The 144179-nt window shown below is 38.7% G+C and overlaps 4 protein-coding genes across 5 annotated transcripts in view; 2 read left to right on the top strand and 2 right to left on the bottom strand.

Moving 5' to 3' along the window:
- The window catches only part of LOC139468284 (zinc finger SWIM domain-containing protein 8-like), a 55733-nt gene extending 9224 nt beyond the window's left edge, over positions 1-46509 (bottom strand). Inside the window, exons 1-19 of one of the 2 annotated variants that reach the window (XM_071250154.1) lie at positions 46032-46509; positions 17883-18036; positions 16559-16653; positions 14505-14683; positions 13769-13876; positions 12274-12355; positions 10931-11051; positions 10462-10657; positions 8674-9816; positions 7863-8034; positions 7195-7370; positions 6368-6566; positions 5628-5681; positions 5278-5402; positions 4543-4928; positions 3937-4040; positions 2843-3077; positions 1495-1581; positions 1-247 (exon numbers count right to left, since the gene is read on the bottom strand). The exon at positions 1-247 is cut by the window's left edge and continues 37 nt beyond it. In XM_071250154.1, coding sequence (XP_071106255.1) covers positions 1-247; positions 1495-1581; positions 2843-3077; positions 3937-4040; positions 4543-4928; positions 5278-5402; positions 5628-5681; positions 6368-6566; positions 7195-7370; positions 7863-8034; positions 8674-9816; positions 10462-10657; positions 10931-11051; positions 12274-12355; positions 13769-13876; positions 14505-14683; positions 16559-16653; positions 17883-18036; positions 46032-46209 — 4041 coding nt within the window. In that variant the 5' untranslated portion in view covers positions 46210-46509. The remainder of the gene's footprint in view (positions 248-1494; positions 1582-2842; positions 3078-3936; positions 4041-4542; positions 4929-5277; positions 5403-5627; positions 5682-6367; positions 6567-7194; positions 7371-7862; positions 8035-8673; positions 9817-10461; positions 10658-10930; positions 11052-12273; positions 12356-13768; positions 13877-14504; positions 14684-16558; positions 16654-17882; positions 18037-46031) is intronic. The other variant, XM_071250155.1, reaches the window with a different exon arrangement.
- A 24-nt stretch (positions 46510-46533) lies between these two features.
- On the top strand, positions 46534-53211 carry LOC139468283 (small ribosomal subunit protein uS11). The gene is made up of 5 exons (XM_071250153.1): positions 46534-46605; positions 48032-48178; positions 50843-51004; positions 52573-52649; positions 53096-53211. Exons 2-5 carry the CDS (start codon positions 48033-48035, stop codon positions 53161-53163), a joined length of 453 nt encoding a protein of 150 aa, XP_071106254.1. The 5' UTR covers positions 46534-46605; position 48032; the 3' UTR covers positions 53164-53211.
- A 14249-nt stretch (positions 53212-67460) lies between these two features.
- LOC139468282 (PH and SEC7 domain-containing protein 4-like) lies at positions 67461-106166 on the bottom strand. The gene is made up of 12 exons (XM_071250152.1): positions 106081-106166; positions 103306-104831; positions 95990-96183; positions 95653-95711; positions 94812-94945; positions 94402-94492; positions 93980-94061; positions 88916-89144; positions 88295-88439; positions 87275-87418; positions 86560-86753; positions 67461-67798 (listed from the first exon to the last, which is right to left on the bottom strand). The coding sequence occupies exons 2-12, from the start codon at positions 104745-104747 to the stop codon at positions 67708-67710; spliced, it is 2805 nt and encodes a 934-aa protein (XP_071106253.1). The 5' UTR covers positions 104748-104831; positions 106081-106166; the 3' UTR covers positions 67461-67707.
- A 68-nt stretch (positions 106167-106234) lies between these two features.
- On the top strand, positions 106235-143449 carry LOC139468281 (sphingosine-1-phosphate lyase 1-like). Its single transcript, XM_071250151.1, has 16 exons — positions 106235-106292; positions 124249-124393; positions 125703-125878; positions 126565-126604; positions 128419-128498; positions 128741-128869; positions 129349-129440; positions 129748-129784; positions 131087-131194; positions 131675-131737; positions 132504-132650; positions 136480-136600; positions 137393-137510; positions 137891-138037; positions 138789-138909; positions 139742-143449. The coding sequence occupies exons 1-16, from the start codon at positions 106266-106268 to the stop codon at positions 139880-139882; spliced, it is 1692 nt and encodes a 563-aa protein (XP_071106252.1). The 5' UTR covers positions 106235-106265; the 3' UTR covers positions 139883-143449.
- The last annotated feature ends 730 nt before the right edge of the window (positions 143450-144179 follow it).

Here is a 144179-nt window from a genome sequence, read left to right as displayed (position 1 = left end):
CAGCCAGTTGGGTGCCACGCAGTTGCTGAGTCCAAGGGCATACAAGCCAATCTGGAACGCACATAGATGCAGGTTCCTGTGTGGACCATGCTGGTTGTTGCTGTTGGAAGGCTGTGTGAAGAGTGACGTCGAGCTGTTACCCCCTGCCTTCATCAACACAGTCTTAGCAAGCTCAAACATGAAGTGGGCAGAAGCTTCACTAGGCTGATTGGGCACTGTTGGCATGATGCGGTTCTTTCCCTTGTACCTGGAACAAGATTAGGTACATTGATTGATTGTCTGTTGTTTAACACCACATGCAATGTTAAACGCAATATTCCAGCTATATGATGGCAGTCTGTAAATAGGTGAGGTGAAATGGGGTTAAATGTCGCAATTATTGCACTTATATATTGACGTGCATGCACGTGTGTGGCTGCTTGTACTAGTCCGGACTGAGCCCACTGAGATACCATGCCACAGTTTAACATGAATACCTCACTCAGACACAGTATACTGACTCCGAGCCGACCAGTCCTATTTTAGTCCCTTAATGCCAAGCGCCAGACAGGGTAACAACAAGTACCACCTTTTAACATCTTTTGGTATGACACAGCCGGGAATTGAACCTCGGACCTTCCCCTGTCCTGCTAAAATGTATAGTGCATTGAGGTGTTTCTATTTTAGGATGGATGTTAAGACTTCTTGATAATCTTCAACAGTATTGCAGCCATACTACAGCATCAAGCACAAATGGTCCCTACGGGAACCTATTCTGAGCAAGAATCTACACTGGGTTTGAGATAGTGACCCACTGGGTGTTAATGCCAGTCCAATAACTAAAACCAACCGCTGTAGACACTTGTTTCTTTTATTCTTCCTCAGCTTACACCACTCACACAAAAACAACCTGTCACGCCGGCCGGCACATGCTCACACCCTTTCTCACAACACAAGATTTTCCCAGCAGCCCCACTTTCGACATGCGCAGTGGGACTAGCTTAGCAGACGATATATCAACATTCAATTCATTTTCTTTTTCTATTTTTTCTCTTCATAACTTGCGAGCACAGAAGTCAGTGTCAAACATTGTTCATATAAAATGTTTTCAAATATATTTTAGTACTTTTTAACATATATTTAAAAGAATACAATGTACACAGGCATGTGAAAAGCAATCTCAGGGGTAGACTTCCCTCCTGCCATGGGGATTATTCTGCCCCATACTATCACTCACATGCATCTTTTAAACTATCACAAAGTCACGATCAATCAATCTGAAGACATCCAGTTTGCAACACACTCAAAAGCTGTATGGGCCTATTCTGAGCTAGAATCGCCATTGATTTTGGCATACTGAACATGGACCTTCTAGAGTACCACTCATCTACCACCCAATCTGGTTTTTTACATCAGAAGAATATGGTAACAATATTTCTGCTCTTATCAACAAAATGTGGGAGTACTAGAATTATATTGTGTGAGCATATTATCAATCTTTAAATGTCAATGTACCTGATTCCTTTGATGTTGGGAGTTGAGCTTCTTGAGTCCATCATAAGCTGTGAGGGCAGGATCCTGTTGATGTATGGACTGGGCGGACTGGAAATACAACACAGAAACTGATGACTCCTAGTGGGGCTGGGACAAGTCCAAACCCATGTACCCAACCCCCTCTTACCCGACCCTATGTGGCTATCGATTATAGGTCTCAAAAGTTATGTGCAAAATTTCCGATTGGGAATTGTTTTACCGGAGCCTGGCAAAAACTATTGATCATCTGATCATCCATACCATCAAACATATAAAAGTCAGAAGGAAAGCATGCATAGTCAGAATGAAATGCTAACATTAATGAATGTTAGTGTAACCATGGAGTTACAGTGAATTATTAACAATATATCATGGGACTAACGATTGGTCTGGGTAGTCCAACTCAGGACCCACCCGACCCAAGTACCCAAGTTACCCATCTCCAGATGGATACTGTACTGTACCTTCCTGGCATTCCAGAAGGTCATATAGGTGCCGAGCGAGGGAGCAGTTTAATGGCAGTTTGAAGAGTATTTCAGTTATATCGCATTGTGGGGGTGAAATCTCAAAGTGATGCAGGTCATAAGATATTTACCACTTTGATAAAACACACTAGCACTGACTTAGAAACAATTGGAGGGAACTGGGACTTGAACTAGTAGTTGATGTAGGTAATGAAAAAGAATATGACAACCATAGATGTAAACAAGAAAAGTGTCTTGAAGCAAAATAGGTAAGTCTTTTCCCAGATGCCCCAAAGTTGTAACACACAACCACTTGTGACCTGACCATTTACATTAAACACAGTTCAGGAATCATGTCAAACCTATATAATGCAGCACATTAGGTGACAGCTAGGTAACCAAACTGCATTCTATTTGTAGTCAACAACAGTCTGATCCTGTTGTGTTACACATGTTCAGTTAATAAGCTGGCATTTCATTTATGGAAACACTTGCTTCATGCTGGACTTCAAAAACATATGGCTAGAATACAAACAAAATTTTGTTTAACTACATTAATATTTGTCAAAATCCATTCTTATGAGTCATTAATATTGACACACTAGGCTTATTATTGAAAATGAATTGTCCACAAATGAAATGGTTGAGTGAGTGAGTTGGGTTTAACACCGCTTTTAACAGTATTCCAGTTATATCACGGCGTTCACAAATGAAATGGGTTACAATCCATTAATATTTGTTCAAATCACCATTCAGAAACCACTCTCATCAATTTTACTTGCAAAACACCAAGTTGAGGTCATAAATATGAATTTTTTTTTTTAAATTATACGAAACTCAGAAACTAGTTCTTGGTTATAACTTGCCATCGTTCCTGATTCCCATCATCTGCATGATGAGTAACACACCTTTCGTTGTCTCTCTGCAGGCCCCTGGCACCCTTATCCCCAGAGCTGCTGGAGCCCAGGGAGTCGCTGCTGTCCCCGCTGCTGCCGCAGTCGCTGCCGGGGCCCTGATGTTTGCCAAAGTTGCGTCGCACCAGGGTGGGGGAGTTGTCACTTGATGTTGTCTCCGGGGCGCTGCTGTCAATACTGGCCATACCTGCAACACACACAGAACAGTTCCCACATGTGCTGATGTGTCATTCTCATACAGTGAGGGAGGGTGTGTGGTTTAACATTATTTTGAACAGTACTTAAGTTATATCACGGCACACGGCTTGCTGGGTGAGGAAATCCCTCACAGTGATGCAAGACTTAGATGTTTACCACTGTAATGAATAAGCAAAAGTATGGTGCTGACAAACCTACAAAAATGATCACAGCAGAACGGGATTTAATGCACGATCATAGGTTCCTGGTATATCTAAGGGGCACAACTCTGCACAATGAACTGCAGTGTCTTAGACCACTGGGCAGCACTGAATATCAAACGGACACAAAAGGTAATGTTGGACAGAAACTATTCAACATCCAACTGATTACTTGATCATGAAGTCTGTGAAAGGTTTTTCCAATTGAATTAATTCATTTGAACAAATCTGAGGGACATAATCAAAAGTAGTTAAACAAGTAAAAAGTATCAAATGTTTAAAGGACGACATTTTAAGTTACGGTGTTTCTTTGTTTGTGTATCAGATTACAAAATCACTTAAAAAGGTAATTTCACTTGTGATTAGTAAGAAGGACCTCCTGGTTTTCAACCTAGTGTGGTCTCAGACAAACAGCCTGCCAGCACTCTATTTGTGGTAGGAGTAGACTAGATTGGATAGTGTGGTCAGACTTAGTGACTTGGCAGACTGCATGTCATCGTACACAACATCATGGAACTTTGCTTATATAATACTATAACTGGTTTGGCTGACCTAAACTGCATTTATTTACAGGTCGGTGCAATATTGCTGGGATATTGCTGACTGTGGCATAAAATTCCACTGGTGGTTTTCCTTCTGTTTACTGACCTTGGGAAGGTTTCTTCTTCATACCCAGACACCGGATCTTGGCTTCCAGAGCCTTGATGTCATCTCCCTCTTCCTCCAGGGCAGAGCTGTCAGTGTCCTTGCCACTGCAACACAAGAAGGGCCATTTACCACATGCATTCTAAAACTCTGGATCAAAATGTGTCTAATAGATTGGCAAACAAATACCACAGAAAACCCTGGTTACTGAGCTATTTGTCAAATGATTATTCTTCTTTGTTTGTTTGTTGTTTAACGGTGCACTCAGCAGTATTCATGGCCTGTAAATAATCGAGTCTGGACCAGACAATCCAGAGATTGGCATCATGAGCATCGATCCACGCAATCGGGATACAATGACATGTATCATCAACCAAGTCAGTGAGCCTGACCACCCGATCCCGTTAGTCGCCTCTTACGACAAGGATAGTCGCCTTCTATGGCAAGCATGGGTTGCTGAAGACCTATTCTATTCTTGTCATGAAGTTCTCATGTTATATCTGTGGGAGCACTGACCTGTTCATGTTATATCTGTGGGAGCACTGACCTGTTCATGTTATATCTGTGAGAGCACTGACCTGTTAATGTTATATCGGTAGGGGCACTGACCTGTTCATGTTATATCTGTGAGTGTAAGTCTTCGGCCTCGCCCCTCCAGTGATCATCCCACTGCCTGAGTGGGAGGGGTGTTGAGGGGGCAGAGCATCAGCTCCCCCTGACGGTCCAGGTCGTACGTCCTGCCACTGCCCACCTATGTCAGGGTTGCCACCTCCCATCATTGGTGCTCGGTCTGGGACAAACAAATTGTCCATGTCCGAGTTGTGGTTGGCGGCCATGTTGCCAACTGCTCCATGCATATCTCCCTGGGCAGCAGCGTGACTAGGCCCTGGTATAGGGCCCTGACTAGAAGAGGTCTTGCTACTAGACAGGTACGTCACCAGGCTCGGAGCTTTGAAGAGTTGATGGACTTCCTTGTCCAGCAATTTGTCCATTATCTGTTGAAAAAAAAGGCACTGTTGGTAATTTGGTATTATGTTACATTTATTTTCTAACACATTTCACAACATTACAACTAAATACTGACCACCAAGGAAACTTGATGACATAGTACAGGTAGACAGATGACAACAGAGGTAATGACTAAACTATTTACATTTAACTCAATATTGGACAAAGAGGCGGCTTACTTCCTCAATGATAAATCTCACATGTGAAAAACATAATTCATTTTCACAATTCACAATGTATACTTTTTTAGGTTCAGAAACCTTGGAATGTCAAACACATAACTTCAGTATTCAGAGGAAGATTGTGAGAAATGACATGTCTAAGTATGACCCTGACCTTGCTTAGCTTGACCTGGTCATCCTTGTACTGAACCAACATGGACATGGCTAGCTCTCCCCTCTGTCTCCGTGTGCTCTCACACAGCAGTGGGTGCTCAGCCTCGGACACGTTTGCTTTTAAACCTTCAATTATATACACGCATAGTAAACTCACAATACACTCTTTCATAAACACACAAATAAAATATGAGCAGATATGTCTTTGTAATTCATACACAAACAAATGACAGGGAGAAAGGGAGCTAACTCAAGTAACTAGTATCACACACATAAACCACTTATCTCCCTTTATGTGTAACATGAAAACTTTATTAGTATCACGTCTGTCACACTAAACTATGCACTCACCTAATGCTGTCACAGCAGCCTCAAATCCAAGTTTCTCATCTGCCACGCTTCTGTCTGAAAATGTTAAATATTATCAGTATATGAAGTATGCTATGAAGGAACATTTCTTGTATGTTTTAATATCAACATAATCTTAGAAACATGAAACAGAAACTTGAATAATAGGTATGGATTCTATTCCATAAAGCTGCATTATTAACTATGTCCTCACACTCAAACCTTACAGCGTTGGAGTTGAACTCTGGTGAGCTTCACCTGATCAACATTTTAGTGAACTCACACTAGGTGGTGAGGTGAAATTGGGTATAACGTCGCGTCTAAGATTATTCCAATTATATGGCGACGTGCACGCATGTGTGTGGCTGCTTGTACTAGTATGGACTGATGCCGATTTATAGAGCTAGCTCACTGAGATACCATGCTGCAATTTAACATGAATACCCCAGTCAGACACAGTATACTGACTCTGAGCCGACCAGTCCTTGTTTTAGTGCCTAAATAATGAGCACCAGGAAGGGTAACAACAAGTACCATCTCTAACGCCTTTTGGTATGACACGGACTAGGATCGAACCCTGGACCTTCCGCTCTCTGGGCAGACACTCTACCACTTGACCATAGAGGCAGTTTCAACTCACATGACAAACATGTACTAGAAACTCATTTTGTTGAATATCCCAACAGGAGAGTACATTGTAAATATTCTCTAAATCATCTGAAAGTTCAAATCAATTTGCTTACTTGCAACAACACCTGGAAGACAAAGTGAGTCAAAGATGAATGTAGCAAGGTGTAGCGGCAGAAGGGCGTCGCCCCTTGTCTGCAGCTTGCCGTCACGCAGCTGTTCTGCCCTGTCCCGCAGGACTCCCAGCTCGGCCGGCCACAGGGGGATCTTCTTCAACATCTGCAGCAGCTCAGACTCCTGGTGGGCTAGCTTCACCTAGGGGAGACAACCAACATGGGTAACTCATGTGGCTTCTAAAAGGTTTGTTGCAATGCATTGCTGAAGTCAATTCAAATTCTTACTGGCATAATTAAGATTACTATTAGGTGAATAATAACGTTATCTAAGGTGCTTATGACATTTCCAAATTCAGAGTTTACCTATGACACTTAAGAGTGAGTGAGTGAGTATGGTTTTACGCCGCTTTTAGCAATATTCCAGCAATATCACGGCGGGGGACACCAGAAATGGGCTTCACACATTGTACCAATGTCGGGAATCGAACCCGGGTCTTCGGCGTGACGAGCGAACGCTTTAACCACTAGGCTACCCGACCGCCCCATGACACCTAAGAGAGAATTACCCAAAATGAATACAGCACAAAAACCTTCCATACTTTGTAATGTGTAAGTAAAAAGGACAGTGACAGACTAGCAATGACCTGTTCAACTGCATAGAGTGAGTGAGCGAGTTGGGGTTATTTAACATTCGTAGTGGACACCAACAATGTGCTTCACACAAACCTCAGTCTACTATGTGACATGCCAGTGCTTACACCACTAGGCCATACCACCGCCCATTCAGCATGTTCAGTTTCTAGTACTCCAGTTATTGTATTACTTACCTCAAGGGCCTTGCTGGATGCAGGTGGTCTTGCAAGCTCCAGTCCAAACATCCCGACTTGGAAGGCTAGATGGTGGCACTCCACTCCTTCACACAGAACACTGACCAGGAAGGAAGCCTTGGACAGAGTGGCACTGGCTAACAGGCTGATGTTGTTCAGGGCCTTCTTCTTCTTGGCTGGAAAGCATGTTGGAGGACATTAACTGATTGCAGGGAACAGAGGAGAGCAGTGCCTTTACTGTGAATATTGCTGTGTATCTCTAGCACTGTTTGAAACTATGCATGAAAGTCAAGGGGTCGTATCTGTAATGTTAAGCTAAGGTAAAAATATTTGGGTTAACTGGCATACGCACAAATGAACACAGACACACATTAGTTTACAACACTGTAGACTATATGACCATGATAGATTAAGCAGGCAAACATAATGAATGCAGTGTACTTTAGGTTACTTTCATTTCTAAGTCACACAAAAACTCTTTGATAGCAGACGCCAAAATGATTCCTGATAATTTGATTCTCATTACAAAGTATGTGAATAACATTACCATCTGTAATTCAAGTATTTCTTTAGTTTATTAACATTATTCTTCAAATAAATGACGGAACACATCTTCTGAAAGATATATGACATCAACCCTGTGACTGGAGAAAGATGAGGCTACTCACACTTTGGTGTTGGCACATTGGCCGACTCCGCTATAAGGTCTGGTGGGTTGGTCAACAAGTCTTCAGCTAACTGCTTGGCCAACTTACAGGCCTCTTTAGTGTGGCCGTGCGCATGGAGAGCCTCTGCCCGAGCAAACAGTATTTGCGACAGAGGAGCAGAGGCTTGGAAGTTCTATTGGTGAAGAGAAGAGATTATTGTCACTTTTGTCATCTTCCTTGAACTGATCAGAATGTCCTGCATGGAGTAATTCTACCCTCAATAACAAGCAATAACATGCCTTTCAAAGACCTATAACATGTGTCTTTGAAAAAGTTGAACACATATCTTTATACAATAAAAGTGAGTGAATTTGTTTGTCAAATATTTGACAATATTGGTCATATGGGGAGGCCAAGGTTTGAAAAATCTGGAGCGGATTACTTGTCTCACTGACACCATTTTGTATTCGATTAAACCGTTTTCATGACATCAAAATATTTGAAATAGGGACAGTGCAAGGTGCAACCTGTCCAAATTCACTCCACAATTGCATTATTTTCTACAAGTTTTTTTACTTATAGTGAATGTTAAACTATTTGAACATGTCATGAACGTAACTGCCAAAGACTTTTCATAAAGTTAAACTTGGACAAAAAACACCAGTTTACAAATTTCAAACCAAATCAAATTCTAATCATGATGGGCCTACCATCATATGTCAGGTATACAATCAAAAATTGATCATATTGACGGGAATTATTATTGAACAAAGACAAGGTTAAGTGATAATGAATTGCAGGTAGAACAATCCACTAGATACATGTTACTTACATCCTGAGAGGAAGGGTTCTTCTCTGGGACCTTGCTGGCCTCCTGTGGGTTCTTCAGGCCAGCAAAGTAGTTGGGCTCCTCATTCTTGTCCTTCTTCTTCTTGTCTGCATCAGTCAGCTTTGATTTAGGGTCATAGAAATACATCTGATACTCATCACTAGACTGCTGTGATTCTGAGGTAGATTGTTCAACAGGCCGAACAGCAGGGGCACCAGCTTCAAGACTTTGACTAGATTGCGCTGTAGCTCCAGGGGACACCATGGCCCCTTCTTCCTGGGGGGTGGGGTTTGCGAGATCCTGACCGACGGGGTCTGGTCGGTCGTCCACTACCCCGTCATCAAACACATCACTATCCTGATGCACCATGACACGTACATTCTCCCTGTGTGAGACCTGGCCTGGGTATACATGGCCAGGGTCAGGCTCGTCCAAGGAGTTACTCCTAGAGTGAAATCCTTTGTTATCGTAACTAGAATCAGAGTCCCGGAATCCACGTTCCGGCTCACAAAATCCTTCTGAACCTGAGCTTGCTGCTCCATCATTGATGGCGGAATCTCTCCTCATATTCAACGGCCGTCCTTCGTGGCGGGCACGTGCCCGAGCATCCTGAGATCTTTGGGAATGAGCAAGAGTTCGAGAATTATCAGTGCTAATAATGTCTTCTGAGCATATAGTGACTGGTTGCACCCTGGATGGTTTCTTTCCCTCCCCATCTGAGCCCTTAGAGCTAAAGTGATACACATACCGAGATCCATCTTTGTCTGAGTAGGTTACCCCAGGAATGGGGTAGTCTTCCCATGTCATCTGACAAGCCTCAATAGCAGGTTTGAACCCAGGAAAGTTTTCGATGTCACTTTTCTTAATGTTTCCGCCTGAACTGCTGGAATTAGATCCGCGAGCTTTCCTGACTTTCTCTATTGTCTGGATGTGCCACTCCTTGAACTTGGTGCATAGATCATCAGCTTGAATCGGTGAGAGTTTAGGGTTGAGAGCAGCTAGTCGCCACAGAGTTACTATTTCTTCACACAGACTCGCAGCAGCGTGCTGGGTGGCATTCGCCGAGCTGTTTCCACTGCGGCTACAGTGCACAGCATTGCTGTTATTAGAGGCTGAGGCCTTCGTGGCAAACCACCAAATCAGTATCTGGTAAAACAGAAGAATTTGGTTACATTCGTGGCAAACCACCAAATCAGTATCTGGTAAAACAGAAGAATTTGGTTACATTCGTGGCAAACCACCAAATCAGTATCTGGTAAAACAAAAGAATTTGGTTACATTCGTGGCAAACCACCTAATCAGTATCTGGTAAAACAGATGAGTGGTTACATTTTTGTTTACCAACAGCAAAATTAAAATTTCATGTGTACATATTAGGAGAGCATCGAATCAATAAAGTGAATACATCCAGTTTGCTAGATGGTATTGTGTTACCGTGGTAAGAAAACAATATTAAAAAATATTTGATGAAAATATTATGACAACGTTTACACATAAAATGGTACTTATTACTATGGAATTTAAAGTTGTCTCTTGCTAAAGTGAGAAGTGAGTTTTGTTTTATGCCAGTCAGCAATATTCCCACTATATCCTGACAACCTGTAATTGAGTCTAGGCCTGGCAAACCAGTGAATGACAGCATAAGCAAAGATGTTGGGGCATGAATGAGTGAATGCTGCTAAAGTTAACAATAGTGCAACGACACAGTCATCAAAATCAGATGTTAACATAAGACAAGCATGGGGCGGTGACCAATCCCCATAGGTGTGGTGTCTTGTTCCTTAAGTGTACCTGTTCACACTGTAGAACCTCATCTGTGAGAATCTCCAACAGGGGTACTGAATTGCTGTCATGTCGCTTGAACATCTCCCTCACTATAGACAATAAGTTCCACATGCCCTCAGGCTCTCTCCCTCTCAGTGGCCGTAATAGACTCTGCCATTCTGCTGCTGCAGGAGGTGCACTGGCTGATAGGTAGTTCACATCACTGTTGAGAGAGGGGGGGACAGGTTGTGAAACATACATATATGGTGTCTACCAGGGTTCTAGGACTACTATAAAATGCATGACTTTGTTTTACTTATAAGTAGTATGCTTTTAGCAAGGTGTTACTCATTGATAATAATAAAACATGAAAAAAAACTTGAATGGTGTGGTGGTATTCTTAATTTGAAGTCATACATAATATTGAATGTGTCAACAAATGATCACTTTTTAATAGGTGATAAATCCTGAAACTGAAAGCTTTCCAATGACTCACCTAAATACTATTGGAGATGGGACACAGAACTTGACTAGAGTTTTCTTCACATTTTCATGTAGAGTTGTTTCATCTAAACACCATGAGGTCTGCTCACTTGCAGGGGGTCCAGCAGTAGGATCTGGCAATACAGTCATCAATAGATGATAATGTGTGCTGACATGCCACAAAAGCCCAGTAATACAGAAATGTACCCTGGATGAAATTAAACTATTTAAAGTACACAAAGTTACCTCAGTTGGCGACTGAAGTCAACAGTCCACAAAACATTTTTTTTTTTATTCACTTGTACCCATGTCCACATATATCAGTGAGTGAGTGAGTGAGTTGAGTTTAACACTGCTTTTAACAGTATTCCAGTTAAATCGCGGCGTGTCAGCTTAATGTGGGAGGAAAGCCAGAAGTGATGCAGGTCCCAGACGTTTACCACTTCAGTGAAACCCACGAACGCGGGTATGGTGCTGACAAACCTAGAAACATAATCAGGGCGAACCGGAATTCGAACCCACAATCATAGGTTTCTGGTGTGCCCAAGTGACGCAACTCTGCACAGCGAATCGCAGCGCCTAAGACGACTGGGCCACCCATGACCCCCGTGCCCCCCCACATGTATCAAATCCTTCCTGTTGATAAGAACTGCTCTCACATAACCATGCACGGGCCTGTCCATCTGTACCTTTGCTTATCAGTGGCTACGTAGGGGACCTTTCTGTATTCTGATTTAATAGGGCTGGGACGATACACCAATTTGATACATATCACAATACCCTGCTCACAATCCGATAAGTATCACGATACTTGCATGTGCTCTAATCTGTGGTGCGTAAGCCATCTTTTTCATAGACAGGAGTGCCAAATACCTGGCACACTGACGATTTACAGTTGGCAGTGTGAAGTAAGACGCAATGGGAAACAATATTTAGGTTTTACCTACTAATTAATGTTTGGTGTAATAGTTATTACAGCAAACATTTGAGGTATGTATCAATATTTTAGACTCAGTGTGCCACTATGATTGATTCTTGTATGGAGAAGTAAAAATTTGGATCCACCAATGCATCGGCGTATCGTCTCACCACTATGACTAAGGCCAGCATCCATTTCTCTATACAGAAAGGTAACTGGGGTACATTCTGAAATACCCGACACAAGAACAACCTCTTCAGCATCACTAGTGTCTCTATGGCTAGGTTACTGTAGTTCTGCAGAAGGGAAAATGGTCAACAGAAAAATATGTTCCATATGGTACAAGCCAGGCATACTGCTGCTTAACTCAGAACCACATCCATTCTATTAAGAACCTTTAACCACAAAATGATCACTTAATGAAAGGAAGCACTGACCTGGTGCCCCATACACTGTATTTATAGCTGTTTCCTGAGAAGATAACAGTTCATCTAGAAGCCGTTGAGCTGTTGGTAAAATCTGAAACAAAGTCATGTGGTCTGAATTCTTTACCCCATTGACATATATTTCAGTACTCTTAAGGAATTCTAAAGTAGTATAATAAAACTTAATCTTTCATATGATAATAACCCTGGATTGTTTCATCCTAGAGTATAGAGAGACAGCAAAACTAAGGCTAAAGAAAATTATGAGGCACCGACCACAAGTTTTTTCAGTGGTACAGACTGGGAAAACAAAGAGCACACATGAAGCATACCAAACACTGCTAACTATTGAGAGAATAATATTTCTTGATAATACCTGCCTATTTTTAAATGTTTTGTAATTGGAACAACAACAAAGGTTAAATGAAGTCTAATTGAAACATTTATTAGAAATGCGGCGTAAGAAACCAGCAGCTTCAGTCCACTAGTCCTTATAATGATAGCATTTTGCAAAACCTTTAAAAATGTCAAAATTCTACTAGTCATTAGGATACCTTTACTATTGGGCAGTTTGGCAAAGACTATAGGACTAGTGCCAATTTCTAACCCTGGGAATATAATGTTAATTTGGTGCAACGTAGACCAACCAGGTTGTAACCATGAGGAACTGGATCAAATATTCTGCATATGAGCCGTTTGCTGCTCAGGACTTGGTATTGTTTTGTTTCTCTCAACATACATTTTTCCACAGACATACATATTGATATTTCTACATTTCAGCTTAATTTCTTAATTTTGTTGACACCTCCAACATTGAATCACTTTGTCACATATATATGTGGCTGACCTGGGGTTACATGGAACTTAAGGTGAAGTCTCTTTGAATACATGGGCACAAGATGAAGTTGTCATCTAGACAGTCATTTCACACCAGCTTTAAGCCAGTTGGGCAACCTACTTGACAACCACTCCTGTCTCACGATTGGACTTGACCCAACACAAGGAATTGTCCATCAAGCGCATTTGATAAAAACAAACACAATCAATATTTGACTTTCCACCAAAATAAGAAATTTGAACAGGATGGCTGGACAGCACTGAATAAGCTGTACTGGTCCATAGCAAATTTAACTATCTGCATTGGTTCTATAAGGATCCTCTATGTCTATTATCATCTGAGACTGCCAGCAATCTTTACTCATCTAACTAACTATCTGAAAACACTTTCATTAATCTTTCTTTTTATCATTTTCCATATTCAATTCCCAAGCATACACCTTTTTATTTCAGGATGATATATTGTACAACATTAAAATTGATCAAATGCTATCAATACGAAATAAATCATGTTCATAAAAATACTATCTCAAAATAGAAATTCATGAACATGAAATAGACCAGACATGATAAAACTCCACCAAATCACAACAGGTTTGTAACTGGGACAGTGTTGAAATATGATCCTTCTGTGTCGATAACAGTCTAAGGGAGATAATTACTGACTTACTTGTTGTGGCAGTTCAGTAATTAGATACTGAGCAAATTTCTGTAGTTGATCTCTATGAAGACGCGAAAGTGACTCGGACACTGGTGCTCGCAAACATACTGACGTAGCCTAAAAGCGAAAACACAAAGACAGGGTTAATTATCATGGTTATGCACACCAAAAACAAACACAGTACAAATTGCAGTTAACTGTTTGTTTAAAAAGACAATTTTACCAAAATGACAAGGTGGTGTGGAGAAAAAATATTTTGTTTACTAGATAAGCAGTAATGACAGGTATTTACCTTGATGTGGACATAATGAAGATCTTCAAATATATAACTACTACAAATTGCTATGTTCATATATTACAAAAAAATCATTAATACATAATGTGGAGTATGATAGTACTGAGTTCATAAACTATAAGTCTGACATATTTCCATGAGTTTTCCATGCTATTGTGCCACTTTATCATAAAAATTCATTAGAGATCAAAACAGAGATCAGGTATTGAATCAGAATAACATGGGAATATGCCAATGGCTATATTTTGTTTATTTTTCTGTTGCTTGATTTTACCGAAAATAAATCCTGGTAAAAAATATCATTTTTGCATTACTTTTCCAATTTTCTTATTCCAAAACTTTTCCACATCTAGGAAACTGAAACAAATATTCCATGACTTTTCAGGATTTCATGAAGTGTATGAACTAGTTTCGCTAGACTCGTAGACAGTTTAATAGGGTATGTCTCACCTGATGTATACGATATAGACATAATGCCACAATGTGTGAGCACCAGGAGGGACTGCTGTTGCAAGTGCATGTGCATGAAGAGATGCGCCGCCGGTCAAAGACCACGGCAACATTGTAGCTTCCTTTCCCCTGGGTCTGCGTCAGGTTCAGATGGATGACTGTCGCGCTCAGATGGAAGCCTGTAAAAGGATATATTACCATGATCAACAGGCTCCCTTGTGTCAGTGAGTGAGTGAGTGTGTGAGTTGGGTTTAACACCATGTGAGTGAGTGAGTAAGTTTTTATACCACTTTTAGCAATATTCCAGCAATATCACAGTGGGGGACACCAGGACTGGGCTTCTCACCCAGGTCGTCAGTGATTAGGTAGGAAAGCCATAATGTTTACGACTTTGGCGAAAATCACGAACATGGGTATGATGACGGTTAACCAAGAAACATAATTGGAGCAATCAGGGGGATGAACTCACAATCAGTTTCTGGCACACCTAACTCTGCACAGAGGATTACAGAACCTTACACGACTGTGCCTCCTGTGCCTCCAGACAATGATCAAACAAACACTCATCATCAGGATGTGCAGTTTCTCATAATGCTTATTGAAAACATTTTCCACTCAGAACCATGAGTAAATAATTAATTCATAATAATCAGATATGTTTTGTTGGTTTGTTTGTTGTTTAACGCCATACTCGGCAATATTCCAGCTATTTGATGGCGGTCTGTAAATAATCAAGTCAGGAGCAGACAACCCAGTGATTGACATCATGAGCACTGATCCACAAAACTGGGATACGATGACATGCATCAACCAAGTCAGTGAGCCTGACCACCCAATCCCGTCAGTCACCTCTTACGACAAACAGTCGCTTTTTACTACAAAAGTGTTGCTAAAGACCTATTCTACCCCGGATCTTCATGGGTCAATCAGATATGTATCACGATGTACAACAAATGATCAAATGTGGATCAGAGGTCTGTGTATGAATTTTAAAGTCAAATGAATGATTAAGAGATAGTGAAGCATGACATATGATGACATGTCAAATTTTTCTTCATTCTACCATGACAAATTGAATGAGTATTTTCATCATGTTTGTCATCCCCAAAAGCTGTTACTCCTTTCAAACTTGACTGATAACTCATCAATAGGGTATCTAATACACACATTAATTTAACTACACTAATCTAGATGAAACTTATCGCCAACGACAGTTGCACCACTACTTTAGTAGACAATCCATATTTGTTTACTGTGCCATAAACTGTTTGTACAGGAATATCATTTGTAACTGAAAATAAGCATATGGCGGCCTTTAAATATCAAGTCTGGACCAGAAAATCAGGTGATTAATATTGTGAGCACAGATTCACTCATTCGGATACAATGACAAGCAATCATCCAAGTCACCGAGCCTGACCCATTTGGTTGCCTCTTTCGACAAGAATAGGTGGCTGGGGGCCTATTCTGAATCCCCATAAGGTTGGCTTATAATAAAAGCAATGCCACAAAACAGTCTTTAGTATATAACTTACATTAAACTCATATATGTACATAAATTACAATCACAGGCAGATGTAGAATGTAGGTGGCTGTGACATATGACACAAACATTTTTATTTTTTGCGACTGTATAGAGCATTTCTAAAACTTTTACTAAATCAAGGAACTGCATCAGTACCGACCATATTGTTTGCTGATTTCCTGATAAAAACTTTCCTTGAGTCATATCAACATTATTAATAATGTTTCCTCAACTTTCCTCTACATTTATGCAGAATGACAGGCTGTTTAACACACGTGAAACATATTTACACATGAGACTTCAAGAATTGAAACAAAAACACTTTCTGCAAGACAAGAATCCACCATATGATATTAAAAACATTTATCTATGGCCAGGTATAATTTATGAATTTCAGCATTCCTTTCTTAAGGAATTATGTTTTGACCTAAACCAACTCTCTTGCACTGATGCATTTTCCAAACTAAAATGATAAACACAAATGAGCTTCAGGACATAAAATTGAGTATGTTTTCTTCACTCTACAAACCTATCTGCAGAGCGTCCCTGACGGCCTTGCTCTTGTACAGATGCTCTCCCTTGGTGAACTCATCCGCACTGCCATTAGCCAAGCAGGAGTACAGTCTGTGTGAAAACACAAACTCCTTACATCAAATCAATTACATATCACATATCATTTGTTTTCTTACACCCATGAGGTAACATCTTTCATAAAGATAACAAACCCGAGGGATGATGACTTGTTTGAGCAAAATGTATGTCTGACAGCTAAAGTTTTTGACAGGCATTCTTTGCCAGGGAGGGAATACCTCAGACAATTCTATGTATAAGTAATATCAAGAAATAGCTCATGTATTACAGTGACAGAGGCACACAGAAACAGGCCTAAGTTCCTTTCAGCATCTAGTCATAATAACTTGTATCAATAACAAACATTAGGATTACATGATTAATCCAGTGTTTGAAAGTCAGGGTGGTCCTGTGTGGGGCCTGTGTGGGGCCTGTGAGGGTCCTGTGAGGGCTACTCCCCTGATATTTGAATCTATGGACCCCCTAAATCTGGACCTGTTCACAATAGGTTATTCAAGGGCCTGATGACTTTCAGGCTTTATTTGACCATTCATGTTGAGAATCCTGTAACACAGCTAAAACAACAGCAAACACCTCCTATAGTGACAAGGATTCACCACCATTCAGAAACAACCAATGTTCTGTAACTGAACAGGTGGGACTCAATACAAACCTACTTCAAAGCACTACTTTGAGATTCTAGCTTTTAAACATTGAGATGAGAATGAAAAGAATCAGTATGTTTAGATCAATTATCCTGTGCAGTTATGATCACAGTATCAATTTTTCAATGAAAGTCACTACCACATGGCAGAAACAATCAATACTAGCAATCTCCATGTTAAACAGTAGTGTTCCCTTTCGTGTAGTGTTCCCTTTCGTGTAGCGTTCCTTTTCGTGTAGCCTTCTCTCAACCATGTTAACCATCACGTATCTAGAACACTGATGACTTTACATGCTTTATGTGTGCTTATTTATAACTCATCAAATCTATTCGTTATTCACAAGTCCACGAAGGATGCTTTTGGAACTATGGCAATAAATCAGTAGCACATTTTATTCAATTTGATACATTGGTAGGAAGATTTATAATCCATACACTTTGATAACATTTTTTTAAGAATTTAATACTCCCGAATGAACAATAAACAATGATTAACAAATACAACCCTGGGTAATATCAAAATTAAAGACTCTCAATGATATTTATTGATCTGAAATTCAACATGCTCCTTGATTTATGAAACCTGTCATACTAACAAAGCCATTTCTGTGACAATTACCGAATATCCTCTTCATTTTCCGGGAAGCTCCAGAATGCGATGCGCAGCTGCAGCTGTTCAGGAATGGGCTGAGGGAAGTGTTCTACTACTTCAAATGGTATATGACAAGCCACGGCCTGCGCTGCTAGCTCCACCAGTGGAGTCACTTTGCTTTCTGGAAGAAAATAAATGAACAACTGAGACTTTGAAGTGTTTGTTGATATAGGTGGTCTACAATAATGGTTTCCAAATGTCACCACACATGCTTGCTGCTATCATGCCTATTGTGCAACACTAATGCACCAAAGCAGCTTCAGTGAGACAAGCTGGGGGAAATGAGTTCATTAGGTACATTTCACATTTTTGCAAATAAGCAAATACTGCCATTTAAGACTTACTTATATTCATGAAATAAGTTGTGTTTGGTTGTGGAGTATATAATCTTACAACTGTACCATCACCTTCAAACATTTCAATTGCTTTTGAGAAGGGTTTATGTGGTACTGTTACGGTAATCGCTTGATGAAACCCATGATCAAGGGCATGGTGCTGACCCAAAAAATGAAAATAAGGGTTAACCTTGAAGTTCCACCTCTGAGTGAAGGATCCTGATATAGCTAAAGGATGCAACGCTGCACATCTGCCTATGGTATACGTTACCCCCATGTTCTTATCCCCTGACAGTGAATTGTAAAACAGACGCAATGGACAACAGCTGGGATAGAACAAGTTTCAGTGATACATGTCCATTGTGAAAATGTTATTAACCCAACATGCCACATCACTTCCAGGAATGCACAAAACCTCTCATCACACATGGCGTAATTGTTCCTAATTTATCATGCACTATCAACATGTTCTAAAAACCTATTCGTAAGTCAATAAATCATGTTGTTCCAACCAACTGCTGGCTGTGGAAGAAGGACAAGTGGTTTTCACCTTGAAAGCTGCAGAATAAAACTGAGTCATATCTCATATCATAAGTGTTCAAACCGTAAAAAATTCAGTATTGATCATTGATTTGAAAACCCAATTGATTATCAATCAAAAATGAGAACCAAAAAAACCTAAAATTCAAAGCATTCTTTCTCAGTTTTCTTTAGGGAAACAAAAAGAACAAATATTTACATTGTTATGAGAAATAATATATTTTAGTTTGTGCATCAGAGCTCCAGATAAGCTGCGTATCTGCGTGAAATACGCATCAGAAATGCAGAAATACGCAGTAAAATATAATCCAAGCGTATCAAATACGCAACGAACATTACAGATACTCTACAAAAATAAAACTTGTGCGTATCATCAAAATATTGTGAAGTAACCCTGCGTGTTTGATTAGCAAATGAGCAACTTATATTGAAATTATAAGTTGGCATTCTGTCAACCTTGCCAAACTCATCATGATAATTTGCCATCACACTTTCTTGTGGAAGTATGGTGGTATTTTTGAGTCCTATAAAGCTCTCGAACCCACACGACACCAGTTTGCAGGGACTAGATGAATAGTGTTTTTAAATATTTAACTTAAATACCCACATGTGTAAAAACTAGTGGGTAACAGAAATTTGAATACGCACCTAGAATTACTGATACCCAATGATTTTAAAATGCATGGGTAAAATACCCACAACACCAAAAGCTTATCGGGAGCTCTGTGCATATTCTATAAGCTTCCCTGCTAATTTCACAATTAATATTATGCTTTATGTATGTTGCTATTTTTATTTGTCAAAATTCCATTTTCTATACCTGTACATTCCAAATTTACATAATATTTACTTATGTATGCCATTTCTGAATATTTTTCAATTCCATTTTCACTTCCTGTACATTCCAAAATTTTGGAATACTTTACACACATTTGCAACTTTATTATCATTGCTTTTTATCTACTTATTTCATGCATATATAACCTGTAGATTCTCATCACTGTCTAGTGTTTTAAATGTACTAAACATCATATTTCATATTTTTTGGTTTTACAACAATACCATAATTCTCTCTGTATTTCATGCATGTGCAGTCAAGCGGAAGTAACTTTCTTTTCATTAACCAATTCAATTCCTTTGTTCTTGCTTCTTCAAATTCTAATTACCCGTCTCTATCCCCTACTCAAACCGGGGCAGATCTGTTCCATAGGATATTATCTTATCAGGGCGTCAATGCTTTTTGGCCCCCAATTCACGGACTTACTCCGGCTGGGTTCGATTCTTCACCCATATATGTCCCTATGCTTACTTAGCTGCTGGGTTTGATTCTTCACCCATATATGTCTCTATGCTTACTTAGTCTTCTGGGTTCGATTCTTCACCCATATATGTCTCTATGCTTACTTAGCCAGCTGGGTTCGATTCTTCACCCATATATGTCTCTATGCTTACTAAGTCTTCTGGGTTCGATTCTTCATCCATATATGTCTCTATGCTTACTTAGCCAGCTGGGTTCGATTCTTCACCCATATATGTCCCTTTGCTTACTTAGCCTGCTGGGTTCGATTCTTCACCCATATATGTCCCTATGCTTACTTAGCCTGCTGGGTTCGATTCTTCACCCATATATGTCCCTATGCTTACTTAGCCTGCTGGGTTCGATTCTTCACCCATATATGTCCCTATGCTTACTTAGCCTGCTGGGTTCGATTCTTCACCCATATATGTCCCTATGCTTACTTAGCCTGCTGGGTTCGATTCTTCACCCATATATGTCCCTATGCTTACTTAGCCTGCTGGGTTCGATTCTTCACCCTCAGGTAAATGGGTTCGAGTCTTCACCCATCATTATATACTATGCAAAAACCGAGCTAGTCCCCAATATTATGCCAATATTGTAGCTATGTATATGTAGTTATGTTAATATATCATGTACATATTATCATGTATATATTAAAATGTTTTTAGTAATATTCCCTCATGTTGTGTCTGCACAAATCCTTGGTTAAAGCACAGCTCAACATATGAATTATGCTTAAGCCTTTGATGATGATCCAATGGGCTTTCTTTCTTTGGTCATGAGTAGTGTAGTATGATCATATCCTGACAGTGTACTCCAAGTAGAAAGTGAAAAAAAAGCACTTTGTGTGGACTGTTCACAATATATATTTCTCTTTGTGGGACTGGAGTATTTGGCCCTCTCTAACAGGTCTAAGACAGATGACTCATGACAATATTTTATCACGAAATACAGGAACAGTTGCAAGCACACTCAGGATCAGCATTAACTCACCACCTTTATTCCTGAAAAGGTACTTATATATCCCGGTAATGTACTGTCGCTCATTCTCTATCTATTACTTGGAAACTGAAGCCAACAATCATCAACAAATTGACTAATTTGAACAACACGACAAGGTACACAATGGTGGTAGATAGCCTATCTAGGTGGTGATAATACCCTACTGCCACAAGGGCCCTTCAGACCTTCGGCATCCTATGAACACCTATTACTGTGCTTTGAACTGTACTCATGTTGTCATGACAGAAGTGACTTTATGACTTCCATTTGTTAATTGGATCACAAATACTCTGTCTGGATTTCTCTCTACTACCTCTCAGACACTCGCAATACAACAACAGTTTTAGAAAACTAGATCGTAATAAGAAATGAGGAAGAACTTTCAAATGCTACTAAAACGAGATGTATTTAAAAAAAATAATTGTGTCTTCAAAAGTCTATAATTATGGAATATAAGATATCAAAAATATAATCCCAAGACATTGATAAACCAGTGTTATCATATGATTAATATCTTCACATCAAGCTAACATGTATGGGAACTTTTTCTGCTGATGATAACATATATTATATAAGTTAAATGAGAAAATATGGGACATTATTATCAAGCACCCTGTCTGCACCATCGCTAGTCCCATTACTGGTCCTAATCCCAATCTAGTTTCAGGCATGAGTGCCTTTGCCACCCAACATTTATTGGTAATGTTGTTTGTTTGTTGTTTAACGCCGCACTCAGCAATATTCCAGCTATATGACGACATTTAAGGTTGGAGGCTAGAACATCTTTAATTTACATCATTCTATTATGAGAAATAATGTGGACCTACCCCCCGGTAACTGCTACCACATCTTCCTTTGGGATGTGACTTAACCATCTCTATCTATCTATGCTATCAAGAATTCCACAGCTGAATTTCTCTCGCACATAGGTGCAATTTGATTGGATGACTATTTATGACACTGTGTCATTCGAATCAGACTCAAAATCAACTGATGGAAACAAATCGGTCAAGGATATTTATAACAGAATTGAGACAATACCCTGGATAACTGAGGACAAGACAAGAAAAGACAAAGTACATGTCTTCCATCTAGGAAATTTCAACCCTTACAGAAATCAATTTCTTTGCCAGTAGATATAGTAGAGTTTGCAGCCCATTGATGCTTATTGTTTGGGATTCAAATCATAAATCCTCTGACCCTTGCATGACCAAGGGACGATACTCTTCATGAACAATTGTGCGAAAATAGGTATGCTCTTTTAATAGAAAGAGTGTCTCTGGGTACAATATCACCAAGAGACTGTAGTGCTGCGGCTATTGTATCTACTTATAAAAGCCTTACAAAATGTATCATACAATTGTCACAGCAATGTGCAAGGGGGCCGAGGAACATTCAATACGGAAATGACTTGTGTTTCATAAAAAAGAATAGGATTAAAATAACAATAACAAGATAAATACCAGATCAATAATATCACAAAGAGTTGCATTTTTTGTTTACTAATCCGTTGCCGTCCTGTTTGTAACATTACACCTATGCCATGTTGTTGATTTTTCACATGTTGTTCAAGTTAATATCATATATATTCATTGCTGGGCATTCCAGGATTGAAACTGGTCATGTCATCATTGAATAAATGCCAGTAATAACATAACAATAATGATAGTCATGATACTGGGAGGAGCAAAATAGGGTACTCTTAGAATTCAGCGTTAGAAATTGGCTCTAGTCCTGTAGTCCTTGACAAACTGTCCAATAGTTAAGGTATCATAAGGACTAATAGAAATTTGCCATTTTTAAGAGTTTTGCTATATCTTATCATTATAAGGACTAGTGGACTAAAAATGTTAGTCTCTACCACTGAAGATGGGACAACAGAAAATCTACTTGTGCACAGTCAGAGATAGTTGTTCAACAGCCAGTAAAATTTAAGCCTAATGGCAACAAGTGATTAATCACACCTGGGTCAGACAAACCAGCTGTTGAAAGCATAGGTAATGGTGGTGGCTCAATGGGGTTTTGTCCTTCAAGATCGTTTATTTCATATAGCAACATGCATGTGTTTGTGTGTGTGTGGCTGCTTGTACTAGTTGGACTTATGCTGGTTTCATAGTGCTAGCCCACTGAGATACCATGACAAATGTAACATAGATATTCCCCTCAGACACAGTGTGCTGACTGAGCCAACCAGTCTTTGTTTTATGCCCTAAATGTTGAGCGCCAGACAAGGGACAAGGTAACAACAAGTGCCATCTTTTAAAATCTTTTGGTGGGGATCGAACCCCTGACCTTCCGCTCATAAGCAAAAATCAATGAATTGGAGGTAAATGACAGATAAGGTCCTTCACTGTGACCGCCTGATCCTCATTAGTCCGCTCTACAAACGTGAACCAAGAGTAGTAGGGACCTTTCCTGCCCTGGAATCCCAATCTGGGAATCTGCTCGGATTCCGGTTACACTTGTATGGAAAGGCACCTTGACAACATAACCTGGATCGACCTTTCTGCTTCCTACATCAGTCACAGATGACACCTGGTCACTTATTTACAACAAAACACAGCTAAATCATTTCAATACAACCTAAACATGTTGAATAGGAACTTGAAACACAATTTGAATTTCAAAATTATAATGTTCTTTGCAAAAATAAAAATACTGTGTTTGCCATAATAAGCTTACAAAATTGACAAAGAGGGCTTATAAAATTTAAAACCATGCACAATGTGTTAGATTTGTTGTCATTAAGCGGTAGAGAATAAACTTAGTTCAAATGTTGGAAGTCTTTTTTGATAAAGGTTACTAGGCAATTATATATCCCTTCTACACTGCTGTGGTTCTGTAAATAATCTATAATATAAACAAGAAAATATGCATAGTCATGTACATTTTCTGGCTTAGTATTGATAACAGATTACTACGAGATTGCAAAACTTGGTCAGGGTGTGCTTATTGTAGCAGGGCACTTAATACAATGAATACGGTATTCTTAACTACACAAGAGAATTTAGACACTATTCATCATGCAAAACTTTTAATCATTTTAGCTAAATAAGGATTGTAAGATTTTCCTTTGTATTGACAGATCTCTCTTGAAGATGTACAAAACACTAATCAAGGAAACAGATGCTATTGCCAACTCTCTAAGGGCAGCCTTGTGAGTGTTCACATAATTCAAAAGGGTAGATTATATCTGTATTGTGAAGCCAGTCAATTTTGAATATTCTATTCCTGGATTCTACAAGATAACAGACATACAAGAAATACATCTTAAACAGATAGGCATTGTAGACACAGCACTATCTGGCTTGAGGGAAAGTCCCGTATGAATCTTACAGTCACAGCGGGAACATAAAGGGCAGCGTTTGTATATTCCTGTCTAGGGCATGCCTTTAGTATCATATTTCTTTCCATATTTATATTATTCATCACTTTAGTTGTCATTACAACATTGGACAACATGCATATTTTCATAACTTACATTCAGTGTTTTATCCAGATATCTTCCCACACAGTGAAATATTATTTGTAACACAATTTCAAAATATACTACTCAAAAGCAGTTGTGGAATAACCTGCATCTCAGATATGTGGCAACTACCTAAGTGAACGAAACAGTAAGGATGGATTCATTATTGACAAGTTCATCAAGGACATATCAGTTATTTATGAATCTGTCACCTGTCACTAATCCCATAATCTCCAATGTATCTTGGGCATTTACAAGTTCTCATTTTAATCACTAATAGAGTGGCTCATACATTAATTTGGCTACAATAAAACAAGCCCTTCACTCATCGTGATTAAACACTTCAACTGGCCATAAGGTACATGACCTCAACTGTGTTAGAAATTGGCATTATTCATGTAATCCATGCCAAAATCCCCAATAGTTAAGGTATCATAAGGGCGAGGGGTAACTTGCCGTTTCCAAGGGTTTTGCTATATGTTATCCTTATAAGGACTAAGGGACTGCTGTTAGTTTCTAACGCGTCCTCAACATGAGATACAACCTAAATAAATATGAAATGGTTGACTGCGGTGAGAATTATCAAACTTGGAGCTTGGAGGCATGAGCAAAATAAGCCAAAACTTCACTGTAAAAGAACCAAGTTTGTCAGGCCATAATAAGTTAGTCATTAGTCTCTCTCTCTCTCTCTCTTTCTCTCTCTCTCTCCCCTCCTACCACAACTAAACATATTTCCGTCATCCCACAGTGTGTCAGTTTATTGTGGGAGGAAAGCCAAAAGGTGGTGCATATCTTAGATGTCTACCACTTTGTTGAAACCCCAAAGCATTGATATGGTACTGACAAACCAAAAATAACAAACACCCAATCATAGGACTCTGACAAGCGATTTCAAGTGCCGAATGGGCCACCCGAGGCCCCCCCCAAAGGATGATAAAATAACATCATAGGAAATCTACTCAAGTCTAGTGATATCACGTAGCATCATACTTGTAGTAATTGTAGATAATTATGCTCAAATACAGGCATCAGCTAATACCAAAAAAATGGATATAACACAAAACGTTGACAGGTAAAAAGTATCATAAATGATCTATACAATTATGGTAATGATGATAAAATTTGATGATGATGGTTTTGATCAATAATTCCTACTCCCATTATCCCATGTTGTGGGAAAGCATTGAGCGTGTGAGCCTGTGATCCAGGTCAGTTCTGTCCCTCCAGTCACAGGCTGAGTTAAGTATTGATGCTGACAGGTAACATCATAGCATGTGATGGCAACTACTGGCTCATGTGATGAGGAGGAGCTGACATGCTTTCTTCCAGTATAGAATGCTGCTTGATACAGTCACTTCGGGCCAATATATATCTACAGAATGGATCACATACATGATATTTGCCTTTAATGTGGAACTATCTGGGAAAATGTGGGTTCAGGAATGGATTTGATCCAAGTGAGATTGATGAATTCTTACATGTTTTGACCTTATTTCAGTCAGCACATTGTGAAGAAGCGATGTTGCAATGATCTCACACAATCCTTATAATAGTACTTCAATCACATCACTGCATGTCAGTAAAATGTGCGAGGAAAACCTTTTGTGGTGCATTTGGTTGACACAAAGTTTACACTTTGTTGAAACCCACACTCATAGCAATTGCTACCAAATCATAATCAGGCTGATTCGGGAATTCAAACTCACAATAAGGAGATCCTGACAACTCTGCATGTAGAACTGTGGTGCCTTAGACATTTTCACCAATGCGATTGGCCTTTCAGATTTGAGACTATTTACCTACAGTTATTCAGATTTGTATGTGCTTGACAGTTAAGGTTAAGGGTTTAATTATCATACGAAAACAGTTTTTCTTGTACGATCGAATCATTTGAACCAGTTAGAGCTGGAATGACTGATCATGAGACTGTCCTAATATTTCATGCATTTACAAAACTAGTTCAATCTCAGACTATTAATAATAGTATGAATGAATGGTTAAGATCTTCAAACACATTTGATCCTGTATATGTCACTTAATAAACACTGGTGCCAATGCATGCTGCAGATTCTACACTATTCACACTGAAACCTTGGGAGGCACATTAAACTTATGGCACTATACTGCATACAATACAATGTTTGAAATAAAGCATGCAAGTCAAGGGTGCTTGTCATAATATTTATTTAAAAAATTGAAAATCAAGGCTCTGTAGCAACAATGAAGAAACAATGCTGCATATTAAATTTCAAAATGATACATGCTGAAATGCCTGGTCAATTACCAAAATTGACATTTTCAACATGGCTGCTATGAGCTGGGATCTGCTGGGATCCTCTGTACCGAGATGTCGAAACTGGAAGTGTAAATGATGGAATGGACAATCTGATGACTGAAAAAGCATGAGCTTACTTGACTTTCAATCAGGTGACAAGCATTATACTAAGCAGCAGAGGATCCCAGGACCCCTTATCATTGTAATTTCTAACACTCCAACACAGTACAGATGCCACCTGCATCATTCAGGACTTCATTTCCATGAGAAAGCAATTGATCTACTATCTTTCACAAGTGTTCAGTCAATTCAAAAATGTATGTTACTTCAGACTAGCAGAGACAGTGAGGTGACATCAACTGATAACCTCATTCAACACTCAGTGTGAATCAATCAGAGACCACCAGAGAATAGAAGTTGTAAGTATTGTAGGGACACAATTGTAAACATTATTGAATGAAATTTTTAATTAAATAGATTACAAACATAAGTCCAGATATACAATGAACACTTAAACAGTGTAACTTGCGAAATTCAATACGGATTTGTTGATATTCTATTTCCGATGACGGATAATGACAGTCATATATACTGACAGCCTGAAATGATACTAAAGAAAAGTATGTGGACAAGGAGATATTTTTCCAGAATTTAATTGCCCATAATTAAGGGTGCATATACCACACGTGTGCGTATTATACATGTATAAATAAGTTTTGTGTAAATTGATCAATAGGAAGGGGTGCTTATTGGGATTGTTCACTTGCCAATATGTTAGCAAATATCACCATGGGCACTTATTAGGTCAAATACGGTATAGCAATACCCCCTAAAATGTTTGAAATTCTTATAGCCCTTAGGATACCTTTACAACAACAAAACTGGTCCTGGCTTGTGGGCTTGTGCTAGTTTCCATTCCGGTCAACTTGAATACACTGAATACTGAAAACGATGTTTTTTGTAATGTTTACATTTTTCACACAGAGCTACATGCAAAACTACTTAAGAGCTTTTTATATTCATACATAAGCATGACTTAACAAGTCCCTGCTAAGTTGAATATACTCTTCAATAGAGACCTGCATAAATTCATCATCTTATACACCGAAAAACGTTCAAATGCCTTATCTCAAGAAATAATGAAGAAATTATGGTAAACAAATTAAGTTTGAAACAAAAAGTCACTGAGATAAATGCTCCACAAAACTAAGCTGAAAGATATATTTACGGTGAAAATGAGATTCAAAGATGTTATCCTGGCAATTCTATGTGTTTAGAAACTCCCACTGTTCATTAATTTGGTTCATATCAAAGCATCACAGTACAGGCTTGGCATTTGATACAACTGCTTCACTGCTTGTTTCAACAAGCCAGGGTATTCACTACAGCTGCCAAGCCATGCCTAACATGGTCCTAGAAACCAGCTTCACTAATGCATCCTTCCATAGGTTTGAGCTTTCAAATGAGACTTAAGTCTCTATTAATAATAAATAGACTCTTCATCAGATACTAACACAAGCTAGGCCTTCCTTTTGTCTGGGTTTACAAAGATAGATCGTCACCAATGTGTTTGATTCATAATATGCGCACCTACACATACTTCCATGTAGCGCTTAAAAAATGTGTAATTTACTAATAACATAATTTACAAAGATTCACTAGTATCTCTCAATGTTTCTGTGCTGGAGCACCTCATAATGAAAACATCAATGATGTACTTGCTTACATACAAACACTCGGTCAATGAACTTGGGCAACTCATAATAACATCCGAAGCTTCCTTGTACAAAAACTACAGCAATGATAATGTACTCAATTTCATGCATCCACTGGCATCAGTGTACTGGAGCACCTCATGACATCATTAAGCTGCCGTTTACAAAAACTACAGCGATGTACTCGTTTATAAATATACGCTAGCATCCATGTGCTGGAGCAGTTTGTAACAACATCACACACCATGTCAATTTTCAGATTTTCTCATATCAGAAATGATCATGATGACCTTACAAGGTGATAGAAGTGTGATGTCCCTAAGCCTGCCATCAATCTCAATGCATCCCCCAGCATAGGAGGGGTATTGTATCTTCTGTTATAGCAGTTACCCATCTGACGCGTGACTGTTTGCAGAAATACCTTTTTATGAGACAAACAAATCATTCTGTATAACTATACCCATAAAATAGTGTTCACAATTTCCATATTTCCAAACAAAAGTTATAAATTCCAGCAAAACATTCAAATATATGATAGAACAAAGCATTTCACCTAAGTAAACCAACTTCTGGCACAGCTATAAATATAGAAAATCTTGAATTAAACAGCTAAGCATGTTAAACAAAAACAGTATCAGGTATTTTATTAAACTGCAAAGTAATTGATCATAATGTAAACCTTTAATGAAAACAAAGCTATTTCACAGCTAGCATGAAGGACTAATCATGCATGGATATAAGCAAAAGGAACTAAATCAACTCCCTCCATATTGTGGCAATAGCTGTGTGGGCAGTAGGTTCTGCACTTCTATACCCACTAAGTTCAACCCATTAGACAACTGGTCCTGTTCCACAAAGCTACCATAGTGCTAAGACAATCATAACTCCCATTCTTTAACACTGACTTACGACCGATCTCAGCACTTAGACCTTTGTAACTCCTATTCTTTAACACTAACTTACGACCGATCTCAGCACTTAGACCTTTGTAACTCCTATTCTTTAACACTGACTTATGACCGATCTCAGCACTTACACCTTTGTAACCCCTATTCCTTTAACACTGACTCACGACCGATCTCAGCACTTAGACCTTTGTAACTCCTATTCTTTAACACTGACTTACGACCGATCTCAGCACTTAGACCTTTGTAACTCCTATTCTTTAACACTGACTTACGACCGATCTCAGCACTTACACCTTTGTAACCCCTATTCCTTTAACACTGACTCACGACCGATCTAAGCACTTAGACCTTCGGTACTCCTATTCTTTAACATTCACTTACGACAGTCATAGTGCCAAGATTGATTTTTGGAATGGGAGCCCTGGTCACTTAGTAAGGGCTTCTGCTGCTTTCTGCAAAACTCAGCAAAACCACAGAGTAACAAGAAGCCTGCATCTGACTCACAGGCCCTTGTGGGAAGTGACCCTAAGTCAAGAATGCAGTTTCAATTGCACTAGCCCCCAGGCTACCCATCAACACTAACAGAGGCATGATTCTGTGTTAGAAATTAAAATGGGTCCATCAGGTTTGCAATTATACTATTTGAATCTATGGAGCAGCTACATCTGTAAGTTGTAACATTAGAGGTACAATCCCAAGATGTCCACAAATAATGTAGAATGCTGAGAATAATACATTCTAAAGCACTGGTAGTGTTGCACTTGCAGTTGAGAGCTCCTTGAACTTAATCATTCCTGTCAAGGACTAAATTTAGTCTCAAGCCAAGCACACATACATATCAAATATCTTACAGCTTCAAATATTCAAACCTTCAAAATATCACCTAAATTTGTTCACTGAACAGATTAAACTAACCATGTTAGGTGCACATCCAGGTCGACGTGACCCTTAGTTTTATCCAGCCTGATTTACAAGTTAGCATGGTGGCGCATGTTTGCTTCGACTGCTGCTGGCCGTCACGATACTACTCCTGCACACCTTTTTACCAGCCAAATATAAGACAACAAATTATTGCAGCAACAAAACTCTGACAATGTACATTAAAAAGTTGCTCTCCCAGAAAGTCAGGCTGCGATTATGACAACTGCTTCTCCATTACTGTGAGTAAGAAGTGTTCATTTCAGTAATGGTTATAACCACTGCGGACCAAACAGACATTTTACCTACCGTCGCCATTATCTTTCAAGTTCATCATGTTTGTGCCCTTCATGTCAAAATGACACATGAACACATGATGAAGTGATATTATTTGAACCTAAAATGCTAAATCACAGACACAATTTGCTGAAAGTGATGCGAATATCTCCATGATTTAAAGTTAAAGATGTTATATTCATCGTACTGAACATCTAAACGTAAACATGAATGCATAAATACTTATCCTTTTTATTGCCTTCATAGTCTTGTGTCAGATAATAAATTTGTTTCAGTGTATGAACAGTCTTTGCTGATATTTTGGAACAATAAAACAATACAAAGGATTAAGCCTCTGACATTGTCTTAGATACAGGTATAACTCCTCAAAATGTTTCAAGGTCCATGAATATAGCCAGGGGATAGCGAATACATAGCATAGTGCAATGTAAGCATGTGCTAAATGATTGCATATTGCAGTGATGTTTTTGTAAGAGTCCAACAAAAAAATAGAAAAATTAACATGGTCAAGAGAAATTCAATGTTTCAAATGATCATTCAAATTGATAAAGCAACTAATATCTAGTAGCCAGGTGTAGTTTGGACCATGGCAAATTATTTTCAATGATGGTATGATAATAGATGGATAAAATCATAGAAATCTTAAAATGTCCTCAATCCACTTGATAGCTACTGGACCTAGCAACTGTTACGTGCTGTTTCTTATGAATTCCTAAAGAGCATCATCTGAAAAAGTGAAGGCGCTGCGATTCGCTGCGCAGAGTTGCGTCCCTTGGGCACTCCAGAAACCTATGATTGTGGGTTCGAATTCCGGTTCACCCCATTTGTCAGCACCATACCCGTGCTCGTGGGTTTCACCGAAGTGGTAAACGTCTGAGACCTGCATCACTTCGGGCTTTTCTCCCACATTAAGCTGACACGCCGCAATATAACTGTAATACTGTTAAAAGCGGCGTTAAACCCAACTCACTCAAACCTGCTTACCAAGTAACTAATCTAAAACCTGCTAACCTAGTAACTAATCTTAAACCTGCTAACCTAGTAACTAATCTTACACCTGCTAACCTAGTAACTAACCTTTAATTCCCTTACCTAGTAACTAACCTCAAAACTTAGTAATTAACCTCAAACAAGCTAGCCTAGTAACCAACATCAAACCCCCTAACAAAGAAACAAACCTCAAACTCGCTAACCTATTAACTTGCCTAAAACCTGCTAACGTAGTAACTAACCTTAAACCCGCTAGCCTAGTCAGGCCTCAAAGTTGCAACTAAAATGGTCACCAATGCAACCTAAATTTCAATTTGTCCACTGACTAAAATTCAACGGTCGCCAAATAACTACTGTATTTTCTTGAGTATAGTGCGCACCGTGAAAAATATTTTGTGGCGACTAAAGCCATTGCTTCACATACGTAGAACCAAACATAAATAATGTCATTGACATTTGCGACGCGATTTTCTCAGTCGCCAGTGTTTTCATGGTCGCATTGGAGTGCATATAAAAAAAATCAAAACAAATTAAGTACACTTATACACAATTTCAAGCCTTGTGCTATGATTTGTACATATTATAATAGTTATTTGATAAAAGAATTTCAAATGTTTTTGTCTACCTAAAATTTTGGCTTGTCTTGTTGATTTTACCACTGGCTACCTGGAAAAGAATACTGCTAGATGTGGCTACTTGTTAAAAAATTAAACTTTGAGGCCTTCTAGTAACTGAACTTAAATCCTACTATGCTGAAAGCCTGAGCTAAAAGATTTTGTAAAATAGATACTAAACTGATTGGCCCATTTCCTACAGTGGTGAAGCTATGTGCCTGACAACTGCTCAGACATGTGTACAGGTGGCCAGGTGAGCATGCACTGAAACAGCAGTGGGTCCAGCCACTGTCACTTTCTATATCTATACACCAGCCTAGAAATCCCATTAAGAAATCCACCAAGTCCTCTCTCCCACTTTTTGACACCTTATCTTGATTCTCTTCAACAAGGCACAAATATTATTGATTGCTATAAAAAATGTTGTTAGTGTTTAATGAGGTCTATGTCCCTGGTAGCAGTGATAATGTCTAAGAGGGATAAGATGGGACACAGTTATTGATCACATTATAACAGTACACATCATTATAGCGGTGAACAATACAACTTCAACGGCAACTTGCTTGTCTTCTTGTGCCCAATGTGTGGTTCAAGGCATGGTGATATCAACTGTTGTCTCAAAATATTCTTGCCAACAGAGTCCTAAGGACATTGCAGTGGACGGAGAGAGGTTTAGACAATAGTTGCTTTATTGATGGTTATTTGTGTGTGGTATGTGTAGCTTGTGTCTGCTGGTACAGGTGTGTGGTACAGTCAGTGCAAAGACCTACATACCAGCAAACAGTGCTTGACATCGACAGGCAAAATCAATGCTTTCACCATCAACCTCAGCTACACAAGACATTCAAAGAGAAATCATGATGATTGCAGAGTATTTGTATTCACAGACAGAAACATTGGAGTGAAGGCTGTTTCTGTGGATGTAGTCCTGCAACATGGGAGGAACAGCTACAACTCATTTTGTCACAACCAGTCCACATGATAAAAATAGTTACTCTGTTAGTTTTACACAAAGAAATTTATAGTGTTATTTTAAGACTCCATGGACAAAGCCTTTGTCTGCCTTGTTGGACATCTATCCAAGCAATGCAATTAATAACCTGACATTATCTTCAGAGTAAATATGTCTCAGGAAGTAAAGGTAACACACATCATAGTGTTGGGAGTTTTATACATTAGTAGTGGTATTTCCATGGTTGACCAGATCGTCTCAAAAGCCAAAGCAATTAGGAATTTAAGGGGTCCTTGTTATAACTCTGATGTCAACAGTTTGTAACTTTAGCCACGAGTCCTAAACCCATGGTCTAGTAAAGTTCCATTCAGTCTAGTAAGCGCAGCTAAAAACGGTCCATATGATAAGACCAAACTCTACTGAAAATGAACCTAAGAGCCATGTTCGGGCTAGTAGAAGTTTTTGAATGGTGCAAAGTAATCATGTGAAAAAGGGTACATATGCATTGTGAACTATGTAACCATGTATAACCTCGCCTTTCACTAAGTTTCAGTAAAGAGGAGGACACAATAGGTCATTAGCCTACGGCCTTGTTTCCAAATAGCTTCCCTGTCCTTGTTTGGGCCTTGATATACTCACTGCCAAAAGAAATGCGAACCATAGAAACATATAGAGAATCATGTACGTTAAGAAGAGATGTTTCCAATGTGTACCACTTAACAAAACTAACAATTGGTCAAGTGTTACCAGTGTCTGTATTCTTATCAAGATATGCTGCACATGATTTCCAAACTTGACACGCTTATTCTACACAGTGCATCTCGAGTCATTGATCTATGATGTCACATGAGATGCGTTCATGAGCATCGGTTCATGCAACATAACAGTATGTTCATTTGTGCAACAAACCAATCTAATATCTCTTAAATATTAGTGTTTCTTCATATATTAACAAACATGCATGGTATCTGCATTTCTTTTCTTGGTGAGTATATTACATGTCGAGTCAGTGCCTTACCCACAAGTCTGGTAACTATTTTGAATGCCTAGGGGTGAAGTGAAATATTTGTTTGTTGTTTAATGCTGCACTTAGCAATATTCAAGCTATATATGACAACGGTCTGTAAAAAAATCGAGTCTGGACCAGACAATCCAGTGATTGGCCTCATGAGCATCGATCCACCCATTGGGATATGATGACATGCATCAACCAGGTCAGCGAGCCTGACCATCCAATCCCATTAGTCGCCTCTTACGACAAGCATAGTCGCCTTTTACGGCAAGCATAGGTTGCTGAAGACCTATTTTACTTGGATCTTCAAGGGTCGTGAAGTGAAATGGATGTAGAGGCAGCAGTTTTGGTGGTTTTTGCTTACTCCTCAGTATTAGTACTATTCATCATGACAATCTCTCACACGGAGCATATATACATTATCTTGTAATCTTTGATAGACAGCTATTGTTTGCGATAGTCAGATAACAGATCAAGTGGATAATATTGATAGACACAGATAGAGACCTGAGTTTACTTATCATGTAGATAGGTCTATATCTAATCATTGTAGAAAATTAAATTGTTTGTGTTGACTTCTGTTTCTGTAGATCAATGTTGAAAATACTGTATACATCAACCATGTGCCGGAGCACTTGCAGGTCAGAAGCTATGGGACATGTATTCCCTGCATATTAACAAGGGAGAATGCAACAAAAACACTCATCACCCACCACTACTAAAATAATTTCCGTAAGTGAGTTGGGCTTTCTTCTTGTCAGTTTTGAAATGCTTTATCTGAATTTAAAGTGCATCTGGACTCTCATGTGTTTGTAACACAGGGGCAATAGTGTCAACATGAATGACGTCAAGTGTTTTACCCATTAGATAACATGGTTAAAAACTGTTCACACAACAACTAAACAGCAAATCAGTGCAAGTGGTGTCACACTAACTTGTCTTTACCATGTGCAATGAAATTCTGTGATGAGTATAGGCTGCTGGAGCTGACAAGGGATGAATGTTTTATCATATATATTCTCTGGGACCCATAAGAGTCTACCAACCATGAATTGGAATTTGTTCAAAATCACAAAATGACATTCAGAATTTGTACAATATAAATGAACAGTGAGACCTGTTCTGTAATCTTTGTAAAACACTACTGAAAACAACATTGCATTATACCAAGACACTGGCAAGAGCCTCACATGCTTCACACCAAGCCTGCCATTATGCCAAATCTGAAAACAATTGGACATGAACCATCCTCTCAAGGTTGATGGATTGGAGCCAGTCAAGGTTACAGCTTTGTCCAAACAGTCTTATACATAAACTATACCTCAAGTCCTGTACTACCTCTTCTTGTTGAGATGAACAGATGCAGTAGGCTGTTGGTCAATACAAAGTAAAACCTGATTTGCTTTCAACAGTTTAATGAAGGTGAATGGCCTGTATGTTTTATTGATTTCTAGCCGGGAAGCCATCACAAATTTAAACCCCAACTGCAAGTTTGCAGGCTGATGGCGCAGCAAGCACCACATATTACTTTGTGTGAACAGACGCGAGGTAATAATCAAGGGACCCTTATCATGCAGAATATGATCAATTCCTCTGTAGTTCCATGAGAACATGCTCACACATAAGCCCAAACCTGGCTAAAATTGGCAATAAATATTCAGAAACAGGATCAAATTAGAAAATTGCTCTATACATTCTTAATGTCACCTTATCATGGTGATATTTTTTAAATCTTCTTATTTAACATTCTGAATGCGAATCGGATAAAAAAAATTCAACCATGTAATAGCATTTGTACAGTGACATTCACAATCTGTTTGCTGTATCTCAAATAAAGTCAGGTAATATTTGATAATGATTCTATTTCAGTTAATAAAAATTACAATAATATAAACAATTCATGACCTTTCAATTCAAATTATAATGAACATGTACCAGTGATAAGAAATGCATAAAGTATTCATATCTACCAAGATGAATACCCTCAGATCTTGTAGATATCTGCAGTATCCAATTCACAACATGACTCATACAGGGCAAGTCAACAAAAAATTCAAATTCAGGTTAACACATCAGTTTCATAGATATTACTCAGCAGACATTTTAATACTTAGTTTTACATTAGTGTATTGTATGCATAGAAAACCTCTGAATTTGAGACAATAACCTTGGAATATTCATAAGTTTGACGTCTAAGAAATTGACAGTCACAGGCGCTTAGTAGGAATTCCCAGATAAAGGCCTGCATCTTCCATGTCTACCAAGCATGCTGTCTGACAGGGCCATGTAGGCACTCATGCCAAACAACTAACAGTTTAATCAAGCCAATGGTGAACTGTTTACAAACAATAGTTTGATTGTGAAAATGTTGCTGTTGACAGTAAGACATGAATGCCCTCTGAAACTGATGACCTTGAAATAGGCTCTTCAAACAACTATGACAGTGAACATGGGGAACCTGTACACAATGAAACAGATGTAACCATTTTGATTTTTATAACCCATTGCACGGGTGGCCAGTCTTCTAAAACGCCACAATCTGCTGTGCACAGTTGCATTCTTTACACCAGATTGTGGGTTTGAATCCTGGTTAAGCCCGATTATGTTTCTAGGTCTGTCGGCACATATCCTGCTCGTGTGTTTCAACATTGTGATAAGATCTGCATCACTTCGGGATTTTCTCCCAAATCATACATGATGGGATATAACTGAGCTAATTTTCATTGCGGTGATAATCGCAACTCACCAACTCAATCTAATGAGACAATGGGTCTAATCGTATACCTATTACCCACAACGTTTCTCCTCCATAGGCAGGTATTTCAGTGTAAATATAGACAGGGTTTGACAAGTATGCGGGTCCACAAGACTAATGCGAGTAAAACCAGCAGTGCCAAAATCAAGGTGATCCAAAAGTAAAAGTGAAAATACCAGTATACCAATATCTCTAACCTTAAACAGAGACTAAAATTAGTTGACAACATTGCTGCTTACAAGTACAAAACATTATTCTGTTTTATAGTTGTCTAGCCAAGTTCTGTTGAACCAGTGACTGTTGTACTGGTCCCTATTGGCTATATGAAAGCATTACATTTGTCAAGCTTTGATAGAATGTCTTCACTTAACATGCCATGACATCTTCACATATGTGTTCTCCCCGGGAAACAAAAGAACTTTTTTCCATTTTCAGATGTTGTCATACCTTTAAAACAGAAATTGCCCCTGAATAAAATGGCAACGTTTTGTGGGTATTGAGACGCAACACATCTATCATAATATACACTAGTGACAGTACACTACACTACAAAATCCACATGCAACTTTTTTAGTAAAAAGCCTTTGTTTCAAATACATTTGCAGTGAAATATCTCAATAAATTGAACACAGACAAATACTTCCATTTAGAAGAGAGAGCTCTGCAGCTAATAAGTGGTACAAACTCATGTAAAGCTTTCAGCCAAGGTATGGGATAGGCAGTCCGCTCCATGGGTGTTGTCAGTTAATATCTTATGATTAAATCCATTAATAAAGTTAGAGTCATAAGTTGTCAGTCTGAAAGTGAAATCCAGCTGAGAAAGCCTGATTATCTTCAGCCAGTAAGCCGAGGTCACAGCTGCTTGACTACCTGTATAAGGCCCAAAATACATTTCGATGCCAAAGTCGGTAATATGTGAGGCCATGTGCATGAAAGGAGCCATTCCAATTAAACAATTACAACCTTTTGCTTTGTTACAGCCATTTCTGTTGGATTACAACAGACGGGAATGCTAAGTTTGGAAAACAAAGACACATGTGCTTCAGCAATTCTGGTCATATTCAGGTCTGACTTCCCCTGCATGTTGAAATCTGAGGAGCAGGTTGACTATGAAAAAAACTTAAAGTATCCTGAGCAAAATGTATTTGAGCAGACATGACATGCAACTATTTGGAGTTTCATTCATATGTCTCATTCAAAATTCCCAAGATTCATACATCAGAAAATCATCAGGGAAAATCATGTACAATTTGGCCGTTTTCCCAACCAAGTACGAAGGGGGAAGAAGAAACTTATAAAGATTACTTTCACATTATTCTAGAAGTTGGTCAGTGGGCATTTTTTTAACAGAGCGCTTAATACAGTAAATATGGTACAGTCATGCCCCGCTTATACGGACTTCAGATATCCGGAAACCTCGGTTCCTGGACGATTTTCATTCAAAACGAAATAATTACTATATAAATTTACACGTATATCAGGAAATTCAGTTTCCGGAACAGGACAGTCATTTTCATACACAAAACATTGAAATGCACACAAAATTGTCTCACTTATCTGGACAATACACTTCCGCTGGTGGTAATCCTTTGATTCGTGAGAAGTCAATTAACCAAGTGACACTGAGTTACGTTTGAGACGAGCTTGTTTATTGTAAATGTAATCCCCTTCGATAAATATGGCGTCTGTGGAGGTCAGAGGTCAAAGTTGTGTAAGTATGGCCTGTAAGTATGGCACTGAATTTGGACATACCATAGGAAAATCGACAATTGGTGACAGTTCAAACTTCCATGACAGACTTTGTCATATGTCATGAGTTGCATAATTGAAGGGAAGTAACTCTTCCAGTAAGAAGCTGGTTTCAGTTATACGGAAATTTGTTTATACGGACGAATTGTGAAATGACGCAAGTGTCCATATAAACGAGACACGACTGTATAATGTCTTTCTTCCAAAGGGGAGTAACTGTTCTTATTGAAACTTTTGAAGAAAATGTTTACCAATCTTCACTGTTTGCAATTAATGGGGGCCATGAGGTTTGTTCCTAATAAATTTGAATTGACGGATCCCTTGATGTTTACCTTTTAACATTAGGGTTATGAAAAGAACCACCTGCCACTCATGTTTAATTTCTAACACAGAATCTTACTCTGATTTGGTTTCAAGTTAATACGATTGTACTCTATCGATAGGAATTTAAAAAGCCAAAGGTACCGTCGATAGTATGCACAACAATTGATAGTTTCAATCGTCAATTAGTTCTAACTAAAACATAAATTACGTTCAAATTTCAAACGAGCTATGTGTTCATTCGTGAGGATTACGACCTCTGATTAGAGTTACTTCCCTTTGGTTTGAGTAGTGACAGGGAGGAAAAAGGTCCAATTAGACAATGTTTGCAATACTTAATTCATTTCTATTACCATGTATGGATTAACATAATTATCTATTCTTAATTTTGGTGTAGTGCATTGCAGTGTGGCGTACTATTGCAAAACTATCACAATAGTGAAAATAGACCCAATAGTCACCCCTTCTTTATCTGGTGGTAGTATAGCAGACTGCTGACATGATCATACTGAACAACAATATAATACCAAAGAAAATATACTCAGGTGAAAGCATGACGACGAAGAAAGATATTGTTGAAAGCCAACCCAAGTCAGTGATCACTGTGATATTATAATCAACACAACAACACAGAGTTGAAAGTACATGCTGATCATGCTTCTTGTGCATTGTATTGTCACAAGCAAATATTTAACATTAACATATTGCGTCTTCAGCATGTTCAGTCCACCATTTCATCCCCAATACTTTCAGGTTAGAAGCTTGAAGACTATTTGTTGCATATATGAATCCTATTAATAGATAGTGGGTCAGTGACTCATGTGGGCATAGCGGGACAGGTCTAGAATTATAGCTGTTTAATTGCTAAACAACATCCTATATTTTCATCTTGCTACCTAGGAATAATTTAGGAATGAATTTGTAACTGGGTGATGGGTTAAATTTGTCTGAATTGAATTTTTTTTCATGATGTTCATAGATTTATATCCCAGTACTATTTTTATTTACAGTTACAAGATGATACTCAGAGCTTCAGTGATCCGTTAACTGTGAAAAGTGTGTTCAACATGTTTAACTGCATCAGAAATATATTGCCAGGGAACTTTCATATATTGGTTGAAAATAGAATTGTTTAAATATTCAGGGATAAATGGCCTGAAAACAATGGCCATCCGTTGAGCTGGGTACTGAAATCCTGGCTACAGAACAGATAATAATTCGAGGTGAGAACAATATACAGGTTAATATTTGAGGCAAACAGATCTGTGAAGATCCAGGGCAGAATAGGTATTCAGCATCCTATGCTTGCTGTTAAAGTTGACTCTGTCTGTCGTAAGAGGCGACTAAAGGGATCAGGTGGTCAGACTTGCTGACTTGGTTGATGCATGTCAGTGTATCCTAATTCCGTAGGTCGATGCTCATGATGTCAATCACTGGATTGTCTGGTCCAGACTCGATTCTTTACAGATTGCCCTCATATAGCTGTAATACTGCTGAGTGTGGCGTTAAACAACAAACAAACAAACAAATTAAGGTAAACACTGCATACACCACAATGTGTATATATTTCAGTCACTACAGTCCCCTGACTCAGGATTGTCAAAGGCAGCCTACACATATGCCATGCTGGCATTGATTATCTGGTTTCAATAAGGTCATCACTATTTTTAATGTGTGCCAAAAAAATAATTGCCAAAATGGAAAATTTCATTTAGTCTCCTATGATTTATGGGTCTAAAAGATAAGCACGATAAGAGTTGGTCTGATTCATAATAATTATTTTTGATAAGTATATAGTATTAGGTCTTTGAAAGCCATTTAGAGTAAGAGAGTGAGTTGGGTTTAACATCACTTTTAACATTATTCCAGTTATATCATGGTGTGTCAGCTTAATGTTGGAGGAAAGCCCGAAGTGATGCAGGTCTCAGATGTTTACCACTTCAGTGAAACCCATGAGCACGGGTATGGTGCTGACAAACCTAGAAACATAATCGGGGTGAACCGGGATTCGAACCCACAACCAAAGGTTTCTGGTGTGCCCAAGGGACGCAACTCTGCACAGCAAATCACGGAGCCTTAGACGACTGGGCCACCCATGCCCTCGAAAGGCACTTAAGAGAACTTATGGATGTCAACTTCTATATTATGAGGAACACAATGTTTCGGCGTATATACTTAAACCTTCATCAGGTGAATGCTATGCGGCAGAGAACATATATATGTACCTGTGTTCTCTGCTTCACAGCATTTATTCACCTGATGAAGGATTAAGTATATACTCCTAAATGTTGTGCTCCTCGTAATAAAAAAGTTGACATCCATAAATTCTCTTCCTTATATATTGTAGGATTTCAGACATTTTACTTCATGCTAGTTTCTGTGCATTTTTCATTCTGGCTGTTGCTCCTTGCCAACATGGCAAATACATGTGTAAAAACTATTATAATACAGTCAAGTCCTGTTAATCAGATATGGTTGGTTGCATCTGATTATGTTGGATAAATAAGTATGTCTGTTGAACGAAATTACATAGTATCAACGTTTGTGATAACAAAAATTGGACAACGACACAATAGATAATGAAACATGCATGTTGTAATAAAATAATTAAAATGGATATACTGTTATCATGGTTATGTGATATTGTTAGTTGAATATGTTTTCTAATCATGCAACTGTAAAAAAATTAACATAGGGCATTCCGAACTACTTTTGAAAGCATAGTCTGGAATGGAAGTCGCCAGTTTAAAACTAGTGCTCCAAAGCTCAAGAAAGCTGTTTTCTTATTGGCTTATGTCGACTTCAAGTTAGTCATTTAATTGATCGGTCAAAGTTTGTGGAAGGCTGTCACGTGACGGGTAAATGGATGTCCTCAGCAGTAGTAGCGAGAACTTAGACCTCATTTTAATGAGATTGAGGTAATCAAAACATGTGATTAATCCTGTTGTGTATATGGAAAGGATTAATTGTTCATTGTTAAGCAAGTTTCTCTGCAGCCATTGTGGTATGCAGCCACAAGACTCATCTCAGTTCAAAACACGGGGCTATGTACTTGCATAAAGATGAACAATGTGTGCTCTGATTTCTGTGTTGGATTAACGAGAGACTTCAGCAGTTGTTTGCAAATTAGTAGTGTCAGATCCGGAGTGCAAGACTGTTGGATTAACAGGTTTAAACGTTGATTGTCAGACTAGTAAGTGTTGGATAAACGAGACTTGACTGTATGTGCTTGCTAATGTCCCAAATGTTTTGCACGTGGCAGTGCTCTTTTAATGCATCATGAAAGAGCAATGATGTCACTGTCAGTGGAATCTGAATTCTTTAATTGTGTGTACTAATTTAATTGACACCATCATTGGGATCATAAACTAAATCAACCAGGAATTCCCTGAGGTTCTCAAGTCATACAAACATAGGGAACTACCTAAAGAATGACAATTCCAGTGACCTTGACCTTCAATGAAGGTTGCTCAAAACCAACAAAATGTTTAGTTGAGCTAAAAGAACTCATAGTTTTTCTCCATGTGCACCATACACACCATAGCTAATAATTTATTAACAGTAATACAAGCTAGCTGCTATTTATGATAAATGTTTTACAGATGCACTTCCATATCAAGGTGAGTTATCTAAACACTTTGTATGTACCCTTTCATAATGAAACAGATCGTTCTATGTTTATTGCCATAACTGTTGACTTATTGGACTTCAGTTTTTATCAGTTTGGGAGTACAGACTGAAGATAACTTTACCTGTCATTGACGAATGACCCTACCCAGGGATTTTCTGTCTTCACAACATGTGTTTTGCTCTTGTGTCTATGTTTTTCACTATTTCCAAGAACATACATTTAAAGAAAGACATTGCTGTAGATCATTGTAGATACTCAGAATTGACAATGTTTCAGATTGCAAATTTGAAATTCGTGCTGACATACATAAACATGGTAAAGTTATCAAAACATGCACCATAGCTTATACTTGTGCAACAAAGACGTGTTAATAAATAGAATTACACCTCCATGACTGTACGTAACATCATGCTCCTAGCAGCAACCATATGCCCTGCAGTTGTTTCCTTGTTAAAGTCGCACTCAGCAATACTCCAGCTATATGACAGCAGTCAATAATCAAGTCAGGACCAGACAAACCAGTGGTTGACCTCATGAGCATTGATCTACACAATTGGGATACGATGACATGCATTAAACATGTTAACCAAGACATTGAGCCTGACCACCCAATCCTGTTAGTTGCCTCTTATGACAAGCATGAGTTTCTAAAGACCAATTCTCACCCAGATCTTCATTGGTACCATATGCACTTTAAGTGAAGAGGTGTAAGGGATAGCTAAAGTGACGTGAAGCAGACAGTTTCTCAGTTATTCATGGGGTACCATTCATGACCTGCTTGCATTTATTGTAAAATGAATGTTCAAGGAACAAATGCCATTAAACTTAAGTATGTAGTTAATATTTTATTATGGCGTTAATCACCATTTCACCAGTAGTCAATTTTCCACAGTCTACCGATCAATGCATATGATCGATAGGGTGTACCACTAATTCATGTAACTGTAAAAAGTAACTTTGACACATAAGAGTCAAATATGAACTTAAATTGTTTATTCATTTGCTTAGAAGCAACCATGAAGGAAATTGATATGCCATAATCACCTGAAGAACACACATAATGACCACGTTACACTGTCAGCCTATCATACATGTTGTGAGTGAGTTGGGTAGAACAGTATTACAGTTATATCACAGCATGTCAGCTTAATGTGGGAGGAAAGATCGAAGTGATGCAGGTCTTAGATGTTTATCTCTTTGGTGAAACCCATGACCATGGGTATGGTGCTTATAAACCTAGAAACATAATTGGGCCAAACCGGGATTCGAACCCACGATCATAGGCTTCTGGTCTGCCCAGAACAACTCCACACAGTGAATTGGGACGCCTTAGATGACTGGGCCACCCGTGCCCCCTATGATTACATATATAATCACTGACACATTGTTAATGTACTATGGCAACAAACTTTGTTCACTATTACCTAATATGGGAGAAGTGAAAAGAAGTCATGAAGCAAAGGAACCCATCATTGACTTGTCATATGATGTGATAACAAGTTTGAAAATAAGATTAATCTAAAATGAGCATATGCTTTAAAAAATTGTCGCAGACAACAAATTCAAAAGTCCTCCACAAGATCAAATTATGACGTTCACAGAATTTTAAAATACTGATAAGCCAGAGAGGTTTGGAACTTTTTTTATAGAATACTGTTCACTGTGATGCAAGAGGCTTGGGGTGAATATTAATGATTATGGAAATTTCAACTGCTTCCAACACACTGGGTGGTGGACAAGAGTTGACAGATGCCTGCTGAAATTAATCAATAGGAAAGGCATTGGTTCTAACAGCTTAAGTAACAGGACCCAGGTGTCAGTGACCTCCAACTAATGACTCCCAACAATACTATAGACATGGTATATACAAAGAGGATAATTACACATTGGGATGGGGATAAGGGGCATTGAGTAAGACCAGTGTTACACAACATGAAGTAACGACCCAGCATTCTTATATACATGTGTGTAACATTATGACTAATGATGTAACACTATAATAAACATCTACATACTAATTAAGTAACTGAACCAGGAAAACAATATTTTTATCAGTGCCTTGAGATCAACATTAGGAAACAATGAGAACAGTACATGGTCTTATACAACTACTATATGAGAGGAAAAACAGGATTGAGTTATTGAAGGCAGAATTTGTGAAACACTTCATTGATTCTCTTTGTGATTGAAAAACCTTTGTCCACTTCAGCCGCTATTCTCTGCCATGACCTCTGTGACCCCAGTACAAGTTCACTCCAACCTCATGTGGTTTCAATACGCCTCAGCAAACTGCCCTACTTTGCTCTCTCACAACTGACACTTTACCAACCCTTGCTCAAATGCAAATAGAGCCCATTGTTTTCGGAATATATAGTTTAGGAAAGACTGAGCGTGTCTATTTTTAAACTAATGGTGGGTTTATTTGTTTGTTACTTGTTTACAATTGCTGGCTGTAAGTAAGCATGCTTACAAACACAAGTATTATTTGACTGCTTTATGAAACTGGCATGAAAGGTGTATAAAATTTTTAAAAACCTGTTTGAGTTCACTTAAATCTAATACTAATAGCCATGCTGCAATATATTTTAGACTGAGATCATGTTTCTCTGATACTCCAGAAATGATGCAGGAAATGTGTACCAAGAACACCAAATATACAGACTATGTATAACATCTAAATAAAGACATAACTATTATAACTTGATTTGCTGAAAAGTAATAATACTCACTATTTTACATACAAACAAAATGGAATGACTTGAGAATTTAACATTTCATGAAGTATACATGCTTCTTTTTTACAACACTGCCAGCAACAAGTAGATGTCTTTATAGACATCATATCCTTTTAAAATATCATCCAGTGTTGTACTATGATATAGCACATATCAAGCAACATTTTTAATTTATATTGTACACAAACCTTTGAACAGATTAGTTGGTAGTGATGTGATCACAATCCTGACTACATAAGGTGTGTTTAGACTGTTCAACCCAACCATATTGTACCTCTAAACAAAAATACTTTTGCTTCAAAGGAAGTGAACACATCTCATCTCTTTAATAATCATTATTTATCCAGTAAATCACAAAACATTTGTTATTGAGGCTTAAAATAGTGAGTATGTTCTTTGTGAAGACAACCTGCTTTATCATTATGTATTTACAACAGGCTTACAGTAGGTGACAGCTAGGCTTATCATGCAAAATTCCTTCTCATTTGTAAACCTTTGGGGACAACTGCAGGACTTTGTTTTCGGAAAATATAATAACATACCATGTATTTTTATGTAAATCTACTGATAGAAGATGAAATCAACATTATTTACTCACCCTGTGCACGAATGCTAGGAACCGTCTGCCCTCCATTTTGCCTTTTCCAACCTCGCCAATTATTGCACAGGCTCTCTGGCTCGCTTAGCCAGGAACAGAGGGAATCTTCCTCAAAACGGTCGCTGTCTTCAAATGAGAACCTATCTCCTTCATATTCCCAGTCAAACATCAAGTCCATGATGTTTCAGAGGGACGGGGAAAATGAAAACAAGGTTTTTGTTCTGTCGACTACTCCCGGCTGAACCTAAGACGGTCGACAGAAAAGGTTACCCCGACAAAACTATCGGGGATTTTTAGATACAGCGATCAACAAGGCAAATTCCACCCATATGTAAAGTTGAAAGGTATATCTAACAGGAGATATTATTATTACTGTGGGTAGGCCGCAGTAAAATATAGAAAGAAGGTCAAATCCGGAGGTTTTTTAGATGACTGGTCATGTTGAAGTGTACAACAATAACAAACGACATCGGTAGGGTTCGGCCTTTTCCGGTATTTGACGAATTAGAATCTCGTTCTACTTCGGGCACCTGCGAGATTTGGCCTCTTCCGCGAGATTTCAGCTACTCGCAAGGTGAAAACCAAAATACTGGGAGAAATCCTCAACTTATCAACTCCATCACGAGACATTTTTTCATTTAAGAAACGCTATCTGATAAATAATATGTTGATTGTCAGACTGTCCATTATATGTTTCCGTGCCTATGGCTAGAACGTAATATTTTGCCTATAGAATGTACTCATGTCACGATGTGTGATAACTGTGCATCTGTATCCTAAATTCGTTAGTCACATTTGTGAAACTTTCCTTGATCTGTCCTATATGAATCTGTTTTAAGGGGCGTTATGATTCTAATATGTGTCAGTCCGGTCAACCGTCATTTTTAGGTTATTGTAACATGCTGGCTTATGATAGAATCGTTATTGAAAGTAGTTCGTATTCAGCTAACAAGTTAGGTTTCATTCAGTATATTACATGTGCAATGCGTATATATAACCTACAAGAATGATTAAACAGACGCGCATTTTGACTTATACGTATGTTGTTAGCATCAAATGATTATATGTAATCCTGAGATTGTGAATCAATGGATAAACAGGTACATTAGGAACGTGTGGCGATTGCTGAAATAAAAATATGTAATTTCATATTATGGCAACATTACAATTTACCTCGTGTGGCTTATATTTGCTCAGACTACCTTCTGTGGATCTTGCTTCACAGACCATGCCTCTTTAATCTTTAGGGTTATTTATGTTAAGGTAGGTTACCACCAAGCCTATCCTTGCATCCTTGGACCCACTTTCCGATCAAGCACCCCTTTACAATCCTTCAGGTTGGATACCACTTTCAAATCAAACACCCTGTTAATATCCCTAGGGTTATTCCTGATTTAGACAATGGGTTATCTATCTTTTTTTAGAACATTAATCAAATGTAATTTGAGGAAAATCTATATAATTATTAAATTTCGTGGAGAAAATGGCTACTGTGCATGAAGGCAAACAATCAGTTGCTGATCTCTGGGTAAATGAGCACTAATTATTCGGACTAGTGGCTAAAGTCACAGACTATGGTACTTGGGGTTTGCTCATTTAGTATTTGTATCCATTCAAAATATTGGTTATGAAAAAGACCCCTTAGCTCTCATGAGTAATTTTAAACACTGATATGCAGGGTTAGAAACGATCAGTTTTTGTCCACTAGTCCTTATAATGATAACATATAGCAAAACCCTTAAAATGGGCCAATTTCTACTAGTCCTTAGGATACCTTTACTGTTGGGCAGTTTGGTAAGGACTATAGGACTAGTGCCAATTTCTAACGCTGGATATGTCAAAGAATAATAGCAGCATGTTATTACATTAATCAGAATATTTGAAATAAGACCTAGCTATGCAGTGTGAAATGATTAACATAATATGCATTCTTCCAATCAGTAATAGTTTTTATTTATCCAGTTATAAACTTCCAGTAATGATAGATGTCTAAATTTCAGCATGGCTCCACGAAAAGGAAAGACTCAACAGCAGGAGCAAGTTGTACTTGGTCCCCAAGCTAAAGAAGGAGAAAATGTGTTTGGAGTAGCACATATCTATGCTAGCTTCAACGACACATTTGTCCATGTTACTGACCTGTCTGGAAAGTGAGTAGAGAAGTACCACAGTTTTAACCCATAATAAGTTGTAACTGTTGACTGCCTGAGTCTCCATGGTATAGCAGAGCATCTGCCTGGAGAGCAGGTATGATTCCCTTGACATTGAAATATGGTACTTATAAATGTTACCCTGTCTGGCACCAAGCATCAAAGGGATAAAACAAGTCTGTATACTGTCTCTTAGTGGGGAATCCTTGTGAAACTGCGACATTGTATTATATTGGGCTTGCACTATAAAAATGAAAAGTCCATATTTCATCAAGCTCTTTTTTCTTCTTTTGTTGTTAAAACCATTCTCAACAATAGTCCAGCCAGCCAGCCAGCCATATGATGGTAGCCTGTTATCAATTGAGTCTGGACCAGACAGCCCATTGCTCAATATTGTGATCAACAATCAACACCATCGGGGTATAATGACATGCAATCAAGTCACCGAGCTTGACCAGTTGATCGATTCAGTTGCTTCTTATGATGAGCATGGGTTGCTGGGTACATTCTAATCCAGAGGGGGCACGTGTGGCCCAGTCGTCTAAGGCACCGCGATTCGCTGTGCAGAGTTGCGTCCCTTGGTCACGCCAGAAACCTAGGATTGTGGTTTCGAATCCCGGTTCGCCCCAATTATGTTTCTAGGTTTGTCAGCACCATACCTGTGCTCGTGGGTTTCACCAAAGTGGTTTGACCTGCATCACTTCGGGCTTTCCTCCTACATTAAGCTGACACGCTGTGATATAACTGGAATAATGTTAAAAGTGGCGTTAAACCCAACTCACTCACGTTGCTAAGTCCATTTTCATCCACATTGGGCCTACTAGATATTCCTGCTTTCTGAAACTAACATGCCTTGCATGCCTCCATACGTCAGTGCTTTTGCTGGAGACAAATGGCATAAGCAGCTGATGGGGACATATCATGATTTTATCGACGTATTGTAGGACATTTTTTATGAAGTTTTCCAGAGAAAATGGTCACTGGGCATGTGCATATGGGTAAATAATCAAGTGCTGATCACTTGGTAAATGAGCACTAATTATTTGGGATAGCGTCGAAGGTAAAGTTATGGTGAATTAAGTGCTCACTGAAAAAGTGCTCCCTGGTAAGAGCAGGACTTCCCTTATTCTAATTACCGTATTTTCTTGAGTATAGTGCTTACTTTTTTTCCCAAAAAAAACACAGCTGTGTAGAAGGGGGTGCCTATTATACACACAATAATGAGTTTTGATGTTTTTTTCCCCCCAAAGGACAGACATTACCATGAGCACGTAACACCGGAAATACCATGTCACTAAATCCATACTGATGTACACAAATTAATCATGTAATTACTCAGTCTGGCTATAAAAAGGGTTCTATGTATATCTGGACTTATGTTTGTAACCTAAAATTCATAAATTTTTATTAAAAATTACTATTGATATTGCTTTATTAATTTCGGCGACATCATGTGTGCAGCAATCGGAAGATTGCACAACTCAGTTATTAACAGCAACAACAGTCAGATTACCGCTATTGACGCCTTGAAACAAACTTTAGTTGACAGAGAAAGGATTAATATATCATAAATGCCATACTTTGATTCGTTAAAATTAATATTTGTTATAGTTTGACGGTTCTATGTCAACACGTAGTTCTCGCGATTACGTGCACAGGAGCCCCGACGGTGACTGGTCAGACTGGTTCCTTGTGAAAAATAATAACTGACAATAGCGATCAGCTGCTTCGCCTAGGTTATGATTATTTTGAATTTTCTTTAGTAAAAGCTGCAACTAAAATAAGAAGATATTGGAATATATTATTCCTGATGATAAAAAAAAAAATGGTTTCAGATACAATTTTTGCAAATCCTTGCATTAAAATTCTGTAAAGTCATATCATTGGGTGTGTCACCGGTAGATTCCAAGAAAACATGGGAACAGCCCATTGCTGTTTCCGGCTTAGTTTACGAGAAAATACACAAGGTAATCTTAATCCCTGGATGTTAAACAATGCCTAGCAGAACAAAAAATACAATATAAACGGTAAATCAACTTGTCTGGTAATTATTTTTTTTATCTCAAATTTCAAATTTGTACTGACCAAGTTTCTCATCACCCGTTGGTTTACCAAAATTCGCTGAAGGGGTACGGTGTAATATTTTCTGCGCATGATATTCGATATTTTTTTCTCCAAAATACTGAATCTGCTAGAAGAGGGTGTGCATTATACCTGGGCATGCACTATACTCAAGAAAATATGGTATTGAGTTCAGCCTGTGACTCCAGCCAATAATAGCTACTCTTAATTACTCTGAGATATGCAGGGGTAATACAATAACAAAATAGGCAGTGTTTGAAATAATCTGGGACCTTGAGCAGTCTGTGCCAAAGACATTGCATTATTCTATATCATTACCTAATTGATATAGGTAATATTGGTACATTTTAGATGACAGCAATCCGTGTCCAAGAAAATGAACCTGTCTGAAATCCTATGAATCAACCCAAATATTGTCATTTACAATTTAAAAATACAACTAGCATCTTAAAGTGCTAAAGCTATAGGTATAGGATGTCTTTCTTCGCTAAGTCGTGGGTGACACAACATTTGTTACTAAGTATTCATACTTTACTAAAAGTTCTTCACCTGTGAATATCTTTTTGACGTTACGTGTTTCAGAGAAACGATCACCCGTGTGACCGGAGGGATGAAGGTGAAGGCTGACAGAGACGAGGCCTCCCCCTATGCAGCTATGTTGGCTGCACAGGACGTTGCTGAGAAGTGCAAGAATCTTGGCATCACTGCTCTGCACATCAAGTTGAGGGCCACTGGAGGAAACAGGTATGGTATAGACACCATCTGTCCCGAGTTGTTGAATGATTGTACTTGTTACCCTGTCCGATGCCCAACATCAAGAGGATAAGGCTATGACGGGTCAGCTTGGAGTCAGTATAATGTGAGTGGGGTATTCATGTTAAACTATGGCATGGTATCTCTGTGGGCTCGTACTCTAAAACCTGCACAATTCTGAACTTAATACAAGCCAGTATGTGAGTGAAATTTTCTTGAAAGCGACTTTAGAGCGCATTTCACCTCACTTTGATAATGCTGGTCCAAGTGTAAGAAAATGAGCATAAGAGCGAAACATCCTTGTGATATAACTTCAGTTTTGTGTGTATCCCTATATTAGAATAATATTGTAGAAAACTTCAAGGATTCGCTTTAACATGTGAAACACTGCCCTGCTAAACGAATGATGTGGCAGGGTTCCCCCTAGCCTCCAATATCTGAGAGTCACCTTGACTCAGCCTATGAATTTTTGGGTGTCAAAAATATTTTTTGTGAGTCAAATGTTTTATTGTATGATTAATGAAAAACTAGACGTAAATTTTAAGATGTTTGCATATATTGTCTTCAGATAATGTTTATAAATTAAGTTCAGGTGAGTAATTGTAATATTTTCATTCCAAAGCTGGTACACAACATAGATATTTTGAAATTTCGTCAGTCATGACGCAGTCATATATTTCTGGACGTATTTTTCCTTAATTGAGAGTCATATACGCAAGAATTCTGCGTAAGGGGAAACCCTGATGTGGAATGTGAAATGAAGGAATACTGATCAGAATCTATCGTTTGTAAGTTTACCGAATAATGCCAAAATATCTTAAGGTGAATATACTCATATTACTACCTTACCATACATGCATAAAATGCATCTTTGTAGTGGGAATTAACTCTTCTCTAAGCATTTCTAGGTTGGTTCAGGTTTCAGCTGGGCTAAAAAGTACAAACAAGGTATTGAACATCCTACAAAGGGAGATAACTTTTGAACATTTGGGTTGTATCCCTTTGTCTATTCTTGATGGTCAGTGTATGCTACTTTTGCTTAGATAAAGAAATTTGTCCTGCAAACGTTTTGTTATATTACAAATATGTGGAGAAGGTACAACATTGTATGATATTGAGTGTGAGTGGAACAAGTCGATACATATTGAGTAAGGAAAGTATGTATACTACTCAAAAGAAGTTAAGGATCACCTGATTTTTTCATATTACAATAGTTAATCTCTCCTACCATGACAGATTAACATTACCAATATGAAAGAATTGAGTGATCCTTAACTTCTTTTGAGTAGTATATATCAACTTTTTATATATATTATTTTGAATATAAATAAATGCATAAATATATTTTACATGAAAACAAACACATAAATAAAGCCGTGTTTGGTCTTCAGTGATAAGGTTAGAAGGGAATAGCCAGTGTGATATGTATAGAATAAGCTGTATGTTGTGGGGGTCGCATTTCTCAAAGGCATGTCATTTAGGTAGTGATTTCAAGGGTCAAGTCAGCCATTACCCGGTTATTAGATCACTATTCATTAAACTCCTTCCTTGTTTTCCAGGACCAAGACTCCAGGCCCTGGAGCTCAGTCTGCTCTCCGAGCTCTGGCTCGTTCCGGTATGAAGATCGGAAGAATTGGTAAATAATTAACAATCATCAAAATATGAATGCCTGAGCTGAATTGTCAATATTCTCGATCCTTGTCCAGAACTGATAAGACTGTCTGATTTTTCTGTGTAGTATACACAAGGAAATACATCTGTCATGTAAATGTTTAGGCTTAGTACTGGGTGTTTCTGAAGGTTACTTGGTCTAGAATGGGGCATGGGTGGCCCAGTCGTCTGAGGTGCCACAATTTGCTGTGCAAAGAGTGCCGGAAATCTGTGATTGTGGGTTCAAATCCTGGTTGACTTAGATTGTTTCTGTGTTTGTCCTCACAGCATTAAACCCAGTTCCCTCACACACTCAATTGGTCTATAAGTCACGGATACTTATTGGAGCATTGTGCTTAACACACGAATACAGTATGACAAGATCTGGAATTTTCCGTCAGACTCTAAAAGTTGACATACTTTGTCTTGCAGAGGATGTTACTCCCATCCCCTCCGACAGCACCAGAAGAAAGGGAGGTCGCCGTGGTCGCCGTTTGTAAATTGTAGATGGTCAGGTGCATGTAATAAACATGTGCTCAGCGCAACAAGCAGTGTTGGTTGTGATTTTTCTCTCCACACGAAGGTGGCTGATATGAGTATAGACTTTGCCACTTGATATAGAATTATGAAATATCATGCTTATTAATTCATGAAAATCGTGTGCTGAGACAAACTGAAAACAAGCCATTCTGTCAATAAGTGCGCTTTTCAAGAAACAACCTTTGAGTTTCATCACATGGTTACAATCTAGGTTACGATCAGCAGTCGGGTACTGCGAGCAGTTTTGTGTAGCCTTGAATGCATCTTCTCTACTTGGATCACATTTCACATCCCTTCACTCTACTTGGATCACATTTCACATCCCCCCACTCTACTTGGATCACATTTCACATCCCCCCACTCTACTTGGATCACATTTCACATCCCTTCACTCTACTTGGATCACATTTCACATCCCCCCACTCTACTTGGATCACATTTCACATCCCCCCCGCTCTACTTGGATCACATTTCACATCCCTTCACTCTACTTGGATCACATTTCACATCCCCCCGCTCTACTTGGATCACATTTCACATCCCTTCACTCTACTTGGATCACATTTCACATCCCCCCACTCTACTTGGATCACATTTCACATCCCATCACTCTACTTGGATCACATTTCACATCCCATCACTCTACTTGATCACATTTCACATCCCCCCACTCTACTTGGATCACATTTCACATCCCCCCACTCTACTTGGATCACATTTCACATCCCATCACTCTACTTGGATCACATTTCACATCCCTTCACTCTACTTGGATCACATTTCACATCCCATCACTCTACTTGGATCACATTTCACATCCCATCATTCTACTTGGATCACATTTCACATCCCTTCACTCTACTTGGATCACATTTCACATCCCTTCACTCTACTTGGATCACATTTCACATCCCTTCACTCTACTTGGATCACATTTCACATCCCTTCACTCTACTTGGATCACATTTCACATCCCATCACTCTACTTGGATCACATTTCACATCCCTTCACTCTACTTGGATCACATTTCACATCCCATCACTCTACTTGGATCACATTTCACATCCCTTCACTCTACTTGGATCACATTTCACATCCCTTCACTCTACTTGGATCACATTTCACATCCCCCCATTCTACTTGGATCACATTTCACATCCCTTCACTCTACTTGGATCACATTTCACATCCCTTCACTCTACTTGGATCACATTTCACATCCCCCCATTCTACTTGGATCACATTTCACATCCCCCCACTCAACTTGGATCACATTTCACATCCCATCACTCTACTTGGATCACATTTCACATCCCCCCCACTCTACTTGGATCACATTTCACATCCCATCACTCTACTTGGATCACATTTCACATCCCATCACTCTACTTGGATCACATTTCACATCCCATCACTCTACTTGGATCACAAGGTGGTTGAAGATAGTAGTGGACTTGTACTGCAAAACCATTGTACAGAGTTGTGTCCCTTGTCAATGCCAGGATCCTCATTATAATACTTTGGTTTTACCAAAATAGTAAATGTCTGTCCCCTGTGGCTTTCCTCGCACATGAAAACGACCCGCAACTTATGACTGATATGCAGTGTAACCAACTCACTGATGTGGAAGGACAACAAACAGAAAATAATATATGTAGCTTTTATTGTATAGAAGCCTATTCTTAATCTGACAAGTCAAAATACAAACATGTATATACACCAGTCTATAAACCCAGAATACTTGCAAACTCCACCTGATAGTTACAATTGTGCATCGGCAGACTTTTGAAGCACCATCTTTCACTGTTGGTCATTGGAATACCTTTGTAGTAGGGAAACATTTGATTTCTACAGATGTTTGCCCCAAATGCCTTCAGTTGGGAATATTTTACTCAAACACTGTCTGGGGGAAAAACAATCATCTTGTGTCTCCTTCACAGTAATCAGATCAAATATTTACACATCCGTAGTTTTGTTGATTGAATTAGTAAGATTACTGCACCAAGAAGAAAAGGTCGGAAGATGAGGATGGTGGTACATGCACCTGATAATGGTTCAGCCTCTCATAGAGATGCCCTTGTCGAGGATGTCATCATTACCTGGTTGATTCCTTATCAATCTGACAACTTCAGAAAACTGATTTGTTCCTTCGGATGGAATATTGCCTGGTGAGTTGGGGTGAGGCTCTTTCATTAAGAAAATAGGATTAACTATAGAACTTCACAGATCAAAACAAGATGTCAGTCTTAGGTTGAGGCTCTTTCATTAAGAAAATAGGATTAACTAGACAACTTCACAGATCAAAACAAGATGTCAGTCTCCACATATCATTTGTTTTGTAAATGCCAGCTTTTTATTATGTAGAACAGAACTTTTGCGATGTGGTTTTAAATTCTCCCTTTCATGCAGGGAACAAATTGCAGGTGTTTCCATTAAACTTCATCATTGTTTTTAAAAATTACATGAAAAACTATTTTATTCAATTTGAAATGTATAGAAAATATATTTTCTACTTTAAATCTTTTAAACTTTCGTGTAAAGTTACATGAAACTGGTCAGTTACAAAACCTTGTAACAAGACAAGGGAGTTTAAGGGCCTTCAAACCAAGCAAGGATTCAGATAAAAATTGTATAACAATGAATAGCCTGACTCGATGCACTACCAAAGCAGTAAGATTACTTTGCAAGACAACTTTGGAAAATAAGCATAAAAAAGAACATTTAAATGTATCAGTTTAATATGACAACCCAGTAGCAAACAAATACAATGCATTTACAACAGACAATATTTTTTGTATATTTCTACTTTAATAATGTAAGTTAATAACTAATATGTTGCAGAAACAACTTAACAACACTGGCTCTGCCCTTTTTCCTTTGTTTGTTTGTTGTTTAACGCTGCACTCAGCAATATTCCAGCTATATGACGGCGGTCTGTAAATAATCGAGTCTGGACCAGACAATCCAGTGATTGACATCATGAACATCAATCCACGCAATTGGGATCGATGACATGCATCAACAAAGTCAGCGACCCTGACCACCCGATCCCGTTAGTTGCCTTTTACAAGAAGCATAGTCGTCTTTTACGGCAAGCATGGGTTGCTGAAGACCTTATCTACCCCGGATCTTCACGGGTCGTCCTTTTTCCATGGCCTCTTGATTTTGCTTGATTTAAAGTATGACTGTCATCATCAGCTTATTTTTATTCCACGTTTAGGCTTGGTGGATCGATAAAACAAGCACTAATAAAACAAACATCTTAGAATCTCTGAACCAGGGGTGACTGGTCAAAAACAGGTCTGAGCTGGTAAACATGAGATAACTGTCTGTTTCCTGAAGCTCTTGCCTACATCAATCTCACTAAAATGTTTTAATCTGCATGAAGATCTGACAAGCCCTCCATCAAAGGTTGCAAGTGGTGAACCCTTAGTGAACTTTGACTTCCAAATCTACATGAAAACTGCATGGTATCTTGGGCCAATCACATGTCAGTTTTTTAAAACAACTTGGCTTAATTTCTTTGAAGGCAGCAATTTTTGACCAGATGAATAAGTGAGTATGTTTTTTATGCTGCTTCTGGCAATATTCCAGCATTATCATGGAGGGGGACACCAGAAATGGGCTTCAAATTGTACCCATTTTGGGAATTCAACCCAGGGCTTAGGCATGAGAAGGAAATGCTTTGACCACAAGGCTACCCCACCACCCATGGAAGAGCCCATTTAGATTTTATACATGATATAATACTTTTTATAATACATAAAATATGGCACAATATAATAATTTTCACATTTATATGTTATATATTATGATGAATCATACTAAAATAGTGGTATAAGAATCAGACTAAATAAAACATAATAAAAGAGAACTGAGACCGCAAAAAATGTAAGTTGAAACATATGATATAACTATTTTGGTAAAAATATGCTGAAAATAAATTAGAATTGCACATCGTTTTGGAGTGTGGAAAGTTCTGCGTAAGTTTTTAAGCAAGCAAGTAAACATCACTTTTAAAAGTAAGGATGAAAATGCCGAGTAAGCGTTTGTTGCAAAGCAATATATCAAACTAAAGCCTCGATATAATAATAATATCATGGGACAAATACATAGCATACATTCACAAACAGTTCTAGTTATGACATCAATATGAACTAGTAAAAAAGTATGACAATAAACCACAGTTCAAATAGAACAAAATAAGCAGCCTAAGCACTTTTAGAAATTGGCATGAATCTTACAGCTTGAACCAATCACTGGTACTTAATGCAGTAGAAGGGGCAAAGATTAACAACTAGTCTCTGAAATAAAAATATTTTAGAGAAAAAAACAGTTGTTAAATTATCTCAATAAAATATGATAAAAAGCCAAGAGACTTTCTTAATTGTATTTGTATTTGAAAATGTGGTCATCCTTCTAACAGTTATAATGTATTCTGTGCATAAGTTTGTTGTTCTTAATATGTACATCTGAAGCTCCAGGAATTAAAGAAATTTGTAAATTTTACAATAATTGCACGTTTATAAACTTATCCTATCTCACACTATGCATTTTTATTCTTCTCTTGATCCAATGGGGAAACGTGCCTAAAAAAAGGTTTCTAGCTTCTAAACAAACAATCCACCCGAACACACCTAGCATCACCATGGTCATCTCGCTGAGCACGTGGTTTCCCCGGCCAACTAATTCTCTTTCTTGAACTTAAGAGGCTACAGGAATTGTTAAATGGGGATGGACGGGTGGGCAAATACCGTGTGAGATAGGATAAGTATATAAATACACAATTTATTGTAAAATGAGTTTTTGTAAACTTATCCTATCTCACACAATGCATTTATCCCATGGTTTGATGGTGTGGCGTAACTCCATAGCCTATGAAGGCAACAACTGTAGGATACACACAAGCAATATTAAGTAATACTGTCCAGTGTCATAAGACAAAGCTCGTGGATAGGGAAGAAACACTCCAAAAATGTGTTTTGACACTGCTAGGTGAACAAATGAAACACATGCAATCAGGAGCAATGTGCGAAACATGTGCATACGCAAATGAACGTAGTTGCAAAGCCACACAATACAATGTACAATGTATTATCAATTCAGAGATGGACTCCTGCCAATCAGAACAACATGACAGTGATATCACCATCTCCCATGAATGACAGGACATGTCAGGTTGGCATCTCTTTAATGCTTTGTCAAAACCATCAGTCACGTCTCAGGGATTGACACAGAAGGTGAAGATGTAAAGAGGAACAACTGACCATATCTACTAAAGAAGAGGCGACAGGATTCAAAGGAGGGATGGTAAATAACCAATCAGTTTTTCTGGGAAGAGTTTTGGCGATGAACTCCCGTAAGACCAGGAAAACTTTCCCACGCTTAGTACATTCCAAGAGAACTCTGTTAACGTCTAATGCATGAATCTCAGTCACTCTAGAAGCCGCCACGAGAGCCAAAAGAAAGACAGCTCGATATATTCAAATTCCTTCTTGGCAAGTAGCTCGTATAGCCAAAGTTAGATGACGAAGTATGACGTTAAGATCCCAGGTCAGTGGTTGGAACAGAGATGACTGGTCCCCAAACTTGTAAGACTGAATTAAGGATTGCCGTTCCGCAACCATAGAAACCTTTGTGCCTTTTGTAGGCGCGTCAATGGAATTGATTGCAGCAAGGTACATAGCCAAGGTAGATCCCCTAAGCTTAAGTGATGAACAGAGATGATGAAGGGAATCAGCAATTTGTTGTTGACAAGCAGTAGCAGGTAAAGAAAGTGCGACAGTAGACGTCAAAAGCCTTGCGCTTATGGTCGTACAGGGACTTGAACGACGATCTATGAGCAACAGACTTGGTCTTGGCTACCTCTCTGGAGTAACCTTTGGCAACAAAGGATTTCTGTAAATGAATCAGAAATACATTTTGTGCGTTTTGGGTGATGAGTGGAGCAACTGGGAGAAAGATTGAAGGACCAAAAGCAGTGTGATGTGAATTGTGGATTTTATGTTCTGCAGGTTCCCCGAGGTACAACACCGGTCGGGGGAAAGGTGTAAGCGTGTAGGCCCTCCCACCAGACTGCTAATGCATCGTGGTTCCAAGCCTGTGGATCTAGGATGGGAGATACAAACTTGGATAGTGAGTGTTGGTTGGTAGAGAATTGGGTTGCGAAAAGATGTCGAGTCATAAAGGGCCGTAAGGAGACTCCTTCGCAGATATTAAGACGGTACCAACCACCATTGGAAATGTGGTCATTGGTGATTCGGCAGAGAAATTAGAACCTGACACACGTTCAGAAAAAGAATCTGTTGGCTGGGGAAATCATGTGTTCAGTGTGTAGGTCAACCGGCATGAAAAGTGTGCATGACCCAGATTGTTGGGAGGTGACCATGGTGACGCTAGGTGTGTTTGGGTGGATTGTTTTTTCAGAAACTGGAAACCTTAGTTTAGGCAAGTTGCCACAAATTTGGCTTTTGTAGAATTGATGTTTTCCACTTAATATTTTTTTTAGGGTCAGTTGATCTAAAAAGTAAGTAAACAAAAAATAGTGCCACAAGGATCTGAAGTTCACCTGAAACAATGATGAAACAATAGCAGTCATGTCTAAAATCAGATCAAAATTCTGTGAGTACTTTTGACATAGCTGGGATCATTCGTAAATATTTTGTATTTGGGCATTGTATTTGCAAACGTAAAAATACAAAGAGAAAACAAGGGTAGCTTGACCAAAAAGCAACACATGCTCCCCAAAATAGTATATGTTATTCCTTGTATCACAAATGTCTTGATCCATGTAGAAACAGCTGAGTAATGGCAAAAAATGACATTTTCAATATGGCTGCCATGGACGACTGGAATTCTGTGAGAATTTTTTTATTAGAGACCCTAGCTGCAATAATTCATACAAAGTTTCAGCTCCACAGGCCTTGAAGTTTCTGAGATGAAGTCGATTAATGACGGATGGATGGACGACGTGTCATGACATAAGCTCACTAGACTTTCAGTCAGGTAAGGTAAAAGATATTACCAAATATCCTCACAAGAGGTGATAGTGATATTTCGCTCTATACTTGAAGCCCTATTGGGAATTTCGAGGTAGAAAAGGTCTCTTGTACCCCATGAGAGGCAACTAAAATGAGCACTGCTCTGGACATTCTTGAACATTTTCATGATTTCTTGTTTGGAAAACAATCTTTAGGACATTCGGTCATTGTCATTAAATATGAACTGATCTGAAAATATGTGACTTAAGTGATATATATTTGCATGATGTGAAGGATGAAGTCTACATGTGAAGGATGAAGTCTACGTGTGAAGGATGAAGTCTATGTGTGAAGGATGAAGTCTACGTGTGAATGATGAAGTCTACATGTGAAGGATGAAGTCTACGTGTTAATGATGAAGTCTACATGTGAAGGATGAAGTCTACGTGTGAAGAATGAAGTCTGTGTGAAGGATGAAGTCTACGTGTGAATGATGAAGTCTACGCGTGAATGATGAAGTCTACGTGTGAAGGATGAAGTCTACGTGTGAAGAATGAAGTCTACCTGTGAAAGGTGAAGTCTACGTGTGAAGGATGAAGTCTACGTGTGAAGGATGAAGTCTAGGTGTGAAGGATGAAGTCTATGTGTGAAGGATAAAGGATGAAGTCTACGTGTGAAGGATAGGGTCTACGTGTGAAGGATAAAGGATGAAGTCTACGTGTGAAGGATGAAGTCTATGTGTGAAGGATGAAGTCTACATGTGAAGGATGAAGTCTACATGTGAAGGATGAAGTCTATGTGTGAAGGATGAAGTCTACATGTGAAGGATGAAGTCAACGTGTGAAGGATGAAGTCTACGTGTGAAGAATGAAGTCTATGTGTGAAGGATAAAGTCTACGTGTGAAGAATGAAGTCTACGTGTGAAGGATGAAGTCTATGTGTGAAGAATGAAGTCTACGTGTGAAGGATAAAGTCTACGTGTGAATGATGAAGTCTATGTGTGAATGACGAAGTCTACATGTGAATGATGAAGTTTGTGTGGAGGATGAAGTCTACATGTGAAGAATGAAGTTTGTGTGGAGGATGAAGTCTACATGTGAAGGATGAAGTCTAAATGTGAAGGATAAAGTCTACATGTGAAGGATAAAGTCTACATGTGAAGGATAAAGTCTACATGTGAAGGATGAAGTCTACGTGTTAATGATGAAGTCTACATGTGAAGGATGAAGTCTACGTGTGAAGAATGAAGTCTGTGTGAAGGATGAAGTCTACGTGTGAATGATGAAGTCTACGCGTGAATGATGAAGTCTACGTGTGAAGGATGAAGTCTACGTGTGAAGAATGAAGTCTACCTGTGAAAGGTGAAGTCTACGTGTGAAGGATGAAGTCTACGTGTGAAGGATGAAGTCTAGGTGTGAAGGATGAAGTCTAGGTGTGAAGGATAAAGGATGAAGTCTACGTGTGAAGGATAGGGTCTATGTGTGAAGGATAAAGGATGAAGTCTACGTGTGAAGGATGAAGTCTATGTGTGAAGGATGAAGTCTACATGTGAAGGATGAAGTCTACATGTGAAGGATGAAGTCTATGTGTGAAGGATGAAGTCTACATGTGAAGGATGAAGTCTACGTGTGAAGAATGAAGTCTATGTGTGAAGGATAAAGTCTACGTGTGAAGAATGAAGTCTACGTGTGAAGGATGAAGTCTATGTGTGAAGAATGAAGTCTACGTGTGAAGGATAAAGTCTACGTGTGAATGATGAAGTCTATGTGTGAATGACGAAGTCTACATGTGAATGATGAAGTTTGTGTGGAGGATGAAGTCTACATGTGAAGAATGAAGTTTGTGTGGAGGATGAAGTCTACATGTGAAGGATGAAGTCTAAATGTGAAGGATAAAGTCTACATGTGAAGGATAAAGTCTACATGTGAAGGATAAAGTCTATGTGTGAAGGATGAAGTCTACATGTGAAGGATGAAGTCAACGTGTGAAGGATGAAGTCTACGTGTGAAGGATGAAGTCAACATGTGGAGGATAAAGTCTACATGTGAAGGATAAAGTCTACGTGTGAATGATGAAGTCTACGTGTGAAGGATGAAGTCTACATGTGGAGGATGAAGTCAACATGTGGAGGATGAAGTCTATGTGAAGGATAAAGTCTACATGTGAAGGATGAAGTCTATGTGTGAAGGATGAAGTCTATGTGTGAAGAATGAAGTCTACGTGTGAAGGATAAAGTCTACGTGTGAATGATGAAGTCTATGTGTAAAGGATGAAGTCTACCTGTGGAGGATGAAGTCGATGTGTGAAGGATGAAGTCTACATGTGATGGTCTGATTGTTAAATGATGACAAATGTATTTGTGACCATGGTGAATGGTAATATTTGTTAAATATGAAGATGGTGGTACCTGTAATTAAGAAGGAAGAAAGTCAGTTTGTAAAGACAAGTACCATGGCACACCATTTCTTTCAGCCCTTATGACAAAGGAAGCTTCCTCTTCTTTGTGAATTGTTCTGTAACATCACACAACACAGTACATATGACTATATCTAGTCTTCTTTTGTTCAAAGTCTGCTCTTTCAATCAATATTGTACTATGAACAATTCCTTTCAACTAAAATTAAATATAAGACTGATAAAACTTATAAACATTTAAAAAGGTCCTTGTTTATACATTCTATCTAAGTTATTTGATTACAAATCTACCAAAGACTAGCTAGTGAATGAAGTTTCTTAAAAAAGATATGAAATATGACCAGAGACATTCTTTTGCCTCTAGTTGTCTATATGAATACATTGATAAATATACTAATATTCCATGCCATCCAGGCTAGATAGAATACGAACAGAATACTGTTGTGTACAATATTGATGAGGTAACAAAGCACACAAGCAATAGAGCTAGTGTAATTGAGCTAATACCCATTTGCAGCCAATACTGGATCTAAGAGGGACCAACCATTTTATATTTTGGCGGTGGCCCAGGATTGTTTTGAATTTTTTGGGAGGATTCATCCCCCAACAACCCCACCCAAGCCAAATTGTTCATCGGACAGGCTTGTTGTCTTGTATTAAAACAAGTTGTGGTTCCCCAAAAGAGTCTTGAGCTCCTCCCAGAGCAACAAAACTGTACCCCTTGAAGGAGTGACATAAAAATACCCATACCATAAAAATGATTACCGTATTCGACGTAATAAGCGTCCTGTTCTAATGAGCGCCCACCGCGATATTTGCTAATATATTGGCTAGAGAACAATCCCAATTAGCACACCTTCCGATTGATCAATGTACATAAGTCTTATTTATTTGTGTATAATACGCACTTATGTGTTATATGCACCCTTAATTATTGGCAATTAAATTCTGGAAAATATATCTGTCGTGTATGATACACACAGACTTTTCTTTTGTATCATTTCACTGTCAGCATAAACCACAAAGTTTATGATCTTTCACCTGTTTTTTTTTCTCACCAAAATTATGTTCTAATAGGAACCCCCTATTTCTAAGTTTGAGAGCATCCCGGGCGCTTATTACGTCAAATACGGTATTAAAAGGTTGGTTCCCAGTAGAAGCAAACCCTGGTTTCAGTGCACCTGAATAGAACTCCAGGCACCTTTATCTTTGTAGAACACATAAGGCCAGGGCTGCTTCTTGTTTTACAGACAAGCCAAACTGAAATTTAGAAAAATAGAAAAACTAAAAAAACAAATGTGTTTACACTTGTGACCACTTAGCTTTCTGTAACTGATTATTTTGGACAAAACATTTTTATTGTTTAGATGAGCCTACACCAAAATGTGCAGAAAACAAATATCTGTAATTTTGTTTTTATCCTAGTCCGCCCCCTCAAAATGTGTTTCCAGTTTCCTGACTGTTTACCCAAGTCCACAAAATGATGTGTTCTGCAAAGACTGCAATTTTTTTTTCAATACAATAATAAAGCAATAAAATATAAAATAAAAATACCTTCCTGCCCTATTTTGCAAAAGCCGAAGTAGGAAACAAATATTTCTTTTTGTCCCTACCATAACGAAGTCAGTGCAGGAAAGGGAGAGGTCTACAAATCAGTGTGGAGGCCCAGCTGCTAACTACATCATACAGAGTGGGTGTAATCAAGGAGTACATTCAGCTTATACCTCGGAAACAGTAATCAATGATTTCTTCAACCTTTCATCGCATACCTATCAAATACTTCTCCCCACATAGCTATTCTTGCCCTTGTAGTCCAGATTTCCAGATCAAAGAAAATCTTGTTGCCATGGTAGCCTTGTAACTTTGGCATCATTCAATGGAAGATTTAAACCTCCACTTCATTTTGAAAATACAGCATAATATTTCACACATGCACATGCACATATTTGTAATATAATATTTGATTAATAGATTTGTAACATTTTAGTTTTGACACAAATCTCATCTATCGTCACCATAAATACATTTGCATAATGTTCAGTTCTGCATTTGCTATATTTCTATACACATTTGCATTACAAATTCACCCCGTGTTCTCTGAATGCCATTATTTATCTACAGTATACATCTTTTAAGAAAGGTTTCCTTTGGACATTCACGTTATGCACTATTCTGTATCGAGGCTCTCTGATTTCAATACATTATTGTTGTTGCACACACAAGCAAGCATTCAAGCTGGCAGAGGAAGGGAGGTAACTCTGATCACAGCATTGATCGACGGAATAACTGAGCTATCACATACAATGACATGACATGAAACAAGGTCCAGTACACATTAAATCAGCTGTATATATTGTAGGCAGGTTCAAGCTGCAAAAGCCATAGGAAAAATAACAAATGCAGTGGTCACAACTCAACCCACTCATATATCAATATGACCATTATATGGGACCATTATATAAAACATTTATCATATTTACATTAAAACTATAGCATAAAACACATCTTAAGATTGGCTGTGACTTTAAAAAAACATTTGAACAAAAGACCTGCTACATTGCACATCTTACATCCCTCTGTAGTTTGATACGCTGAAGAATCACTACTACATTATCAAAGCAATCAGAGCTGGGGAAGACTTGCCGTTCGTCGGCTGCACACTCACATTTTTGACAGGTCATGACAGTGCAAGGCGTCAGTGCAACAGTACACAATGAGACTGATGAAAAAGGTGGCCAGCTGGTTTTCACGGATGAGTGTGAGTCTCCTTGAAGAGTTTGTAGCCACTTTCTCCAGATTAGTGGGTTATCTCCCTTGAACCATTACTGGCCATCTTGTTTCTGGAAGTGTTCACTTTGCAGGCTGACTTAATACATACTGTCTATCACAGGCTTCTTCTCTTATTTACCACATTATACAACTTGAGGAGGAAATATGTCGCCAAACTCATTATGTTAATGATACATGTTCCTTCTTTAGAAACCACATATATGTCTCCTGCTATCTTCAAATACATTTTCCCGAATTTGATCTCATTGAGATTTTGAGGTCAGAGAAGCATCATTTGTAAAAAACATGTCCTGCTGAAATATGTTGCTAACACCAACAAGAGAATGGAGATCCTGCATCAGGATAATCTTAATGTGAGGTACTGTAAGCACAACATTCCTCCTTCACCCGTGAATACATCAACTGCTTTGCCTATTTTTAACCAATGAATCAAGCAAAGGCCAGGTTTTACTGAGCAGCAAGTCCTTAGTCCAATGAGTGTCCTGCTAACATCCCACGAACAGCAATGTTTCTCCCTTGACAACCTGTGCAACCAATGAGTGTCCTGCTTACATCCCACGGACAGCAATGTTTCTCCCTTGACAACCTGTGCAACCAATGAGTGCCCAGCTTACATCACACGGAAAGCAATGTTTCTCCCTTGACAACCTGTGCAACCAATGAGTGTCCTGCTTACATCCCACGGACAGCAATGAGTCTCCCTAGACAACCTGTGCAACCAATGAGTGCCCAGCTTACATCCCACGAACAGCAATGTTTCTCCCTTGACAACCTGTGAAACCGATGAGTGCCCAGCTTACATCCCACAAACAGCAATGTTTCTCCCTTGACAACCTCTGCAACCAATGAGTGTCCTGCTTACATCCCATGAACAGCAATGTTTCTCCCTTGACAACCTGTGAAACCGATGAGTGCCCAGCTTACATCCCACAAACAACAATGTGTCTCCCTTGACAACCTGTGCAACCAATGAGTGTCCTGCTTACATCCCACGGACAGCAATGTGTCTCCCTTGACAACCTCATGACCTTGTAACTTCATGCAATGCCTTTGTTGCAGACAGTTGAAGGTTTCACATTAAGTTTATGCACATGGAAGGGTTCATGACCTACCTTGAGCTTAAAAAGGCCTCATTTCATTAGCTTACTAAAACAAGTCACAAGTCACTTTACACCGCATGGCGGACATATGTATTCACTGGTGATGGGAGGGTACACAAACTCATGAAGTGTTGACAATGCTTGTGAAGTATCGTCGATGGATACATGGATCATCAGCGAAGCTTGAGGACCATGATAACCAAGGGATATTGGAACAAAAACTGACAATGTTTATCACTCGATACACCACCAAAGCTTGATGATGAGGTTGATGATGCGAGATATAATTGAAAATCTAGTCCTCTGTCTGGTTTCCAATGGTGGATGACGCATCGCTCCTAACAACAACTGGACCTGAAGGATACGGGTGATATTGTGGCAGGTTGCTGCTGATCGTACGTAACTCTTGTCACAGATAAGTGTCTGAATCATCCATTCAGATTAGACCTCAATGATGGCTTCACCACAACAAGTTTAAGGCTTAAGTTTTCACCTGTAATCAGGTCAGCTTCAGGTCAGCCAGTAGCATCCCCTCAGTGATGGCATCATCACAACAATGTCATCAGGGCCTAAGTTTCCACCTGTAATCTACAACATCAGGTCAGCTTCAGGTCAGCCAGTAGCATCCCCTCAGTGATGGCATCATCACAACAATGTCATCAGGGCCTAAGTTTCCACCTGTAATCTACAACATCAGGTCAGCTTCAGGTCAGCCAGTAGCATCCCCTCAATGATGGCATCATCACAACAATGTCATCAGGGCCTAAGTTTCCACCTGTGATCTACAACATCAGGTCAGCTTCAGGTCAGCCAGTAGCATCCCCTCAGTGATGGCATCATCACAACAATGTCATCAGGGCCTTAGTTTCCACCTGTGATCTACAACATCAGGTCAGCTTCAGGTCAGCCAGTAGCATCCCCTCAGTGATGGCATCATCACAACAATGTCATCAGGGCCTTAGTTTCCACCTGTGATCTACAACATCAGGTCAGCTTCAGGTCAGCCAGTAGCATCCCCTCAGTGATGGCATCATCACAACAATGTCATCAGGGCCTAAGTTTCCACCTGTGATCTACAACATCAGGTCAGCTTCAGGTCAGCCAGTAGCATCCCCTCAATGTTATTACAACCTCTAAGGTCAACTGCAATCACACAACCATTCTACACTAATGTCTTGATCCGGTCAGTCACCAGTCGTGGCGTCATCACAGGAAGTATCAAAGGTAAGTATCAAAACTACCAACATTGATGTAGAGAAACTCATGGCCAGGATTAGTTCTCAGATCAAGGTCTGCCTTATCCTCCATTCTGAAACATCAAGAAGACATGTTTAAATAGCAAGAAGGAGACAAGACGTCCACAATAGTAAACTACAGTACCTAACACATTCAACAGCCTGCTTATTGGTGACTTAAGAACATGAATTTCCCAATTCTGTGTTTGATGATATTGCGCATATATTGGAATGTGTTGTATTGTTGGCAGCAAAGTGGATGGTAAAAATATATATATCGATTTGGTTTATCATTTTGTGATTTGAAAGTTGACCATCCTATGAAAGAAGAAAAAACACAACCCACAAACAATCCATTCTTGGTACTTTTGGAACTTGGGAAATACATGAGGAGCAGGCAGTCAATTTTCCTTTTTTCAAATTCCTCAAATGTCATAGACATATAAATATGGTTCTTATCAGTATCGTTAAGAGTGAGTGAGTATGGTTTTAAGCTGCTTTTAGCAATATTTCAGCAAAACCATGACGGGGTACCAGAAATGGGCTTCACACATTGTACCCATGTCTGAAATCGAACCCGGGTCTTTGGCGTGACGAGCGTACGCTTTAACCACTACGCTATCCGACCGCCACGTATAATTAAGACTGCCATGGAATGGATATGGGTTAATTAATAGAACAAAGAAATCAGGATCAAATTGTAGGGATGGTGATTCCAATGAAAAAGTAATTTGTTGAAGACATGTCATCCTTTGGCTTACACATTGTTTCAGTTGCATCAACACATGAATTCATGTTTCAGGTGCCACAAATGTTGATTAATGTATAAATCATCAAACTAATAAACTCTTATTGCCTTTCATGAAGCCTGAAAGCTGGTATTAAGGGTTAATAATGTTAATAATATAAATAGCATATGTGTTAAGGATTAATACTATGTGATATGATTATATGTGATGTGATTTCTACAATGTTTTAACAAGCAAAGATTAATAGCTGCACATGGCATTAGCAAATCATTGTTATGTAAGATTTTTCTTGTGTAAATGCTACTACAAATACAATAAAAAGAAACCTATCTCACTAAAGTAAATGTTACTGAGACAACCAAAAAAAACACATCGCCGTTTAAATCCCCAACAGAAACAACCTGCAGTGCAGTTTGACCAAGCACTTATATACCGGTAGTCTTACAATTAGGCTTGCAGAACCAGCATGCAATACTTGTATTTAACCTCCAAGTCTCTCAGTCTGGATAAGATTTGGTCTAGCTGTGCTGGTTCATGTAGACTGCACTGCAGCTGATCATATTTTTTCAGTATGAAAAAACAAACAATTTGTGAAACCTGAGGAATTGATGACAATTTGCAATGATAAACATATAAAAGTTATTGGTCTTTCGATTACAATTCAAGAAAATATAATTTTGAAACATTACGTCCAACTGAAATGATAAAAATCTGTATACTTTTTCAAACATGGTTTTTAGGGCAAAATTTTATAATTTAAGGTTTCACTGAATTCTGTTTTTTTATACAAACAAAATAACATAAATTACATAAAGAATACACCAAAAATAAATATTCACAAAAAAACATAAAATTAAAAAGTATGTACTAATGAACAACATATATGAAAACAAAGGTGAGTGAAATAGACTTGAAAAGAGCATGACAGATGTGACAGTGATACACTGCAAGACGTGAACCGAAATCAGTCACTGCTAATAACACACTTCATACATTGAGTGAAGTAGAACAATGGCATGAACAGTTTCATGTGCAATGACACATTTGATTCACACCTTTGTCAATAATTGTGTACAAAAAACACCACAGAAAGGAAACAGAAAAACACCCATCAAGACCACAGAACAGAGAAGAGAAAGACCCCCTTTACCACAAGACACACCAAATATATACTCACTGCATTCATAGTGTCAGAGCAAACAGAACTGAGAGTATCACATGGCATCAGCTGTTTGTCAAGATTTTGGTTTTGTTTGTGTGGGGTTAAAAAAGAGAGTAGTATTTCTGTCATTTTAATAGATATCGTCTCAGTTAAATCATGAAAAACTTCATGAAAAGTCTGCAAGTCTATGAGAGAGAGAGTGAATTTGGTTTAACACCACTTGGAGTGAGTGAGTGAGTTGGGTTTAACGCCGCTTTTAATATTATTCCAGTCATATCACGGCGTGTCAGCTTAATGTGGGAGGAAACCTCAAAGTGACGCAGGTCTCAGATGTTTACCACTTTGGTGAAACCCATGGGCACGGGTATGGTGCTTAGAAACCTAGAAACATAATCGGGGCAAACCGGGATTCGAACCCACAATCATAGGTTTCTGACGCGCCCAAGGGACGCAACTCTGCACAGCGAATCGCGGCACCTTAGACGACTGAGCCACCTGTGCCCCCAACACCACTTGGAACAATATTTCAGTTATATCACAGCATGTCAGGTTCATTTGGAAGGAAAGCCCAAAGCATGTCTTGGACATCTACCATGAGCACGAGTACGGTGCTGACAAACCAAGAAACATAATCAGGGAGAACTGAGTTTTGAACCCATGATCATAGGTTTCTGGTGTGCCCAAGGGAAGCAACTCTGCAGTGAACTGTGGTGCCTTCCACGACTGGAAAACCCATACCTGATGATTGTAAGAAACAATATTCTGTCCTGTGTAGGATAGCTAATATGATCTTGTCTTTAATATACAAAATAGTGATCTAAAAATTTTTTCTCAGCAACTGGTAAAATGGAGATTTATCCCTTTGTTGTTAAGCTACATTCTGTCCTTCTGGCATGCCTAGAGCAGGGGTGCACACCCACTGATATTAGTCTAACCCTAGTCTGTCTGACAGACCCTGATATAAATATATCAAATACAGCCAATGCAAGTCTATAATGCTTTGCAAGTCTAGATTATTGCAGTATCAGGAGAGAGTCTCTGGGCTCCTTTCTATTATATTTTTATTAAGATAATTGAGTGAGTGAGTGAAACCCAGGAGCATGGGTATGGTGTTGACAAACCTAAAAACATAATCGAGGCGAACCGGGATTCGAACCCACAATTATAGGTTTCTGGTGTGCACAAGGGACGCAACTCTGCACAACGAATTGCGGCACCTTTGACAACTGGGCAACCCTATTAAGATAATTGAAAAACTGTTATTTTCTGTAGAGGTTAGTCTAGTCGAACCAATGTGATACATTTACATAATCATCTCCCATTATCAAAAACATCCATTTGGCATGTCACAGATCTAAATCAGTTTTATAACATTACTAGGTATTATCAAATGTTTCATACAAATAACATTATTACAGATAATCTAGTGTTAGAAAGTTAGCAATATGACTACACAGCTACATACTGTAAGTATGAACTGATCAGTTGAACCAACAACTGTTTGTGCTGCATGTGTACGTGAAATTAATACCGCTATGGACAAGCTATGTGCCACTCTGACGCCTACAGCGTGTTACAGCAGCATGCAATGAACATGCATGGAGGGTACAAACCTACACTATCCTCGCTGTGGTTGTCTCCAGCAGATTTCCAAAGCTTAGAGCATGGGAGCAAAAGCAAAGAACATGGGGTTATTGCACACCAACACATCACGCCCAGCTAAAGCATTATCACAATTATTTTGAAATGAGTGAGTGAGTATGGTTTTACGCCGCTTTAAGCAAAATTCCAGCAATATCACGGCGGGGGACACCAGAAATGGGCTTCACACATTGTACCCATGTTGGGAATCGGACCCGGGTCTTTGGCGTGACGAGCGAACGCTTAAACCACTAGGCTACCCGACCGCCCCTATTTTGAAATGAAATTAATCAAGTGAAGGCCCACATTCTTGTAGAATGTAGACAGGTTACTTTGTAAGAGAGCAAATGGACTTTGTGCCAAGATTAAATCTTTGAGGTTTTAACCAACATTGCCCTTAACTTTCATGTTTTTTACCCATGTTATGCCCATAGCAATCAATTACTGGACACAAATGTTCTTGTATATTTGTTATGAAAAGATTATTTAAAGTTAAATTATTTAGAAACCTCAACATACAAAACCAAATCCTATCACATTCTCTGAGGCATCTGGTCTGAAATTTAAATTTGCCTTTAACCTTTGACAAATGTAATTCATTATGGAAATACATAAACAATTGAAACAAAATTTGTGGATAAACAAAACAACTTTTCAAATTCACCACTTGCCCTATTTTTCACGCTTTTAAGCAAACCGATGATAGTCGTCATGGTTACTTGTTGCTGATATCCGTTCCTTCATTGATGATCTTCACTTAGACTTCATCCACAGTTCACTTTTCTCGATCTTGTTTTTAAGACCCAGTGTCCACTTCAGCTCAGAAATATCATGCTTGGTACTGACAATGTGACATAAGAGTCAATTCTCACTTTCAGGATTAAATAAAAAGGAAGAAATCTTTTTTTCTCTATTCTTCGACTTCAGTCTTAGATGTATTCCTTTCCATTTGTCATAAACAGCGAAACCCCTTTTATCCTGACAGTACTGTATACAGTAAAGCCTCGTTAATCCAGACAGAACTGTATACACTGAAACCCTGTTGAACCAGACAGTACTTTATATATTACAACCCTGTTAATCCAGCCAATGCTGTATACAGTGAAATCCTGTTAATCAAGACTGTTCTGCATGTAGTTAAACCCTGTTAAACCATGTTAATCATGATAGTACTGCATACAGAGAAACACTGTTTATTCAGACTGTACGGTATACAGTAAAGCCTGTCCTGGTAAAACTGCCCACATTTGCTGATTATCCAAACACGAGTATGGAGTAATGTCCCTTTGTGTGTCAACTTCCAAAGAGAAATGTCTGGAAGACAGGTTTCCAGAATATCCAAGTTTCACTGTATAGCACTGAGAGACAGTACATTCTTTTGAAGTCTTCAGAGACGGAAGAATATGCAGAAAGTTAGTGTATGAGGCACCTTGGTGATCAGGTGCATGCAGATTTTCAGATGTTTCTTTTAAATCTAAAACCGATGAACCTTTGTTATAAAAGTATATATGTATAAAAAACATTTGTCTTTCTTTCTTAATTGCTTAGAATACAATTTGCAGGAAATAAACTGCTCACAAATCAAGTTTTCTGACGAAAGAACATAATTTACCTTTGAAAACAAATGCTTGTTAATTGTAGGCTATAGTATTGTAGTGTGGCTGACTTTGACCATCACATTGTAGGTTATCAAGTCATATGTTCAGACACTGTCACAACTTGGTGCAGGATGGAGAGGTGCAGGATGGAGAGGTGAAAGGGTGAAGTTCAACCCAGATTACAGAACCTGGTTAGATTGATTAGATTAAAGAACATCTAATCATGACTGTATTAATATGTATTACATCAGGCAGTAAGGTCAGATGAACTAGCCTCTCTACAGAGCGACTAGAAACCGTCACACAAATTCACAGAAATGTTGACTGAAATGTTTCGTAAAATCTGAATCTTGGATAATTAGGGTAAAACAATTTTGTAATTAGTTCTTGTAAAATACTTTAAAAAAAATGAAACCAGGTTGATGTCTAATATTTCATTGTGTGGAAAACCTTGTTATACTTTTCTTTTAACCCAGCCCTTCAAAAGGTACATCTGTAATTAAGAAGAGTGTCACTCTGAGGTGTTGAACTCTCCATGGCTTGTGATTAAAAGTACCTTATTTCCTCTAATAAGCGCCCTGGCACTGATTCCTTAAATGAGCTTCCATGCCCAGGTGTTAATAAATATGCCCAGCAGTAGAGATCTTGCGCTTAATATTTTAACTACAGTGTTGCAATAGTTACATACATTTCATTACATACAATCCAACAACCCACCACTTTTCTTGCATACTACTTTGGACCCCTCAACTTTTGGAGGCTGGCGCCTATTAGATATTGAGCGAGCCTTAAACAGTGGAAATATGGTAACTGTTGACACCTACTTTACTGCTGCACAGGATGGTGTTGTGATGGCATGGATTTTATGAAGTTAGTGATAAATTCAACTGAGAACAGGAGTTAACTCCCTGACAGTAATTTTGCTCTGGTAAAGGTCCATTGGTTCCAGTCTTTAAACAGAGAAAATTAGAGTTGTGTTGCACAGATATATCATAAAATCAATCCAAACCCCTTTGCAAACAGCTTCCTGTTTCATCTATGTGAAGCAAGAACACAAACATTTCTCCAGTCCTGTCGTTCTTTGCTGCATGTTATAGGTTTATATGGAGTACAGATGGTAAGATGGCCCCATGACAGACCAGCCTGTCGGCCTATTCTGTGGCAGTTGGAGCACTGATAGCCCGAGGAAGACAGCTTTTGGGGTGTCTCGGTGAAGGGATTACAATTTTCGAGGTTATCATGCTTGAAATTAGGACCAGTGTACTAACTGAGCTCCTTTGTGTCTCAGAAACACCCAACATACTTTATACATACATCAGAAATGCAGTATGATAGTCGACATTCTCCAATGTGAACACAGAAATGATCATTTTGTCGTGCTTCAAATCCACATCCAAAACACCCCAAATCAACTTAACCATAGAACTATGAGAACCCCAAAGGTCCAGATGTCATCAATACTAACCGAACTTAACACTGTAAAGCAGAATAGCATGCCTTCTCAAACAACAAAATCCTTTATGGGAAATGATAACAAAACTTCTGATACTGTTGTAACATTTTTATGTCTGGACTAAGTAAAATTACACATACATTAAGAATGATTGGCACCTGTCTCCAGATGACGACTGCAGTTGACAGATGATGACACATTAGAACGGTAGCACCAGTGCCTCTAGGTACAGACGAAGAGGGCTATGTACAACAGGCCAGGCAGGCAGGTGAAATGGACACCGCCCACACACCAGGGGCCATCTGATGCTTCCCTACAGGACAATACATACTGCCAGGACCTTCTACCAGTGATCATGGAAAAGCAGGAAAGGTTACACCACAATTACTTCCTTGGAAAACAAGTTAGCAAGTATCTGATTGTTACTTGCAAATTAGGCATAATCAATGGCTAATGTACGTATTTCATAAGTAACCAACACATACATGAAGTACTTGACTGTTTCATGTTATCAATAATTTGAATTAACAAAAACACTGTTGTGAATCATTAATTTACTTTGCAAGCCAAATAACAATATATTTACTCATTAAGCGGTCACATTTTCATACTTGGACAAAACAAGACCCATAGTTATAAGTTAGCATTTGTTGTTTGTTATGAGGGTTTCAAATAAAGATAGTTTAGTTGTTATACTTAATCTCCCATATATAATGAGAATGGCAATGTCATTTTCAAGATTGTACCAGAAGAAATTACAACATAACAGTAGTTCTAATTAAGGGTCAAGTCCTATTTCAGGTGCACATCTATTTATCAGTGCCACTGGTAAAGGACAATCTTCAAGCTCTAACCAACTCTCTATTTACATTGGTTATGTCAAGCTGGTGTATTCTGCATATTATTTAATTAATTCCTCGGAAAATTCAGTAGCTAACAGTTCTTACAGAATACTGATGTTTGACCTACTTGGATCACTGATAGAATGACGAGGCTGGCATGTTAACAACTGCTCATGATACAATATGACACTCTGATATTATCCAATAGTTTATACTGAACTCCATCAAACACATTAACCATTATCAGCCATTATCATTACGACCTAAAACAATCTCCATGCATGATGTATTAATTCCAATCAAAACTTCATCGTAGCATCAGTCAGATCTGCAAACTCCAGGTACAAATTTGAAAAGATACAAATACATATTCATTTTAGTTATGTACAAATCAAGAAACTATCAAAATATAAACTTTCAATATGTCCCTAGAAATCTCGTATAAGCAGCAAAGAGAAAAAGAATATTTTACTGGAAATTAGAGATTTATCATTCTAAATTTACATGTCTGAAATCTACACAGGCCTGTTACCATAGTTACAATACATTAACACTCCAACATTCATGAACTGTCAATACTAACAACATTCATTTTTACCCTTATACAGGGATGTGTGAGAAAGTAACTAAACTGTGCATAACGAAAGCCACATGGAAGACATCTTAGGATAGAAAAGGAGCTTATGTAAATATGGATATTATGCAAAATTTAAAATACTGAAATGGTCCCTACACAAGCTAAGTAGTATGCAATAGACAGATCATAAAAAAAAAGAGATAATTATGTAAGTGTTGACAGATGGAGATATTTTCATATACCAGTATAATAAAGAAAAAATATATTTTACCACTTTCTAGACATTTACAAGTCAACATATATCACTGGAAATCGTGTATTGCAATACATCCCAAAATAACCAAGACGTGATTGTTGCTGTCAGGTAACTTCCTACACTAAGCCTGTGATTCAATACTTTACTTATATAATTAATTTTTCATGGTTTTAATAAAAGAAGCAAGATAAGGATGAAAAACAATCACCATCACTGTAACAAAAAAATACCACATCGTCAAGAGAGACTGAAAGCAGTGATCATTCACAAACATCTGACGAAGCATGATGAAGCATATGACTGTGCATTACATAAATGTCCTTTCTGGCCACCATAGTGTGGAGAATGAAAAGTAAAATATGACAAACCTAAAAAATGAAACTAGGGAGTGATGGTACATCAAAAATTCCATATACCGTTTTCGACGTAATAAGCGCCCAGGGCGCTCTCAAAATTAGAAGTAGGGGGCTCTTATTAGAATATTATTTCGGTGAAAAAACAGAGTTGAAAGATAAATTTCGTTGTTTATGCTGACAGCCTGAAGTGTTTATGTACGACAGATATATTTTTCAAGAATTTGATTGCCCATAATTAAGGGTGCATATAACACACGAGTGCGTATTATACGCGAATAAATAAGTCTTGTGTACATTGATCAATCGGAAGGGGTGCCAATTGGGATTGTTCACTAGCCAATATATTAGCAAATGTCTCCGTGGGCGCTGTACATTGATCAATCGGAGGGGTGCTAATTGGGATTGTTCACTAGGCAATATATTAGCAAATGTCTCCGTGGGCGCTTATTAGAGCGGGGCGCTTATTACGTCGAATACGGTATGTGATACAACTTTGAATATTGGTGCACCAAAATTAAAATCACATGAATTATTCATTTTCTTATGGAAATAATGTCCCTCCTAATCAATGTTGTTTTTAAAAGCAAGAAGACTAAAAGTTGGTACTTATTTCTGGTGGCCAAGATGGGAACAGTTATGCTTAACAATACCCAAAACAGGTGATAATTCATTCATATCAATGGAGACAACTCTTATACAAACAATTCCTATACACATGACTTGTGATGGCGATGCAATATGTACAATGGTGATAAGTAAAAGCTAATCTACACAGTGACTGTACATTTTCTACATCTTAAAATAGTGAAAAACAAGTGGAAACACAACCAACAGAATTCCCGGAGATTAACTTTATCAACAAAAGCTGTACAAGACGTCTGATGAGATCTCTATAACATGTTACTATATTGCACCGTCTTGAGAAAGGCTACTAACTAGCCTCTGCAGAAACCACAGCCATCATATCCTGGTGCAGCTACGTGGTAAAGCATCATACCTCAAAACTTATTCCAACTGTATTCAAATTGTGATTCTTCACGACCAAGATTGCATGTCATGAATGACGTGTCCTGTCGCTCTTTCAGCATCACCTATGTATACTGTACTAAGCCAACCCTTTGAAGGGGCTAATGCTCCACAATCTAGTGTGTCATTTCAATCCTCGGTCCAGATGTTGTAATCAGTGAAACTGTGAAACTGAGACACTGCCTCTGGGTAAATTAGGGCAATCATTATCTTCTAGAATGATACACATAAAATATAATGTACTCAACAGCATTATTGAAGGGTCACCTAGGTATGTAGGATGACAATATGAAGACAAGCATCAACAGATCGGAGTATGTTAACAATGTCATTAACAAGTGAAAAACGTGTTTATGCCTGTCACACTGATTGGATACTTTTATGAAACTGGAAAAATGGACGCCGACGATTAAAAACATTGAAATGTGTGATATTGAGGGTGATGGAAAAAGCTACCCAAAATTCACACCAGTGCTATAGCCCATGCATGCGGCATACATGACAAGTGACAGTGTTTCATTTACGATGCAACTGAAGTGCAGTCTGGCAAATTGAAAATGTGACGTCTTTTTCAGATTTATATCTCTGTTGTGCCCCCTCAATAATGCTGCCGAGTATAGATAGGGGACAAACAAAGTGGAAGTGAATTACTTGAGTCAAACAAGCATGGACTGCAATAGGCACGACATCCTTGAACAGATGGCACCTATGACACCTGATCCTAGCATTATTTGGGTGGTAGTATTATGAAGCTAATCTAATCTAACCCTACAGGATTGGTTTGCAGACGATTCCACTTTCCCTTTGCAATGACAACAAAGGCTAAACAAAGCATTAACTGTTAGGAAAATCACACACACCTATAGGATATCATACATTCACAAATTTCCCTTCCATATCAACAACCTAGCCAGCTTTGGATAAAACATACCCTAACCTAAAGATGATCATTTGAAGCAATATAATACAATATTCAATATATGGACATCATTTAGAAACACAAAGTAAAGTTTGGATGAAAACTCTATCACCAGATGAACTTGTTCCAGTAAGGCTGTGGGTTTGTGCTATTACAGTCTGCATAAGTGATCTATGCCTCCATCAAATATTTATACATGGATTTCAATGATAGGTGTTTGCAAATCAACTTTGATGACAACCACAACAATATTGGCCTATTCTACCGTACATCTTAAGAAAGTTGAAACAAGACAAGTTTTAAAAATTAATAAACTACATGAAATTTAGAATAATATGAATATACTCTTATTATTACTATCATTTAAGCTTCAGTACAAAAAGAACGTTTGTCAAAAACAATTGCCGGTGCATACTTCTTTCAAAGAAGCAAGCATTTTTGCTGGCTATTTCAACTTGGATCATTTGATAAAATGCTTTTTGACACAACATATGAATTCAAATGTTTAAAGTTGAGACTGAATGCAACGAAATATACAAAATAATATATAAACTGCATGCAAATATATCCAGTGCACCACTGTACAGCAACCATCGATGACAGAGCAATGGACATGACACTGACATGACGTCTACAACAGAACCAGAACATCGAGAAATGCCATTGAGTAACAGGAAACAATGTGCTTCCAGCAAGTTGTATATTGAAGTCTCGTTTCAATGTATCAAGTACATTCACACAAAAGGTAACATATTCGCCTATTTCCCTATTCATGATAAACTATATTTCCATATTTTGGGTTGCAATACAGTACACTGATAAAAATTATCTCTGCAGTTTATTTTACACACAGTGTAGAACAGATCCCAGATTTTCTATCTACTTTAATAACCTAACTTGTAAAGATGAACAGCAAGCTTCAAATATGTTTCAGCTAGAAAATAGGGTAAAAACTCATATGGAAGAAAGCCTCGGGAGAGGCCACACTTTCTGCAATATGATCCTATCTGATATCCTGAAGCTACATAGTCACCTCTCTTGGTGGGATAATGTGTACTAGGAGAGGGATGGGCTCCTCTGTTATCAATGCAACAAATGTAAGAATGCGCCAGTATGAAAGTTTGTTGGTCTGACAGTGAAACAATAGCTGTACTAAAGTTCTTGTGTTTAATACCCACACTTTCCCAGAACATTTACCTGTATGGAGGAGTGTGCATATCATACATGCAAACTGAGACAATGCCCCTCCACCCCCCAATCCCAAGTGAGCATGTTAACACCAGAATAACCATGTTAACAAATATGTAATGAATTAGGCCAGTCATCATTCTTATTGCACTATTTAGGGTATTTCTGGCTTTAAGTTTTGGATATAATTTCATTCAAAATTTCATTCAATTTTAGTACATCAATTTTGGCTAATCGTACGCGGCCTAATCAACAGATTGCAGCAACTCACTGTTACATACAACAAGCATGGTCCTATTCCAGATCTGACTTTGTTTGTTTGTTTGTTTGTTGTTTAACGCCGCACTCAGCAATATTCCAGCTATAAGACTGTGGTCTGTAAATAATCGAGTCTGGACCAGACAATACTGTGATCGACATCATGAGCATTGATCCACGCAATTGGGATACGATGACATGCATCAACCAAGTCATCGAGTTACAGATCTGAGTTTTCAGAGAATTAAAAATATATCTGCATGTCATGATTTGATTTTCAACAGGTCATAGTTGTTGCTATTTGACTATTGACAGTCATTAATTTGCTTTCTATGGATTAAGGCTGTTAACTTTTTGTTTTCATTGATCACAATCTCAAACTAGGACTCATAAAATATTTTCACACACAAAAACTACCAGTGGCAAACATAAGGACTACATTAAAAATGTATTTATATTTCACTATTTTATTGATGGCTATTTTATTATTGGTACAATAATAATTTCAGACTAACTTTCTTGCTATGATAGCACTGATGTTATGATTGTGGGTATAACATCAAACTGAATCACTGGATCGCAAGACAAAATCACACTTCAAGTTGACTGCTACCTCCTAGGTTAGTTCAGGAGAAAATCAAACTTGATGATATTGATCATAGAAAAATATGTGAGGTTAAACACAATTTATGTTTTCAACAACAGTGTCTAGCACTTTTATTACAAAGTGTAAGTTATAAATTACGCTTTGACCACTTCTGTAATCACCTGCTCTCACCTGGAGCAATATCATATTCTCAATATCATGTGGAGTATACACAATAAAATACAGTGATTAAATAATTTTTTATGTCTACTATTTTAAAGAAACGTCCACAGCAAAATGTATACCACAGTACAATCTGAATGAGGCGCCATGGAATTTCAGAATTTAGACAAACATCAGGGACTAAGTGCCTTTGGCAGACATACTGGGAATAAATATTACTATTTTAAATTATTTTCAGAGATATTTTAACATTGCATTCAATATAATAATGTAAAACTAACCAACCCACTTCCTTTTTCCTGGGCTTGCAATCAGTGGAATTCACCTCGGCCAAGCCACAAGTTATAACTATATTTACATGAAACAGGAAAACGTTGTATTCGCATTTGGGAATATTTAATGAAAATTTGTGCTAACTTTGGGCCAATTATCGGCCTCTGAGCAGGTCTAGATTAATCCTTGAACATTTTCTTCCTATGCGGGATAAGGATCCGGCTGATTCTTGACACCCCCTACTATAACCAATGCCCCTTGTTCTGACAACAAAACACATCCTTACTACTGTATATGACAGTAGATGACCTGGATTTTGAGGACCAGAAAAAGATTCCATTGAAGGGGGTTGGCCTATATAAAGGTTAGACTTTCATGAAACTATTTTTCTATAATTAAAAAATAACATTGTGTCACTCCAGGTGAACAAACAAGAGATAAACTTTGTCAATGAAAATGTGAAATGTGCTATTGAACATCACTAAACACAATGACATACCATTTCCATTTTATTTCTTGTTAGGCTAGGCAATGTTTCATATGCAGGGATACAATTACATGTGTATTTAAACTATTTGTCTTCTAAACTAAACTGGAAATAGCAATCAGCTGTACACATGTTTGCTCTCAAATTACAGGTGATTAAGTTAAAATATAGCCAATATCCAATAATATAACTGTGTACATATACCTATGTATCAATACTGTTCTTAGATATGTTTGATAAGAAAACACAGAAGGGATATGAATACAGCATGCTTCTTCCATGTGTTCCCCCTTGCTGCACAATATAAGGAGAACATAATTCCAAACAAAACTGAGAAGAATGGTACGGCATTCCATGAGAAATATACAGGAATTGTGAGATAGACACAGGAATTGTGTTTGAGCATTGTACCCAATCCTATCTCAATACTGAAGAAAATGAGACAAGAATTTCAAAACCAAATCAAAGCACAAACTGGCAAGAGCAGCAGAAAAAACAAATGAAAATATTAAACGCCACAGTCATCGTAATAAAGAAGTTATATATCCATAGAACTATATGCCTTGTTCGTGTCTATATATCAACAACAGAATCTATTAAAAGAAATTTCAAAAGAAAATTTGGGACAAATAAACTTTAGGGATTTGTGGACAGTGTTCCCTTTTCCATTAACACACTGAACTGAACAATCTCATCAAAATCAGATCATTTACTCCAGTATGATGCCTCTCTGCATAAAGATCTCGTCAGGTGAACACTTTCATCAGCATATAATCACTTGGGCTTCTAAATTCTCAATATAAGTGAGCAAAGCATTCAGACAAATTCTAGTCAAGCCAGGCTTTAATTTTTTTTAGAAGAATTGGTCCTCAGGCAATGGGCTCTGAAAACATAGTGCAGGCAGGCAGGAAGTGAGCCTGACCACCCGATCCGGTTAGTCGCCTCTTACGACAAGCAGGCTGTCAAACATAGCTCAGGATTCAGCAGACATGACCTTCTCTGGAGGTGTTCTCCGATCTTCCAAGCATAGAGGAATCATATGGGAGTAAAAGGTCTCATAATAACAAGGATTGTGAATTGAATAGCACTGAAGTGAACCCTTGCAGAGTTTCAATTTCAGAGGCTATTTGAGATAAAAGAAAGAACATATTTACTTTTTGTGGTATAACATATTTTAATATGGCTGTGTAACTTAAAGAATGAGTGGCCTTTGCAAAATAATCTGATTTGCATTAAATACATATGTACATGTATTGCCATCTCAAATTGATTCTCCAACTTTCACTATAAACTTGGTGAGGCTGAAAGTGACAAGTAATGGGTTCTTTGGCGAGGACAAGTGATACACCTGTCTTTGGGTGTGACAAAATGTGCCCCTCAGTTCTTACGTGCTGTAGCAATAAAACAGTGTCATTCTGGGAGGTCCTAGAGAGACGCCTGAGAACCTGTGTCACTACAATCTCATTAAAATCAGGTGTTAGTGCTCGCTGTGGGTACACAAAGATCGGAGGACATCAGATTGTAGGTCACGACAGGACAACATTTTTCAGAACTTTGACCGACCAGTGAAATGACCAACAGGAAGTTGACATTTGCCAATCAGAAAACAGCTTTCTGAGGCTTTATGGCACTAGTTTAAAAATAGTAACTTCCATTCACGACTACATTTTGAAATTTCTTTGACAAACTTATTGATTCAAAATTTGAAAACTGAACAAAGAAAATACTGAGATTGTATGGCAGTACTACCCAAGGGCTATGGAAAGTCTGATCCATTTCAAATGTTTATTTTACTGTGGTTGGGTATGCCTCGTGTTGACCTTTCAAAGGTTGCATGATTAGAAAACACAATCAGCCATTCACTTTTGCGACCATGTAAGTGGCATTCTGACTGGTCAGATCGGTGCGCCCTGTAATGGGATGTCCTCAGATCTTTGTGTAGCAGTAGGGAGCACAAAATGATGCTGATTTTTATGAGATTGGCGTGACTAGGAAACAACATAAATCCTTCTGCCTTCCTATCCCTTACACAGCAACTGTATTCAAAATAATGTATTACTGAGGTAATTCACACACTGTAATCTCGCATGATCAGCATATATATATATATATATATATATATATATATATATATATATATATATATATATATATATATCCTATTGTAACTATAGTTAAACCCTGATACGTCTTTAACACAGTCTGTGCCAAGGGCCTGCGACGTATCCGGTGAGTTCATTCAACTGAATCCATTTTCAGACTAGTGCTACAGACAAAGGGCTAGAGAAGCAAACTGGTTACAGAATTATCAGCCTACTAAGGTTAGGTGTTCACATGTAACATACTGTGTCTTCCCAAAAGTCAGGATACAAACGTGAAGTTTGTTTTATCAGAAAGCAACTGTCTTCCCTTTGTGATTGTTCATTGCAAGGTTTTGGCAAATGTTGTGAATATCATCATGTTGGACATACATGTATTTCCAATAAAGCAGAAAGGCACAATAGTCAACAGATTGTCCTGGAACAGTGAGTGAGTGAGTTGGATCTAATGCCGCTTAGAACAGTATTTCGGTTATATCCTGGCATGTGGCAGGAAAGACCAAAGCCATGCATACCTTACATGTTTTCCCACGAGCATGGGTATGGTTCTGACAATTCAAGGATCATAAAAAAGGGTGAATCTTGAATTTGAACCCATGATCATCAGATTCTGGCATGCCTAAGAAAACAAGTCTGCAAAAACATATTGTGACACTGTCCTAGGAAGAAACATCGTTAAGTTGAAGATATGACAGTGAACACAGAACTTGGAACAAACAATATCTTGTCTTATAGGAATCAGAAAACAAACAGTTTGTGCAAGAAAAGGATGTCATCTGTAACAAACATTTGTCTCAACAGTAACCAGCGATGATTCATTACATGATAAACCTAGCCGAAAACCTTATTCCAGAAAGGCAGTGGCAATAAGCAGAAGAAATACAAGTTTGTGACTGTTATCTCTTGATGCCACCTTGATCAAGGGCAACACCTGCTCCTGATTGACAACAATCCAACAGCTCAATGTTAATGAACATTTTGGCAAAACGGAACACCTATCCCCAGATACATGTAATGTTGCGGATCCTGGCTTGTGACTCCAAATGGTGGTGATACTAGTTGTCACTAGCTTGTTGAAGAATACACATAAACCTGTACACATTCGATCAATGACTTACATTCAAACACACTAGAAACAAAGTCAAGGGGATCACCCATGAAAATATTCTCAACTCTGACGATTACATCCTCTGTCAAAACAAAAGTCAAACCATAGTGAAAGTAGGCTGGAAATTACATAATGCAAGTTTATACTGCAAACATTCATCTACGTTACTGTGAAGTCCATAGGTTGAAACCACAGCTCATGAAACCCCAGTACAAAGATAACCTAGATAAGTACTGGATGAAGATGAAGCCACAAGGTCCCAGTGTGAAGGAGATGGTTTCCAATGATGTGACATTAAACAAAACAAGGAATTAAATGACAGAAAATAAATAGGTACAAAAATAGTCTTTCTTCTGAAATCAATGTGGACCACTATTTGACCAATTACAACACAAACACAGAAATACTGCTTAAGTAAAATCTAAATGTAAACATCCAGGCTAAAACTGTAAGTTTGCGAAACGGCATGACGTTACCATGCTAAACAAAAGGAAGGAGGCAGTGTGCTATCAAGGATGTTCCTGGATGTTTCCAAGTATGCTACAAATGACTAGACTGGTGTGAAGCAAATCTTGTGATGAGCATAGACAACAACACATACAATACCAGTTACTGTATACCATGCAAAACACAACATTGTCTTACAGGAAAGGAGGATGATGACAGCAAATTATGTCCTTTGTGATGAGAATAAGGATTTCAGAGTAAGTCATGAGGTGTCCCTTTAAAAACAAGTTTCATGAATAGTGGGATTTCTCCATATCACAACATTGATTAAGATTGACAAACACATTACATGAAATGTTGGTTTTGTTTGATAGCACTATAACATGAGACTGAAATTGTTTTTTTTCACTATGGAACTGCTTTGAGAGTTCTAGGTCAATATTTTCATAACACATTCTGACAAAGATCGATGTAGCAAAGAATGTATAGGTAAAAAAAACAACTTAAAAATGTAGCAAAGATTTTGTTTTAATCAGTTAATAGCTAGGACAAAGGTAATGTACCAAACATATGTTAGACATCTCCCGTGGAAAGCACATGGCAACGTTTGAGATTAGTGCAATGTGGGTTGAAGCAACAATACATGTCTTTAACCAATGAACCATGGTAATTAGTGGATGAGGTCCCAATAAAACAGTCAGGGATAAACAGACAAGTAAGTCAAAATATGAAAGTAAAAACAGGCCAAATTGCGACAAAATTGGTATCAATAAAATACTTGTGAGTCATTTTAAAGGCAGTGCTACCTTCAAGACAACAGAGTTCAATGGGACCGAGCCCTCATTTAGATCTATACTTCCATATTTCAAAACTGTCCAAAAGATGCCTTACTGATAAAACACACACAGACATACATCCACATGTTCTGAAATTTGTAAATCATAATAATAATCAGCATAAATCTTATAAAGAGTGATTAAAGTAAAATCAAAAGCATTAATTATGTAGTGCGATCATTCATGTGAAAACAGCTACAATACTTATTCAACAGACTACAGGTCACAGCATTGGTAGCATCACTCTCAAGTCAAATATATCTGTTAAAATGTTGAAGCAATTCACATTCTTTAGGAATATCTAGCTACCACTCAGCTATAATCATGTAATTAATTGAAAGTAAACCAAGAAACTACGCCTTGTTACATTACATACATAGATTGCAAAAAATAGTCAAGTAAATCCTTTGATAGAAATCGACAAGTCAATTTGAATTGTTTCAAGTAACAATTCTCAGTTACATCACAGATGCTTTTAAGAGAAGTTGACCCCTCTGATTAAATGTGATGTAAAATCAACTTCTAAACCCATACATTTATTCTCAATCTTTACATAGCCGGTATGTACATGCACATTGGTTTCAAACCTTTCTCCACATTCATCAATTGGAGGAGCTCAAGACAGGTGCTATCACTTGAAGCACAGCCTGACTCACAGAAACTTTCACCCTCTGCTAATTTCTTGGTTTACTGAACTGATCAAATAATGGCAATAATGAAGATTATCAATGAATCAGATTATGTCATATTCTACCCGCTCAGTCTGATAAATGGCTGCACGATAACTGTACCTATCAGAAAGACTACGCTGCACTGGCTTGGCTGGGGTGGAGAAGATAGGGACAGTTGGTGCCCGGGGGACATCACTTGCCACGCCTACTTCCTCATCTTCCCCAATGGCAGTCTCGACAAGAGAAGGTTCAAGCTCGGGAAAGCTTGTCATTTTGGCTTGAAGGAGATACACGTAAGTTTTGTATCTTTTAAGCTGAAAGGAACAGATGATGAGTGTGAAGATACTGTGTGAAATGTGAAGACAGGAATATGTAAACAACAACAACCATGGCGAGGGACAACATTAATGAAGTCAAGGCTTAGCAAACCCAAACAAACAAATCCTGTGAGTGCTTGGCTTGCAAGTCACATGACCCAGATCCAGCAATATCACGGCGAGGGACACCAGAAATGGGCTTCACACATTGTACCCATGTCAGGAATCGAACCCGGGTCTTCAGTGTGACGAGCGGACGCTTTAACCACTAGGCTACCCAACCGCCCCCTTTTACTCACAGAAAATTCAACTATTGTAGATTGTACCAACCCAGATTAAAAAAACAAAACAGGCTCCATATTAAATTGTTTATTTCTTTAAATTAATTAGTAAGTATTTTGCTTTTACTCTTTAAAAAATCTACTTGACAGAGGTATGTAAAAAGTCTTACAGGGCGATAGAACACATGATCTTATGAATTCCACTTGTCTATCCACTAATCACAGAAAGCAACATACCTCAAATTCGAGGTAGTTTTCCTTATCAAGGTAGTCTTGTATGACCCTGACCTTGGCCCCCTTCTCTGGGGCCATGGCTCGGTGTTGGTGAAGGTCTTGCTCCAGGCTGTTCACATGGTCCTCATGGGTCAGCAGCTGGTCCTTCTGCAGGGAGGAGGTCAGGGGAAACAGGTTTAACGTCGCAAATCTATTTCACTCATACAGTGATTTGCATGCACATGTGTGACAACTTGTACTAGTCCAAACTTATGCTTGTTTTATAGTGCTAGCCCACAGAAGTACTAAGCTGCAGTTCAACTCAGTCACATGATACTGCCAGCCAGTCAATCCTTGCCTTAACCCCTTCATGCCAAGTGGTAGGCAGGGTAAACAATACCATCTCTTACCACCTGGTGGTATGATGCAGCCAGGGATGAAACCTCGGACCTTCCGCTCTCTGGGAAAACCTACACCTCTGAAGCAGTTTTACATAAGAGAAGAGAGGAGAAGAGGGCAGGGCAGGGCAGGGCAGGGCAGGGCAGGGCAGGGCAGGGCAGGGCAGGTCTACTTTCACAGGTCCACTTTCACACAATTCAAATTCAAGATAACAGGATGTGTGTCTTGATTCTAAGGCACTGACGTATTTCTGCACTGTAACAGTTAGCAACTAGACCAAAAGTGTCTTGGTTCACAGGTGCTGCAAATTTAGGAAAATACCACTAAACAGTGTTCAAAATTAAGCAAGAAAGTTTAGAGGCTCTTCTAATAACCCTAATGTTGAAAGGTCAAGATTTTGGGAAACCTAGATTCAAGGACCCAAAGACACCCCAGCCTTTTTACTTTGGACCCTGGGTGAATATTTCACCTTTAATAACGAATGGCTGAAACTCAATTCCTATTATTTCTTCAGCCTTATGGATATCAAACAATGCATTTATACCAACTGTCACTACAATCATTTCAACTGCAGTACAAGAAGATGATTCACAGATATTTCAAGGACTTCAAAAAGATTGCAATGATGTGTCAGCTACCACATACCATATTATGCCTAGTGTAGCAGGATGACAGTAGAGGGCGCTGGAACCTGGTCTTGGAGCCACACCCTCCAGGGAGTGGGGGAGCAGAGAACGTGGAAGCAACCATGTTAATAGTATCAATCCACTCTTGCAATTCTTTACTGTCACTGCAACATATGGAAAACAACTCATATATTGTCTTAACCTCCTTATCCAAACCATTTTAAATTTGTATTCACATGAGGAATATCCAATACATATGGCAGGTCTTAGACATTTGCACTTCGGTGAAACCCGGGGGCATGAATATGTTGCTGACAAACCTGGAAACACTATCAGAGCGAACTGTGATTTGAACCGATGATCATAGGTTTCTGCATAGTGAAAAGTGGTGCCTTATACGAATGGACCACATATACAACATGTCATTTTCAGGGCAAATTTCAAATTAGAATACGCAATAATAGGTTACAGGATGCCTGCAGGAAGCAGTTCTGCACAGCAAATTAGACAAATGGATCGCCCGTGCCTCCTGAGTGCACAGCATCAGCCATGTCACATTGTAACCACACAGTTAGTCTGATAGGGTGTGGGTAATGGGGGAGCTTTTTTATTTGGGAATCCAAGCTGAGTGATGACTGACCTTGTCTGGAAGAGGTACTCGCACCAGTCAGCTGTCTGCAGCCGGAACACGTGCTGTTTCTTGGTGTAGTCCGTGGCCTTGGTGGCCAGGGAGTGGTGGATGCGGATTGAGTTGTTGGCGCTCTCCACGAAGCCCCCCTTCTTCAGCTGATGCTCGTCCTTGTACAGGTACAGGATCATGTCCCTCAGCACAGCACAGAACATCTTCCAGCCTCGCTTGCCCATGGGGGCTGGACACAGAACAATATCAGGTTAATAACAAGCTACATTCAGATGCTTATTGATGTCATGGGTTTATAGAGCTTTCATTTGCTGGGTCGCATTTAAAATACTATATTCCTGGCGCATACTTTAACATTCATTAACTAAAGTTTTAGATCACTTTGTGGAACAGGACCCTGGCAGGTTAAATTTGTAAAAATTAGTGCCACTGCACTGTAGCTCACCTGGATATGTAATCAAATGTTTGAAACACAGCCACTGAACAAAACTTGCTGTCAGCATTGATATTTAAGTATTTAAGTTCAACTCTTTCACTCTGACAATTTCAGAGGATAAGAATATGCAAGGCAAATATGCATTTCGAGAGAATTTAACTACGGAACAAAAAAATCTTTATACAATATTGACAACAAAAAAGCTTGGTCTTGTGTGCTTAATTTGATTACATTCTGTACAAAAATGACCGAAAACTGGATCTGGATCGGTTTCATTTTGAATATTGCATTCAGATATTTTGAAAGAAAGTGTCCCGGAAACGGTCATAAGAAGTTTCCATCAAAGTGTAAAGGTAAAAATTTCACAATTTTGGTTTCAGCTTTATCATGTTTATTGTCCCTGTAGAGGATGTTTTTGACAGACAATGCAAGATTTACAACGCACTATAGACAAATTGCCCACGACATTAGCTCACTTGACTCAAAGTCTGAGGTTTGAGGTTTGAACTTTGAACCCTGTCCACCTTGGCACTAATACCATGAAAAGAATGTATTTTTTTTAGAGTCAACATTTTCTTTTAATACATATCCTGATTCATACAAATTGCTTATCTAAAATCATTTTGGAAAATTAGTGGAAACGTCCTGAACTGTGTTCACGGAGAATAGAAAATACAGCTCATCTGAGCACACCCCTGGTCTGCACATGAGCACTGGAGACACATGGCCAAGCCGATATACTCATCACTCTCACGCTTCCCTTACATAACAGCCGAAACACAGGGGAAGAGCGGATGGCTGGGATAAGTATAAACTTTATTTTTACTCTCAAAGATACATATTTTACCTTATCCTGACTCATACTAATTTCTTGAATCTCAAAGAAGGTGGTGGGTTCCACCTGTGTGCTTGGTTCATCTCCAGCATCCTCTCACCCCAGGATGGATGAGAGTGGCGGGACATGAAACTGTCTGACTGGTTGACCAAGCAGCTGAGTCTTGGTGACAAAATCCATTCTCAGGCCGAGAAGAGCTGATGCATGTTTGCCACTGTGGAATCTTGTATGGGAGAAATCGATCGCATGTATGTCTGACATCCTGCCTGCCATGGCTAGGGCTAGTAGAAATAATGTCTTCTGGGGCAGATGTCCAAAATCATCTTGTTGTAAGGGTTCGTATACGTCACTAGAAGATGACAAAGTACCACATTCAGGTCCCAGGCTGAGGTTGATCTTCAAGCCTGTAAGATCTGAACAGCACTATCATTTCTGGAACTATTAATTCCATTGCACATGGTTAGGACAGAGTTAATGGCTGCTAAGAATGTGCCCAGTGTTGAACCTTTCTTGGGTTTCTTGTGCTTCTCAGGTGGCATAAGAACTCTGCTACTTGTGGAGATTGCCTTTGTCTGCAAACGCCTCTTCCATGTAGACCTAATAAGAGTGCTTCCTAGCCGATTGTTAAGGCATCAATGTACTGGTCGTTGAAAGTAACATGCATCTGGTAGATTGAGGCTAAATACATAATTCTTCCGTCTGAAGGATCGCACAAAGCATGATAATCGAGACCATGTGGAAATATGTCTGTGTTATCAGCAAGCAGTGCCTTGAAGGAATGTGGAGATTATAGGGAGTGTATCGATGTGTCTGTTTTCGGCAATTCCTGATCATCAAAAGTGAGGGATGACTTGTCTTTCTGGGTTGACCTGTTGTGTTGTTCTGGTGATAAGGCGGTGGGATTCCATCTCCTGGATGCTAATTAAGCGCTCCCTTCTAATATGTAGAGACGGTGAAGGGTGCTGTCGCTGTGAATTACTCCGCTTGTCATCATCGGAGGTCTACTGAAGTGCCCCGGTCACATTGATGTGTAGCGTCGGATCGTGTAGTTACAGCTTTACGTACAAGCAAACCAGTCTGTAAAGGTGCACTGCACGGCTCACAGCATATTCAGGTTTGTCTAGTCAGTGAAATCTTGACACATGACATGTACATCATCCTGCACAGGAAACAAGGAGTGAGTGAGTTTGATTTTACGCCACTTTTAGCAATATTCCAACAATATCACAATGGGGGACACCAGAAATGGACTTTACACATTATAACCATGTCTGAAAATGAATCCGGGTCTTTGGCGTGACAAGTGTACGCTTTAACCACTAGGCTACCTGACCGCCCCAGGAAACAAAGAATACTGCGGAGAGGATGTCCAATGCTCCAGACACTGACAATCCAGTGTGACCTGTATGGTAGATAGACAAAGTGGTGTGTCGAGTTCTGAAGCATAATGGTGTATACGCAGTCAGTTCTGTGTAGGATCTGTGACGTGTCCAGTGCAGTAGCAAAATAATCTTCATGATATTTGATGCATGTAGGTAAATGAATATTGTCAATATTCGACGAAGCTCTGCCGATCGTACTGGTGAATTTAGATGAACAGCCCAGTTGATGTCTACCCTGTCTTCATCATCAATGAATGACTGATCCTCATGGTAAGAGATCGATGAATTTTCCTTCCTATTCCTACTGAGGGAAGAAGTCTGCACTGAAACAAGAAAATGGGATTGACTTCCTTCAAATACAAGCTTAAACACATCCTTATCTTGAAAAGATATGAGGCTTTAGGATTTGGAGCTGTGGATGAACCGTGAGATCAGAATTTTCTTCAGAAGTTGGGGGTGAAAGTGTAGGTTGCATGAAGTCTTCCACTTATTGTCTGATGTTGCAATACAACGAGTAGAAAATGTCAGAATGCAGGCTTCGTGAACTTTGGAGGGGGCATGAACCCTTGAAGTTGTGTGAACTGCATGCAGGTTTAGTGCTGCATGAAGGTCTGTGGCTGTGTGAAGGTCTATTGCTGGATGCTGCAGATCTATTGCTCCTTGCTGCTGCATGGAAAGTACATTTGCTGGGTAACACTGGTTTATAAGGGTATAGCACGCTGTTGAAAGACGTTAGACTGCATGAACATTGTAGGCTGTGTGAAAGATGGAAGCTGTGTGAACATCTGCAGCTGCATGAAGGTGGCTGTTGCGCGAAGGTCGCTCAGAAGAAACAGCAGGGGATTTGGTCAACGACTTGGCTGAACCGTTGAGAAGGGCGTCAACACTTCTGCTGCCTAGGGAAGAACTTGTAAGTATGACTGGGTTGCTCTGCGAGGGAGGAAGAACTATAAGAACTTCCTCTCTAGAATCAGAGTCCCTCTCTTCCTCTGAATGAGGTGTAGGTGTAGCGTGTACCTTCAAACAAGTCATCTGAGGACGATGCAGATTGTGATGATTCCTTCCTCTTTTACGGTCCATCTTCCTCCTGTGCACCACGAAGAGATACTGTGCAAAATGTTCTTCTCCCAAGGAGCGCAGAAACTTAATCTCTTCTCCGTAGTGCAGTGTTGAGGAAGGCAGCCCGCACAAATAGGGTGAGCGTATAGATTTGAAACATACACACTACATATGGACACAGAGGTAACATTTAAGTCTAAAACTATGAAAAAGATTAAACCCAAGGCAAAAAAATAATCATTACATATGATGAATAAAGATTAGAAGAAAGCAATCCGAACAAAAATAATTATGAAAAAAGGCTAAGTTTGAAAGAATGGCTCAAATTACAAGTTCAGAACAAAATTTCCCAATTACTCAGTTGGCATGTAAATGAGAGAGTGACGAGTATGCCAGCTTGGTCACATGTTTCCGGTGCACATGCGCAAACCAGGGGAGCGTTTGGGAGAGCTGTTTATTTCTGTTCTCCGGGAACAGTCCAGAAAATTTCCACCTTTCGGAAATGAGTTGTGATAAGCTATTAGTAGGACTAAGGATAAGGTAAACCAAATGTGATGGAACATTAGTTTTTTTTAGTTAATAAATAAGTATAATATATCGTTGAAACTCAAAGAAAAGGAAGGCTCTTTGTTATTATATCAAAAAGAGAGGAAATTTGCATTTGTTGTATCGGGATAAGAAATTAATATATGATACACTTGCCATGAACACCATTAGTGCTGTTCAGTGGCATAAAAAGGACTTGATACGGACACAAACTCTGAAAGGACAGTGAGTGAGTGAGTTTGTTTTAATGCTGTTTTGAACAGTATGAAGTAATATCATGGAATGCCAAGTGTTGCAAGTCTTTGACGTTTACCCACAAGCAAGGGTATGGTGTTGACAAACATGAAACCCTTGTTCACAGGTATCTGATATGCCTGATGGGTTCAACTTAATGTTGATCAGCAAGTTAACTTGTTTCAATGAGGTGGTGAAATGGGGTTTAATGTCGCGTCCAAGATTATTGCACTTATATAGCGACGTGCATGTTCGTGTGTGTGTTTGTGTGGCTGCTTGTACTAGACCGGACTGTTGCCGATTTATAGTGCTAGCTCACTGAGATACCATGCTGCAGTTTAACATGAATACCCCACTCAGACACAGTATACTGACTCCGAGCCGACCAGTACTTGTTTTGGCCCTTTAATGCTGAGCGTCAGACAGGGTAAAAACAAGTACCATCTTTTAACGTCTTTTGGTATGACGCAGCCGAGGATCAAACCCCGGACCTTCAGCTCTCCGGGCGGACACTCTACCACTAGACTACGGAGGCAGTCTTGTTTCAATGAACAATGATGACATGCACTTACTTCTTCTGCCATCCATATCTTTGCAGCACTTCCTCATCACATAGCCTTTCTTGTACTCCGTTGTCTTATTCGGGTCAGGAGTCTGTGACATGAGATCAATAACATTCATGAAAAGGCACTCATTTGCTAATTCAATACACAATTCGTGCATAATAGTAATGAATATTTTCTTATTACTAGAAAGAAGGTGGACTTATTGATTAGTTAATTTTAGGTTTCTTTCCGCTTGTTGTTGAACACCACACTCAGCAAGATTAGTTATATGAGGGTCTTGTAAATAATACTGTCTGTACCAGACAATCCAGTGATTGACTGACATTAAGCACAACCATCATGACTTTGTGTTATGATGACACGATATTAAAAGTTTCCTAGTTTGACCCCCGAATCCCCACGGGACACAGCTCTGATGCCCTACTCACATCTAGGAAAGGGTTTTGTCCTATTATGGGTCCAGAGCCTGACTGAGACCCAGCCTCTTGAGAAGCATCGGCCTCTGGCACATCGTCATCCCTGCATCACAGGTAATAGAAGCTACAGGTATGCATAATGATGTCACGTGATTACAATAACACATCCTGCATTAAAATTACACAAGATTATGTAAGGAAACATAACTCCATTTCCCAAAAAGCTTCCTTTCAAGAATGGTATCATATGAACATATATTCTGTTAATACCAGTAGTGTACACTTGAGCCCAACAGGGAATTAGACACAGGAAATCTTACTTTGACTGAACATATGAAAATAACTAGATACCATAATATTACAACTTGTCTTAGTACTACATGGTAACAATAGCAAAGTGCCTGACAAAGTGTGCCACTTACACAGCCCAGTCTAACTGCTCGGATTTGATCGACTGGTAGATTGACTTCAGGACTTCTCTGGGGAAATTCTCACCATCATTTAGCTCAGATAAATTATCAATAAATTCAGAACAGGTCATTTTCCTCCCAACAAACTGCAACAGAAGACAAATATAAGTCACCTCTAAGTGCACTTAACATTTATTAATAACAGAGTATCTTTCCAACATTACTTTGGTTAGCCGGTCACTTCAAGCACCAAATCTAAATGCCATGATAGACAACATCACATTACTGTATGGACAGTTATAGTCATATATAAACAAATCATCTTTAATTAGATTTCAAATAAGTCTTTCTTCACACGTTGTTTTAATCATTTTCATGATAGATATGATAAAGTGGTCAGTTGCAGCCAATGAGCAACACCTTACTGTCTCAAAGAGACTCAAGCATCTGGTACCCAGGCTTATCCAAGTGAACAAGTCAAGCTATCATGATGAAATGAAGAATCCGTCACCAAGAAATCTAATTATCCACAGTTCCCCAATTATTATACAGTCTACCTAAAGTGAGTCGCTTGCAGTTTCTTCAGTGGGCAAGTCACTTTCCATGTCATGATTGATGACATAAGTATGTTATGGTACGCTGTGAAATTCAAACACATCATTGCATCGTGCATCGAACGGTTCATGTCTTACGACTTGACTGATTCTCATCTCAAGTGTTCTAAAGATCTTCTAAAAAATGGAATAATATAGAAGCACATCCTTCCGAAAGTTGACCAAATCATGAACATGTCCTGATGCCATTTAACAACTAATTAAAAGACTGAATGAGACACAGTGGCCCACACCCTTACCTGTCCATGTAAATCTGTGTTGAGCAGCATTATTGCACATGTTAAGGTGTGACAAGCGTCTGAAACAGAGGGGTGATACTTAGTTACACACATGTATATTCAAAGGAGGGAATTATACTGTAGTATACTAACAGTTCCACAAAGCAATCTAAGATAAGTTGTTGCTAAACGCCATAGTCAACAATGGTCAACTATACTCAGCAAAATAAGGAAACACAACGTGATTTTAAACCAGTTGATCAACTTAGTTGCCTCATACGACTAGCATAGGTTACTTGGGACCTGTATTAACCCGGAATCCCTGCAGGGTTAAACCCCTCAAGACAAGACAACTTACCATCCGAGTTGAAAGATCCTGGGTTACAGATCATGTAGTGGTGGGAGAAGTGAGCCAGCACTCTCTCCCTCTCCTGTGTCTCCCCGCTCAGTGAAAACTGCAGCAGAAACTTGCGAAGAGCCCCGTCCAGCGTAAGCCCCTTGAAGTCAAAGAACTTGAGATACTCTTCCGCCACCAGTGTGCTGAACTCATTTCTGAAAGACAGGAGTCATACAGTGTAAGAGCAAGTGAGTGAATCAGGGATAACGCCACTGTGAACAATATTTCAGTTATATCACGGTTTGTCAGCTTGAAGCAGATCTTAGGCAACATAATAATAAGGACAAACTAAGATTCGAACCCACCATCATTGGTTTCTGGCAAGCCTAAGGGATGCAACTCTGCACAGTGAATTCTAAAGCCTCAGACAATTCCACCTGTGGCCCAAGACTGTAAAATTTATCGTGAATGCTCCCATGGCGATACAGGGTTCAAACAAGGAGTGTAATCATGGTAATGACTACTGCCGCATTGCAATTGGCACTATAGCAAGTGGAATTTAAATATGCAATCATATCATCAATGGTATGCATAACAAATGCTAGTTTCAACAGTTGAAAAAAATAAATTAATAAAACATATTTTATGTGTAAGAAAACTCAGTTTTGAAAGACTATTTTCAAAAGTGCCCTGTGCTGCTAAGGGATTCAGATTCGAGTTACTACCCTTTGAATAAGGTAGTGACAGTAAGATAAATGGACAACTTTGACATTTGCAATACTTTATTCCATTGCATCACATTGATTAATATGATTATCAAGTCTCAAAGTTGGTTTAGAAATATCGCAATACTATTGCAACAGTTGACAACTATTGCTGTCCTATTGCAATTCAATCTCACACTAGTGAAAATAGCCCTGCCCATACACTATTAGCCTGGCTTTCCCATGACCTTAGCAAAGGTTTCATGATATTATCCACAAAAACATAAAAACTTATTTTATACTCAATTAATGGTGCAATTACTTCAATTTGGTCAAAGCATTTATTTGCGGTGTGAGACAGTTCACCAGAATTGTTTTTATGAGACTGCTGAATATACATGCTGGTCAAGTAACAAAGAAAGTGCTTTGCAAAACAAACAGTCAAATGAGAAATTTACAGTTTAAAAATGAAACATTTTCAAGAGAATAAGAAATGGCAAGAAGCGATATTAACTGCATAAATGACCATCTGTCATTATTTTGCCTTGTCAATGTGGAACTTACATAATAAGGAAGTCAACAGTTTGTGTACGGACGAGACACTTAAGATAAAGGGAGACAATTTGAAGGGAGGTAACTCTTTTATGACAATAGTTCCGTCAAAGTATTATGTTCACTGCATAGAAATATCAAGGGTTATATTCATTGCAATGAAAATAAAAAAATTCTCAACTTCAGAAAGCTCTATGTTTCACACAGAAGTATATAATAAAATCTAATATGAACATGGGAGCAAAAACCAAAATATATTTGATTGAATGTAACCACTTGATCACATTGTATAACAAGTAACATTGTGGTTGTGGAGAACATACTTCGGCAATTATAGTGAATGTGAGTGAGTATGCTTTTACGCCACTTTTAGCAATATTCAAGTAATATCACAGCGGGGAACAACAGAAATGGCCTACACACATTGAACCCATGTCAGGAATTGAACCCAGATTTTCGGTGTGACAAGCAAACGCTTTAACCACTAAACTACCCGACCGCCCCTTGGCCATTATATATATAAATATATGGTACCAGTAAACATGGTAGACAAAAGTAGACATGGTCGATAAATAATCTAGTGTGGGTCAGACAATCCAGTGATTGACATCATGAGCATCAATTCACGCAACGGGGATACAATTACATGCACTAACCAAGTCAGCAAGCCTGACCACCCGATCCCATTTGTCGCCTCTTATGACAAGCAGTCACATTTTACGGCAAGCATTGGTTGCTGAAGACCTATTCTACCCCGGATCTCATAAGGGGATGCATAGGTCAAAGGTCATGGTCTATAGATAGGCTGGCATTCATATGATTTGATAATAATGATGAAAATGTGATTCTTGGCAAAAGCTATGTCTGTTATACACATTGATTACAGTTCAATTATTATAATGTGATGAGGTGAGGTGAAATTGGGTTTAACGTCGCGTCCAAGATTATTGCTTATATAGTGACATGCATGCATGTGTGTATGTGTGTGTGCGTGTGCATGTGGGTGTTTGTACAAGTCTGGACCAATTTATAGTGCTAGCCCACTGAGCATGCTGAGATACCATGCCACAGTTTAACATGAATACCCCACTCAGACACAGTATACTGACACCAAGCCGACCAGTCCTTGTTTAAGCCCCTTAATGACGAGCGCCAGACAGGGTAACAACAAGTACCATCTTTAAACATCTTTTGGTATGACGCAGCCGGGGATCAAACCCCGGACCTTCCGTGGACGCTCTATCACAAGACCACGGAGGCGGTCCAATTATCATAATGACCATAATTATACACACACAAATTGTCAAAAAGGCAAAATGAAGGGTTTGACAGTGAGAAAATCCAATATATCAAGATCTCCATAAATTATGGCAAATATATGATATTTACGCTGAAAGTATGCTCAAAGACAACACACCTGGACGCAATTATCAAGGTCAACACAGTGTCCATTCTTGGACCAGCCTACTCAAACACAAGCTTAGAATCCCTCTCCAGATCCAGATCAAGATCAACAGTGGGCAATGGCCAGCAAATGGTGAGTGTCGGTGACTATCACCATGTATTTTTATCTTGCCCAGTACTCCCTTAAACCAAACTACTAGTCTTAAGAGCATTGAAGAGTTTGGGTGAGGTGGAATGGGGTCTAACATCACATTCCAAATTTCTGAACATATCTATGTAGCAATGTGAGTGAGTGAGTGAGTGAGTGAGTGAGTGAGTGAGTGAGTGAGTGAGTGAGTGAGTGAGTGAGTGAGTGAGTGAGTGAGTGAGTGAGTGAGTGAGTGAGTGGTTTTACGCCGCTTTTAGCAATATTCCAGCAATATTACAGCAGGGGACACACATTGTACCCATGACAGGAATCGAACCCGGGTCTTCGATGTTACGCGCAAATGCTTAAACAACTAAGCTACCCGACTATCCTCAATGTGCAAGGGTTTATGGTGCCAGCCCCTTGAGATACCATGCCGCAGTTTAACATGGATAACTATTCAGACATAGTATACTGACACAGTACAAGCCTTTGTTTTATTCCCTCAATGCTGAACACCAGGGTAACAAGACAGGGTAACAAATAGTACCATATTTGGGGGTTTGACAAGGATGGAGATCGAACCACAGATCTTCCACTCTCTGGGAAGACACTCAATCCACTAGACCACGGAGGCAGTCCACTGTAGAGAAGAAGTACTACTATATTATTTATGTCCATGTGTATATCATATATACAACATAGACATATAGTAATTTCTGTCTACAACTACAAGGCAATAGTTTTAACATAAACATGCTGCCACAGGTGTTCCACCATCAAACACACAGCCAACAGGTTCCATACACAGCAAGCTCCATGTGCATGACACATGCTCCATGCTTACAAATCAATCAACATTAGCACTGAACCAATCAACCGTGAAATAATAAGGGCTTAGCAATCTGCTAATCGGATCAAATCTGAATTTTTGTGAGGTAAACTTAATGCAAATGATGGTTGCAATTCTGTTTGGACAATACATGTAATAATATGTAGTATATTCACCGTATTAACTTAATAAGCAAACCCCCCGACAAACTTCTAGACCAATGTGCAAGTACCTGCTACAAAGACTGCTCATTTAAATGAGTCCAAATTTTCTTGTGTACATTAGAGATTTCTTACAGAAAACTAGCCTGTTATAGACCCTGAAACAAATATATCCAACATGTCCAATACAGCCCATGCAAGTCTATAATAGTGGGCAAGTCTCGATTACTGTAGTTTCCTAAAATGAAGAGAGTCATCTCCTAGGCTCTTTATATTTCTCAATATAATTTAGCAACTTTTTTCCCCTGTAAAATATGTTAATTTCAGAAACTAGAAGTTAGTCCAACAGAAACTCAGTTTGTTCACTTCCACTAAATCTCTGAAAACAGATATATCTCCTTGTGTATCGTTTAAATAAGTGGCCGCCATTTGTCAATTTTCTGATATCCAGAGGCGCTTATTACAACAAATATGGTATATTCTTTACATACATTCTATAAGCAGTAATGATAAAATTTCCTGTTCATTGATTTTGGGACAAGAAAAGTATGAATTCAATGTAATCATAGTAATGGCGACAGTACATCTAGCATGATTAGTATCATTATCATGTATTGGCTTTGCAAGTTACTACCATATTTATTTGAAACAATACATACCATGTATACTGCAAACATGTCATACATTGTAGCCACACATATTTCACATGTACTGTTATATCAACCACTATCCTCTGATTGTTCGATAATGATAATAAAACATGATAAAAGCTACTGAAGACTTAAAAATATAAAATGTGTAACTAGCAATGTACCCATCAAGTTTTCATTATCAGGTTATTATTTGAACACACAGAAAAAACAACAAGAAAGGCAATTCATACATATGAATATGTCAACATGTTCAATATCTGTTCATAACTCATAATTATAATAACTGATAAAGTAGCACCTGTCATGCAATACAAATAATTGTGAAAATATCAAAGAATGGATCTTGACTGATAGTGATAGGTCACTGAGCTTGTAATAAATTTGAAATACCACAGTCCCAACTGTAAATATTACACCACGGACTTACTGACTGAATCTGTTAAGATTGACCCTTACAAGTAACAATGTTTGGAAGTTACATGTATACGGTGTCCGAAATACTTTTTACTCCCAACAAGTCAAGCAGACTAATGACTTATACATGTGTCTGTACAGAAAGTTGCAGGCTCCCATTTGTAAATACGTATAAATATTAAATATTGTAGATAATCATTTTCTTCAGATTATATTGGCTCTGTGCCATAAACATTTACTGCTTTATAATCACAGTAGATCCTGGTCTCAGGAAAGTGAGTCACATGTCAATGTCTAAATCTAATTTAAAATTGTCAGTGTGGGACTGGTAATGAAGGTTTTTACGAGACAGCCAGGCAGGAAGGAAAAAATGTCACCTATTCCCACAGAAAGGTTCCCAGCCACGGGAAAGTGGACAGACAGCTATCTCTTTATTCAACAGTTAAGGAGTTTTGCTCTGGAAACATAAGGCTGACAGATGGACAGACGGACATGCTGACCTTTATATCCCTCGTTTTTTTCAAACCCAAAAAGGGTGAACTATCCTCAAATGGTCTGTCATTTCCGAGTTCTCCCAATCTATACAATCTGACTGAGTCTTAATATTTGAATGTGTTTATGGCACACTAAAGATTGAAATTTGAAAGTCTTCTTATTTTATAAGGGCTAGTAACCTTTGGCTGGGCTTGTTTGGTTTTTGAGTGAATTTCCATCCCTGCTTCATGTCATGATATTATCATGATTATGATACTGATGATATGTACCTGAATAGCAAGCATGGTTAGGTCACAATACAATATGTACTCTGCAAAAAAAATAAAGAAACACAAAAGTAGTAAAATCATTAATATCTGACAGAGTGTTGCCGACATCCATACAAACTAAATACCAAAATTGAATTGGTCAATTCTGCATGGATAGGGATTGATTTGTGTGGAAAGAATGAAGTACTGCAGACATTTGGCAAAAAGATAGAAATAAATGATAGATTGCAAAGGAGACAAGATTGCTTTCGTCATGAGTCACAGTTCATGCTTTGCCGTGAGAATGTTTACAGGCATAGAGGGGGAACGTTACACATGAAACTGCATGAGGGAAGCGGACAGATTTGGTTGTGGTAGTGTGATGATGTGGGCAGCCATCTCCTACACTGATAGAACAGACTTGGTACAAGTTCTGGGGAATTAAATGGCACAATGTTACACGGATGAGATTTTTCGGCAACACATCCTTCCCATTATGCAGTAAGCGAACGTCATTTTCAAACAAGACAACTCCCAACCTCACATAGCAAGACTTAAAACAGACTTTTTCAGGAATCACAACAACCAGGTCCTGCAATGGCTCTCCAGATCTCCAGATTTAAACCCAATCAAACATTTATGTGATTCACTGGATCAACGACTGTGAGCATGTCAGCAACAACCACAGAATATCCGAAAGTTGGCACAAGCACTGCGGGCAGGGAGGGAGAACATTCCTCAGGCCACAATTTGGGATCTGATTGCTTCCACGGGACGATGATGCCAGACAGTTTTGGACTCTATTCGATTATTCATATGATATATAAAATATACATGTAAAATCACTTTTGCCTTTCTTTTTTTGCAGAGTGTTTGTCATCCATGAAATGTTTACACTCAGTCACTCCTATTATCAGAACTGAACAGGAAGCATATTGAAGACCCACCAAAACATTACAGGCATAATCAGTAATTTACACATGGCAAGATCCCCAATATTGTCAAAAGCTTTGTGGTTAGAAACAGGTAACCTAAACTTATTGACTTTACTAGCCCAAATTTGTGTACTTTGTAGGAAGTTTTAATCAGACAATGTTAAATCAATTGGCTTATTGCGATATATTGTTTTGTACTGACTTATTGATACTGTCAGTTAATTCTTGCACTATTTAATGCCCCTAATCAATATTATTAATATTATCATTGTCAGGTTGATATAGTTTGTGAATTCAAACATGAAACTGGATGTCAAGGGTTACCTAAAGCTATACTATCTATTTCAGGCAATATAAACCAGGAATATGAAGTTTGGTAGCTTGATCCTGATTATTTTTTTCATCCTCAACATTTAATAAGGTTTTTTTTATTCTTGTCTGGGTTGGAGAGACATTCTGATGTGGGTGTGTATTAAGGAAATGACTTTTTTTGTTGCTATACTGCAGGGTTGAGCAGGTTGCCAAAAACAAAGACTTTTTAATGTGGCATAACATCAACAGACTCACACTAACAAGTTCAAACAAACACAAACACTGCGGTTTATTTTAGACAAATTAGAGGCAATTCCCAATTCCAATCCACCATTGCCAACAAACCGATCAAATAGTCAGTTGCTCAAATAATTATTTATAATTTTCATATTTTATTGTATATGTTAGAACTAGCATTATCTGAAAAAAAACCCCACTAAATTCAAGATTCACATCACAAAGTGACATTTACCTAAGTAATGAGTACAGAAAATACTTACTTTTTTGATAAATGCCTTGATACATCACTCTTACGAAAACCATCAAGCATAAACAATCTTTTAGCCAGTCTGGAAGCAGATGGTCTATCCACTCCCTTCATTGGCTGATGGTAAAGACTCTCTGCATCTGAGAATTCCAACTCCAGGTCTATATGGTTGATGTCTTGTACTTCACCAAACTCATCCCTGGATGTATAGTGAGTTGACAGGGTTGATCCCGATCTACTGGTTTCCAAAGCACTATTATTTACAGCAACTCTTTCACCATAACCATTAGGTGAATCATCATCATCTTTCAGTTTATCTTTCACTTTGGCTTTTAGCGGTTTTGGATCATCAAGACTTATGAATGCAGGCATGAACACTCGCTCAGAAGTCTTTTCTGTCGGCTTCCTTTCCGGAGAGTTGTGTAAACTCCGTGAAGCAGGCTCACTAACATTATCAAGGGAGGCAGTGGAACTGTCATTGCAGTAAGCAAGCTGGTCCAAGGAATAGGCCATGTTGTCATCAATGTCTATAGTCACAAGCTGCATTGCATTTCCAGACTCTAAGTAATTCTCATGGCTTTTACTGGTTCTTACTAACTGCTGTGGTTGGGCTTGTTTTGACTGACTTGTAATTTTCTCTGCACTTTTACTGGTGACCATGACCCTATTGATGGCATCTTCTGAATTTGGCACTTCCGGGAGAGAAGAGGACTTCTCTCCTACATCCGAGTCAGAACTGTGGATGTCAGGGTGCACACCGCTATCACCGGAACTTGGTACATCCTGTAAACTTTTGTCTGAGCCACGGTCACCATTGACAATTATCACCTCAACTGGTGACCTCACAGCCTCTTGGGAACTGTCCTCAGTAACAGGAGACACTTTTTCTCCTTGTGAAAGCTGCATTTTTTCATTGAGAGAGGCTATGAGTGATTCGCTCCCTGAGGACTGAGACATATCACTAAGGTCTTCGACAGTAGCAACAGGTGCCCTTGGAAGCTCAAGAGGAAAGGCTGGAGACGGTGTATTTTTCACAGTCTGCTGTACCCCAGACAGATTGAGGTGAGGGGAATAGACCAGGCTGGACTGGTCACTGCGTATACTTCCATCCACATCACTGTAACTCAAATCCTCCCCGCCACTCTTTGGGGTGACAGACTTGCTGCCATCTTGCCTTGATTTCGGCTGATGTGGAGGAGTAGTTTTGATTATCATGTCTCCTGTCATGAGAAATGTTTCAAAGCCTTTTCCCTTCCTGTTCTGTGGAGAAATAGCCTGAGGAGACACCTCCTCAATAATACCGTTTTCATGAACGGTCAAAGTGAGACTGTCTTTTTCCTTCAGTTTGTTGGCTTCCCTCTGTTCTCTAGCTGCCAATCGCCCATTCATAGGAGGCGGAGGGCTTCGAACAGGGATTGGAATGCGTGAGGGACTCTGGGTTGTCCTGCTTGCCATTTTGGGGGCCAGCAAAGGCCTACCAACAAACCACAGAGATAGTCGCCATTACTCCAAACTCCTCTTGCAAAAGTTATCTCCCATCTGAAACAGAAAAAAATAAGAGTTATGATGGTTTTAGCAGCAGTGGTTTATACTCATATACCACTTGTTAACCACTCATCGAAATCTAGTGTAATTAGTATGCTAACCAGTAGCACATTGTACTGGTAACTGATGTTATTACAACTTTTAGAAACCTTTTGAATTACATTAACAGCAAAAGAAAAGGGGAAAAGAGCAAGTTCATCGTTATCATGGTTATAGTAGTCATGAGTCACTGCTATTCCACATCCTCATGCTGTGGTATGTTTCAAATGTAATAATATATTATTGACAAACAGTTACAAATTATATGAAAATATGGTAGGCTGTTTACAAAATTAATCAAAGCAATCAATATATGACACATCCTGGGTGTTACAAACTGCCGGAAGTTAAAGCGACTCTAGGACTTTCTCATTTGATTTAATTATTATTTTAGACTTGGGACGCCAAAAGTCTCAACACTGGAGTTTTGACAAGGAGCACTTAGTTTCATTTTTATTTTCAAACACTATTATAATTAACTAAACAGGTTAAAATCACTATGCTCATAATACTTCTGAATGACTGTTCATAATCCTAAAGATTTTGTACCAGCTAAGAATATGATTTCTGTCTTGATAAACAATCTAAAGCTGTCCTTTCCAAGAATCAATCCAAAGTTAACTCAGTATTTATGCCCTCCACAGGTGTCATATCAAACAATGAAATGATCTAGTTTGTATGCACTGTTCGTAAACAAATTAAAAAAGATACTAAACAGTTTCCGGGCGTATAAAAAGGTGCATCAGTAATGTGGAATAGGTCAAATTCATTATCCACGATGAACTCATAGATCATTAACATTTAACAAGAAACAACCACTCACATAAACACGTTAGCAAAACGTAAGTTTTATCTCTGGGGCGAAAATATAAATAAAGGGGCAGTTCCATTTTGTTGGGCTTCTTGGGGGTGGACACTCGAGTCAGCTGTAAATATGATATGAAGATGTATATTGTCCGCTTAAAACTGAGTCTATACTGAACCTAGTATAGAAAACATATCAAAACGTGACCAGAGACACATGTTTGGCTTCATGAAATTTGACAGCGGGCGGAATAATACGGAAAGTGCTGGGTGTAAAACATCAAAAATAAACTTTCCCCGCAGGGACTCTCTACTTTCGAGTCTTATCGTCGTATCCATAGCCCCATTAGCTGAAATATGGGTTAACATAATCGAACAGAAGCTATTAATAATCAGTTACCTTTAATTAGTTCACTGATAGAGAGAATGTTGGAGGAATAATTTGATGGAAGAACAAGGAATTACATCCTTATACATCGGTCGACTTCCGCCATGCTGTCGTAACGCAAAATCCCGCTATCGGTCATGTGACCTTTTCATGCTATATGAAAATCGGACGAGAACTTGCGAGATCAGTAGAATAACATGGCAGAAATCGTGAAAACAGTGGTGGTGAGTTTGATCGAAAAATGATTTATAACTACGACTTATTTCACAATGCGTATCGATAACTGACAGTCACATACAGAAGAAATAATGGTCACTTATGTGGTCAGTTCTGGAAACAGTATTTTCAAAGATATGTCGATTGTACCGTGGATATGCGTTATTTCGTCTGCTCTTGGCGTCGACAGATCAGCTGATGTTTTCATTTACCAGTAGGCTATTTAATCATGGTTGGATGGTTTTTCAGGCACCTTTGTTTATTCAGTTATTTTTATATCATTAATTGCTTAAGTATACTTGAACGATAGCCGAAATTCGTGTCTGTAAATAAAATATACACTTCCACAGACATTAGTTCGCATTTGTACAAAAGGTTCAAAGGTTAAAGCAAGCACCATTGCCGCAAGACATGATGACATCATGCTCACCCATTATGAATGCTGCATTGTTCGAAGCCATATTTTGTTCATATGACGTTGATATGACACAGATCAAACATATAGAGAACCATCAAATGAAATCTTTGTATTTGTTACCTGTTCTGCAGGCCACCCACAAAGGACCAAAGGACATATAGAATACTAAACGCGCTCCCGTGTAATACCAATTTTATGAAACGAGTGAATAGTTCTGGTATCTGACGAGCGAAAGCGAGTCAGATACCACAACTATTCACGAGTTTCATAAAATTGGTTTTACACGAGAGCGAGTTTAGTATTTTATTTATTACTTGTCATTTATAATGTTTTTAGAATTATACTGTTGAGTGTAAATAGGCTGACACCTACACGATACTAATGGCATAATCCAATTGAGTTTAACAGAATAATACTTTAAACACGTCAAAAGTTGAAACGTATGAATTTAATATCATACAATGGTCCACCTTTAGGATTCAGGCGTTCGTCCCACAAACGTATCGTAGCGCTAAGGCTATCACAACTCACATAATTTAACTTAGACCAACGACTGTCGTTGCGCTACCGCACGATCGCCTTGTGGAACGGGGCCTTGCACCTCAAAGTTTACATTGACGTCACAATACCCGATGACGTAATTTGTGGAATTTTGTTGCACGATCCATCGGCGAAACAATGCCATGTGACGTCAGCCTAGCAACAAGGTTGCTGGGGTCATCGAGTGTGCATAAGCTCCTCCCAGTGATCTATCATCTCCACATACAATGTCGTTGAATACGCCAGGGGATGTTGAGAGCTTTCAATATTTGTTCGTGAAACGTGTTCCGAGAGTACATAAGCACGCGTTTTGGTATTACACAATGTGTAATAAAGCTGTATGTTTATTAAACGGGTGATCTCTTCACGGGCAAGTAATAAAATGGTTTATGACACATGGGACGATTTCATTCATTCACCCAAAATTCAGTTTATCAGTTGATATATCTTGATCAGATAGATTTTTTTATACCACCTACAATGAATTATGGTGAGTTCATGGTCTTGCAATTATTTGAGAGTGTTGAGTTAGCTGAATAAACATGATGAACTTGTATGCTTGATGACACAAGATAACATGTTCATTCATGGATATAGAGTTTGGGGTCATGTCCTTAATGCTTTGTGTGACAATTCAGGGCAACTGACATGTTCGGTCATAACAGTGGAAGGACTGACCTGTAGCTACAGTGCTTTTAGGCCTTTGCAGGTCAACTTTTATTACTTGGTTCACAAAATCAACCAACATGAAAAAAACTAAAATATTTTTTTTAAAATTACTTTTGGAATTGGACCGACAATTGGGTATTATCCCAAGAGAAGAATTTGAAAGCAAACCAACTAACGCAAAATTATATCTTTTTCAACATGTAAAAAGGTTCGCTGAGCACCTTTAGAGTACTCTACCACAACTTCTTGTGAGGAGATCTCTGCTGAAGGTCACATGTCCCCAAGACTAGCAACCTTCGGATTGTTAGCCAGACTGAGCTGTGTCCACATTGTTAAACTTAGTGCGAATTTTCCTAGTCATTCCTGAGACATTACAGAACTGAACAGAAAGGGTAGAATAGGTTATGGACACTTTTGAGGTTACGGATAGGCATGGTGTCTCATGACTTTAGTCTGCGGACACTCACGAGTGATCCTGATGCCATTTGGCACACTCGTCCCATTCCATAATCGACAAGAAACCGAGTGGTGAGGGATGAGCTGATATGGCACGAACGGTTCCAATGACAGGTTTTAATAATATTGTTGGGTGATTTGGACACAGAAAAGTGTGGGAGGAAACACTCTAAGGATTACATGGATCATAATAAGGAACTGGAAAGGCATAGGCATGGCTAATGACGCCACAAGAGTGAGTCTGATTTTGAATCATTACTGATGAAGTGTAGTGAGTGAACATGGTTTGGATGGAAATTCCATGACAGTTGACTCTATCCCAAACAATTTGACATAACTACTTTATCCTGCTAACTCATCATTTTTGTAAGAAGAATAAAGGCAACTGTAAATGTGCAAACAATAAGAAACAAGAATACCCAGACAAGTGTATATATTTGTATGCTTCATGTCTTCTGCTCCAATGTTTGAAATTGCATTAGAAGGGGTACGTATCTGGCCACATAATTTCACAAATAACATCATAGTGACTAAGGGTTTTTGTGACATGTTTGAAAAGTTTGTGGTACTGTGTTCTAAATGTAGGCCAGGTTCACACAGTGTTCACATTCATACATGTGCCTGTATTTAGAGCTCAACTAATAAGTCTACCTTAACCATGTTAACAAATGCTTAATAAAATAAAATTTGGTTTGTGATTCATCATGTTCATGTGATGTCTCATTTCTTATTCATAATCATGATTATTGATGAATATATTTATCAACTCGATGATCAAGTTTATATAGTTACATGGTTTGGGCTCCCGACTAATGACAGTGGTAACACAAACAGCCTATTTGTCACTGCCAATTATCAATCCCAATCTTTCTAATTTTCATTTTTATTTATCATATTCATTAATTACAAATGTACAATGTTGAAGTTTTCAATTTAAGTTGCGTGTAATAATCATGGGTGGCTGCTCACATTGTACATGTATGGATGTCACAGTTTATGTTGGAAAATCCTTCAACAATCTTATTCATGTTGCTTATATTTTGTTTAGTTACATAGGATAGTGCATTATGAAGTGTCTTACTTACAACTTAGACAGCTGCTCAGTGGGGCTAGGTAATATTATTACCCTAGTCAATGGATAAGTGTATACCTGAATTTCAGTCTCAGCTCCCTAGGAAATATGAAACCCGAGCCGCCTGTGGAGCGCTAGACGGTTAACGGTTACATTACCTTCTCATCCTATGCCCATTCTTTGCTGGGTTGACAAAGGCATATTTTGAACAGTGCAAAGCCCAAAAAACTCTCAGTAGTCAAGCTTGATGAACACAGTCACCCATCCACCTACTCTCCGCGACCAACATGACTTAACTTCTCCTGATTGTAACACGTGTGCTGTACACAGAAACACATGACACCACTTTATGCTATACTAGTAGTTCAAAACATTTCCCAATAGCATATAAGCTGAGCAATGCTGAGTGAGACCTGGATTTGATCACAGGAATCCAAAGCTCTGATTAAATATAATGTATATGAAGAGAGGGGTGATTGATACTATAAACCTGACAAAGGCATACAATTGTATTATTGTATTCAGTTTGAATCCCTACATGAGAACAATGTGTGAAGCCCATTTCTGGTTTATTATAACATGCATAGATCACATCCATGCCAAAACTTATTTGATTGTTATTATGGCCTACATTTGCAGGGTTAGAAACTAACAGTTTTTGTCCACTAGTCCTTATAATGATAACATATAGCAAAACCCTTAAAATGGGCCAATTTCTACTAGTCCTTAGGATACCTTCACTATTGGGCAGTTTGGTAAGGACTACAGGACTAGTGACAATTTCTAACGCTGATTTGACATGTTTGAAGCGAGGCCCCCAAAGTGTTTGTTCTTTGGGTTTGGTGACCAAACTTTGGTCTAAAATAACTTACATAATAAAATAGAAAAATTTTGACAAGCTTTTTTGCATGACACTAACCATGTTCATATTCTATAGAAATATCAAAGTGCCCTGATGTCGAAACTGCACTTGACAAGCCCAAAAGGCCTTATAATCTTTCATACACACATTATGTGTCACAGGCACAAGAGTCATCATGCGTCATGTGCAGTTTGTACCTTCATTTTAGGGATAGCAGGTTAGAGTTACCACAAAGTTATATAATGGATTATATATGTCCGTTGTTTTCCATGTTGTGTTACCATGGTTACATGTGTCTATATTTATTATGACAGTCAATCACAAGCTACTTGTTAGTGTCTACTTACAACATATGTTATGTAGTATCACTGTTCATTGCTGTTTGATTGCTTGTACTTCACATGACAATGTATCAGTGTAATCTTCAGATCATCATCAGCTTGATTGTTTGTTTCTGGATACAACATTTATTAAATGGCACATTACATGACCATTTGAATATTGATTGCTCTTTCCTAAGTTTTCGAGGCTGGTTTCAGGTGATTTGTTATTGTTCTGACCTTGAACTAGTTGGAAATTATTGTCATTGCTGGGGGCATTATGACTCAACAGGAAGTGTAGCGTGTGAATAAAATTTTAGTTTTAACACTTTCATTTATCATGACCTGACCAACAGGGCAAATCTTCATCTATGAAAGGTTATGTCCTGGACTCTAAGACAAGGTTAGTGTGTCACATTTGCCCCCTGATAACCAGTGTCTAGTTATTGAAGTTAGCGGAGTACTATGGTACTTCATTTATCAGTCCTGAGGACAAGTTTTTTTTTAAGAATGATGGCCCCATTATGATAAATATTTATTTGACCAGTTCTCCATCATGTCCAAGTATCAGTATAATAAGCATGTGAAACATATCCATTCTATCCTGATAGAAATGCTTTTGATACTGCCCCACCTTAATCCAAATGTTTATGACAATTTCTTTGGAGTTTATGCAGAAATATGATATCATAACTACATTTATGTCAGATGACTTCTGTTACCATGATTACTGACAGTCACAAATTCATCTTCGTGATCACGTGTATTAGACCAGACATAGAATCTGACAGTCACATGTGTGATAATCTCAGCAGCATAAAACCCTAACATTCCTGACACATTTTATTGTATAGGTACATATGTCTAAACGTTGACCTTACTGTATACATGGTATATGTACATGAAATACAAACTTGGTTTGTATCCATAAGTATTTGTCATGTTGTCATCCATGAACTAGTCACTCCTGCTGGAATATTATTTCTTTCCTACTCATGTACAATGTGTGAAGTCCTTAATGTGCTCCATCTTCATTTGGCTAGAATATTTCTAAAAGTGTTGTAAAACTAGGGTCTAAAGGATAGGCCAGATCATCAACATGGTCAAGGCTGCCCAATCCATTGCCATTGATGTATCATCAGTAGCCAACATGATAATCAACATCTGAGTAACCATGATAACATGATATATAAAATAAATGTACTTGAGTACATATCTATAACAGTATGAGTCAAACCATTCTCTATCATATATATAATACAGACAATATCTGCACTTAGTGAGGTCGCCCATACAATAGCAAGATAAACAGGTCACACATGGTTTTAGTGTGGTTATTATCTGGACATTGTACATTAGATGTGTAGCAACAAGCTCAAAGGCTTCTATCTTCACAAAAATTTGCTTTAAGGGCATTAATACTTCACTTAAGAAACCCTGTATTATGTGAATGTAGAATGAAAAATAATACACATGCTATGATTAGTAATTAAAGAAGTCATTATTGTAAATTAGATCAAGATTTATTTCCTGTGTTCGAAATAAAAGGGGTTGGGGTCTTCAGTTGTCTAATCTAGGAACGTCTAAATCTGAACTTTTAGCATTAGTGTTATCATGGTTTTGACAAATACTTGCACGCTTAATTTCAAACACTGATTTCCAAACAGTTTATTTATCTGAAAACATGAAATCGATATTATCATTTAGTGAGCATGATTAAGACTTTATGTCCAAACAACTTTCAGACTGCTTAAATAACACTATGGTTTGCAGAGTTAAATGAGTAAGAAAATACATAATAAACTGACCATTTGTTCTGACCATTCATGAAAATAGCAATATGGTATTCACATTTAACATTCTCTGAAGTGAAAATATTGTTTGTTTTCACAAAAACAGCCCTGCCAATCAATGTATTATATTCTGTTCTAACAGAAATTACATATTAATGTAAAAGGATGTTTGTCTTCTATCCCTAATTGCAAAGACCATCTCCCTCATTAACTTTCAACCTTAACAACCCCGATATGTCTTATCAACATAAAACATGGCTTTCTATCTTTTCATAAGGTGGTACATAAGCACATCATATGCTTTCATAGGAATTCTATCATTGTGCATCTCGGTAAGTTTAAGCAAGTAATGCATTTATATATAAGGGACATCGGCCACATTCACCATGAGGTGTTTGGGGACCAACTTGTTGAGAAAGTACTTGCAAGCAATTACATGGATAGAGTTTCAGTCTTTTCAAATCTGTTCATACCCCACATTGCAGAGCTATATGATAGAATTGGCTGTATTTGGATGTCGAATATCTTTAAAACCACAGATGGGTCAACCATACCAAGTTTATACAATTGATAGATGAGTTCCATTAACATTAGATACCTCTTGATGATAAGTCTAGGATACATGTATTCGTTTTTCCTGTAGATGAGAAAATTATTCCTAAATATCTGTATGAGTCAACCGTTGAAACGTTTTACCTTATAAAACTATTTTTCATTTCTCGATAAACATTCACCTCCTCTAAATACCACAATAATTGTCTTGTCTAGATTGTTGTTGTTGTTGTTGCATTAGGTGTTTAAGAGGTCGCCTTCTGCCTAGGCAATTTCGGCTGACCTGTCCCTCTTTGGGACTCCTGTGTGTGAGAAGGGTTCACATATATATTGTGAGTTCGGTGTTCACATAATTTCTGTTTTTGCATTGATATGATTTCTTTTTTCTTATATTGATATGATTTCATTTTTATCCGTGGCTGCTCTGTTTATATACGTTCGAGCAGCTGTCCATCTCTCAGAAATAGAGTTAGTTTGGCCTTCGCTATTGCATCTCTTGGCTTTAGGAGATCTATGACAGATAGCGGATCTAACTGCAATTCTTGTTTTAACCTAGCCCGGGCTGGGGCATGGTCTTGACATTCTAGTAACAGGTGGTCAATGGTTTCAGCCTGATTGCAAGATGAACAAACCTTGTCATAGTGCTTTTTGTGACCAAGTCTGAGGCGTGAGATAGCAGTTTCAATTTTCCTTTCATTTGAGTATGAGTTTGGCTTTTGTTGGACCTTGGGTTGAATTTTGTATAGCCATCTGCCGATCTTACTTGCGTCCCATTGGGCTTGCCATCTTTTTGCTATGGAGGCTTTGATTTTGCTTTTTATCTCTAGTTTACTAAAGGGAATAGGCTCTATATCCGCTTTGTCTAGAGCTAGCTTCGCCAGTGAGTCTGCTTTTTCATTTCCATGAATATCTATGTGAGAGGGGATCCAACACAGCTCCACCTGTTGCCCTTGGTCCGATAGTTTTGTATATTCGTATAGAATATTGTTGACTGTGTTTGGCCTGGAGTTTGAGTTTCTCCCACTGATGGCCTGAAGTGCACTTAGCGAGTCTGATAGGACGACTGCCTTTGCTTCCGGGAGTTCCGGTATGAGTTTGAGTGCATGATGAATTGCCTCCAATTCAGCCGTGAATACTGACTGACCATCAGGCAAGCGAACTGAATGTGCTTGGGGTTTGGAGCTGTGGATATGGATCCCGTAACCAGCACTGTTGTTGATAGGATTCTTGGATCCATCAGTGTATATATGGGCCCAGCTGTCCCAGGTAGTTTGAATTTTAGTGATAGCTACTGATCGTAGTAGGGTTGGGTTTTCTCTTTTAGTGACTTCTGATGTTAAAGCAGTGTCAACTTTGGGAGTTTGTAAAGTCCAGGGAGGGTGTAACCCTTTGTAATGACTTTCTGGAGGCTGAATGTCATCGCAATTGTGACTTCGAATGAGTTCACGCACTAATATCCCAGATGGCTTTAGTGAGGGATTTTTTCGAGCTAGGGCTTCATCTCGAGCGTTTTTGTCTTGCCATATCTTTTTAACCAAAGGGTTTGATGTTCGTCCCCAGAACGATAATATTGCCTGCTCTCTTCTTAGTTTCAATGGGAGTTCTCCCGTTTCTACTTGTAGTGCTTCTAGTGAGGTGCCTGTCGCTGCGCCTGTGGCCAGCATTAGGGCTTTGTATTGTATTCTGTCTAGGCGCCTCAAGACAGTATTTGATGCTGAGTGAAAAGCCTCACAACCATAGTCAATTTTTGATCTGATAAGAGCTTTGTAGAGGTCCAGCTGAGTGTCCCTCGATGTGCCCCAAGATGTGCCTGAAATTGCCCGTAATACGTTCAGGTCTTTTTGACATCTGTTTTCCACATATTCTATATGCTTGCGCCAAGTGAGGTGTTGATCAAGGATAACTCCAAGAAATATTGCAGATTTTTCGAATTTGATGGGTTTGCCTTTTATGGAGACACGGGGTATCATAGCATCTTTCCCCCGGCGTTTGAATAGAACTCCAACCGTTTTTTCACTTGAAAGGGTGAATCCCCATTTATTGCACCATTGATCTACTCCGTCCAGGGCTGACTGGAGTTTTTTTCTGATTTGTGAGATATCTCTGTGCTTTACCCATATTGCTCCGTCATCAGCGAACTTAGAAGTTTGGGTAGGAGAGTTGACATGGTCAAAAAGATCATTGATCATGATATTAAACAGGGTTGGGCTTATGATGCTGCCTTGTGGCGTGCCATTGTCCAGTGCCATAGGATCTGATCGATTGTTCCCTATTTTAACTGATAGCGACCTGTCTTGCAGGAAGCTGTCTATGAAGTTTGCCATGTTCCCTTCAACTCCATTTTGTGATAGTTTTGAGAGGAGTCCGTCATGCCATACCATATCGAAGGCTTTGCTGAAGTCCAGAAATACTGCGGCTAGGTATTGTCTGTTTAATTGGGCTTTTTTTATTTCATTTTCCAGTCTTAGAATATGATCTAGACACGAGTGTCCCTTCCTGAAGCCACTTTGGTCAGGTTTTATGTGATTGCCAGTTTCAAGATGATGCATGAGCCTTTTTGTAACCATGGCTTCCATGGCTTTGCACATGTTTGAGGTGAGTGAGATCGGTCGATAGGAGTTTGGTAGGGCTTCTTCTTTCCCTTGCTTTAGCAGCGGGATAACCGCAGCATGTTTCCATGCTTTTGGGACTTCTCCTTTAGACCATATCGTGTTATACAACTCAGTGAGTAAGCCTTTGGTTTGATCAGGTAGGTTTTTCAATATCTCGTAGCTGGTTGTGTCAAGACCAGGTGCTGTGCCTTTTCTATGTTGTATCGCATCATCAAACTCTGTCACCGTAAATGGTATATTGTATACCAGATGCTTGCTTTGCGGCCGTTTTGAGATCTTAGGCATAAGCATTTTTTCCTGTTTGAATTCTTCGCTGCAATTTGTGTTGCTGCTCACAGATGAGAAGTGCTTAGCTAGAATGTTGGCCTTTTCTTTGACTGTATGGGCGTTGGCTAACTTGGGAATTTTTGTGGGTTTCCGCTTACCCCTGATTGCGTGTATTTTGCTCCAGACTGTTTTAGCATTTGTTTTCTCATTAAGGGATTTGCAGAAGGTCTGCCAAGACTCTTTCTTAGAATCGTCTATGAGTTGTCTTACTTTCGTCCTGGCTGCTCGGACTTGGGCAAAGGCTGATTTATCCCTTTTTGACCTATTTAGGGCTTTCTTTCTCACTCTCCTAGCTTTTGCTATTTCCCTGTTCCACCATGGTACCGGCGTTTTGCCAGTTTTGTGGTCTTTTTTTGGAATTGATTTTTCAGCTGCGGCAATAATTGCTGAGGTGAGATTTTGGCAAAAAAGATCAGGATCATCCGAGGCAATTTCTGAGGACTTGAATGATATACATTCCTTCCTGAATTTAGGCCAGTCAGCCTTTGCATAGTCCCATGTGGGCTGAGGATCGGGCTGTTCCTCTAATTGTGGTGGGCTACCTATGTAGGTGAGTATAGGAAGGTGATCGCTTCCCCAAGTGTCGTCATGGACTTGCCATTGGCAATGTGAGGCGAGGTGTTTGGTGGCAATTGTAAGATCAATTGAACTCCATGTGTTGTGGACTTGGTCATAACGTGTGTGACTGCCGTTGTTCAGAGTTATGAGATTGTCGTCCTCAACCCATTTCTCTACCATTTTGCCGTATTTGCATGAATCATTCCTGTCTTCCCAAAGAGGGCTGTGGGCATTAAAGTCACCAAGGATTATCCCATTTTTGCCTACTATTTGAGCTAGTCTTGTTAACTCTTCCATGTTCGTTTCATGGGTAACCCTGTGATATATGTTAGCTATGCGTAATTCGTTGCCATTTGCCAGTTTTAGGGAGATTACTTGGGTTTCAAGGTTTCCTACGTTTGCTTCAATATTCTTGGAGGTACAGCCGTCGTGGACAAGGGTGATTAGTCCTCCTCCCTTGTTGCCAGGCATAAGTCTTTTTCTGTCTTTTCTATATTGGGTGTACCCAGGTAGTGTGAATTTGGCTTTTTCACTGAGTTTAGTCTCCTGTATTAGAATGACATGAGGCTTGATCACCTTTTTTTTGACGAGTGCAGTCAGTTCATTGCCGTGGCTCTTAAGGCCATTTGCGTTCCACTGTAGTAAAAGCAAGTCCATGATAATTTATAGATGAGCGCTTATTGAGTTTTAGGGCATACCCTATTTAGGAACTGTTTCTTTGTTCCTTTGTATTTCATTATTTTGGAAGCCAGTTTGAGGATGCAGGTGGCTTTGGCTTTGACACTCATTTTTCTGCTTGTAATTTGGATCAATGCCGTTGCAATGAACTCTACAACTTTGTTTGTGTTCTGAGCCTTTTGTTTACCATGAGCTGGTGTTTTCTTTGCCTGACTGATTCGTTTGCTGTGTTCCTCAGTTTGAGGATTAGAAGGCATGGGGTTTGATTGGGGAGCTTGGGTCTTTTTCCCCTTGCGTTTGGCAGTGGCTTTGTGCCTGTGAGCAGGCGGATCAGTGCTCACAGATTCGATTGCTTGCTCAGTGCCCACAGATTCGATTGTTTGCTCAGTAGAGTGATCAGTAGTCGCTTGGGTTTTTTCGACCTCAATGGGTTGAATAGATTTGGATTCAGATTGCTGAGTAGATATTTTATTTATACGTTTGCTGATGAGCAAGCGTTTAGGACATTTCGGCGCCAAGGATGAATGACCCTCTTTCCTGCAGTTTGTACACCATGTGTTGCAGTTTTCTTTGCAAGAAACTCGGGAACAGTTTTTGCACTTGGGTGGCTGGTTACATGATGTTTTCGTATGTCCATAGAGCATACAGTTTGTGCATTGGGTTGGCCTTTTCCTGTATGGCATTGTTTCTATGTCCTTACCACCTAGATTAAGGTGGCCGGGGACTGACTGTCCAAGTAATGTGAGTATTACTACTCGTGTGTTGTTTGTGCCCATTGATTTGATCCTGAATGCCGACAGGATTGTAGGTTGGGTGACTTTCTTTTGAGCTTGACAGACAATTTGATAAAGCTCGTCGTCATTAATTTTTTTGTCAAGATGTACCGCACATCTGACATTGCTAAGCCACTTTGGGGTATCCCATTTTAGTTTGATCCCGTTTATGCTTTTGGGCATATCAATTGACTCTGTGAGGTTGTCCCCGACAACAACATACCCTCTTCCACACTTATTTATTCGAATAATATTTTTGTGCTTCAGCTCTTTGGCAATATCTTGAGCTGTTAGGATCTTATTAAGATCTTGGGAGAAGTCTGCGCTAAAGACTACTTTTTCCCATTTGGTTTGTGGTCTTCTATTTTGTTGTGTCTTTGATTCTGATGAGACCATTTTTTGTCTTTTCTGTACCATTTTAGCCTTAGGTGGGCTAGATTGTGGCTGTTTGCGTTTAAGCATGCCTTGAGCCCATAGGGCACTATAATCAATATTTTCTTTGTTTTTAGTTCCTGAGAACGTGAATCTGTCCTGAAAACGGTCAGGGACATTTAGCGCGGCTTGACTATAAGTCAAGTTGGCTGTTTTTTTGGCAGTTTTTCTGGTGACCAGAGTGAAGGGATTCCCTTCATTTGGGTTGGGCTGACCCTTTCGAGAACTGGGCTGGTTCTCTTGAGAGTTGGGCGAACTCTCAACAATTGTAATTTCTGGACATAAGTCCGCCATCTCCATTTCCAAGTTCATATTTGTCAGTCCCAGGGGCCTGGGTGATTGACAACCGTGCAGTTTAAGCTGGTGAGCGAACCGAGCTTGGTAGGCGCGGAGGGTTGTGTACAGTACGGGACCTGTGACACAACTGAGTCTAGATTTACTGTGAGGTCCCATATATCTGTACTAAGTTGTATCTCTACTCAATGGTATGAAATGCCTGTTAGACAGCTTAAGTTGTAGACTCCTGATGGAGTTGAGAAGGCAAATTGTATGTGCTGTGAGTGTACTTTGTGTGGAATTAGAGCTATACAATTGTGCACATATATCATCATCATCATCATTATCATCATTATGTATTATCATTAAGTACATTCGTATTTGCAAGCCGCAGTGCAATTCTATATTGACATGTTATTACACTACTAACATTAACTAGGCTAACTGAATAAAAACTCTGTTTTTAGCTGAAGAGAACATTTCATGATCTAGGATTGTATTAGGACATATACATGGCTCAGAATCTTACTGACTCACCATTCTGCTGTAATCATTGGTAAACTGGTAAAGTAACCTACCACCCTTTCAAAACAGGATGAGGTGAGACATTAAGTTACATAATTAACCAAGTACAGGTCTTTGAATGCTTAGAAATACATCTGTTTTATAACAATGTTCAAAGCTGGCAGGAAATCTGAGTCAGTGTCATAACTGTCTGTTACATAACAGACTTTCCCATCAGCTAATGAACATGACAACACCATCGCTGCCAGATGCCCTCCCAACAGGATTCTCATCAACATCACATGATGAACTCCAGGAATAGGCCATCTTTGTGATTGATTACCACAAAATCTTGCATTTTTAAAAATTAATATAAGGAGTTTTCATATATTTACATGTTGTATCAGCAAATGACTGGTACATGTGAAGTTTATGGATATTTTTGATCAGAATACTTCCATTTGATAACCCTTTTGTCAAATGTTTGAGGAAACAATTAGCCATTTGCCAATGTGCGACATCGCTGTACATGTAAAGGATCATTTCTAATTATTTTGAATATTTCAAGGCATGTCAGGAGCTTCGAACATGTAGAACTCTGGCATGGTTAAATTAATTTTCACTATGTTTTTCATGATTATGAATACAAAATCAACATTAATAATCTTACATGTAATAATTTAGCATGCACATATTATATTATTTATATCTTTATCATGTTTACTTCTTTATCATGTTCATGTTCTTTAAACAATGCTTACGGTACATCGTCCATGTAGTCACATTACTGGCATTGCTATTGGTTTGAAGCTTAGGTGTCTTTGATTTAGCATCAACAGATAAAAAATCAACAGGGGTCAAAATGTCTAATTGTTGCAGTGCTTCAAACACTTTTAAGAAATATTGTTTAGAATATCACAACAAATGGTACAAAAATGCTTTTGATGCTGTAGCTTTTTTCCTATCCAACATTTTAATTATTGACATTTTTAATCTTGCGGTTTGTTCTTCACTTAACACTATCAGTGTTAAAAGAATAGTAGAAAAATGCCCAATAAATCTTAATTTGAAACAGATTATTATCATATATCCTTTGTGTCTGACCTACCCTGTATTTTGATAGTACATCTCAATTTCTGTTTGCATGATGTAGTCATTCTCTGTTGCTGGCTGGTAATTTCTAAGCACCATCCAAAACCAGTAACTAGTCACAGGATTAACAGTTGTAGAATCTGGTTCTTGAGGTCTTGCTGGATCAACTGTTTGAATATTTCTGTATCCAGGATATATAAAATATGTGCATTGTTGCACAGACTGTCACAATGATTGAGGTTACAAAACTTGGAATTACTTGCACTGCATTGTTGACCAACGCTTAGCTCACTCACACCATGCATGTTTTAAATACTTTGTTGAATAATTAAGCATGAATCAATAGTGTTGTCATCAATCACTGGTGATCAATAATGGATGAAGTAGTCACCATGGATACTGTGTACTGCAGTTTGTCAATAGATGTATCTCGTATGAATTAACGCTTCCAAATCAGTCGATTACAAATCTATTACGCACCATAAAGCTGATGGCCTAATCTATGAGCTGTGTTCGTGTTGGTAGGAAAGAACATGTTCTCCTGTTTCTTGACCATATCTTGGGATATGCAAATCATAGGAATCCTATATGATGTCATTAATTGAAGAGAATACTGTTTAGTTTTAGGTTTCTGGCCTTTAGTTTGTTTGGATCACATATTGAAGAATTGTGGTACACTTTACTCACCTGAACTCGTTGAGATGGATAGTCTTAACTTGCATTTTCAGGTAATTATCAGCTTTTCAAAAAGAATATTAGAATATTTCACCAAAAGACATGATAGAGGCCCAGATATTTGCGAAAATATTTTCAGTAAATTTTAATGTGTATTACAAATTTTACTTCCTCTTTGATGGGGAAGTATAAAGCAATTGTTCCATTGTTTTCATTGTATGCAAAGAACCATTGCTCTCGTGGTTAAGTGACATTTTTTTAATGCAGTTTTGCAAATAAGTGAGGATGGCATTATCCATAAATCATAATGTCACTAATGATTTTATGGACTAATGTTTCAACTTTGGCATGTTGAGAACATGAAACATTTTGCTTCATTTCCTTAGAAAGATGACTATGGGTTATATAAAGAATTACCTAATCACGACTTGAATTACAAAGTATCTGTCCCTTGGCCCCACCAAGGCTCAGAAATATACTGTTATCCCTCAGAACAGGTAATCTATAAAGTATAATTCCTCATAGCTCATTGCCTACTCTCTTAATAACCAAAACTTTGGTTAATGTTGAAGGTACTGAAAGCACCTAAAACAAAATTAAGAATTTTTTATAAACATGATAAAGGCGGACAGTCAATATTGTAAATCTTGAAATTAATGCATCTCCAAATTTATACAACTGCTGACCCTAAGCCAAGAATGCGACTCAGTATCAATGCAACTCCCCCCTACATATCCTTACCTTAATCCAATCTAACACAAATAGCACCGCTTCTTAGCACTGAGTAAAGAACTTCTGTAATAGCAATAAACTGTGTTTTCTTAAAAACAACACACAGTTTATGTGAACAACAATTCACAGACTGGAGTTGTCAAGTGAAACCGTCTTGATAGTCATTTTGGAAACATAAATGCTAAGTTTCATTAATGCGAACAAAGACCACTCACATTTTTTGCCTTTCATTCACACTTAATCTCAAGATTTAGAGTATTTTGGAACAAGATCTCTAATACGTCTTCAAATCTGAAATATTGTAATACAAGTAGAATGGAATGTTTATGTTATAAATTATTATTGCAGTCGTTGCTTATGATCAGGATGATAGTTATTTATGTTGCTTCTATTCTTGTCTTTCTTGTGACACTTGTTTTCAACAACTGAGAAGATTGCCATGGTAACAACCAGAGCATGATAATTGCCTTTCTGTTGAACTCAACAATGCTTGATATGGAGTATGTACATCTACGGGATGTATATGGTTTTGATGAGACCGCTTTTGAATGTAATTTATTTTGGCAGTTATTAACACTTTAATCAGTTAATATTGTATTCCACCATCTGTCATGTCAAAAAGTCATCTTTTGCAGAATGGGAAAATAAATGACCTCTCAGAATCATCTTGACAATTTATAGTACCTCAGTCTTTTGGTAAATACAAAGTACATACCGTATTCGATGTAATAAGCGCCCCACCAGTGTTCCCGTTTACCGGTAATTACCTGTTTTTTACCGGTAAAATTAAGCTTGGACGGGTAATTCATTTTACTGCCAGTCCCTGTGGACCGGCAAATATAGCATCTTATAAATCTTTGTTGTTGAACAAAACATTGACAATATTCATATAAGTATATATTTCGATCAAAATGAACTTGTAAGTTGACTTCTAGGTTTCCCCTGTCTGTTTTTAGTGCTATTAAATAACATTTTGCTTTGCTTCAAGGTTAAATATACATTTGCAGTGATTTAGTCTTGAAATATTATATAAAAAAAGAGAGTTGAAAGAATTAAAAACATGTTATTTTCATACGTTTTTTCATTTGTTGAAAGTTTGGACTGAAAAAAAATAGGGGGGACTGGTAATTTTTAGAGTTGCCAGTCGTGGTGGACTGGCAGTTTCAAAAGCCAGCGGGAACACTGCCTACTCTAATAAACGCCCACAGCGATATTTTCTAATATATTGGCTATTGAACAATACCAATTAGCACCCCTTCTGATTGGTCAATGTAGACAAGACTTATTTATTTGCGTATAATACACACTCATGTGTTATATGAACCCTTAATAATGGGCAATTAAATTCTGGAAAAATTTATCTCTCGTATATAAACATTCCAGGCTGTCAGCATAAACCACAAAATTTATCTTTCAACTGTTTGGGTTTTTTTCACCAAAAAAATATTCTAATAAGAGCCCCCTATTTCTATTATTGAGAGCGCCCTGGGCGCTTATTACGTTGAATACGGTACTTCATTGGGAAATATTCCCATGTGCGGTCACTTATACTGTGGGTCACTGTAGGGACTGGCATCTATGACTAGGTAGCCATATTTCCTGCCATCTACAGTATCAAGTAATGACTCAGAGAACTGACTTGTATATACTTACACACTATGAAACGCATAGTGGAATTTGGGAAATAGAGAGTTGACACTTGTAACTTATAAAGAGTCAAAATCCACTGTGTGTTTTTAAATGCTTCAGTATGGATATATTTAGGTGATCATGGTCATCTCACTTCTTAGTATATGATAACAGCATATAATAACAGTAACTATTTCAATCTTCTGTATTTAAGCACCATGCTAATAAAGATGATGCTTTACCATGTTTACAGTTTCTAGTTCATGTCTTTATTATCATTAAGGTCACTATTAGGTTCATAAAGGGTCGTCAGGCATGTAATGTTCAGGGCTTGATTTTAACTATATAAAAAAAGAAACAGTGCAACCTATCATTGAAAAGTGCAACCTAATATATATGTCCACATGCACAAAGTGCATGTAAAAACATTTCAAATTTGTGGACTACCCCTTACTTTTCTCCAGAAATACAGTGAACGCACTCAATACTCAAGCTTTTTGTACCATACTTCATCACTAATCCCTGTGTTATGTGTAAATTGTCATGCTTTCTTTGGCTTGACGTCATCAAATTGGATACTTCAATATTGTGTGCACATTACTAGCCTAGTGGTTAAAGCGTTTACTCGTCACACCGATGACCTGCAATCGATTCCCCACATGGGTACAGTGTGTGGAGCATGTTTTAGGTGTTCCTGACATGATATTGCTGGAATATTGCTAAATGCAGCATTAAACCCATCTTCCCGAGGCAAGAGAGTTAACTGACTTTAAAAGTCCAGTTTCCACCCTTGCCGAACTAGGCTGGTATTATGGAGTTACATTTTATTTGGACTAACGAGTCTATGCATAGTCCAATCAAAATCGCGCACCGAAATCAAAATACGGTTCGTAAACTGTCGTGCAGATTTCGATCGATTGCAGGATTTGTAAAGCAAGTGCACCGCCAACTCACTGTGAATAAGGTAATTAATATACTATGTTTGTTCTTTCAGGGCCCTGTACAGCCCCTGCTGGATGGAGCTAAAGGCTGGCTGAATGACTTGTGCAAGGGACTTCAGCCATGGCAGATAGTGGTGTACACATGTGGTGGAACTGTCATTGCCATAGCTGTCAAGGACTTCCTCAATGGAGAGGAAAGTAAGTCTCACACACCATTTATCATCTTCCCGAGGCAAGTGAGTTAACTGACTATACAAGTCCAGTTTCCATCCTTGCTGAACTAGGCTGGTACTATGGAGTTACATTTTGACTGGACTAACGAGTCTAAGCATAGTCCAATCAAAATCACGCATCGAAATCGAAATCCGGTTCGTAAAGTGTCATGCAGATTTCGGTCGGCTTCAGGATATGCAAAGCATGTGCACCGTTAACTCATTGTCAACGGATATTTTCTAAAAATCAAGGTGCTCATGTGATTTGATGCACTTCGCAATGTAAGACTCATTTTATCACAATATAGATCTTGATTATCGATCAGATCGTCTTGACTGCGCCACCGTTTTGTTTGAATCAAATGCAAGTGATACGAGAGGTGGAATCTGATTGGTTAATGGGAGAGGCATAGAAAGCACATAACTCGTAATAGCCACTGGTGGCGCTACGATCCAGCCCAGGAATTACAGCCTAGTTTGGCAAGGGTGAAAAACTGGACTTTTAAAGTCAGTTAACTCTCTTGCCTCGGGAAGATGACCATTTATAGAATATAGGCAATAGTTGCCCTGTAGTTTCTATCTAATTGTTGACATATTTTTGGACAGCTACACTTGTTTTAGAAAAAAATATGATCCTTCATCACCCATGAATACATATATGCTGTTCTGAGTGGTCATAAATGTTAAGAAACAAATCAAGTCACGGCCTGGTTCCAGTGAGAGGGAAACCAGCGAGTACAGAAGCACAAATGGCAATATTTCTTGTGCAGCATGTGCCACAGCCTTGTGTTTTAATATAAGGCAACATTAAGGATCACACAATGTTCATGTGCTGGGTAGGGCTTTGTCGCCTCCTTTCATTACTTGACTGAAAACAGACACACATCATTACTACACCACATCGCAGCCATGTGTATTCACACGTGATGGGGGAACGTATACAAACCCATGAAGACATGATGTATTGACAGTGTTTTTAGGTGAACAAAATGAGGGTATAGGGAAATGTGGGCTGTTAGTTGTAACCAAGAATGAATTGTATTGTTTAAGTGGTAAGGAAGGAAGTAGCTGACAGTCACTCACTAATCACAGTGCAGCTTGTGACCTTTGATATTTGTGGCAAGTAAGATCAGTTTGATAGTTCTTTCAGTACTGACTGAAGGAAATAATATGTAACAAGAATTCCATGAACTTTAATGTTATCCTATTACACGAGAAAGGGAGAAAGGAATTGCTTCAAAAAGTTTCACCGCAGCAGTTTGTGTGGTCTAAATAGTTTGAATTATGTTTGCAAGGTTTACAAGTAAGGACCAAGAAGACTTTCTTCAGATGGATGAAGAAGATCCCATATGTAAAGAGGCAGATTGATGAAGAGCTGGGGAAGAATGTGAAAGGAATGGAGGATTCTTTGCGTCATGACACAGAGGGCTCGGCTTTTGTCCTGAACCTACCCAGAGAAGGCCTGTCAGAGGTAAAGTTTTATTTGTAACTAACTATAATGAATGGAGTATATTGTGCAATTATAATATATTATGGGGCTGTGAGGTGGCCTCGTGATTAAAGCGGTTGCTCATAACGCCAAAGGCCTGGGTTTGATTTTCAACATGGGTACAATGTGTAAAGCCTATTTCTGCTGTACCCTGTTGTGATGTTGCTAGAATATAGCTAAAAGCAGCAAAAAACCTCTCACTGATTGGATGTTTGACATGACTGTACTTGCTGTAGCTCACCCGTGAATACATACGGCCATATTGCAGTGCAGTCACTACATTAATCCCACACTTCAAGTGAGCTCCTGGTTCCACCTTGGGAATCCTGCAAGTGCTCAGACAAAGGAGCGCACAGTGTACATTGCGTAAGCACCAATATGTTTCACTTGACTTTGTATACAAAATGTGCCTTGTGGTTTCTGCTTTACCTGTTACTTTAGTGTCAGGTTCACACAAGTTCTTGCATGGAACTGGACTAATTTACACAGTCCCTTTTCATAAGCTGACTAAAGTAAACACACTGCACCACAGAGCAGACCTTTGCATTCACAAGTGATGCCGGAACCTAGTGTATACATACCCCTGAAGTATTGATGATTTAGCATTTGATGATAATAGCACTTAGCAGCCTAAAAACACAATATCTATTGGTTTGGTTTTTTTTCAGGTTGATCTTATGAAGGAACTTGAGAGATACAAGAATTTTGGTATGTAGTAGATAGAGACTACTACACTCATTCTCGTTAGATACCATTTTTACGAAACGAGTGGACTTTCTATGGTATCTGACCGAGCGAAAGCGAGGTCAGATACCATAGAAAGTTCACGAGTTTCGTAAAAATGGTATCTAACGAGAATGAGTGTGGTATTTTATTTATTACCCACGTTAGATATATATTTAAGTGTAAATACATAACAACTTTCGTTCGTTGACAGACCAAACTGAAACCGGTTGCAAAATCTGGTTGCGCATTAATATTGATATATGACCAAATATGGGCATTGTTGACATGTTTATGCATACGCATTTACAACACGCGCCTGCTGTTCTGTTTGCAAACAAACCAGCACCGACGCTCAAGATCCTTTTGGAAGAAAGTCTTCAACTTATGGTAATTTAAGCGCCATTTTGTTAGTACGCAGGACACCGATAAGAAAATTTGAAATGTCACATTAGCGCCGCGTATTAAATATCGGACCAACAGTCGGTCACACTGCCGGGGTCCCGTCTGTGCAATCAAAATGGTTCGGTTTCCTTGATCTATCAGCTGAATTTATATCATGCCCGTTCCATTTTGGAAGAGGGAAATCAGACTGTTCGCCAAAGACATTCATGTTAACTGTACCACCCTATATACTGAAGACGTGAAAATCAACAAACTCAAATCTGCTTGCATGTCAGTGACAGCTTCGAACGATCGAAGGGCAAGGTCGCCACCGGAATAAGAAAAGACAACCGCGATCCACTCACAGCGTTTTACGCTAGAGATAGGGAATGTTATTGTTCACATTTGGGATGTTTGGGGCCACAAAATCAGAAGTCAGGCACACTTCCACGGAGTTTTCGAATGATTTGTATCGGAACTGTGAACTTTAAGTGATCTGGTCGTGCTGTCGTGTTCGTTCATCCATGAACAACACCTCCCGAAACAGCGCCACAAAATACGCTTCAAAGGGGACACCGATGGCACAACCGGATCATCCCAAGTAAGTCTCGATATCTGTCCAGATAGTTTAAACAGACTTCATTTCACCACGCTTATCCTTTTACGTTAAATCAAATTGAAAGTTGCGAAAGTGGTCGGGTGCGTCACGCTCAAGGGACGTGCTCGATCAGGAGTCGTACATTGTAAATCGATTTATAGATCTAGCTCGATTATATGTCTGTAGAAGCTCTATGCATAACTTATATAGAATGCAAACCGAATTTGATGCAAGTGACTATCTTGTTTGGTTTAATAAGGTGTTTGTAAATATCTCTCGTTCTCATGAATTTCTTCAGTTCTGCCTTGTAATCGCAAAATGAATGACGTCTCGCGATTTTTTATGAATGAAAAAAGTAGTCCCGGTGTGACAGAGGTCACGGTTATCCAATCAAAACGAATAAAACAAGGTCATCCTTGTACGACACACGTGTGACGTACGGATTTAGTATCTTACCACCTGTATCTTCACCACGTGGGTAATAATGTGAAATATGAAAAATGTTTTCAGTTTGAAAATAACGCTATATTTCATTCCCATATTTGTGTTATGTTTGGTTTTATATTGTAAATGTTCAAACTCATCTTACATTTATACAAAGTTTCCCTCAACATAACCAGTGGCATTATGGCTGTCGAAAAGATTTATGTATCTTTAAGGTGGTGGGGAAGCCAAGTGGTTCATATCCCCTTATTGGTTCTCTGTTTGAATCCAATGGTTCATGTTCTTGGTACCCTCATCTGTGGTATTGCTAAACAATGCTAGTAGTGTACTTATTAAAAACCCGTCTTCAAGTAAGCAATATTTTGACCAACAGCTAAGATCCCGTGGGAGAAGGGCATGGTGTCTGGTGCAGTCTACAGTGGTGATCCTGTGCTCACAGAAGTCATGATCAAGGTGGGGAAAATGGAAACAAATTTAAATTTATCTTGTTCATAATAGTTGAATTATTAAGCATTATCCATAAACTACCAGCATGTAAAGTATGCCTGTCATAAGAGACAACTATTTTAGATAGGTTGGTCAGGTTATGGACGTTTGTATTGTATGAAATGGTCCCATTCTTTGCAGTATGGAATGTAATCTTTCACCAGTGTTTCCTTATGGTGATCCCTGTAGATTGTATGTTTCTAATGCAGGCCTACAGTATGTTTGCATGGACCAACCCACTGCATCCCGAGGTCTTCCCAGATGTGAGAAAGATGGAAGCAGAGGTAGTCAGGATGACCTGTTCCATGTTCAATGGCGGCCCTCAGTCTTGTGGAACAGTGAGTTACTATCTCTGTGTAGTGATTCTTATCATGAGCTTTTCACGGGTGAAGGTGTCCCAGTGGTATTAGGCTCTGCAATGCACTGTGCAGAGATATGTCCCTTGGCCATATCAGAATCCTGGGTTTGAATGGGTCGTAATGATGATATTTGGTCTTACAGCTGTACGAATGTGCTCATGAATTTCACCAAAGTACTAAATGTCCACTACATGAATCACCTTTTTAGCCTCGGACAACAAACTGACACACCATGCTGTAACTGAAGTACTGTTCAATGCAGCATTAAGTCAAACTCACTATCACAAGATTGTCAAGATGTTTAGCAGAATAGTTGCTTATTATGTCAACTACTGGTTTGTCTGGCCCAGTCATGATTATATGGAGGCTGCCGTGATACAGAAGGAATATTACTGACTGGGCGCAGAACAATATTCACTCACATTTGTATTGACACTAACATTGTGCTGTGACTACAGATGAGCTGCGGTGGGACAGAGAGCATCCTGCTGGTGTGCTTGGCTTATAGGAACCAGGCCAGGGAGGAGCGAGGGATCAAGTTTGCAGAGATGTATGTAGTGCCACCATGGGCTTTGTATCCTGTGTATACATGACTCCTAACCACTGATGCATCTTTATAGCTATTTGTTCTGCATTGTCAGAATCTTTCATTGATGTAGGTGGTTTCCTTAAATTAATGAATTTCATTTGTAATGCAAAATCAGATGATCAGTGATATATGTGTAAGGAACATTGCTAAAGTCTCAGGTAATGTTAGAGTGTTTCTGTTATCGGTGGCTGCATATTTACTGTTGAGGAGAGTTTGACATTTTGAATGTTTATGGAACAGGATTCACATTCTTTTATCTTCTTTTCAGCATTGTACCTGTCACAGCTCATGCAGCTTTTGATAAGGTGAGTTTATGTTAAATATCAGTGAAGACAGTGAAACAAAGCATGTTTTATCAATATAGTGGATGGTCTTGAATCATTCATGGCCCATTAACAACCACCAATATATCTGCTCGGTAAGTTATTTCACACACCTAACCAAAACATATATGCAAAAGAGTATGAACTAAAAGCACTGTTTTAGTTCTGGCTTTAGTATTATTATGACATGATCTTATTCCATTAAGGGGGGCACGGGTGGCCCAGTCGTCTAAGGCCCCGTGTGCAGAGTTGCGTCCCATGGGCACGCCAGAAATCTATGATTGTGGGTTCGAATCCCGGTTCGCCCAAATTATGTTTCTAGGTTTATCAGCACCATACCTGTGCTCGTGGGTTTCACCGAAGTCGTAAACGTCTGAGACCTACATCACTTCGGGCTGTCTTCCCACATTAAGCTGCGATATAACTGGAATACTGTTAAAAGCGGCGTTAAACCCAACTCACTCACTTTTCCACTAAGTGACTTTGGTGCATCAAGGTCTGTGTATAGGTTAGACCACTCCACTCATAATATGGTTATGAAAACAATGCTTAACATTTTAGGTGCTACAGTTCTTTAACAGAATGTTGACCATGGTTCAGACTTGGATCTGATTTTAAATTTTTCAAATGGTCAGTTAAACCCCAAGGTGTGAAGCGATTAAACAATGGGTCCAAGTAGTCTAATCTATGTGAACCATGGCCAATAATCATTCAAAGAAATATAGCATCTAATATGTTTTACATTTTTTTTAACCATATTTGAAAGGATATTCAAGAAAACTTCACTGCGAGAACACTGTGAGTTGCTCCTGTTTCATGCACATGAATATGTGTTTCCTGTTCCTCTTGCATGTGTGTCTCACTCTTTGACAACCCTGGTTAGGAAATTTATGTCCCAGGGCAAGTATACAATTCATATAGAACCATTGAACTCAAGCACATATATCAATCAACTAAACATTACTTGCCAATGTTGATGGGCCTATTATTTATGAGCAAGCATATCCCTGATTAATAATTTGTTAGCCTTTAGTGCAGATTTACCAGGTTTGAATCCATGCTATGACACATATTTTTTCATAAAATTGTTCTATCTTCAAGGTAAATGATAAGGGAACAAATGAAGCTCCGTCTTTGCCAAGTGCTGTTTAACTAACAATTCAGTGGTCAAAGACAAAGGATCCATGATTTAAGTTGATATATTGAATTAGGATAGTTTATGGAACAGATCTGGGACAAAGATGCATTGTGTTATGATCATGATGACTTAATGTCTGTTCGTAGGCTGCCCATCTTCTCCACATGAAGATCACACACATTCCCGTGGACCCAGAGACCAAGAAGGCCAATGTCAAAGCCATGAGGAGAGCCATCAGCAGGAACACTGTGATGGTGAGTGCTGTACTCCTGTAACAGATCCGATACAGCATAGAAAAATAATTCAGTGAAAGCTTTTTAATGCCAGTCAGCTATATACTGTCTTTTTGATGCATGCCTGTCAGTAACAGAGTCATGACAAGACAAACAAGTGACTGGAATCATGAGCATCGTTCCAAGCTGTTTGAGCATGACTCACTAATCAATCCAAGTATTACAGTTGCCTCTTACAACCAGTCATGATGTACTTGGGACCTATTCTAAAAGGGGTTTCCATTAAGTAAAGAAATAGTTTATAGTTTATTATGTGTTAAGTTACAACATACATAATAAATAAAACGTTTGTCATCTTTGGTAGACGAGAGATGTATATTTTATCTAGGAAGCTGAGCATATGTATTCAAGGGTAATGGAGGAACGTAGTGTTTCAAACTCATGAAGTATTCATGAAGATTTATTTGTTGATGTCTGTTTTAAATATGCTGTGTATTTCAGCTTGTTGCATCAGCCCCTGGATTTCCTCATGGAGTGATCGATCCAGTGGAGGAAATTGCTGCTGTAAGTTTATGTCACGAGTAATGTATTACCAGAAGAGAGAAGGAACATTATTTTCAAAGGGACATAACATTTCTGACATCACTGGTGATGTCCCTTTTCTAACATGTATGGCTCATGGGTTGTAGAGAAGCATGTTCAACACTATTTCAAGTGATACCTTTCATCACAAATCTTGCACTGATGATCACTACAAGAACTTGCCTGCATTTATAAATGATAGTTAAAAGCTATGGTCTTAGTACTGCTGCACAGTGCCAGACAAAATAATGATGTACTCTTTGACATTTTATTATAGAAATCTGAATGGTTCAGCAAACCCATTTTGTCTGTCCAGACAGATTATATAATGTCTAAACAGGGAAATTCAAATACTTCACAAAAAGGTTAAAATCATTGTCACACCTTGTACATGTTAAGGGATTAATTGCCCTTTTCCTTGGCTAAAGGAATAGCTAATTCATGAAGTCATTTTAGAGTTATGTAGCTACATACAAGGATGTAATAAGGTCGACTCTAAAAGGTGCTGTATGCATAAGCCCTGTTTATTATGTGTTTATGTTTTTATTTCTGTATATACATAGATGTTTTATGTAAAATGTGTAACTAGGCAGTCACTCTCATATTCACCAATATTCAGTATTAGAAATTATGGGATTCCTAGGCTCTTTGGGGTTTTCTTTCGTCTTTCAAGTTTGGCAACCACTGAAAGATATTACTTTTGCTTCTTAATTTCTAATATTGATTGATAATTATTGCTTGTTGACAGCTGGGAAAGTACTACAACATTCCTGTTCATGTAGACAGTTGCCTTGGTGGCTTCTTGATCCCCTTCATGGGGAAAGCAGGCTTCCCACTGGCTCCATTTGACTTCCGTGTTCCTGGGGTTACCAGTATATCTGCAGACACTCACAAGGTAGGTCCTCAAGTGTCTGTAGTGTTGTCTAAATATCATCACTATGATTATCAAATTCAGAAAGGTTTAGGCACATAAACACAATGAATATTTGTGAAACATTAGCTCCATTGGTGATACTTACAACATTGGTTTAGCAATAAGGTAGTTATAACAAACCCAAATTGTTACACTTATCCTATCTCACACTGTGAAAAGTGCTTGAACAAAGTTTCCAGCTGAACACATACCAGCAAACTTGAAAAGGTGAGGATTGGTACAGAATGATGTTTTCAGAGTTCCCACCTCTTGGAAGAAGCCATGCAACTTATGCAAATTCCATAAACGTGATGTTGACCGCCGGTTGAAGTCCAGGGATGTTGTACATGCGCCTTTCTCTGCTAAGAAGCCCAAATGTGACACCAAGCCAGCTGTCCCCTCCACCAGGTCCATCATGAAACCACCTCCGGTGTCTACCATACCCTCCATGTTGGTGGAAGATGATGGTGTTTCGGACAGCTTCCTCACTGACAATGTTCCTGCCAAGTCAACCCAGATGTCTGTCCCCAGTGTGCCTGTTTCTACATCTACGTTGGAGCGACCAGCAGCCTTGGAAATCCGCATTGTCCTCTCTAAGGATGGCTCGTCTTAGCCAGCTTCAACAGCCCCTGCTGTCGATCTTCCCAGCGGTCAATGGCCATCAGCTGCCAGTCGCTTGTCAGGTGATGTTCCACTGACTGCTTCATCTCGGTACACAGTTGCTCCCAAGTTGTCGGTACTGGTTTCTACTTCATCATGGGGCGATTGCCCTAGTTCGTCTACTACTTCTACTAAGTAACCGCAGAGCCAGGATCGATCTCACAACTCAGACAAGGATTGGCATGCTCCCTCTAAGAGTCTAAGATCAACCTACTTGGGATCTTTGCTCTACGTGGGTTCAAGTCTTCCACCAGGTGTGCCATCTCCTTCACTGCTTCAAAGGACGTTGGTGAGTCAGCCAAGCCATGCCACTCACCCTCTAAGTGACTCACATTAGCTATGGGTTGACTGGGAACTTCTGCCCCTAGTCGAACCAATCGTAGAGACTCCTGCAGACAGAAGAACCGTTTTTCAGAGAATTGTTCAATCCTGGCAGACACCTTCGTCACGCTCCTCCTACGGAATGGATACAGGCTGCCATTGATAGGATCTCCTTCAACAGCCACACCCCAATCAGCAAGAGCATTCGGCTGGCCAGCTTTCAGCTCTACAAGAACATACGGGACGTTGATTTCCAAACATTCTATAGATTGTTGAGGTCAAGACCCAGATACCCTGTTATTTTACTCGCCAATCTTCCCGGTCCCGAAGAAAGACAGCATCAAGCTCTGGATGATCTTCAACATGAAGACATTCAGTGCATTGTATCTTGATGATACACCACATTTTCGCATGGCGTTTATCTCGCTCCTTTGAATGATCATCCATCCTTGACCTTCAAGACTCATACCTACACATACCCATCCATCATGAACACTGCTCTTCCCTCAGGTTCCTTTTCCATGGCCATCATTACCAATGGAAGGTGTCTTTGAGCCTTAAATTGACGATTGCATTCAGGTCTAGGCAGATTCAGACATCCTCGAGCAACATCTGGAGTTTACATAGCACCTTCTTCATCAGCTAGGTTTGCATGTTGCAAAGTCTGAGACAACACGCACAACAATGTGTCCAGTTCTTCAGGGCTCTATTCGACACCAAACTGGGCATGATGTTCGTTCCCCCGGACAGGTGGTCGAAGATACAACAGGTTGGGCTGCTGGCACTCAGACAGCCCCTACCTCTACACCAATGGCAACAGCTGCTAGGTCTTCTGACATCAGCATATATGTGCTTACATAGAGAGGTCAACTTCAACTTTGACTGATCTAGTGCTACCTGAAGCCCTACCTCCAGAGCAACAATTGCCAGATCCCAATCTTCCTACCGATCGCACTGCATCGGCATCTTCAGTCATGGTTAGTGATTTCAAATGTTTGCACCGGAGTCAATGCATCGACTATGGGCTGGGGTGTGCACTTCCACGATCTACAGGTGGCAGGGTGCAGGTCTATCGAAGAAAAGCGACTCCATGTCAAACTCAAATTCAAGGCAGCCATTCTGGCAGTGTTCCACTGGGCAGAGGTCCTTCGTGCATCACACCTCATGAGCCAGTTGGGCAAACTATCAGTCATCTGGTATATCAACAAGAAGGGCTCCACCAAACTGATGTTGTTCCTGTCACTGATGATCAAATTCTTCCAATTGATTGACTCCCTGAATGTTCAGGCCCAAGTGAGGCACATTGCCAGGATCAACAATGTCATAGCCGACTCCCTGTTCTGACCAAACCAACCCTCTCTGATAGAATGGCGTCTCCACCTGATGATTTTTAGGTGGATCTGCCAACTTTACCCAACCCCAGACATTGCAACCTCGCAACCAGGTTCAACACTCAATTACCATGGTTCATCTCTCCCAACTCAGATCCTCAGGCATGGGGTAACAACACTCCACGCCTACACTTTTCCCCCGACCAGCATTCTACCAAGGGTCATTCTTTGACTGCTATTGGTCGCTTCCTTTTGGCCAAAAGGAATGCCCCGTATCTACCTCGAGGCTGCATGACCACATTACTTGCCTGCAAGAAACTCTTCATCCCACTTTCAACGGCAGCCACAAGGAAGTCTCCTTTTGGTTTTGCTGTGACATTGCCTCCGCCTCTGACATCCAATCCACTTGAGACTCGAGTCATTATTATTCGGGTTCCGAGACTGAGTACCCAGTGGAGGGTGAGCTACCTCAGCTGTAGAGACTCTGGTCTTCAACACTTCAGAACGACCTTTCATCAGACTAATCAAAGCTTCGCTTACCAGATCATGAAAGTGACAGTCGGAATGTGTTTTCTAATCATGCAACCTCGAAAACGTTAACACGGGGTATTCCGAATGACAGTTACAACGACTGAACTGTCAAAATTATCGTCTATCTCATGCTTCCGTGGGATAAACATTTGAACGGAGGAGGCGTTGCACAGTATGTGGGAAGTACTGCAATACAATCTCAACCATATATTAGACAATCCGTAATGTTCGAATTTTAATCGAGGACTGTGTCAACATATTTTTCAAGCGTAGTCTGAAATGGAAGTTGCCAGGTTGAAACTCGTCCCGTAAAGATTAAAAAAGCTGCTTTCTAATTGGCTGATGTTGACTTCTTGTTGGTCATTTCAGTGGTCGGTCAAAGTTAGTGAAAGGTCGTTCTGATGTGACCCGTAATGGGATGTCCTCAGATCTTTGTTAGCGGCAGTGACAACTTAGATCTGATTTTAATGAGATTGCTCTTACGACAAGCATAGATGCCTTTTATAGCAAGCTTGGGTTGCTGAAGACCTATTCTACCCCTGATCTTGGATAATGAGGTGAGGTGGCAGGGGTAGTCAAGTGATCATGTCCTGTAAAGTCACACCAGATTACAGTGCGTGACCAAATTGATGGGTAGGTGTCCATGGTGATGCTGGGATGTGTTCAGGAAAAATGTTTTTAGTAGCTGGAAACTTTGTTCAGGCGTGTTTCCACATAAGGATCGAAAGCAGAAGGAAGAAATGCAAAGTGTGAGATAGAATAAGTATGTAAATATACAATGTAGCATTAAATTTACAATTTTTATCCTTAGCCAATGGTAAGAATATCATTATATATGATCTTTATTTCAGATAGAACAAACATATTTGATCAACTCTTGCTTTAATTAACCATAATTATTTCAGTGTGTGAATATTTCTCAGCCTTATTTCATTCTGTTAGTGACAGTGTCATGTATGTTATTTCAGTATGGCTATGCCCCCAAGGGTTCCTCAGTGATTTTGTACAGAGAAAAGAAATACCGCAGCTTCCAGTTCTTCAACCAGCCAGACTGGCCTGGTGGCATCTACGCATCACCAACTCTCATGGGTATGTGTGTTGAGTAATCAGATCTCTGTTCAGATCAGAATCTCCTTGATTGAATTTTCATTGAGGGAAGTTGAGGGACGTCCAGACCTAGGGTATCATCAAGGCTTGTTCTCCCAGCCTTAAACATAGCTGGCCAACGTTTAACAGTATAATAGCTAGGGCACTTATCCCCATACTCTTGGGACATGCGGTCGTGAATTTTCTTAAGGGGTACTTTTCTCTAACATGTCTAAAGTCAGAAACTTGATGACTGCTCTGTACTAGTTCTTTTCCATTTCCATGTCCATTTGGAACCCCCTCACGTTAACCTGGCTGTCACTAATATACAAACGGCCTGAACAGACCAAATACACTTGCGAAGAACCACTCGAACAATGTACAACATTGAATAATTCACTTTGTTATGACCCAAAGTTGAAAGTTAGTCAGACTTAGAACTTTTTTACCAGCACTTGTATACCTGAAATACTGTTCAAAATGTCTGTTTCAACTCCCTCACTCTAACCCTGGTTTTGTTCCTCTGCTTGTTGTTGCTCATTCAATGAACCATGTGAATATATTAACTGAACTGGTGCTTGTGGACTCATGCCCAAGAAAATACAATGAGTTCTCTACAATGTTGTTTTGTTTGTTTATAGAATCAGTTGACCAGAGCATTTAAACGAGTTTAAATTGAATTTCCTTCGTCAATTTATTTTTCTTAATTAAAACGATACAACTTCAAACTAATTAGTCAAATTAGTATGTGTTCCAAAGCGTTTCCAAATACTTGATTGGTATTATTACTCACAGGCAGCAGAGCAGGAGCCATAATTGCAGCTTGCTGGGCGACTATGATGTACATAGGAGAAGATGGATATGTAGACTCCACCAGGAAGATCATCAATGCCACCAGATATCTGGAGGAAAAGTAGGTCCTACTTTAGCCTTAGCATAATAAAAGCATTAAATGTTAAATGAGTCTAGTTAAAGTTCCAAGTCTTGCTCTGCTCTTGTATCACTAAGTTGGACCAGAATCCTTTGATTATAGGTTTCCAATCCTAGATTTACCTGGCTTACCTGATTCTTAGTATACTACTCAACATTGGATAAGTACCTAAATGATCATCTTTTTTTGCCAAAGGTGTGGTTCTTTGCCAATCTTGATTGATATATACAGCACCATACCCGAGCTTGCATGGTGAGAATCTAACAGCTGCATCACTTTTGGTTGTCCACATTAGGCTGATACTCTGATATAATTGAAATATTGTTCAAAGCAGCTAAAATATATTTATTTGTCTGTATCAGGTTGCAAAATATCGATGGACTCAAGTTGATTGGGAAACCTGATGTGTCTGTGATAGCATTTGGATCAGATAAGTTCAACATCTACAGACTGTCTGATGCACTGGCATCCAAGGGCTGGACGCTCAACCCTCTACAGTATCCTCCCAGGTGACATATTACTGAAGTTACTCATATGTTTCTGTTTCATTTTTGAATTAGCAGGTTCACTATGATCCTGAATATATCCAGTTTGTCGATCAGTGTGCAGTTATCCAATGGAACCTTACACTCTTAGTCATAGGATCTATAGAAATGATGGCTGTCAGCTATCAGCCAACTTGAATTTTATGTTTTTCCATTTACGGTTTGATTGTTTCCTACACAGAGACAATGCATATTTAATTTCTCAAAGTATATAACATCAAGATGGACTGAATTGGGCATCATGCCATGTTTAAGCTGAATCTGGATTGTCTGGTATGTTAGAAACAATACATTGACATTATTTAGGGAGTGAGATTCGGGGAGTTGGGATGAGATGGGGTTGGAGGTTGACTGGGATATTTTCAATCTGATTAAAATCAGATCCTTTACATGCTACTGCTGCACAAAGATTTCAGGACATTCCATTACACATCACATCAGTACAAACTTCCACAAACTTTTGACCAACATTAATAGCAGCTTTCTTTAGCTTTATGGCACTAGTTTCAAAATTGCGGCTTCCATTCCAAACTATTCTTGGGAAAATATATTGTCGAAGTTCTCAATTCAAAATTTGAAAAAGGAATAAACGAAAATTCTGGAATGTGTTTGCCATAAATAGTTTCCTTTTCTCATCTTCATCAGTTGAGTTTTGGGAAAGAAAAAAAGCCTTCTCTTGGTTGTAATGTTAATGGGATCGCTCTTTACGTTCTAGCGTGCACATTTGTGTGACTTTGCTGCACACCAAGGATGGAGTGATTGACAGCTTCGTGAATGATGTGCGCACTATGACAGCCGAGATTATGAAAGACCCAAATGCCCAAACTGGAGGCGCCGTAAGTACTTCCATCAGAACAACCATACACTATGCTAATAACTACATTAAGTTGGATAGGGATAGAGATATTTCTCATACGTTATTTACATATAAGAGTAATTTTTAAAAAACTTTATGGTTTACACCTACTCAAAAAGTATTTGCACATTTTTCATTAAATTTGATTTGGACCTTCTCTAAGAATGGCTTTCATTTTGAAAATGATTGGGTTTAGATTAATCAATGATCAAACTCAAAATTCAGGTTTTTTAAGAAACATGGTTATATCTATGTCAGTTTCTGAGGCATGGTTATCTCTTCAGTCATGAAATTATATTTATGGTTACATTCTTTTTAGTAAATCCTACCAGATCATATGCCTACTGCATTTATGTCAAAGGATAAGGTCACCTTTGTAACAATTGTGAAATGTAGTTGTATCATATTTTCTCTTGAATATGGTGTTCGATTTTTGACAGTAGAGGATATCCTACCAAGAACTTTATGTGGATCTAGGCAATACTTAAATCACATGCTATGAGCAGGTCAAAAGTCAATGTCTTGAGAAAAATGACACTAAAACTATTATGCTTACTCTTTCTCAACAATTATTAATGCATTTATCATTAAAACTTGATCATGTTGATTAGACAAAGTCTGAGGGCCTGCACCAGTTAGACAGGCAGTCTAGCTGTAATATGGACTCAAAGAAAACAGTTTTGTCCATTCTGCATATTAGACTCCACTGTCGAGGCCGTGACCTGCATTAGGAGATATGCATTTATACTTAATTAATTTTTGTTGATAATATCTCTTTAGCTATTGATTCATACATTTATTCTGTTTCACAGGCTGTCATATATGGCATGGCTCAGAGCATCCCCGATCGCACCCTCGTGTCTGAGTTGACACGGACATACCTGGAACTGTGTTACGACACATCCCTCACCTCAGTGTCTGCCAATGGACATAGTATCCCCAATGGAAACTGACCCGAGAATGAATCAACAGTGACAGTACCTCCCTTCCACGTCTGACATCGACCATACACTCAGTTATCTTGCAGTCGGATTACTGCCTCTGCAGTTGGTTATGTTCTCGATTCACTCATGCTTTGTTAAATTGCATTTCCCTCTACTCTCTGATTGATACATGTAGTTTGTTTCAGTTTCTTGTACTGTTAAACAATATCTACCTTTATTATTTATCACATGTTTTATGACTATTCAAATAATAAGTCAAATGCATATTTATTTACTCAAAATGTTGATCCATTAGGTTATCTTTTTGTTAGTATTTCTTTCTGAAATTAGAAAAGTGACCAGCTGTTTACACATAAATTAGAAATTTCCTTTCACAGTTTTAATCTCAGCTTATTTGTTTAAGATTAGGATATGGCCTTTACATACAACATTTTAATATAATGAACTTTTTACGAGTTTGTCCAACAATGCAATGTGTACATAGTCAACAAATATGTTCATACTATTTATATATGTATACACATTTGAACAAATGCTTATAGTTCTTTATATATTGTATGTTTTACTATACGAGAGGGAAACTGTTTCTAGTTGGTGTTGGGCGAGGCAACATATTTTCTGTACAAGTAAGGTTTATCAGTGTATAGGAATTTCATCTGTAAGTGCAGACTTTGAAGAATTATTCCTTTAAAAGCATTTAAAATAAATACTGTACACATTTTTAGCTGAATACTTTTTTTAAAAACTTTTACATTTAAAACATTACATAAGGACAGCCTTCTCCTTACCAATTTGTTAATTAGATATCAGCAAGTCTTGTCATAGCTGAAACACTTAAATAAGGGGTGCGTTGCAAAGTGCATGTACAGCGTTACCAAGCGATATACAGCGATTTGCCATACAACGGTGCGTTAACTTTCAGCTGCTTGCAAGCGAAACAATTGCCATTTAGAAAGAGTGCGCAAGGGCTTCGAACTGTTGCAGACCCCGAGATGAGCGATTAATTTGCTTTCTCTAAGCGATCCGTGGCTTGCAACGCGCGCAAGGTAAAATATTATTAGTAACTGTGTAACAGTCAAAAGAAAGTTTACTTTTAAATTATTGATATGCAGAGATTAAATATGACAGTTTTAAAGTGCTCCCCCCCAAAAAAAACCAAAAAAAACAAACAAAATAACACCCAAAAAACAACAAAACAAACAAACAAAAACAATCATAGGAAATGTGTCAGTAATGCGTGTTCATGTCATTGATGAACTATGACTTACGAATATGTCACAGACCAGACCCTGACAGCAGGGAGTATTACCATCTAAATATTGATAACTCTCACTAATTTACCAGTAAAACATTTACGACACATTTGTTAATCACTGTTATAACTATGTTTATCCACACAGGAAATATAGTGTAGTACATATCAGAAAGTTATAAGTGTCCATACTCTTCATGTCTAAGGTATCATTTAACGTCTTCCTGGGTTGATGCTAAACTGATAGTGGATAATCTGATCTCTCGTGACTATAACCACTGTCTGTATATCAGGTCTATACAATTGTCACGTGCCATATTGTACAGCGTTTATGATGTATGCACACAGATGAGAACTGGTATCATTGCAGTGTTTGAAATTACGCCTGAAAATCCTGGGTGATAAACCTAATGTTACACATTCATGTTTTAGGGAATACATAGGTTAAAATGCTTGATAACCATAAATAACAACATTAAAAATCTAGGACCACAGAATCCCTCTTTTTTCTTATATGTGTGTGTTTGGGGGAGTTTTTCTTTAGTACGTTTTGATCTACTTGGTTTACAGATTCACTGAACAATTCACAAATGTGAAATATATGAGTGGATTTTTTTTGCATGAGTAGTAACCATTGTAATTGAAAAAAATTAAAACTAGGTCTAATGGAGAACAAAGAACTTTAGCTTTCATTTATTTTTATCATCCAACTATATTTGTTCTAAAGATTTTATTATGATTCTTATTTCAACAACGAACCCTGTGGCCCCAGAAATATAATAAGTAAACTATGTAATAAATATAAGAAGGCCTTACTGAAGTTATGGTATGTTTTCAGGTTTAATTTCCTTAAATCACAATTATCTTGTGACATTCTTTAGTACAAATCATCTAAGTATGGCGATAGATGTATTTCATAGTGATTAAGACTAGATCTGGCTGGATTTGGCATTTCAATTTATCATGTCTATACTATCTTAAGATTTTGTATTGAGCCACAAATACTTGTTTGCTTCGTGCATCCCCAAGCCTAATGGGTGTTATCTATTGTAGCTTGTTTTTAACCACGTGTGTATGTTTTAGGCTTTCTTAACTTCTGACTGAACAAATATGTATATGGGAAGTGCTAATGTAGTTTCTATATATAATATGGGAAGTGCTAATGTAGTTTATGTATATAAACTGTTGGTCCTGTGGACTTATGTCAACTGAGTCATCAGGGATGAAACCATGGAGATTAACAGATGTTTTTCTCAGTCCACATATATATAGCGATAAAATATATTTAAGGACATTGATTCTGTAATATCAGATTGTACTAGATTTATACTATAGAATATGGAGACGGCAGAAATTAGCTGCATATATAGGCATTACAAATTCTATAGAAGAATAGTTGCAGTCTACAGGCAGAGTACAGCCAGTTTGGTAGCAAGATCAACCGCAGCCATCATCCCTGAAATGTGTCGGCAAAAAGTATCAGTACAGTATTTCCAGGCACCAGGCACAGCCATCCCTCAGTTTGGTGGCATCGTCATCAGATGCCATTATCCCTCTGATAACAGTCATATGCAGTTTTATAGAATATACATGTTGAGGGTGAATAGAAGGTATGGTGAAGATGTGTGTGGTAGTGAGAGCTTGTGATATTAATGTTGTTGGTGTGAAACTGATGTAGTAGATGTGGTGAAGGCCAGTAGGGATCTATTCAGGTCTCGATTTAGCTATATAAAACATGCACCAGTTCAACCTATTATTGAAATATGCAGTCTAATATTTGTCTACTTGCAACAAGTGCATGTCAAAAAATTATTGTGGGACTAACCCTTAATTGTTCATACAGCTTCAATCTTTGAACACCCTACCCCTAGCTTTATTTACAGTACTATATTACTAATCCCTGTGTTATGTGTAAGTTTTCATGCTTTCTTGGGTTTGATGTCATCAAACTATGGACACTATAAGATTATGTACATATGTGCCTATAACATTTATAGCATTGCATCATTAATTTACTGACACTTGCACCAGACGGCATATGTATAAACTTTGAGTAACTTATGGGACCAGGGTGCAACCTGATTTTGTCTGGTGCAACTAGGTTTTCATGTCAACATGCACCTGGTGCAAATAATAGCAAGTTCCTTAAATCGAGCCCTGCTATTGTGATGGCTGTACTTCCAAACGAGGCTGTTGTGACCTTGTCTGTAAAAATGTTTGCAGCAAGGGGTATTTTCATTGTTCTACCTCTGTCGATGGCAGATTGTGATAATCTGAATAACAGCATCAGAAACATGCTTTTGTTGAATAAATCACCATCATCATATATGTGTCCGTGTCATTTGAAACTTTCTGTTATTGCCAGCACCTGTGGATATCCTTTGTTAGAATTGTTCATTCTCCTGCTCTGTGATTTTGTTCATTGCACGTCATCATAACCTGACTGTGGATTGTTGCTCATTATATCAGTCACTGGATTGACTGGTCCAAACTCAAATTATTTAAAGGCTGCCCTCATATAGCTGTAATATTGCTGATTGCAAGGTTAAACAACAGATTATTATTGTCAGAGAAGACTACACATTTTTCATATTCTACGTTAAGGGTTTGTCAAGTGACAGTAAATATTGAACCTGACCTGTATCCCTAAAGTAGACTATTTTGTGGAATTGTGAAATGTCAGTCTTTATTTTAACTTGCCTGAACTGGAAGTGCTGATATGGTACAAGTTTGTCAACTGTTGGTGGTAAGCCCTTGCTTTTTGACAACTCCGAAGGCACACGAAACTCATCTTCCCTAGACAAGGTAGTTAACTTACCAGTTTCCACCCTTGCTGAACTAGTCTGGAATTATGGAGTTATGTTTTGGCTGGACTAACGAGTCTATGCACAGTCCAATCAAAATCACGTAATGAAATTGACTTCTGGTTCGTAAACTATTGTGTTTATTTCGGTCAATTACAGGATTTGCAAAGCATGTGTTTTTGTTGTTTAAAGCCGCACTCAGCTATATGATGGGCAAAGCATGTGTACCACCAACATATGTTTTCCACAT

This window comes from Haliotis cracherodii, unplaced genomic scaffold (assembly GCF_022045235.1).
Source record: "Haliotis cracherodii isolate W230 unplaced genomic scaffold, xgHalCrac1.p SCAF_2, whole genome shotgun sequence".
NCBI lineage: Eukaryota > Metazoa > Mollusca > Gastropoda > Lepetellida > Haliotidae > Haliotis > Haliotis cracherodii.
This window is presented reverse-complemented; position numbering and strand designations above follow the sequence as displayed.

Bases quoted from the DNA above. Each gene is read 5' to 3' on its own strand.
- LOC139468281 (XM_071250151.1), top strand. From the start codon at position 106,266: ATGGCAGAAATCGTGAAAACAGTGGTG. The intron at 128,499-128,740 runs GTGGGGAAAATG...TTTCTAATGCAG, and splicing joins TCACAGAAGTCATGATCAAG to GCCTACAGTATGTTTGCATG. The intron at 138,910-139,741 runs GTAAGTACTTCC...TCTGTTTCACAG, and splicing joins ATGCCCAAACTGGAGGCGCC to GCTGTCATATATGGCATGGC.
- LOC139468283 (XM_071250153.1), top strand. From the start codon at position 48,033: ATGGCTCCACGAAAAGGAAAGACTCAACAGCAGGAGCAAGTTGTACTT. The intron at 51,005-52,572 runs GTATGGTATAGA...CTTGTTTTCCAG, and splicing joins AGGGCCACTGGAGGAAACAG to GACCAAGACTCCAGGCCCTG. The intron at 52,650-53,095 runs GTAAATAATTAA...TTTGTCTTGCAG, and splicing joins TATGAAGATCGGAAGAATTG to AGGATGTTACTCCCATCCCC.
- LOC139468282 (XM_071250152.1), bottom strand. From the start codon at position 104,747: ATGGCAAGCAGGACAACCCAGAGTCCCTCACGCATTCCAATCCCTGTT. The intron at 95,712-95,989 runs GTAAGTTGTCTT...CCTCTGTTTCAG, and splicing joins AGGATCTTTCAACTCGGATG to ACGCTTGTCACACCTTAACA. The intron at 94,062-94,401 runs GTGAGTAGGGCA...CTCATGTCACAG, and splicing joins GACAAAACCCTTTCCTAGAT to ACTCCTGACCCGAATAAGAC.